This window comes from Vipera ursinii (genome assembly GCF_947247035.1).
Source record: "Vipera ursinii genome assembly, chromosome: 7".
NCBI lineage: Eukaryota > Metazoa > Chordata > Lepidosauria > Squamata > Viperidae > Vipera > Vipera ursinii.
In genome coordinates this window covers 37,155,177-37,299,355 of record NC_139521.1, presented here as the reverse complement: position 1 = coordinate 37,299,355, position 144,179 = coordinate 37,155,177, and positions in this window count along the sequence as shown.

The following is a 144,179-nucleotide window of genomic DNA, read 5'->3' as shown; positions in this document are numbered from 1 at the left end:
TAGGATGGACTTGAGATCTAAAATATCCACAGGGCATAAATCTGCTTTCCCTTACTATTCCCACTTATCTAGAAATAAGACCCATTCAGCTCCATAGGGAGTATTTCTAAGCAGATACACTGAAGTTTGCATGAAGAATACTTTATATAAAATCATATATAGAAAGAGTGAATTTAGGAAGAAAATTTGAGATTTTGCCATATTCATCTTGCAGGAAAAACTGTAGAGATATGTAAATATAGTGCATGCAATCATCCCAGACCTCTGACAATATTAGATAAATTAAATGAGACTGATAAAATATTCTGAAACACTAATCAGTAGACATGGTTATAATTTTAATGAACATGTGGTGTTATAGTTGGGATAAAAACATCTGGAAAAGGTAAAAAAAATAGCCTGAGTTTTACATAAGCTATTTGATATCCTAGATTACAAAATACTTCAATATTTTTTATCCTGAAAGTTCACACTCCAAATTCTAGTTTTGGTCTCTTTTCATCTGTATTTTTTAAATTGAATGACAGCTTTGCATACGTTCACTTCCTTGAATCTCTAGAACTGGTCTGGCTTCAGGTTTTTTGTTACTAGCAGCTAATCCTCCAAATGAAATAAAATTGGTGCAAGCTATATTTTTATCTTTTCAGGTCATTATTCTAATTATTTTCTTGTTTCTTCATTTGTGTTACTTCTTTCCAGGAGCTACCATCTAATTCATATGTTTTCATGGTTTCCTGTCAAGAGAATTCTTCAGATTCTGTTTAAAAAAATATATGCATTTGCATATTAAAACAGATTCTTGTAATGAGAAAGGACATAGAAATTCTCATTTTTTTCTTCCAACCTCTCTTCTATCTCTGGAACTCTCTTCTAGTCAATTGTGTTCTTTTCCTTAGGCAAAAGAAAGCATCCTAATTATTACTGATGTGACTTACCTGCCCTGTCCTAACTTTGATGCATTCTTGTTAACCCAGGTGGCAGAGTTGTCTCTGGTTTCTTGTCCTTGTAAATAAGTAATTAAGAAAATACTGTTTTGATTTAGAGATTTGATTTAGAGATGTAAGTCTGGCTAAATTCAGTAAAATCTTAATATGCAATTGCAGAATTAATTCTTTATATGCATTTTGTTAATTAACTTTATTAATCTTTCTTACAGAAATATTGGTGCAGCCTATTGCCTATTTTATTTTTGAAATATGTAAGTTACTCTGTAAGACCTCAGGTTAACTTCATGCTTGATCAGAGATCTGAATCACTGAGTTTCGAAGGATATGTTTTCCATCCCAGTAATAAATGCAGGAAATTTATGGATATAATATCTACAACTTCTGCTTAAAAACCTCCAGAATGTAAGATGATTTCTGTTTTTCTTCTGCTTTTTCAAGATGCATGTAAACAATTTTTGCTTGATTGGGAATTAAATTATCATGCAGTGACAATGTCATTGTCATTGTATATTTTTACAATATTTCCCTGTCTATTTCAAACTTGCTACTCTCTAAGGCAGCAGAAAGTCTATAATGCTTCAGAAGACTGAGAAACAATACAATTTCCGGGAATGTAAATCCCTGCTTCAGAATAAAACATGGATCAATTTCAACCATTAAAATGAATTGTGGTTATCATTAGTAGTAATAGTAGTAGTAATATTGAAGACTCCACAAATCATTAAAAGAGATATACATTATCTACCTTTCTATGAAAAATTAATATTAAAAAGGAAAGAAAAGTAGAATCTTGCTAAGGTAAGAAAAGATAAGGAAACTCCAAGGATTTCATGATTTATGAATTGCAAATCAGATAGTGAATCTTGAAGATAAAGTTCCTCCCATATTTATTTTGCCTGTATATATCTGTTTCCCTTGATGGCCTCTGGCCATAGTAGAGATTTGATTTGATCCAATTATTTTAATACTAATAATTAATGTGAGAGATGCTGTGAAATTATTGGTTGGGTTAAGGTTAGATGGTTATTTGAATTTGCATTGTTAGATCTCCCTCCCGCCCTGTCACAGTATATAAGATGCAATAGAAGATAAGGGTGTAATTAAAAGTAGATATATATACATTTGTGGGTTTTTGAGCACAGAGAAAGGATTCCCAGAGCATTTGTGATAGTAATGTAAATGGAGTTGTTACCTACTTATTCCAAACCTAAAGTTATATTGCACTCATCAGCATCAGGAGGTGGATGTTGCCCGGATTCTATAATGCATGCTTAATAGTCCTCCTGATCCCTTTGGACCAATTAAATCTTCTGTTTACATTTCCAAGTTGCTCCCTAGTTTGACATTACTTACTACAATTGTGCCACTAGTCTTCTAAATTATTGTTCATTTGTTCTTTGAAAATTATAAATCTAGACATTTCACAGTGCTGTTTATTACTCAACCAAGTTCATTCCACATTTTTTTAATTTGAAAATGTGTGGAAAAAATTTAGCTACATTATATCATGAACTGCTGTGCATATCCAGCAGATGTTTGGACCTCGTACAAGATATTTTAGGATCATAAGTGTTGGAAAACTGAGGTGCAAAGCAAAACCGAGGTGCAAACCTAGGCTGGGAGAAAATTGTGTTGTTTGAACAATTTTTTACAAAAGCTGGACATTGACAAATTCAGTATGAACACTTGGGTCATTCTGTAGCTTTAAATTTTTACAATTGGAGCACATTAAAACAGGTACAGGTCCCAATGTACACTACTCTAAAAATACTCAGCCTCTGTGGTTTTCCTATCTCTTTAGCAACTTCTTCTGTTTATTCTAGTCTACCGCATTCTCTAGCTTGCAGTGCATAATCCTAACATAACTAATTCTGACGAGGAGATTTCTCCAGTAGTTATTGTTTAATCTTTGCCAAGATGCCCTGTCCACCCAATACCACACTGAAGACAGCAATACAAGAATTCTTTTTAGGAAGTGCAAATCTATGTTAGGCTCCTGGTATTCCCAAGGATCAGACATGGCAAAGCACAAGTCTGTGGCAGCCAGAAAAATAACTGTAAAGGTAATATTACAGAAGTGATTCTGCTGTTCTCTCCTCATTTCTTCTATCTCTGCCCTTAAAAAAAGTAATGGGAGAATGTTTGACAAATGTGTAATGGTAAATAATATTCTCTCAAAGGTCTTTCATTCATACATATTCTATCAACAACTGAAGTAGCTTTAGGAATTAACTTTTCCCTATGGATTTTTTTTAAAATGTAGGTTGAATCTCTCAGCAGCTCTGAATAAACAAAGCTGTCATCAAATCTTGAATCAAAACCACAAATTGAATGATGTCCTATTTGTATCTCAAATCTCCAATTCAAATTGAATCAGGGAAAATTCTCATAAGCCTGTTAATTACATCCTTCATTCTGTAGCTATTGACTATCTTGATAACCAAACAGCTAGGCTTTCTTTCATTTGGTGTAACAATTGGAAAAAAGGAATTAGTACTGTAAGCAGTGTTGTAATCCTGGGGACAGATTCTGCAACAACCTATATTATACAGTATATAATTTCTAATTGTAGGAAAGCACTGTTTGCAATAGAGATTCTCCATGTAAAAATGTAAAAGAAATAAATATCTTAATTCTTTCTGAAAATGGATTTACAAAACTCAGGAAAGCTAGCTTTTTTTGTATCTCCAGTTAAAATAGGCACACAATTCTGTTCCTTTTCCATTTTTGAGATGCTGTACTACTCTGAAAAAAATGTGTCTGAATACAACCATTTGACATATAATACTCAGAAATATATTCCAGTTAGAAACATTAATCCAGAAGGAAGCAAGCTTACTTTGGGAAAAATTATTTCAGAGAATGTTAATTTTAACCATGTTTTAAATATTCAAGTGAATTAAGAAAAAACTAAATAAAATATATACAGATTGTTTTTTTTGATGATATTTCTTGAAGTATCCATTTAAAAAACTGATCGGACAAGAATACTGCCCCATTTACAAAACAGAGTTTGATATGTACTGTATATCCCAAATCAAGCATTTTGCATGAACTGAACATTTTCAAACATCTTCTACAGAATACACAGAGTACTAAATCTAATATTCCTCAGTTGGAAAGTTGAACATGGCTCCCTGACATCCAACATTTTGAAAGTACTACAGCATTGAGTAGAAGAAATGCAGATTAATCTAAATATCTTGGGAAAGAACGAAGTTAAAAAGCCTGAATCTTATATTAAGAAATGTCTTCCTTCTTTATTACATTATCACATCACTTTTAAAAATCTATTAATCCATATTAATGTCTTGTGATTCTCTCTCTCTCTCTCTCTGTGTGTGTGTGTGTGTGTGTGTGTGTGTGTGTGTGCGTGTAGGATGATTTAAAAAGCATCGTGGCTGCTTTTTAGCATTCCTGTTTAAGATGTTTTCTATTAAAACTACTGTTGCTATCATTCATCTTCTACTCCAGGCTTGCTTTGGGCTTTTTTGTCTATACCTGTTGAACTGTTTCCATTGTAAAGAGGACAGTGATATATCAAAGACATTAATCTGCCATAGATCTGGCTAGTATAGCTTGCTTTTAATATATTAAATCTCCTGAATGTCCCCCTTAACCTGCCCTATTCCTCCAGTTTCACAGTTGTGTGGCTTTACTGAAAGGGCATTTTGCTTTCACTGGGGGGGGGGAATACTGTAAGATCTATAGGAAAGCTGTCAACTAAGAATAACAAATTAATGAGACAGACAAAGCCAGATTAACCCAATATGTTTGAATTTCATGAGTTTGATTTTAGGCCAATTACACTGCTGTCTCCCACAGTTTCTCTTACTCTATAAAAATGTCTGGCTGATTCTTAAGGTGATTTCTGGTACTTGCTATTAGGACCAACAATAGTATTGGAACACAATTCTGCATGTTAATCTTATTGTTTGTAGGACTTCCAGTTTGCTGCGCAACTGCCATGGACGCCTGGAAGACGAGTTCCATCTTCCTGTCCAGTTTTGCATTGCTGGGGGAGCTAGAAAGGTTCAAGTCACCCCGTAGAGGCGACCAGCAAGGAGGGGCCCTCCCTGGATCATGGGAGAGCAGTAGCTCTCCCGCTAGAGCTGGTGAATCCCTCCAAACCATTGGACAAAACTCAGCCATAGAAATATGTCACTAGGCTGCAAGACAGCCAAAGCCTGTCTTCTGGCAACTTCAAAGTGGCGTGGAAGAGACTGGGTGAGATCTACCACTCTTAAATCCTACTTACTTTCTGTACCTGCATAAGCTGCTAAAGTATTTTTCCCCTGTGGTGAGAGAAGGGAGATCTTAGCCCTCCCTCCAGAAACAGTGGTGACTGACTACCCAGGGGAGTTTAAAATGTTGAAAAAATAACTGGGATCCTAATCAGAATTCTATTTTCTAAAATTTGTGGATTAAAAGATTCTTATCTTCTATTCCCTATTTTTCTTCAATTTTTATTCTTTAGTTTTACTGAATATCTGGGTTTTAAAAAAAAATAGAGGAAAAAACTGAAAAGATTAAAATAACTTTGGGGAGACATCCTGTGGCTAAACCTGATATTGCAATCTGTTATTATTTAAAAGAGACTTGGCTGACAGCCCAGAAAATAGATAAGATATATTCAACCTTGAACATTAACTGTGAGAAATCCAGCTGTGTTCCTTACTTAGTGGACTTCCGGATTGTAAAGTTTTTTAGTTTAAATATACTATTTTGGAAGAAGATCAGGAATGGACTTTCCCTATGGAAGAAGAGCAGGAACAAACCCTTTGTATTCTGAAAGAGATTCTTCAAACCCTTTTTACAGCTGGTGATGAAATAGAAAAAAACAAGACAGCCTGGATATGCAAACTCAAACTATGATTATAACTAAAGAATCATCTGCACAGGACACTACAGAAAAAATGGAACAATTAAATACTATGACAGAAGATGCAACTACTCAACAAAGACAGACAATGGAAGATACAGGAAACAAACTGATAATAGGGAAAGAGAAAAAGACTTCCTATGTAAAGCAGAAGGAATCTGAGGATCAAAAAGAAAAAACAGATGGAGAGAAGATAAATAGTTCAGGACAACTACGTCAAGTTAGGAAAACAAGGAGATGGCCTGCCAGATCTGCTAGTCCTCTCAAAAAAATGGTGACTGTATGGTTTTTTCAACCCCAAATAATAGATATAACAATCCAAGCAGAGCTCAAAAGCAAGGACATGGAAGATGATTTGGCAAAGAAAGAAAGCTAGAATAAGACTGAAAGAGAATGGGGTTTTGATTTATATATGAGATTTACTTAAATAGAAAAGATGTGTAGTATGTACTTTGAATACAAGATACAGTTATGAGTTGAGATAAAGAAATCTTTGGTCAAGTAAAACTTAGAAGTATAAACACTAACAATTAAATTTGAATATTGATTTGTGCATAAAGGTCTTGTAAAGGTGATTATGATACATATGAGCTAAAATTCTATTGATGAAAGTAACAAATATGTATTTATGTCTTAAAATAGAATATACTTAAACAGATAAGATGTATATTTTGAATATAAGATGTTGTTATGAGTTGAGATAAAGAAAATTTCAGCCATGTAAATATCAGTTAAATTTGAATATTGATTTGTGCATAAAGATCATGTAAAGGTGATTAAGATATATATATAAGTTAAAACTTTATTGATGGAAGTAACATTTACCTTTATATAGCAGTAAGGAAAAAATTATTAATCTTGAATATGAGATACTAGATATAAAGAGGAAGAGAGAGGAAGCATTAAACAAGGTAATAAAAGAAATTTTGGTTATTAAATTTAAGATTTTAAGATACTTGAGAATTATTAAAAAATAAGAATATTATATAGTATTATTAATTTGTAGATGTAGATGGTGAGAACATATAGATAAGACCTGTACCCTGAACACCAGACTTTTGGGAATAATTGTGATAAAGGAATTGGGATCATTTAAAATTTGGAAATGATAAATATTAAACATTAATCTATTTATTTTTTTAATTTATTTTAATTCCATTTATATCCCGCCCTTCTCTGAAGACTCAGGGCGTCTTACAAGCTTAGCAGTAGCCTTCATTCTATGTATATGCCTGCTTATTAGGGCTTTCACACACCCCCTAAGCGGCATTATTACAAAGTCAGCTTAATTGCCCCCAACAATCTGGGTCCTCATTTTACCTACCTCGGAAGGATGGAAGGCTTAGTCAACCTTGAGCCTGGTGGAATGCGAACCTGCACTAATTGCAGGCAGCTGGTGTTACTTAAGGAGGCATTAGCCCACTGCTCCACCAAGGCTCCATCAAAGATTAATGGAAAATTAAAACTGGAAAAAAATTATTAGGTCATTGATTGTCTAAAAGATTGAATGTTAAAGCAATTGAGATATACATAAACTAAAAACTATTGATAAATGTTAGAAAGTTACTTTTTATCTGATTGATAGAATAAGAATTCTATTAATTTAAATATGAGACACTATATACCAAGGGAGAAAGAGAGGAAATGGTTTTTGTAATAGTTGGAGATTTGTACTAATGATATCTATATGTAATAGAATTATTGTACTCAGCTGCCATGTTGCTTTTCAAATATGTATATGTAATATTAGAAAATCAATAAAAAATTACAAAAACATAATTTTATTGTTTGTAATGAATAAGTTTGGCTGAGATATTTTTCCCATATTTGGATTTTTTTTTCATCTTTGGGATTTTTTTCCTTATATTTGGGATTTTTTTCATCTGTGTGGAAACATAACTTCCAATGTTTCCTTTTTTTATTAAAAAGTTTTACAGATACATTATAAACATAAAACCCACCCCTTCCAATGTTTTCCAGAGTATTGTGAGCACGTTTCCTTTATTTTCATGAGTTTTTCCTTCTTTCTACTTTCTGCTATGATTTGTCTGACTAGTTGTTTTAATTCTGTAACTCACAGTTATAATGGCATTATAGTAACACACTGACATAGCAGTGACAAATGTATTTATAAAATTGTCTGTGGACTGAGGTACTAACAACATATGTACAATTGTGAGTAAAATGATAATATAAGAATATTAAATTGATGCAGCCACAATTCTTAGATAATTAAATTATGTCAGAATCAGAAAACCATCAAAAAAGATTATAGAGCCACCTTGGTCTGTTGCATGGGTGTCAAACTTGCGACATCATGTGATGTGTCGTGATGTATCATGACTTTTTCCCCATTGCCGGCAATGGGGTGGACACAGTTTATGTGTGACACATCCAGCCTGTGGGCTAGCAGTTTGACACCCCTGGTCTAGTGGTTAAGGCACCAGGCTAGAAACTAGGAGACTATGAGTTCTAGTCCTACTTTAGGAATGAAAGCTGACTGAGTAACTTCAGGCTAGTCACTCTCTTTCAAATCAATCTACTTCACAGGGGTGATTGTTATGGGGAAAATAGGAAAAGGAAAGAATATTAGAAATCCTTGCTGCCTTTATTTATAAAAAATCTAAAATATTCTTTTTTAAAAAAATTGACCAAAGATGACGCCATGTAGAACTGGAGCAATTAAGAATGGGGCCCAAGTTGGGTTATCATCTTCCATTTGCTGTCCCTAATATTCTGAAGAGCTCTGTCTTCTGTATGAATTTCAGCAGATCAGCATGCTGGATAGAAATGTCATTAGTGCATACCAACAGCATTCTTCTCTTTCTTCTCCTTTTCCATTCTTTTTTTAAGATATGATTTGTTAATTGTTCATGTAATATCATAGAGAGGAGGAGGAGGAGGAGGAGGAGGAGGAGGAGGAGGAGGAGGAGGAGGAGGAGAGGGGATTATTGGGCACATCTGTTAACAAGATTCTTCTCAAAGCAGAGCATTTCTTGAAATCCTTAACAGCTGCTTTTTGGATATCTGCAGTGATGGAAGAGGTCACAAGGATGGGAAAAGATAGCCATGGAGCAGAGGACAAATGTGTAATCTACTGTACAGTTGCTATTGCTTCAATCGCATCTTTTTTATCAGCCTTTTTGTTTCAGAGTCATTTTTTTTAAGCAACCAAACCACTTATTATTTTTTGGGGGGTCAATGTGTCATCTTCATTCCCCTTCTCAGTTCACCAATACTTGGATGATCTTCAATGAACCAACTTCCCAGGCTTCTGCTTTTGCTTTGCTTCCTTTTCTTCCATCATTCATGGCATTGTTTAATCTCTTGTTTACAAAGGCAATAACTTAATTTCCCAATAGTTTACTTAATTCCCCCCCATGCTTATCACCATTTAATTAAATTAGCTTCTTTACCTTACATTTTTATGTGTTAATTTGTCATCAGAATATAATATAACATACAGCATATGGAATTTTATTGTGCAGATGAGTTCCCCTCATTTGATATTGGTAATAATGGTGTGTGTATTGGAGTTTAAAATGCTGCGTAATCAATTAAGTGGGAGAGTAGACTATCATTTCTCAGACTGAACCATTTTATGCAGATTTTTCATAGATGTTAGCTTGCTACTTGGGTTGGAGAGCTGCTACTTGATTATCTGCCAGCAACTATTTCCCCAGCCAGACACCATTTTCTCAATGACAGAAGAAGAAGAAACACTTTCATTTGTTTCCTTTCCAACTTAGGAAATTATGTTAAAAAAAAGGCTTGGGCTGCATAAGCCGGATAACTGTCCAACGCAAAAATGGAACTGCACAAAATTTAGTGTAGAGAAAGAAGCTAGTAAACAGAATGACCTTGAAAACAGATCAGATCCATCTAAGAGCTGCTCACAGCTTAGCAATGTTTCAAAATGTTGGTAACTACTCTATTGTTCTCCCTCCCCTTTCTCAATCATTTGAGCTGGACTACTGTGATGGAGTTGGAAAGAATCCAGGCATCTGCATGCTTTCCTGTAAAGAATAAGGAAGAGCAGGGGTGTCAAGTTGCTGGCCCATGGGGGGATGCATCAGAACAAAACCGCACCCACCCCATTGCCGGCTGGCAATGGCAAAAAAATTGTGATACATCACGACACATCATGTGATGATGCGAGTTTGACACCCCTGAGGAAGAGCAATGGCAATATGCAGGAACCATTACAGGTAGTCCTTGACTTACAACCATTCTTTTAGTGACAGTTCAAAGTTACAACAGCACTGAAAAAAGTGACTTAAGACCATTTTTCACACTTACAACTCTTGTAGTATTCCTGTGATGACGTGATCAAAATTCAGAGCCTTGGCAACTGTGGATGTATTTATGATGGTTGCTTGGGTCATGTTATCACCTTTTACAGCCTTCTAACAAGGAAAGTCAATGGGGAAACCAGATTCACTTAACAATCATGTTACTAACTTAACAGCTGCAGTGATTCACTTAACAACTATGGCAAGAAAGGTTGTAAAGTGGATCAAAACTTAACAACTGTAAAGTGGATCAAAACTTAACTGTCTTGCTGAGCAACAGAAATTTTGGGCTCAGTTATGGTCATAAATAAACTACTTGTACACAGACAATAGGGATACAGATGTTAATATTTGAAAGAGGTTCAAGTAGATCAGGGGTGTCAAACTGCTGACCTGCAGGCTGGATGCGTCATGCGGAAGCCGCACCCACCCCATTGCCAGCAATGGCAAAACCGTCCTGATACGTTGCGTGATGTCACGTGACGTCGCGAGTTTCACATGTCTGAAGTAGATGCCTCTAGAACTCCATTAAAGGTAAAGCAAAATTAGACTTGTAAGATTCTGTTACTATAGCTAATGCCAATGAATATACAAGTAGTTTGGGGTGGTTTTCCTTATCTGGTCTATCTAATGGGATTATCATTTCCCTACTTTTTTTGGATTCATGTTTAATCATTGATAAAAAAGCAACATGCACTAAAAATTCAGGATGGAGTCACAGTGATGTAACCACAAATGGACTAGAGGCAGATCAGGGCATTTTGTAAACTGAAATCTAGCCTTACAGCATATTGAACTGCCCTGTAATAGGCTAAGGATTACTGCTTAAAATTCACTTATTCATTCATTCATTCACTCACTCACTCTTTCTCTCATTGAGTTTAGAGTGCCCTATTAGATGATTCTAGGCAGCTTGCTTTTTATTTTCATTACCTTTTAACAGTTTCATGAAGTTCTGAGTGTCAACAATTTAATTCCTATAAAAGATAGAATATATAAATGTTAGATCACTAAGGCAGGAACCCAATAGTTAAAGTCATTGAATACTGTTAAATATGTACTTTGTGTCTTGTTATATTAAACTGTTATAAATTAATAAAATTTCCTTGTGTTTGCTACTATGAGAGAAATGACACAAAAATGATGTGTCATTCAGTTAAAATCTGATTCAAATCATATTTTTTGTTCCAAAAAATAAATCTGATTTTATTATTTGAGAAAATAATGCATTGAAACATTAGCTGGGCCCTGAATGATGAATATTTGGTTCTACTAGACTTAATGGTATTCAATATTCTCAACCACATTATCCTTATGGATTGCCTAGAGTTGGAAGTACAATTTTGTGATGGTTCCATTTCTAATTTGACTACTGCAATATGTCCAAGTGCAAATTTTCCACTTGGAATTTTCAAAGCCTTCTACCTCTGGAAATCCATTATTGTAGAGCTATGGCATACTTACAGGTTATTGTTAACAGTTTTCAATAAAATTCGAGGGTACAATTCAAATCTTGATTATTATACATAAAGCCCCATATGGTGCACTCCCAGATCAAATAAAAGATTGCCTTAGTTTACATGATTATGGCTCTCTTTAAGGACTTCAAAAAAGGATCCACTGAAGATCTATTCCTCATGAGAAGTAAAGGCAGACATTTTTTCTGTAGTATTGTGGATTATGCTTTCCCTACAGGTGCTCTTAGCACCCCTTCCTTTTGGAAAGTACTAAAAATCATTCATGTTCAGTGGGCTTTGGCCTGAATCAGGAGTCATAAGCAACTATCTAATTTTATAGGTTTTCTTTGGTTTAATATGCTAAGTTAAAATTGGCTTTATGTATGCACCCCCTTCTATGCTATCCAAAGTCATGGATGGAAGTAATCATGAGTACATATTATAAAAAAATAGATGTACAGATGACTGCAGACAAGATGGATTAGGCTTATGAATGAACTCATGGGAAATTGATATGCACAGGAAAGAGACTTCTTTGCCTTTCAGTTTCACTTAAATCTACCGCAAAAGGGGATTTGCAAAAGGTTTCATATTTGGTAATGAAATAATCCTCCCTCCCTTCCTCCTTTCCTTCCTTGCCTTTTAAAAACTATGATTCAATTAGGGCTAAATTGCTTGACTATCACTTCAAATACAGCATTCATTCAGTACCTGATTGGAAAACTACCATGCAATACATTCAAAGCAAATCTGATCGTGAAGATTAACTGCTTCAGCCTTCCATTTAAGTGAAAATAAGAGGAATGGCAGCTGACTTCAAGAATATGGAAGACAGCTGTATTACAAAAGGAGAGATATTCTTGGGTGCAACAAAACATTTTTTGAGGAAAACATTCTGCACATTTATAGATGTGTCACCTGCTTTCTAATCATGTTGGACCAAATGGTGATTTTCTAAGAGAGCTGCTTCACATGCAGAATTCACTGAAATGTTGATGCTAAAAAAGGAAAGTACAGTGTGAAAATCAAAATGCTAGACTTTTTATTTTGTATTAATGGCAACCATTTTGCAAGAACAACAATATGCATTCCAAATTGCCTGGGTGCCCTAGAGCAAAGAAGTCAACTACTCTGGTTCTAGAATATTTTGCTTTTAACCATACTAAAAGTGACCCTTCTTAGTGCCACAATTAAGAATGGATTTTTTCAGATAGCCTTCCTATAGTATGCAGTCAGAAATAAAACTGTCTGGATCATAATGCCTTCCTACAAATGGATATCCCTTTGAAGATTTGTACTAATTTAAATTAAATGTTCAAGATTTGAACAGAAATTATTTAAGTTTGCACATGAAGATTGAGCCATTCTGAATTTTAAGATTTGATTGGGGTTTTTTTAAAAAAAAATTATCCATAGCAAGCATCAAAAGGTCTACACTGCTTAATATTTTAGTGAATGGGATAGAAATTACAGAGATGAAAAATCTTTTAATGGGTATTAAATCTGAAATATTTTAGCTGAATATCTTCAAGCATTTCAATGCAACATTCATGCATGCAGGCATGTATTTTCTATTAGAAGAGAATGCCTGTAGCTCAGAGCTGAATGTCAAGTTCTTGGTGCTTTCCAACCTTGGTTGTTTACATCCAGACATTTCATTACCTAACTTGGTAACATCATCAGGGTGCTCTGATGATATTATCTAGTTGGGTAATGAGGTGTTTGCTTGATAATAAGTTCAGGGAGCAGCAAGAACTCCCCAGTATGTATTTAAAATATTTAGTCTACTCCTCCTTTCCAAGAAATAGTAGGTATGAGAAAGGGATGGCATGGTAGAGTTCAAACTATGCAGCAAAATGTTTATAGAAATGCTGTGCTGAAAAACATAGTGTCCCACTTTAACTTTATTTTTTTTAAAAAAATGAATATTCCAAAAAAGTGTTTACTTTTTGTTTTCTAGAATGCCAGTCTTGGCAAGAACATTAAAGATCACCAACTGACTTTTGGGATATAGTGGTTCTGTTCCTTGATCACTGAGGTTTGTTGGGCATCTGGAGAGTTAGCACAAACAGATGAGAAGCTTGCTCTTTCCTGGGAAAGCCCTATCACTCCTGGTTCTAGTAGAGCAGACATGTCAAGCACAAGGCCCGGGGGCCAGATCCGGCCCACAAAGTGATTTCATGTGGCCCGCAAAGCCATCCTGTAAACAGTGAGGGAACGGCCCCCACTGCCTTGGCCCTGGCCCAGAGACCCTCCTTCTGCCAGAGAACCTCAGATCTGTCCCACTCCTGCCCAGGCCCCCATAGGCACCCTTGATGCAAATGATGTAGAGCTGGCCATGCCCACCCAGTAGGCCATACGCACTTTGGCCACACCCACCCAGTAGGCCACGCCCACCCAACACCCTGAGGGCAATCGCAATGCTGATGTGGCCCTCAATGAAATTGAGTTTGACAGCCCTGTAGTAGAGTGTTATGCTGCCCAGCATACATTGGCAAAACCCGATCTCTTCTGGGTAGGACTCACTTATAAAATGGGTGATGGCTATCAATACTCTATTACTAAGCAATAACAGAAGAAGCAGGCTGGCACAGTAAGATCCAGTGCTACAATGAGAGGAGATTCCAAAGAAAAGGTTACTGAATAGGTGGTATTCATAGCCTTTTCAGCTCTATTCTTAAGAACTGTAAATGTGGGCCAGTGCCTGTAAATTTTAGACTGACAGTCATTAATTCTTCTGTACAAAGATTTTGCACAGCCTTGCAAAATTCAAAAGTAACATTTGACTTAAGAGTTTCTACTAAACTGGCCAGCCTTGAGTCTTTTATTCAGAGGGCTGACAGCTGAATTTAATTCCCAGTTATATTAACAAGCCAAGTATAACTGACAGAAAAAGAGTTAATTTGGCCAGTCATGTTAAAGAGGTGAAAGCTAAGAAGATGAATGAAGCCCAAAGCATTGTTAGCTTTGCCACAGTAGATGTGCAGAATTACACTTCTGGTGACAGACCATTCTTTGGGGAATGGAGAAAATCTTATTTCTGTCAAAAAAAATTCACATTATGCTTACCTAGGCAACTCTTGATTATGTTTCTCCATCCCAATTATTGCCTTTGCTAAAAGTGATGTTGATTCTGGACAATTATAAATTTGTTCAACATTTCTGATACCTTTTCCATGGCTACAATATCATTTTATAGAATTCCATAGCTACAATCTTCATTTTTAGCACTAGAACCCAAGAACAACCAATAAAACCAATTAGCAAAAGTAGAAAAGAGGACTGTTAATAATTAATCCTTGGAGTTCTTTGTCCAAAATGTAAGTATACTCACCAGCTTATAATTTGTTTAAAGGATTAGGCAATTATGCAGGCTTTCAATGGTTCTTCTTCTTTACTTCCTTTTTTACTGCTTTGGGTGTCAAGGAACATACAAAGTTTTGCTTTTGCTCTTCTGGAGGCCTCATCTATTATTATTTGTTGTAGTGTGTCTTTGATGTTGTCTCTCCATCTTCTTCTGGATTTGCCTCATCTTCTCTGACCTTCTCTTTTTGTATATGCCTCGTATGGTATGAAATCCCAAGACATTCTCTTTCAATCGTTCTAACTTTATAAATATCAACTGCTGATGAACAACAATTAGTTGTGGGATTCTTACAAGCAACTATAATAGTTGCTTGTTGGTACCAGATCATCTGCGCAGATGTGTAGAACCAGCTCCCTAGTTAATAATACTCTGAGGAATCTTAAAATGTCATAAGAAGTCTGCAATACTTACAAATTGTCTGTGAGGAAATACATTTGCCACCATTGAATTGAAATTCCAAAGATGGTTATTGACTTATAACTATGAGAAGTAGGTTGCTAGACCAGATAGCTTCATTTAAAGGAACTCTTTCTTTAATAATAGGAGTGTTGTATTTTTAATTGGGGGTAAAGGTTTAATTTTCCAACTTATATCAAAATCCTAAATTATTTACTGTCAGGTTGTTTTTGTTTGCATGCTTTGTTAAAATATGGTTTTTTTCTTGCAGGAACTAGCAAATGTACCATGCTAATGAGGAGTAATAAATGTTTTTGAATTTATGGGCATACAATTTTGCTCACTATGCTGCGGTATTCAACTAATTTATAACTTTATTTTGAATAATAAAATATTTTCTGAGACTTTTAAAAATGATCATTGGAAGTTTGATTTTCAGAATTGTGTTGGTATAAAAGTCTTCCTCAACATGAAGCCTTGTATTCTTTTTGATAATTATGAGACCTCTGAAGAACTTCAGTCTAAAAAGACTAATGCAAAGCTCATTGTATTCTTCAGGATGTAAATCCTTCTTAGGTAAAATGGCTCTTGAGTATTATGTTATGTATTTAGGATGCAGGTGGAATATAATATCTAGCTTCTTTTCTATTTTCAAACATAAAATATTAGTTCTTCAAGTGTGAACAATTGGGCAAATTGCATAATTAAATACAGTCTTGTGTTGACATGCAAATGCTCAGAATTACTTCCAGCAGGAATTGAATATTGTGTTATTACTTCCATTAATAAAACATGGCATTAATGCATTGAATTCCAATGGTCCCATATCATCAGGCATGCTCCCTTTTGGTTCATGTTTTCACTTTATTTTCACAAAACCACTTTGAGGCAGGTTAGTCAGGGAGATTATTATTACTCTCTTTTATGTAACTGAGCTTTATGGCTGAGTGAAGATTGGGATATTGGTCTTGTTGATCCAAGTGCAGAATTGGAGCTCTCTTTTTAAACATAATATGGCATATGCAGGCAGCAAATGAGTTGATTATACCATACATTATTTTCAATAATAAGGAGAGAGAAGAGGAAAGGGTTTTAAGCCAACCTCAAGGCAATACAGTATAATATACGTACCAATATAAAATGTGATCCTAAAAAGAAATGCAGTGTTCCCCACCAAATATATTATGATTTGCATAACGTTTTGTTCTTTTCTGGGCTGCAATGTAAGGTGACATTGAAACATGCAATAAGAGTGATGACCTGTGTATCATCATTAAGCTTCTCATACTTAAAAAAAAGGTCAGTGAGCAATTGAATCAGTCAGACACCAGCATAAGGAGTGAGAACAGAACACAGACAATATTTTTTTTTAAAAAACTAAAAGATATAAAAATGATAGTTTAGTAAAAAGCACTAAAATACATTAACAAAACATTTTATACAAGGAAGTCTAAAAATCTCTAGAGAAAAATAAAAACATTAAATTAATGCAGGAGAACAGAAAAATTAATATATGGCTAACTAAAACTATCAAAATACAAAACACTCTTAACTAATAAATTAAATAGTCATGATGATGACACAAATCATCATCTGATAGATTTCAAGTGCTACTGTGCAGAATATTATACTGTAGACTGTAGCAGGATCAATGCTGAAAGCAGTAGCAAAGTATAGAACTGACCTCTGCAACAATGGTATGAGGCTAGTAAGAATTGCTTCATAATATAAGCACTAAAAGCACATGCTCTGTTGTTTCTGTGTGTCCACAGAGACAGTATTTTGTTGAGTTCACTGGTAATAAAGGTTGAGGGTCTGGCTAGGTCCAACTGGCACCCTGTGTCCACCTTTCACTGTTGAACAACAGCTTTGGTCTGAACATATCCCACGTTAAGTAGAAGGCCTGTCTTTTTTCATGTGAATTGAAAATCATCCTTATTATTTAATGGGGTGAGGCCAAGGGGAAAAAGGATATCTTGAGCCAATAGTTGAGTATGGTTACCCACACTCTAGTCTCCCCTTTCGTGACAACTGTCTCTAGTCTCTGGGTGGCATTACAGACAAATTTTGAGACCTGAAGGGCCAATATTAGAAAATTGGATTGAACAATCTCTAATGGTGCAACGTTAGAAAATCTGGACACATGTTGTACTACTGGCTTTATATTTCAAACTTCTTAATGGCAATCTTCCTTATACAGGGGCACTGGGCAGTGCTTTTGAATAGTTTGAGTGTACAGGTATATGATGGCAATCTTTTGTCTTGAATTTGTGGATGGTAGTTTAATTCCTCTGTGCATTTTCAGCAATGTACTGCTCATGGGTTTCCCACTACTAGCAGAGTGAAAGACCATTCCCTGGTATTTGTAATAGGAGTAGTTTCTCCTGACCAGTGAATTAGTTGTATTGCTATTTACAATTGATAGATTTTGTTCTGTTTGATCAGGTGAACAGCCATTGAAGCATGACATTAAACAAATTCCAGTGCCAACCAGATGTCTCTAGACCAGAGGTGTCCAACCCTTTCAACTTTAAGACCTGTGGATTTCAACTCCCAGAATTCCCCAGCTATCTATCCAAGAGAGAACACCTATCCGACCTTGACAGATATAAATCACCAGGACCTGACAGATTACATCCCAGATTTCTGAAGGAGCTGGCAGATGTTATCTCAGAACCATTGCACCATATCTTTTAAAAATCCTGGAGCACCAGGGAAGTACCTGAGGATTGGAAAACAGCTGATGTGGTTCCCATTTTTAAGAAAGGGAAAAAAACAGACCCTGGAAAATACAGACCTTGGAAACTACATCAATGCCTGGGAAGATCCTGGAAAAGATAATCAAAAAACAGATCTGCAAACAACTAGAAGCAAACAAAATTATAACTGGTAGCCAGCATGGGTTTGTTAAAAGCAGATCATGCCAAACCATCTTATCTCATTATTTGATAAAGTGACCAAATTAGTATAATATACTAATATACTTATATACTTACATAATATACTTATATTTCAGTAAGGCATTCAACAAAATAGACCACAGTCTACTGCTTGGTAAGCTAGAAAAAGGTGGAATAGACAACATCACCACCAGATGGATTTGTAGCTGACAAACCATACTCAATGAGTATGGGGTACCACAAGGTTCTGTCTTAGGCCCAGTACTCTTCAATATCTTCATCAATGACTTAGATGAGAGAATAGAGGGGAAACTCATCAAATTTGCAGATGACACTAAACTGGCAGGAATAGCCAACACCCCAGAAGACAAACTCAGGATTCAAAAAGATCTTGACAAAGTGGAACAATGGGCCCTATCCAACAAAATGAGTTTTAACGTGGAGAAAAGCAAAGTTTTACATTTAGCCAGGAAAAATCAAAGATATAAGTACAGATTAGGTGCCATGTGGCTCAAAAACAGTAACTGTGAGAGGGACCTTCAAGTCCTAGTGGACGATCACTTGACTATGAGCCAGCAATGTGCAGCAGCAGCCAAAAAGGCTAATACAATCCTGGATTGCATAAACAGAGGCATAGAATCAAGATCACACAAAGTATTAGTACCACTTTATAAAACCCTAGTGAGACCACACCTGGAATACTGCAACCAGTTTTGCTCACCATACTTCAAAAAAGATGTTGAGACCTTGAAAAAATTTCAGAGAAGAGCAGCTAAGATGATCCAAGGCCTGGAGACTAACATATGAAGAACGGCTGCAGGACTTGGGTTTGGCTAGTCTAAAGAAAAGAAGAAATAGGGGTGACATGATAGTAGTATTCCAGTACTTGAAAGACTGCCACAAAGAAGAGGGGGTCAAATTATTTGCCAAAACACCAGAGGGCAGGATAAGAAACAATGGTTGGAAACTGATCAAAGAGAGAAGCAACCTGGAGAAAGTTCCCAACAGTGAGAACAATTAACCAACAGCTTGCCTTCAGAAATTATAGGTACTCCATCACTGGAGATTTTTAAGAAGAGACTGGACTGTCACTTGTCTGAGATGGTATAGGTTCTCCTCCTTGAGCAGGGGGCTGGACTAGAAGACCTTCAAGGTCCCTTCCAGCTCTATTCTATTCTATTCTATTCTATTCTATTCTATTCTATTCTATTCTATTCTATTCTATTCTATTCTATTCTATTCTATTCTATTCTATTCTATTCTGAGAGTTGAAGTGCACAGGTCTTGAAGTTGCCAAGATTGGACACCCCTGTTCAAGGAAGAATGCACAAAGAGATTGTTCTTCCATATTTAGTAATTGAAGACTTTCTTCTCCTAATCTAGATGAGACATTAAGCCTTATCCAATCCCTCTTTATAGCACTTCAATTCATTACTATCCTGTGTAATGAATTTCCAGGTTAATTATAAGCTTCTTTAAAAAAAGCTGGGCCAGTATTGATAACAACTATGAAGTAGCCTGTGATGACAATGTGGCCTATGTTTTATTCATTTTGTTAGATATAATCAGATCATAAATAAGAAAAATATGTGTTGATATATTAAGTTACATTTACTACCATAGAACTAATTCTGTAAATCAGCATTGTAACAGGATAACTTTTCATTTTTCTTGGAGAAATTCAATTTATTCTCCTAAGCTAGATGTACAAATATTTTAGTCCATGTATTAGATTACATGTCTAACTTATTAAATCATTGCATACTTTGTTCAATTTCAGCGTGGAAGTTCTAAGATTAAAAAAAAGGTCAAGGACTACTAAACAGCCCCAGTATTTATTTATCACAAATAAGTCTCCTTTTGTCCCTTTCCTGATTTCTATAACATTAATTATTTTTCAGAAATCCTACTACATTAAGTAATGACTTTTGCAAAGAAATAAAATTTATGTTATGTGGTGCTATCTTAATACAATGTAACATACTTGCAGGGCACCACATTAATATATTTCACAGCATTCTGCAAACCATTTTTATTGTCCATAACCTGCAGGAAACTGCGTCATTTTGATCAATGGGAGTGAGAAAACCTTTTTCTACTCATCTTCATTTTTGAAAGTACTCATCTTTCAAGAGTTGGTTATTTTCAGAACCAAAATCACTTCCCAGACAATAAAGCAAATATCCCACTGCATTAAAGAAGATCAAAAGTTTTGATTCTGTAAAAGAATCTCTCTCTCTCTCTCTCTCTCTCTCATACACACACACACGCACACACACGCACACACACACACAGTCCTGGGCTTAGGAAAAATGTTCTGATTAATGGTCTGGTTAAACCATTAGCACTGTTGTAGAATAATATGTATCTTTTTATTTTCTCAGCAAGAAGTTATTTTTCTATACATTTATTTTAATATATGGTTTGTTAATATGATTAAGGGTTAATTAAGGTAAAATAAATAGGGAAAGACAAATCCTTATTAGTTAGACTTATCTTTTGTGCCTTCCTTAAGCATGGATTAAAAAAAATTCTAGAATGGTAATTTATTTTGAGAATAAAAGTGGGTATTGCTAGAATCCCTCACAGGTAAACCTATGATCTGAATATGACTCAGTATAACAAGCTAGACATTCCATCTTACATATCCTAAGGAAATAAAATTTATTCTATATACTGTAACAAGCCTGTGTAAAAAATATATCTGATTTTAACCAAGGAAGCTTGGGTCTGAAATTTTCAGAGCTAGGAAACACTGTTTGATGTTAAATATTCTCTAAATGTAATTTAATTTATCTTACAAGTTTAATGTACTGTATACATTTAACTGACCTTATACGTTTACTGTTTCAATACTGTGTTTTAATATTGTGTTACTGTTAACAGTCTGACACAGATATAAGTTGCATATTTAGACATTTGAAGCTAAGGGGCGCAAAACATTCCATACACATGTATCAAAATTTGTCATCTTGTTAGCCTGATTATAAGGTGAAAAAGTATATATCCAAAGATGACTAGCAAATGTTTAGCAAATAAATTAATGATGTAATGGAAAACCACAGGTTTGGTAAAAATAACTATTTCTCATTAGCCCATTTTCCCTGATAAAAGACAGTAGTGAAGTCACAGATTATTCTTGCTAAATCAAAATCAGGTCTGGCATGATGAATCAATTTATTGCCTGGGAATTCAATCTTTGCTAAGTACTTCTTTACTAAATGACTTATCCACATTATGAACTGGACTAAATATCCATGAATCAGTATAATTATCCATTACCTTTTGCTGTTCAATACTTTGAGATAGCTTGAAAAGAAGGGAGGGAGGGAGGGAGGGAGGGAGGGAAGGAAGGAAGGAAGGAAGGAAGGAAGGAAGGAAGGAAGGAAGGAAGGAAGGAAGGAAAGAAATTTCCCATGTTGCATAAATGGTGTAAATAATTTCATTTTCAAAATAGTTTTTTGTGGAGCAGGTTCATTGAAGAAAAGCAGCATTCAAAATTCAATATGTGAAGGTTTTTTTAACAAATGTTATTTAAAACCCCAAAGCAAGTTCTTTGTGTCAAAACTCTGTAGCTATAAACTTTACTAGAAATGAACAACCAAGGACCAAGTCTCTCTGAGCTCTGATTAGATTTATTAAGAAAAAGATTAAATGACAGCATGAAAATTCTGAACAATAACTTTCCTTTCCAATGATATAATATTCGAAGCAATAAATGTCCAGCTTTCTCCTATTCTTTTGTTGGAGTCTGTCACTTCTAGGAATGAGAGTCACTGGGGCAATATTTACACAGCAATTTCCAGCTTCTTTATCATATGAGAATTTACTCTCACATTTTGCAGACTCAAGAAACATTTGGGCATAATAATAATGTTTTTCAAAATCTAAGATTGCATGATGGGAAGCAGTAGGCACTACAGCCAAGTGAACTGGTAGCAATATGATTTTGGAAAATCATTCAAATTAAAATACAATCAAACTCCAAATCAAATATACTACCACATCCAAGTAAGGGGTACATTCATGTTGTATCCCCCACTTTCTTTCCTTTGAATGCTACCTTTTCCTTTCCAACCTTTTATGTGCTGTGTGTGACACATATGGGAATGTTTGCCTCAGAGGTTGATGACGAACAGGTAAACAGTTAATGTAGGAAAGTAATTTAAAGGTTCATTCTTGTAACTGTGAAGCTGATCATAATCTGAGCAGAAAAGAATTAAATACAGTGTACTTCAGTGTTCCTTCATCCTGTCTTTTATCACGTATTATGTTGAGAGATACATTACCTTGATTTAATATTGAGATAAAACTTCCAGACTGAACCATTGTCTATTGATCCCGCAGTTTCAGCTGCTCCTGTTGCTTGGGCTACAGAGGATATAAATGATGGAAAGTGAAGACCATACATTCAGGAAGTTGACATAAAAGACCCTTTCTTGTGCATTTTGCTATGCTGCAGAGAGCCAATTAATAGTCATTCAAAATTCTTGGAGCATTTTATTCTTAGATGATTGGCTTTCCTGACCTTACAGGTACGAAAAACACAGCTTAGGTTAAAACCATCCAGTAAGAAAGATCATTTGGATTATAAATGAGTGCATTAGGAAATATCCTGAAAGAAGGTTGAGCTATGTAAACTCAAAATAGGAAACTTTGCCCAGTAGCTGAACTCTTCATAGTATTTAGTTTTGCTTTTGGGAGAATTTAGTTTTCAGTTTCAGACCAATTTTTTTTTTCACTAAGACTTCAAATTAGAATAGCTTTTGCTCTTCTTGTCAGCCAAGGAAAACAAATGCACAAAGCGTGTAAGGAAAGTTGAAGAGAAGAACCAGTCTGTCTTAGCTTTACCTACAATTAAAGTAAATATTTCTCAGTAGATATTTAAAACTGGCTTCTCTGCCAGTAACCATAGCTTACACTAGTAACAACTAACATTTACATTAACATTGTTTGTTATACAAACCTTAATACAAGATTTTATTTGCATTATGTCTTTCTCTCGAACAGAAACTGAGGGATAAATATACAAATAACTAGGATATGCCTAAGGTCGGCATATGTATATCCCAAATGATCAGATGGTTTTTAACTCATTTTTTGCAGCTTGGCTGAATATAACTGCTCTGATTTCTAACTCCTCATCTAAAAGCTCTATAAACTAAAAAAAAATCTGTATTGCAAAAGAAGAAAATATTTAAAAAGCATTTTTGCTTACTTCTTGCTCTAACATCTTGGTGGATGGGGAAAACTACATTCAGAGATCAAGTTGACCTTTCTCAAATGAAAGTGATACTTGAAACTAGTATTCCTTATGGCTGTTATATGGAAAGGAGGAATCTTTTAGGGAAATAATGAAATATATTCACTGCCATAATTATGCCACATTATTATTCAAGATTCTTTTTTTTTAAATTTATGTTTGTAGCAATGATCTCACTTATAAACAATCAACTGTGTCTTTTTCATAATTCTCGTTCACATTTGTTTCTGGATCCTAATTTGTTAGGGGGGGGTTATTCCACCTTTCAATTTCTCCCTCCATCCTTTCCTTTCCCAACAAATTCTATATAATTATTTTCTCTCAAGGCAAGTTTCTTTTCCGATTGCATCAGTTATTTAATTCTGTTCTCCACTATTCATTCCTCCTGCAAATAATCTTTATATGTTTCATGATGTACTTTTCTTAACTGTGTAAGGAAAACAAATATGTTGCTTTCTTCCAGTGTTGGAAGCAGCATTCCCACCCACCCACCCAGTGTTAGCACTACTGAGGGACATGTGTGTCTCTGTGCACATCTGTTAGATACTGTCAGGTTGACTTCAGCATTTCATGTCAGCAATTGGGCCAAGGACAGGTGTGTGTATGTGTGTGTGTGGGGGGGAATGTTAGTCAAATTGTGCTGGTGAAGGGTAGGGCATTGAAAGGCCCATCGAAGCACCTCTGTGAACCAGAGTGGTACCCACTTCTAACTTGCAAAACTGTTCCAGTATTTCATGTTATTCATTAAAAGTGGCTCCAGTCAAAGTGAAGCAGCTGATTAAGACAAATTGGACCCATCTTTCCACTTCATGGAGACAGAATAACACATCTTTCAAAGTGAGAGACTCTATCAAGTGGATTGACCAGAGTATGTGCAGCCCTACCAAGCCAGCAACAATGTGCTTTGAAATTTGACAGGTTTCCTAGTTTTTTATATCCATAACGGTCTAGGTTTTAATGCAGATTTTGTCCTATTCTGTTCAAGGTGTGTGTGTGTGCACGTGTGTGTGTAGATGCACATTGTTAGCAAATTTCTTTTTTCCACAATAGAAGATTATGCAAGACAGATCTTTGTCTTTCCCAGATAAAGCTGCTGAACCTCCAGATCAACGCAAGGCAGAATGGGTTAACATCTAAAGCTGGTTGGTTCGTGATTCATCATCATCATCACCACTGCCCTACCATAAGCCTTCAGATGGGATTTATGCTGCTCCTTATTGGATTCTCACTAAGTGTTCTTCCACCTGTACTCCAGCCATCTTCCTTCCCAATTTAGTAGTTCATCCACATGGCATGGCATAAATTTTGACATACTGTAGGCTAGAGAAATCTAGGAATAATTATATGGACCAGCTAACAACTAAAGCATGAAAATAGTTGTTTAAACTAGCTGATAAACACTTTAGGTAAACTATCCTAATAACTCCCTACCCAGCAAAGAGAAGCTGCAGCTGCAAGTCCACCAGAATGAGAAACAGACCTTACATTTCTATTTTTCCTTCCCCTATTATCGTCTGCCCACTCCAAATCTAATTCCCATGACCACTAGGATTGCTGGCCTATCTTCCATAGATGTAGAACCTAAGACCATCCTCATAGTTTTGCAGGCCAATTAGATTTAAAAGTATATCCCATGAACCCAGATGGAGAAGAAACTCTCCAACTAGCATTAAAACAGAGAAAATTTCAAAATTCCTTACTGAATCACCTTTCAGGCAGACTGAATATTGCTCTTGAAGTGACAACCTAGTTCTCAATTTGGCTGATTCTTTTCAATGTTTGAACTCTCTCTGTGTGTATATATAATGCAAATAATAATACAAATTTTGAAAGAAAAAATAAAGTACAGAATAGGCGAATAAAGCATAAAGAAAGAAATAAACCAGAAAGAAAAGAAAGAAAAAAGTTATAAAGTGATTTCTGGACTCCTTAGCAGCAAGTTATAAGTACATTTATATATTGCTCCCTCTCTCCAATGTTACAACATAAATTTTTCTATCCTGTCTAATCATCGAACTCATAAATCACAAGTTCGTTTTTTTTCCAGCAAAATATTTATAAGGAGTTTCTAATCAATAATAAATGTAGTTATTTCTCTTTATTTAACCAAACAATCTCCGCTAATCCAGTCATTTTCCCCAGCCATTCCTATGTTGTGGGTATTTATGTCAGTCCCAACCTTATAGACATGACAGTGAGAGCCAATCAAGTCCAATCCTTTATTTGTTTCAGCTAATTAACTGAATTTCATCAGACCAAAGCTTCTAACTCATGGATTGATGGCCCCTTTACATGCATCCCTGTTCTAACCTACTAGATTATATCTTGGAAGATTCTAGGATGTGCCTGCCCTAAGCCTCTTCCCTCCCCTCCAGCTCTGGACTGCACAGTCTCTTAATCTGGGACACTTTCTGAGAAGGCTCTCAGTTCTCAAAAAGTCTCCCCACTGCTCCTCCAAGTGTACAATCATCTTGCAGTAGTTATATATAAAATCAGATTTCCAATTTTTCTAATTGTCTACCCAATAATTAGGTTCAGTCCCAATAATAAACATTCTGGTTCAATATTCTATCTCTTACCTGAGGTTGGATGGGGCTTGTTCCATCCTCCCAGCTGTCCCTGATTCTCATGTAAAAGCCTCTCCAATTACTCCCCACATACTCCTCCTCGCTCCTTTTACTCCACACATACTCCTCCTGGCCATGAAGAGTGTCTCCCAAGTGGGAGCAATAGTGAAGGGTAGTATCATTCAAGCCTGCAAAACATACGCCCAGTTCATTTTAAGAAATAACTAATGGATGGAGACTAAATGCTTCAGGGAGGAGACCCCACCAGTTCTGGGCTGGAAAGCAATAGAGTTTATACTTTAAATCCATATAGGCTTAATCCAAATAATACAAGTACTGGGAGTGAATGTAAAATTCCAGAGAAACTCTCTCACCAATTTCTCTGGGGCTTCCTGGTGCAGCTCCTACATCCTTTTGCTTTCTGTTTTTAACCAGTTAGCAATGCATAAGAGGACATATCCTCTTATACCTAAAGCCACTGATGAAGAACATTGCCAAAAGGTTTCTGAAAATCCAAGTTTTAATAATCTATCTACCTGCTGACAATCCAGAAAAAAACTTTAAAAGATTTAGCAAGTTAGGATTTATGGATCCATGCTGCTTCTCTTTCAATGAGTCTTGTTCTACTGGTGCCTAATCATTTATTTCTATCAGTTTGTCTGGAATGGACATTAAACTGATTGGCCTATAATTTGCCACCTCTCACCTATTACCCAATGGCATTTGCCTCATAATTTGCCTCATAAAACAAGCCTAGGAAGTACATGAAAATTCTATAATTAAGGTTTATACCTAATTACATTACATACCTAAGTATTTCTTTCATATAAGCAGATCTGATTATTTAAGCAGGTTAGACTGGTATGTCATATAATCAGGATGTGTTCCTTGTTAGGATTAAAATTACATAGAAGATGAAAACTTTCTAAAATTCCTTGAACCTTTCCTATTTATGTTGATCACTGCCTTTCACAAAACTACTGCCACACAAGTTTACTAAATATTTATGTTAATGTCTCCAGAATATTGAAAAAAATAAATAAAAGGAATTTGTGGCTTCTTTTATTTCTTAATCCATGTAGCCAACGTTTCAGCTAAGGCAATACAGGATTAGTTTGTCCCCGACAACTGAACTCAAAGTTTCTTTAAAAAGGAGATTATCTGGCTTTAGGTAAAGCTGTCAGTAACCCAACTAGGGTCCAACAGCAAATCCTTCCAGTTTCAAAATCTGTCACAAATGTCCATTTGATTGGATATAAAATATTATTTTATAAAATCACAGGGGAACAGAAAGCAATACATCTATGGTTGACTGAATAGGGTGTCATGCTTGTTTAAAAAAGGTGAAATTAAATGAAGGGGCAACCATATGGCAAATATGGCCCTGAAATATATAGTAGATTACAAGCCCTCAGAATAACCTACTTCCTAACTTGTGTTTCCTGCTAGATATTACTGATATGATGGCGTGGAAAGTCCTCTTGACTTTTTGCACACAGCCTTTAATCAGATATAACCACTATCAGTGTTGTAATGGAAATGTGTTACGATTTCTGGAGTATTTTATCAAAAACACAGTTATAATTTTGAGAGCTTAGAATTAATAATGCAAAGAAAGTCCTTTTGAGGAGATCAGTTTTACTGACACTGGCTTAGAAAATGATTTTTTCCCATGTTATGCTTTTGAATAACATTTACTGGGATGTGTTTTATGTGTTTTATCATTAGACTTCTATTACTTTAATTAAACATTGCTTCCCTCTCTCTACCTTTTCTGCATTCCTATATGTTTCTCTGTATCTACTCTATAGGGTTCGGAGAGTATATCAGAAGAGATATGGTTATATATGGTGAAGTTGACATGCCAGATGAGATAAATTTTCTTTCAATAGCCGTGGTATTCCATACAGCAAAAAAGATCTCCATATTTTATTCCAGGCGGTTGCTGTTGTTTCATAGTGGAATATTGATAAAAAAGGAAACAGTCAATTTATTTGCTGTTTTCACACACAATACTTTTTTGCAGTTAACCATAACTGACTCAGTGAATCCAATTCTCTCAGTTCACATGTCACATTGAATCACAGTAAATAAATTAGATTTGCCGGATTTGTATAACACACTCAGTTAAAATGTGCTTGGCTGGTTTATGATTCAGGGGGACATGCAGATAAAACCACTTCATAGTCAAGAAAATAGCTAAACTAAACTTCAGGTACCCTACCTGAAAATGAACTAAAATACATTTCTCCTAGAGGAGAAACAAAGAGTTAAATTAATTAGAATTTCCTTGTCTAGTTCACCATTTAATTTCCATCAATGGCTAGCCAGAAGTTCTTGGATGTATAAAATGCAAGCTTAGAATGATTATCATAATCTTCTGGTTTGGGTTTAATGTCTCTTACTTCCAGCCATGTTGATTCTAATTTAGCTATCTGAACCAAGTGATAACAATAAAAATTTCCTCCATGGGGCCATGTAAACCTCCTTTCATTGGTGATCATCATATTCTGTGACAATGTTATGCACTGCACGACTTATTCTCTTAGTACTTAAGTGCCTTTTCAACAAAAAGAAAAAAACAATGGTCTTTTAAGTACCTGCTTATTCCATCTGAACTACTAAGTTCTATCGCTCTAGTTAACCAGAATTTATTTTAATTTAAAATGTAAATCTTTCCATTGCCATGGCTCCATTTTTATTTAAACCATGTCATCTACAAAAGTCAAAGGAGACAATAAATTGCTTGGTATATTTTGATTTCTATTGATCCTTCCTATGAATGTAAACTTAATTTAAAACACCCAACAGAGAGATGATAGATAAGTGGAAAAAAATAACCTGTTCATATGCATTTGAACATTTCTATGTGCATGCAATTATATGTAGGAATTGCTTGGGAAGTGTGATAGTCATTATGGAAGTAGTAATAAAATGGATACTAATACAAAAGTAAAATGTCAAAGAAAAAATGAATGCAATCTTTCTTCCAATATCATTTACTTGAAAACTTACAAGCACAAATGAGATTGAGAAGGTGATTTATAGCACAGGGATACAAAGGAGGATTTGAAAAAGTGGTGGAACTAAGATCTTCATTCCTTTTCCAACAGCAGTAATAAAAATCCAAGTTAAATCAATATATTAAATAATATTAAATCAATATAGATCTAGTTCATAGAGTTTGGGGTTATCATGTTTGTATAGTCAAATCAGATTTTCAATGAAAATAAATCTACCAGGTGAGATCCTTACAAAAAGAATTGCATGATGGAACTCTCTCTCTCTCTCTCTCTCTCTCTCTCTCTCTCTCTCTCTCTCTCTCTCTCTCTCTCTCTCTCTCTCTCTCTCTCTCTCTCTCTCTCTCTCTCTCTCTCTCTCTCTCTCTCTCTTACTAAAAAGGTCAACCATGCTGTTTGTCATTGCAGTTAAGAGAAATGATAATATCTTGTACACATTATCCTCTGGTGAAATGTTAATTGATTTAAATAGTTGTCTATACCAATATATTTTTCTGGACTTTCCTCTAGGATAACTGAATTTATAGGATTCAAAGACAAGAATCATATTACTGTATTTGCATATCTAGTGAATGTCTGTAAGGAACCTAAAGGAGAAGCACATCATTCTTGTAATATTTTGTTTTTCCACATTGATGGAGAAAGGGAAAAAACAAGCAATATTCTGTTTAGTAATATCATTTATGAATCCATTTTATGAAATGAACATTGCTAAACAGACACAATTTAGAGCATCAGCTTTTTATTTCAGAATTAATGGCCCAATGGCTGGAATGAAATGCTACATTATGGCAACTTCTGCTGCAAAAGATGATGAAATAAAATGAGGCATGAGAACCTCAACTACTTGTAATAGTTTTGAGCATGTCCTTGAGAGACAAGAGAAAGAGTAACAGTCTAATCATATAAGAGCCAGCTGAGCCTCCAAAAGGAATAGAGGCATTGCAAGCTTCACAGAAGAGATCCTTTCTAATTTCTTGGGTTGTAAAGGTGAGGGGAAAGAGGTGTATTTTCAGACTTGCAACTGTATCCTAACCTTATAATTGGTGATTCATGTCTGGACTACTCTCAAAAGGTTGATACTACCCAGGTCAGAGGGTAAATGTGGGAGAATCCACAGTTAGCTTAGCAAACTGGTCCTTGGTATTGTGAGAGTTTTACACTATACATACTGGCATGTACAGTATTTCTATCCTTCATTTCTTTTCCTATCTTCATTCCATAATCTCTGATCTGAAATAGCCAGATCACACTGTTTAAATCGATTCAAGTAATAAATTAGAAGAATCATGATAAGATGATTTATTTATAAATCTGTATAGGATTTGAATTTTTATTATTCTGCATAAACCACACAAACCTCCCATGCACACACATGGACATAGCCATGCTGTCTGGAAAGCAATCCTAATTAGCAGGGGCGTTTACAGGAATTTTAGCACTTTCAATGGGCCAATTTGGGAATAAATAGTCAAATATTTTGTCACACTATAGAAATAACTATATTTCTGATATATTTTTCATTTCTCTTCAATTCTCTTTTTAAAATAATGATCAATAAAATAATGCAAACATGGATCGATATATATGCCATCTGTGAAAGCTGACATATTGCTTTTGATTTCACAGCTTGAAACAAAGATAGCTCAAACACATTAAGAGTAATGAAAGGGATGGGGGTGGGGAGATAGAAGAGATGCCGGTCTCATTAATAGTTCAAGCAGAATGCATCAACTCCTTAAATAAGGTGAATGAACCTGGATATGAATGATTTTGGAACTGTCCTATTCTAAATACAGAGTTTGAATATTTCTAGGGTTTTTTTTTAAAAAATGAATTTGTCATAGGTGCTTAATTGCTAGGTAATTGGAAGTATTTTTAGGGTTGTGGAAATGGAGTGACTTCTCTGTAAATGTTTTGGCTGTCATGGTTCTGACAGATGAAACCCTTCAAAAGAACTTCGAGGTATTGTTTTCCTCAAAGAATCTTTTATTTGGGAAACAAAGTATCGGCACTACATAGTTGAACCCAAAAACTAAATTCCCCTCCCCTGGATACAAAGTAACAAAGTACAATTCTCACCTCCAATAAACAGTAATAAAGCACATTCCCCAATTAGCTTGAACTGCGGGCTTTCTCCCCAGCTCTCCAGCCCACCAAAACATTATCAGCTCTGGACCCAGTTTGTCCTTGGATTCCCACGGCAGAGTTATTATTATTATGTCTAACTGAACTCTCATTCCAATCTCCCCTCCCAGCACTAACTGATTCTAAAAGCATAGAGAAAATGGCTGCATTTTCATCTGTTGTCAAAGCAAGAACATCTGATGTTAGCAGTGCTGACATTGGCTTCCAAATGTAATTGTTCATCTTCCGAAACCCTATACTTGTTATGTTGAATTTCAGCATGTTTCATTAATATACTGTTTTAAATGCATTTTGTATGTTACTTCAGTAGTTCTGCTTATGTAACTATGTCACACAGTTTGTTCTGTGCAATTTTCCCCATGATTTGTAGCTTTCTCAAGTGCTACATATTGCTATGTGCAACATTGCCAAATAAATGCTGTTTTTGTGTCTAGGTCAACTTTGATTTCCTAGATCATGGGTGTCAAACTTGCCATGTCAGGTGCATCTTTTTTTCAATTGCTGGAGCTGGGGTGGGCGCTGCCTCCATATGATGCAACCGGCCCACATACTGGCAGTTTGACACCCCTGTCCTAGATGATATTACCATGTGTCAGGTGTAAAAGACCAGGTCCATAGGTGAAAGTCTAGTTAACTAATTTCTAATCATGCCTATGCCTAGGAATCTTCTCAATTAACAGTTAACACCTGCTTGGGTTAGATAAGGGTCGATGGAATTCAAGGGGGGTGGGGTTGGACTTAGTTTGCTTGTGGCTCCTAGGCTGATCCCTCTTTAATTCAGCCCCCAAATTCTGCCACTCCTTCTCCTACACCATGTTCTTACAATACTCAGAACAATAGATTTTATCCATATCTTTGACTGAAAAATCTTTTCTACTGATTCTACTCAATCAATGAGGCACATAATTCTAATTGATTCTTATTTTCTAATGCAGCCCTCTACATAGCATCTCATTCTGGGTCAGACAATTCCCAATAAATGACTCTTATTTGGGGAAGGCACACCCATCTTAGGTGTGTTTACAGGAAAGAAAACCACATTTAATGATAACTTCTGTCCTGTTGGTTGTAATATAGAATTGACAGGAAGTAAATTATTATTACATGTTGGAAGTCCTATCCAAGTCCCAAAGCCCCACCATAGCAGTATACGAAAGAAATAAAGTCATTAATAAGACCAAATATAATATTAAACATGAGTATAAGTGAATAGCTTTATGGCATTTGAATCATTAATGTATATAATTAGAATCTTGGCAAAAGTAATACCAGAGTTCAGCTACCCAGCAGCTGATTAAACTTTTTATTTATTCCAGATCATTAATTAATTTGAAAAATTGACAGCTGTATCTGATTTCTGAGTGTGAAATTAAGCTATTCAAAAAAGGATCAGTCTTTTTTATAAGGAATTTTTAACCTTCTTGAAAGGAGAAGAGGTGTTCCATGTCTGGGTTTTTTTTTTATGTAAACCATTCATCCACATTGGATTCCTCTCCCTGTCTTTGAAATGAAAACATCATACCCAATCCTTAATCATGCTAATCCTGACAGCTGTTCTTAGTTATGTCATTCAGATAATTCTGGATAAGTACAAAGGTACAACATTAAAAAAAACTTCTTTTATCTGACACACAGTTCATGGGGAAATAAGACAACAGGCAGAGAAGTAAAGAATGTGAGCTTTGAAGAAGAATGCAAGACACTTTTCAAAGTTACCAACTCCTATTTTTTTTCTAGAATAATTCTGTCAAAGGCTGTCATTTTCTGTACCTTCTGCCACAAGCTTTCAGATCTTCCAGTGCCACTTAGTAAAGAAAAAAGAAAGTGCTAACAAAACAGTTTCAAAGACAGACCTTCCGGTTCTTTCATTCTTGCCTGATACCTGGACTTCATATATTAGTCATTATAATTTTTCAAGAGTAAAAAATAAATCATTTTGTTCATGATCAAAGAAATCTTAAATACAAATTGAAGTATTTGTTCCAAAGCCTGTATGTCAAATTTGAGGCAGGCTTGTTTGTATATGTATACTCACCTAGCATGCCTTCTGTAAAAGATCAAATCTTTTAGTTGATCTCATTTGAGTTCAGACCTTGGTGATTTAATGTACAGATACACATAGCTTTCTTAGTAATGATATGAAGTAGCTTGTTAGTACCTTTTTCTTGCAGGTTCTTTCGACTCCTTAGTTTAGGGCAGGGGTTGCCAACCAGGGGTGCTCTCTTCCCCTGGGGGTGCAAGATGATATTCCAGGGGGTGCAAAAACTTGGGTTTTCAAAATTATAGTGTATATGCATAATTCGCTGCCATTATTTCAAATTTTTGTAAGGGGTATGAGAATATATCAGAAGCATTCTAGGTGTGTGGAGTATAGAAAAGGTTGGGAACCGCTGGTTTAGGCAATAGTTCTGATATTTCCTGATTAGCACCATAACCACTGATGGTGGTGTAGTTAGAATGCAGTACTGCAGGTTACTTCTGCTGACTGCTGGTTGACAGCAGTTTGGCAGTTCCAATCTCACAGGGCTCAAGGTTAACTCAGCCTTCCATCCTTCCAAGGTCGGTAAACTGAGGAACCAGATTGTTGTGGGCAATATGCTGATTCTGTAAATTGCTTAGAGAGGGCTGTAGAACACTATGAAGCAGTATATAAGTCTAAGTGCTATTGCTATAATTACAAAACAATCTTGATCCTTCTTCTCTGGTCATATCATCAACATCAGCTACGTGCTGCATTTCCCCTTCTCTATATAACTGTGAAACAGCCCCATTAACTTGTGAAACACTGAACAAATAGAACATGAAAGACAACATAATATATATTTCATGCATATGTATAGGGTGCTTTGGGAGAAGGGATCCCTTTGAGTCTATATTGACTTCTGTACTGGCAACTAGTCCCTGCAGGTTTTTTTTTTAGCATGATTTGCCCTTATCTCATCCCCAGAGTTAAGAAGGAGTGACTGGTCCAAGGTCATCCAGCTGGCTTCATATCTAAGGTGGAAATAGAACTCATTTATCTCTTGGTCTATAGCTTAGTGCCTACACCAAACTGGGTATCTCCTTTCACAATACATATAATGTCTACATACATGTAATGAATTCACCTTAGATGATGCAGAGACATGTTTTTTTCTATATCTACATGCGAAACAGATGCAAAATATTAATATCAACTAAGAAGTACATTTCTTTGAGAATAGTATCACTTTATATGAAGAGGATTTAAGGCTGTTTCATGCACAAAGAACTTGATTTCCTCTAGGAAAAAATGAATAATCTAAACAAATTATTTTTTCTAGGTGGATAAATATTCATCCCCCCTACTAGAATGTTTCTCACCAAATGCTGCAAATAAGTCTGCAATAGCAGTGCACTGTTATACCCTTGCATTCATCTTGAGTTTTGTTTCTAAGTTTTTGCATGAGTATCTATGGGGATTTACTATTTAGTGGAGTTGATAGCAACTCTCACACACACAAACATACACACAAACACATACATACATACAAAAATTAATGGAATCCTTTACTGTAATTATGATAATGAAAAAGGAAAAATGCGGACAGTGTGTGGAAAATTATGTTAAAATAGAAATGTTTGCTCTGTTGCTTGAAATCTTGTTTCTTTTTTAAATAATTAAACTAAATAAAATTAACTGTGTGTGTCTATGTGTGTCTATGTGTGTCTCTCTCTCTGACTTATTGCTGCAAATTCAATAGCAGTTCTAGTTTACTTTGGTAAATGTTTTAATGTTTAATGTTTTAACTAACTCCATGACTGAAAAATTCATAGTTCTTTATATCCTTTATATCCTTGTGGAATCTAAGTACTGGAGTTACAGCTAAAACACAGATCAATTTGTCAAAGTCAAATTAAGAATTTTATAAATATCAGTCCAAAATATGACAATATGATTCAGGTCCAAATAATAAAATTCAATATCTAAATTCCAAATTGGATCTGCAACTGAAGGTGATTATTACACAGCCTTACTAATAATTATTTGAAGCATTAAACATCACAAAACAAGTTTTTTTCTTATATTAACCTCATTTTGAAATGATAGGACACTAATTTCCAATTGTTTAAAGAACACGCCTGTGGTTTGCGAGGACACGTTATTCTATCATCTACTTCAACTCTCCATAAAAATGGGCTAAGGGCTAAAGAGCTGTAATTTGTTCCTCCCAAACTATTATGGAATAATAATAGTATAATAGTTGATTCAATCAACAGACAAAAAGATCTAGTAGTACTTCCACCCCAATAGGGCTGTGCAAAGTTACTAGTCAAAGGCTGTTTGACTGAATCCCTAATTCAGATCAACTTTCAGATCATACTCATTATTTCAATTGAATTAAATATTCAGAACTAAATCAACAATTCAAAATGCATTGAGGATGATTCACATAGTCCTACCATCCAATGCCACTTACAAACTAAATAAAGTGGGAAACATCTGCAACTGGAAGAAAAAAGCTACTTGACTGGAATATGAGGAAGGAGATGATTATAATGATGATTTCTTGTGCGATTAAACATAAGCATTAAGCAGAACTAAATAAAATATCAATTGAGCTATAATGTACAAAAATTCAAAGTAGATTTATTAAAACCTAGGCAGATCCCACTCTAGAGGAATAGTGCAATAACATTTTTCTATAAAAAACATAAATCAGACGCTGTAAAATCTAATAACATTAAAAGGCCAGTTTGGTGCAGTGGTTACAAGTTTATTTTATTTGTTACTAATCATGAAGCCAGATGGGTGACTTTGGGCTAGTTACTCTCCCGCAGACTTAAGAAGAATGCAATTGGAAACCATTTGTGAAAAATGCTACCAAGCAAATTGCATGGATCTTTCCATGTAGCCAAGATTGGCTCAATGGGCCATAACCACCACAACAAGACAATCAACTAAATCAAGTAACATTAAGCAACACAAAAATCCAGAGTGGCCCATCAACAAGGCCATTCTATATGCCACAAATTCCTGAACAGAGGAGCAGGTGGGAAACAGATTGTTGATTAATGTATTTGCCTCAGTTTTAACAGGAGGTTATTATAATCATACATTATCATTCCAAGCTGGAAAAGAACCTGTGCATTGTCCAACGCTTTTATGTTGCTCTTTCCAATGCCACAATCATTCAGCAATTAACATTTTATTTTCCACAACATTCACACAAAAATGGCCTTTTAGATCAAGCTAGCATTCTAGGGACATGGTAGCTCAGTGGGTTAGGACACTGAGCTTGTCGATCAGAACGTTGGCAGTTTGGCAGGTCGAATCCCGAGTGCCGCGTAGCAGAGTGAGCACCTGTTACTCGTCCCAGCTTCTGCCAACCTAGCAGTTCGAAAGCATGTAAAATTGCAAGTAGAAAAATAGGGACCACTACAGTGGGAAGGTAACAGCATTCCGTGCGCCTTTGGCATCTAGTCATGCTAGCCACATGACCATGGAGACGTCCTCGGACAAGCGCTGGCTCTTCGGCTTTGAAACGGAGATGAGCACTGGCCCCTAGAGTCGGAAACAACTAGCACGCATGTGCGGGGGAAGCTTTACCTTTACCTTTTAGCATTCTTGAAAACTGCCATTGCTGATTTACAATGTTTGACTACTGTAGTATTTTCCATGACCTGATCAGTATGATGACACTTAAACCATCGACCTGTAAGGCATTTATTTAACTGAGGGCCTGGATATGTCTCTTACTGTCTTTTAATTCAAAGTATTTTTCTCCCATCCCATTTCCCCCCCCAGCCCAATCAATATAATAACATGCAACCAAAGTAATTGCCAGGAAAGTATCAGTCCTTTGGGGAATTTATAGTTATTTAACAGAGGCTGAGCATTAGGCATACAAATGCTTTGGTTTACTACCCCTAGAGTCATGGTACAAATTGAATTTTGCGGGGACGTTCCACATGCAGCATTTGATTGATAATACTAAAGAGCTAATCAAAAGCCATGGCATAAGAGCTTTCAGAAATAACCTCAGCTATCATGGCCAAGCATTCTGTAAATCTGCAAAAATGAATGTTTTAAAAAGTGAGATTTGCTGACAAATGATGCTAATTGTTCATATCAAATATTGAAGAAGAGTGGCAAATTTGAAAAAGATTAGGTTATTCTATCCTCTTTCTGACTTTTGCTTTGTTTTGACCTTAAAAAGAAAAATAGCTAATTGAGGAAGAAATTGCTAAGCACATAGTGCAGGATTATAAACTTGCCTCTGGCAGGTACAAGGACAGCAGTTCTTTGCTATTCAAAGATTGGCAGAGGAATCAGAAGCTCATTTCAAATCTCATCTGGCTGTACATACAGGCTATCCACAATGCTTCAGTTTTTCTGGAAAGCTGGATAAGAATGAGCTTTTATTAAAGTAATGAATCAAATTGCAGACCGTATCTGCATCCTAGAAAAATCTGTAAATATTTTTCATGATTGTCCACATTGAACCTCTAGTAACATCTCCATCTCCATATTTGCATGCAATACTATTTTCTTACTTTCGTTCAAAATAATATTTTATTATGCAGTATTATGTCTTATCATTCAAATATATTATTACATTGTCTTCATTATGAAGGGCATGGGAAAATAATAGGGTGTTCCCTTGGACATATCCAAGATGCAACTTAGAATTTAGAATATGGCACATTTTTCTATTTAAATCACATAATAAGCAATCTATATTGCTATATGTCAAAGAGAAGACTTCCATGCTTTAGAAACATTGAACAAATTCAGACATTTCCTAAATTCATTTACAGTCTAGGCAGCTCTACACAAACATAAATGCTTACAAGAAACACTCTTGAGCCAGTTTTCTAAGAAATAATAAAATGGAATGTTCTACAGTCATCAAATAATAAATTCACACCAATCATGAAACAAATTTACAGTAATACCAGAAGGAAAAGCAAACATTCATACAAATGGTAGATTCTAAAGGGCTTGATTATATATTTTATAACATGGTACAACTGCTTCTTCCTATCATTGTAACTTTGCCAAAGTATGTGCCATGTGAGATCACTTTTTCTTAAGTGTTCCCTGCCTCTGAATAAGTTGTGCTGCTAGAAATAAACAAACTACCATTTGCCCCCAATAATACCTCTATTTTCATCCCAGAAAAACGTAAGAGATTTACTTGAACTGCCACATATTATTTCCAATAGCAAAAATAAGAGATGATGTAGCTTTTATCTCTGAGATTCATTTATCTCTCGGAATCATTGAGTGGTTAATTTTATACATTTGAAAATTAAAATTGTTTAAACATAGAATAATTATATCAAATATCAAAGCACAAAAGTTGCTAAAAGAGCTATTAATAATTATTAAATTATTAATTAATTAACAGTTCTAAGATGGCGGCGCCTGGAATGGCTGCGGCTGCATTGGCTCTTGAAGGTGAATAGTTTTGGGAGGGATAGTAAGGGCTATAGGCCACATGATCAGGAAGATTTTAATGTGTTTGAGCAACATGGTGGAACTAAGGTAACATACGACATACGACCGACAATCTTTGCTGGCCTGGCGAGTTTCTAGTTGTTTTGGAACTGTTGGTGAGACCGTTAAAAGTCGTTGGCGCTGTTTGAATTTGTTCTACCAGCAGCAAGATCTGACTGCTGGCCCAGTGATGGATTCTACTGCAAATCAGGGCTGTTTCCAGAGGAGGCAGAGGAGGAGAGAACCTGGAGCTTATGGGGCAAAGGAACTGGATGAGGCTGTCGGCAGGCCCAGAGGAAGAGAGAGAGGCTTTTGGAGGAGTTGGTGGCGGCGGCAGCAGCGTGCTCCAGGGGCAAAAAGAAGCAAGGCCTCTTTAAGGAAAGGGTGGAAGAGTCAGGATCAGAAAAAGGAAAGAAGGCGAGGTTGTCAGAATACAAGGTAACTTGAGGGCTAATCCACATGGAGCTCCATTTCCATCTGTCCTGTTTGCCATCGTTCACTCCCTAGAGACTAAAATGGACAATGTGAAATTTGAGCGGGCCACGAACAAGGAGTATATATTGGAGGTGGTGACCCTTTGAGAGCTGTATGCAATGAAATTTCATTTTGATGTATGCCAATTGGTGTACATTCAAAGTGACAATAAAGTTATCAGCATTTAATAGAGTTTACAGGGATTATTCTTTTATCACTCTATATATCTAATTCTGAATTCAGCTGAATTGCTATGAAGGCTAAATGTTCAGCTGACAGATATTTTCACCAAATGACCAAGAGGAATTTCCTTTAAGTCTACTAACTTACTAAAGTATATACTGTATTATGCCAATTTGAGTACCTATGAACAGTAAAGTATTTATTATATACAAAGTGGATATGGAATTAAAAAGTTTTGGCTAATCAGAATAGATATAGTATGAAAAGTATGTTTTGGGCAGAGTTGAAAGAATTATTTATAGGGATTGGGGCAGATCAGTTGAGAAACATACTAATTTTGGTGATATTTCTCTGGTTGGAGGACAGAGTTTTGTTTTCTTTAAATTCCTGTTTGTTGGGTTCATTCTTGTGGACAGCAATATCTTGGCCTGATCAAACTGGCTACCTCAGGCTGGACTCAGTTTAAAGAGATGAAAGGAACCCTAAATAAATGCCAGGTGTGTCACATGTGAAAGTCATGTTTGAAGGGATAAGACAAATTAAAAACTTGGAGATGTGGATATGTATTACAGGAATTGGGTATGTCTGGTCTACTGAAAAGAAGGATTAGGGGCGGCAGGAAAGCACTGTTCCAATATTTAAGGGGTTCCGACAAAGACCAAGTGGTCAAACTGTTTTCCAAAGTGCCAAAAGGCAAGATGAGAAACAATGGTTGGAAATCAACCAAGGAGAGAAGCAACCTAGAAATAAGGAGAAATTTCTTTAAAATGAGAGCAATCAACCAATAGAATAGCTTGTCTTCAGAACTTGTGGGTGCTCCATCACTGGAGGCTTTCAAAAAGAGACTGGACAATCATATGTCTAAAATGGTATAGGATCTCCTGCTTGAGCAGGAGGTTGGACTAGAAGATCTTCAAAGTATCTTCCAACTCCATTATTCTATGTTCTATCTCCAGGTTTTTCCAAACCGATTGCTGTAAAAAGAAAGATGAACATCTGAATAAATCTTATTGTAGTGTATGCTGCTAGCATACACAGGAAATACCAGCGCAGCAGGGGGCTGGTCAGCTCCAGGCGATAACCGCTGAGGCGGGAAAAGCCGGACGGAGCAAGTTTGACAGCCCCCGGCATGGTCAGCTCTGGCGGGAAGCCAGGGTTTAAACCTATTGGCCATATGCACTGGCGGGAAGCCCAGGTTCAATTCTATTGGCCATCATTCACCTGGGCAGGTATAAGAAACACCAGGCAAACCCCTTTGTCCCAGATTCATTCCTGATCCGAATAAAAGAAATACTACCCAGCTCAAGTGTCCGTCTCTCTGTGCGACCACGCGACTTTGCACTGGCGACGAAGGTGGGATCCTGCATCGGACAACGCTAGCCGCAGACGGAATCCAATCGGCAGCCCCAGATCCAGACGCAGGACAACCGAGACGACAAGATGACACAACTGGGTCAGTATCCTCTTTTCAATAGCGGCCGCCCCGAGGAGTGGGAAGCCTTCATGGGACAGATAGAATGCTACCAGAGGGCGAACGGGGTGAAGGAGGACCGGCAGAGAGTGGCGGTACTGCTCTGCAGCTGCGGCACAGAAACCTACCAGCTGGCGGTCGGTCTCTGCGCACCTGATGACATCCACTCAGTCGGCTACAACGAATTGCTGGCGAAGCTGTCTGAACATTTCAAGCCCGAGACGTCCGAGATCGCCTGGCGGTATCGTTTTGATAAACGGGATCAGCGACCAGGTGAGTCTGCCAAACAGTATATGGCAGCTCTGAGGCTGGCAGCTCGCCTCTGCAATTTCGAAAATCTAGAAATTAGGCTGCGGGATCGGCTCGTTTGTGGGGTGAGGGACAGGAAGCTACGCCAGAAACTTTTTGCTAAGCAGAAACTGACCCTGAGGGATGTCCAAGACGAACTCCTAGCCTGGGATGCAGCCGAGGAGCCCGAGACGAGGGAAGGCGGTTCCATCCACCAGGTGAGAAGAGGCACCGACGCAGACGGGGCTGAGCTGGAGGTGGATGCCATCAACCGACCTCAGCGATCCTTCAACCCCGACCGAGACAACAGAAAAGAACCGAGACCAACCACGGCAGGTGAGAGAGACCAGGAGTGCAGATGCGGAGTGAGCGGACCCCGGTCTACCCAGCCTCATGGTCACAGCACGAATCGCCCTCGGTCTACCCAGCATTGCGGCTGCAGCTCCCAGTCTACCCAGAACAGCGGTTACGGACAGCCCCGGTCTACCCAGTGCTCCGGCTGTGGCGCGAGTGGCCCCCGGTCTACCCGCTGTGCAAGCTGCAGAGGACAGCATCCGCGGTCTACCTGCCGTTTCAAGTCGGCGAAGTGTCAGTCGTGCGGAAAAACGGAGCACATTGTGGCGGTCTGCAGAGGCAAGCAGCGGGACAGCCTACACAAGGTGGAAGCCGAGTTCCAGTATGCCACAGGTACTGGGAAGCGGTCGTTGGGTCTGACTGTGAGTCACACGTTGGGACGGCCGGGCGTTTTTAAAACAGGGGATCCTGCGGCGCTAGCCCAAAAAATAAAACTGAGGGTGAAGCTGCAAGGGGTCCCCTGCTTGATGGAGCTGGACTCAGGGTCAGCCATATCCATCATCTCTGCCAGAACGTTTTTAGACATTTGCAAGCGGAGTGGCCAACGGGTTCCCTTGAGAACATCCAGACTGACCCTCTCTGACTTTCAAAATGCACCGATCAAAATCCGGGGGGAGGCATTGTTGTGGGTGCAGTACAAGGGATTCAAGGGTAAATTAAGTGTGTTGGTCATTGAGGGCCAGCGGACTAGCCTTGTGGGGCTAGGGTGGTTTAACGCCTTGGGCATCAAAATCACAGGGATTAATCAAACACGGAGCCATTTGTCCCTAGAAGCAGTCTGCGAGGAATTCGCGGACATGTTCGATGGGCAGTTGGGAAAGTACACGGGTCCCCCAATCTTATTTAGACTAGATCCCCAGGTACAACCCATAAGGATGAAGGCGAGGCGTGTTCCATTCGCGTTAAAGCAAAAGATAGAGCGGGAATTGGATAAGCTGGTAGACCAGGGGGTGTTAACGCCAGTGGATGGAGCAGATTGGGAAACTCCCATCGTAACGCCAATTAAAGCAAATGGGGAAATTCGTATCTGCGCTGATTATAAGGGGACGATAAACAGAGCTTTAAGTGCCCATTCCTATCCGGTCCCTGCAGTCAGCAGCATCTTAGCGTCCCTACAAGGCGGGTCGGTGTTTGCTAAATTGGACCTCGCCCAAGCTTATCAGCAATTGCCGGTAGACCCAGGGGCTGCTAGAGCACAAACGATCATCACTCACAAGGGAGCGTTCCGGGTAGACCGGTTGCAGTTTGGGGTTAGCGTAGCGCCGGGGATATTTCAGGAGGTGATGGAAAGGACGCTTAAGGGAATACCAGGGGTTTGCCCTTATTTTGATGACGTCCTGATCGCAGCCAGCTCTCCGGACATGCTGGCGACCCGTTTAAGGACGGTCCTTGAGAGGTTCAGGGGGGCAGGTCTCAAACTCAAGAGGGAGAAGTGCAGGATTGGGGTCCCAGAAACAGAATTCCTGGGGTTCAGGATAGATGCTCAAGGCATCCACCCATCTGCATCAAAGGTGAGGGCAATCAAAGAAGCCCCTGCTCCCAAAAACAAGCCTGAATTGCAGGCGTTCTTGGGGCTCCTCAATTTCTACCACACATTCCTGCCTCACAAAGCCTCAATTGCAGAACCCCTACATAGGCTACTTGACAAGCAAGCGCCTTGGGAATGGTCTGACAAACATGCAAAAGCATTCCAAACACTAAAAAACATGTTAGCAAGCGATGCCACTGTCACCCATTTCAGGGAGGATCAGCCAATCTGTCTTGCGTGCGATGCATCCCCTTATGGGATTGGAGCAGTGCTCAGCCATCTCAAGGAGGATGGAACTCAGGCTCCCATCGCCTACTACTCCAGAACCCTGTCAGCTGCAGAGCGGAACTACGCCCAGATAGACAAGGAGGCACTGGCAGTGGTTGCTGGAGTAAAGAAATTTCATGATTACCTGTATGGCAGAGATTTCATAATCTTCACAGACCATAAACCTTTATTAGGACTATTCACAACGGAGAAACAAACACCACAGATTTTGTCACCTAGAATGCTAAGATGGTCAATATTTCTCTCTGCATATTCTTGTAAATTGATACACAGACCAGGGAAGGAGATGGGGCATGCTGATGGTCTCAGCAGACTGCCCCTAATGGACAGGGAGCCGGACCCAGCACCGGCTGCCCAAATCCTGGCAATCCAAGAACTGCCAGAATGCCCCCTCAACGCGAAGGACATAGCCACAGAGACACCAAAAGACAGGGTTCTGAGCAGAGTTCATTCATGGGTGAGTAGTGGGTGGCAAGACAAATCACCTGGGCAAGAGTTCACTGCTTACTTCTCAAGAAGGTTTGAACTGTCCACACACAAAGGGTGCCTTTTGTGGGGAAACAGAGTCATAATTCCCACAAGGCTCAGGGAAAGAGTTCTCCAATCACTACATGAAGGACACCCAGGGATAGTAAGAATGAAGGCTCTAGCAAGGAGTTACCTGTGGTGGCCAGGGTTGGACAAGGAGATAGAAGCACAGGTAGTGGGGTGTTACACATGCCAGAGGACACGGCCAGAACAACCACACGCACCAGTCCATAAGTGGGAGGAAACACACTCACCCTGGTCCAGGGTGCACATAGACTACGCTGGGCCATTCCAAGGTCACACATTTCTGGTAGTTGTGGATAGTCATTCAAAATGGCTTGAGGTGGTACCTGTAAGCAGCATGACATCAGCAGGGACCATCCAAGCATTGAGGGGGATATTTGCTACACATGGGTTGCCTGATGTAATCGTGTCAGATAATGGAACGCAATTTACTTCCTCAGATTTCCAGGTGTTCCTGAGGACCTTGGGGATTAGACACGTCACCTCAGCCCCCTTCCACCCTGCCAGTAATGGATTGGCAGAACAATTCGTGAGAACAACAAAAGATGCACTCAGGGAGATTGGAAGCAAAGACTAGCCACATTCCTCCTTCACCAACACGCAACACCTTGCACTGCCACAGGCAAAAGCCCAGTGGAACTCAGATGGGGGAGACACCTCATTACAACTTTAGACAGGCTCCATCCAGACAGAGTAGCCGCAGACACCGGGAACCCCAACATCAAGACACATTTTACCTCAGGCGACCTCATTTGGGCCAGGAACTACAGTACGGGTTATCCATGGGTGCCAGGGGAAATTATAGAGCAAACAGGGCCCCTTTCCTACAGAGTAAGGGTGGAGGGGGGACTCCTGTGGAAAAGGCATCTGGATCAACTGAGGAAAAGGACTCCTGAAAGGGGGGCAGAGGACACACTGGGGGGTGAGGAGGAAGATCCAACACAAAAGCCAATACAAACACATTCACCAAGGAGGATGGTTGGGGGGGAGCAATGGCAACCCCTGTACAGGCAGGAGTCTGATAGAGAAACCAGGCAGTCACCAGGAATCAGCAAATCACACACACAGACACACAGCAACCTTCCTCAACAGGAGCTTCAGGAAGGAATGAATAGCCACGCCACCATACCTCCGGAAGAACATGAACCAAGAAGGTCAAGTAGGCCACACAAAGCGCCAAGCTACCTCGATGACTATGTACGTTCATAAGGGGGCAACAGATCAACAAGTGTATCCATTGTAACCGTGTTTTGTAAATATGTGTATATAGTTGGAGATGGTATGACAGAGGAAAAGTCCTCACTATGGGGGAAGGGGTGTAGTGTATGCTGCTAGCATACACAGGAAATGCCAGCACAGCAGGGGGCTGGTCAGCTCCAGGCGATAACCGCTGAGGCGGGAAAAGCTGGACGGAGCAAGTTTGACAGCCCCCGGCATGGTCAGCTCTGGCGGGAAGCCAGGGTTTAAACCTATTGGCCACATGCACTGGCGGGAAGCCCAGGTTCAATTCTATTGGCCATCATTCACCTGGGCAGGTATAAGAAACACCAGGCAAACCCCTTTGTCCCAGATTCATTCCTGATCCGAATAAAAGAAATACTACCCAGCTCAAGTGTCCGTCTCTCTGTGCGACCACGCGACTTTGCACTTATATCAATGATGACAAAGATAACCAAATACCTTCCTTAATGTTTAAAATGTAAACACTAAAAAGTTCTGGAAAACAAGTTTCTGTTACAGTATGCAGAATTCATCCATTTTTCAAATATTCCATTTACTCCGTCTCTTGGAAAATGGTCTGACAGAAATAACCCTCAATGGGGTATGATCAAATATTATAATGAACTCTATAACGTTTAAGCCTCATTTTGTACAATACTACTCTATATTTCCAATATTTTAGTATCCTCACACTTGGATAAAGCAAATAATTTTTTTCTCCTGCATGAAACACTAAAAGGAATCAACGCACCTACTCTGGAATTTAAATCAGAACCATTTTGAGTCATTTGCATATTTTTATCTCATACAGCTTTGTCTATTTTCTCTTATTAATGAATTCAAAAGTTAATTAATTAGCTGATAGATGAATGTGATGTGCATGGAATAATAAAAAACCCCACAGGGGGGAAAAGAAGTTCACAGCAGATCTGAAACCATATCCTGAAAGTACAAAAACTGAATTTTACGGAAGGTCGCCCCTGCCTCCCCCCACTGAAGGGATTCCTTCAGTGCCATATATGACAAGACAGATCCTTTACTTTTTTACCTTCAGGACCCTTTTTCATATTAAACAGCATCAACACTTCTTTATTGTTAGGCATTGAGCTGAAATCACATAGTTATTCCTAACTCCGCCTTCATAAACATAAACTCTTATAGTTTTATTGGGTCAGGGAGGGGTAGAATCACCCTTTTCACTATGTCCCATGTGAATTTTCTCTCCCCCTCCCAGTTTATTTTGGTCTACTAAGTTGAGAGCTGATAAAAAGGAATACTTGGGGTGAACCTAAAATATTGGAATACTGGAAGATCTCTTAGAATTATATCTTCTCTTATTAGAGCTTCTGCATGGCATGAAAACTATTGACTAATCCAATTATTCCAAACACTGAACTATTATTTGAATCTTCCTTTGTTGTTTCACTTTAGGTTGTCCTTAGGAAAAAGAGTTTTCATTTGGGCTTCTCAAGGAGTATTCATTCTGTGCTTTGGTGGTGGTGATAGAATGGCCTCACCACTGCATCCACTGCATCTTCAGGATGACATGGTATATAAGAAAGAATAATAAATTGACTTCCAGGTGGCAAGGCCAAACAGCTGTTTTGGAGGCTCGGAAGCCCGCTCCTCGGGAGAAGAGGAGGGGGTGAGCGCCCAGGCAGGGGTAGAGCTCTCCCAGACCGCCAGAGTTGAAACTCTGGTGGTTGAAGGATTGAGCCCCCCTGAAGCCTGAGTTTGCTCCAGACCTCGGGATGCCTCTGCTCCAGGGCTTTGGAGCAGAGCAGGGAGCAGCAACCATCCCTGCCAGCGAGAGTGAACTTTGGATTACTTGGATGCAGGCAGAGCTGTACAGGAGAATTATGTCAGAACAAGTATATGATCTTTAACTCAGTGAATTTTGTGGAGATTTTTAAAAAGTCAAAGTGTGCAACAGAATTGAGTGGGTGAAAATGGCTGCCAAATCATCTAAAGTTCCTAGAAGTGCGGGGGCTTCCCCAGTGCAGCAATCTTCGTTACAGGCTTTAATGCCCCCTCCCCCTGCACCTGCACCTGCACCAGCTTTGACAGTAAAAGATTTGCAGGATGTTTTATTGCTGTGTATTATAAAAATTTACAGTAAGAAATGGTGAAGCCTTTAAGGGAATTGTTTCAGACAATTCAAATGGGAGGAGGGGTACCTCCATCTTGGAAGACTGCTTTTATTTCTTTGATCCCGAAGGAAGACCAGGATGTCACCCAAGCCAAAAATTATAGGCCAATATCACTTTTGAATACGGACTACAAGATATTTGCAAAAATTTTAGCTAACAGATTAATGAGGGTAATACAACAAGTAATTCATGGTGATCAAATTGGATTTATAAGTGGTAGACAAATGAAGAACAATGTGAGACATATTGTAGATTTATTGGAATTTTTGGAAAGAAACAATCAGATCCCTGCAGCGCTGATCTTTTTGGATGCTGAAAAAGCCTTTGATCAATTGGATTGGCAATTTTTGAAGAAAGTATTAGAGAAAATGGAATTTGGGGATAAATTTTTACAACCAATCAGTGGTGTAGCGTGGGGGGTGCAGGGGGGGCCGCCGCACCGGGCGCAACATCTGGGGGGGCGCGCTCGCACTGAGCTGCTCAGGGAGCCCCAAGGGCTGCACAGAGTCGGCTTGGCTCCGCTCTCGAGCTGCTCTTCCTTGCAAAGCGAAACGAGTCCGGCAGGTGAGATGGGCGGCCACATAAACTGAATAAAATAAATAGAAGCGCCCAACTCTCCGCCCAGGCTCAGGCCAACCGCAAGCGCCCCGCAGGCGCCCCGGCACGCTTGGCCAAGCGAAGACGGACCCGCTGGCCGGCCGGCCTAGCTTTGTGCACATGCGTGGCTTTATTTAGCGGGGCTCACGTGCGAGCTTGAATGCAGCGGCTCTTGCAGGTCGGAGCCCCGCCCAGCCGCCCTCGAGAGGGACCCGGAAGCATCCCGCATGCGCACGACTCTTCTTGGAAAGTTTACGTTGCTGCAGGGCGCGTCTTTTCGGCGGTGCCGTGACATCACTGCCCGCCCACCCCTCTATTTCCGCTTCCGGTTGCCTTGCCCCGGGTGCTGACAACCCACGCTACGCAACTGCAACCAATTAGGGCAATATATCAAAAGCAAACAGCCCGTATAATAGTTAACAATAGCCTGACTGAATTATGTAATATTGAAAAAGGTACAAGGCAGGGGTGCCCGTTGTCACCTCCATTATTTGTTTTAACATTGGAAATATTACTGATTAAAATACGTGATTCGGATAAAATTAGGGGAATCCAAATAAGAGATCAGGATTATAGATTGAGGGCATTTGCAGATGATCTGGTTGTTACAGTAACTCAGCCCGATTATTCAGTTGTAGAACTGATGGAGATAATAACGCAATATGGGAAAGTTTCTGGATTTAAGATCAATATACAAAAAACTAAAATATTGTCTAAAAATATGACAGTATCACAAAAAGCTGTTTTAAAAGAGCTAACGGGATTTGAAATAGTTAAAAGGATTAAATACTTGGGGATATATTTGTCAGCCTCAAATGTGACGTTATATAAAAATAATTATGAAAAGTTATGGGGAAAAGTACAAAAAGAATTAGATAGTTGGAAAAAATTACAATTATCTTTATTGGGGAGAATTGCAGCAGTGAAAATGAATGTTTTGCCAAAATTTTTATTTTTATTTCAAATGATACCTATACTTAAAAAGGATTTAAATTTGGAGGAACGGCAAAAAGGAGTTAATACATTTGTATGGGCAGGGAAAAAGCCACGAGTTAAATTTATGATAATGCAAGATACGCGTGAAAGAGGTGGTCTTAAAATGCCTAATTTCAAATTATATTAGGAGGCTGCTGCTTTGTCAGCGATAAGCGACTGGTTTAATTTAACACAAGCGAGATTATTAAATCTTGAGGGTTATGATTTGTTATTTGGATGGCATGCATATTTATTGTATGACAAGAAGGTAGATAATGTGTTTAAGATACATATTTTAAGATATGCTCTGTTGAGCGTCTGGAAAAAGTATAGACATAAGTTAAATTATAAGATACCTATTTGGGCAATACCTAAACACACAATAGAAAATATAAATGTTGGATTTAAACATGATGTGAGCCTTAAACTAACTTCCCTTGGATAAATGTAACATCTGAACAAGAATAAGAAGTTTCCTGGGGGCTGAACATGGTGGAGCAGTGGGCTAATGCCTCCTTAAGTAACACCAGCTGCCTGCAATTAGTGCAGGTTCGAGTCCCACCAGGCTCAAGGTTGACTCAGCCTTCCATCCTTCCGAGGTAGGTAAAATGAGGACCCAGATTGTTGGGGGCAATTAAGCTGACTTTGTAATAATGCCGCTTGGGGTGTGTGTGAAAGCCCTAATAAGCAGGCATATACATAGAATGAAGGCTACTGCTAAGCTTGTAAGCCGCCCTGAGTCTTCGGAGAAGGGCGGGATATAAATGGAATTAAAATAAAAAAAAAAAATATAAGGAAATTTTAAGTTTTGAGAAGAATGTATGGCAATTAAAGCTATATAACATTTTAAAAGAAGAAAAGATTGTACTAACCTGGTTTCAGTATGGGCAATTACAGGCTAGATGGAAAGAGGACCAGAAAACTGGTTTTTCAATGATTGATGAAAATTTGGTAAAGCAAATTAGAGATCAAGGTCAAGCACATATAAACAGGATATATATTGCATTGATAGAAATTGATTCAGAGACGGAACTTGTTAAAGACTGTATGATAAAGTGGGCTCAGAATTTTCAAGAAGATATTACAATGGATACTTGGGAAAAGATCTGGGTTAGAAATGTAAAATTTACACAGGCCCAAAATTTAAGAGAGAATTTTTATAAAATGTTTTATAGGTGGCACTTAGATCCTAAAAAATTAGCAAGTATGTATCCAAACTGCCAGCCCAAATGTTGGAGGTGTGGTTGTGAGGATGCAACGTATTTTCATATATGGTGGACTTGTAAAAAGGTTTATTTTATTTATTTATTTTATTACATTTATATACTGCTCTTTCCCGAAGGACTCAGGGCGGTTAAAGCTTTTTGGATTAAAATTTGGTGGAACATGCAAAAAATATTCAAGAAAAGGATAAAGTTTTCTCTGCAACTGTTTTTATTGGGTATTACCACAGATACCACCGTTGTAGACACTAAGTTGATGTTGAATTTAATTATAGCAGCGAGACTTTTAATAGCGCAATATTGGAAGAAGGAAGAACTGCCAACTATAGAAGAATGGACTTTAAAAGTTTCTAACTTGGCGGAAATGGCAAAGATCTCAGCATATTTGAAAGACCAATCGCAACAGAGATACATTGTGGAGTGGAGGAGATGGATTGATTATATTCAGAATAAATATGGGACTAAAAAGTTTCACTTAGCATTTGAATAAGTAGTGGATATATATGATGTATAACTAGCTTGTAGTTATTTTACTGAGAGTTAAAGTGCGATAGAATTTAATATTTTATTGTTGTTTGCATATTTTAGATTATGTTTGTTTGTATTTTTATACCCTGTATTTAGCTCTGGGAAGTCGGGGAGGGGGGAGGGGAGGGTTGGGGAGGGTAGGGGAGAGGGGAGGGGGAGGGCGGGGGGTTTGTATTCAAAAATGTATTATAAAACTTTTCAATTAAAAAAAAGAAAGAATAATAAATTTGCATATAATTCATAAACAAAACTGCAAGCTGTCATATTTTAGACATGTTAGCATACATGTTGCACACATTGCCCTAAAATAGTGTGTCCCCTTTATTTACTATAAAGATATCTTGCTTTTTATTTCTCCCCACAGCCCTGGGGTGGGATAAAGAAGCAACTCAATGGTGTTGTGATTGTGTTAACCTATTGCTACACCTTCTTCTGTTCCTATTTCAAGTCAGAAAGTAATAAAAGAACAGTAGAGTATCTAGGGAACCTCCATCTTCAGAATATGCTACAGATCTCCAGGTTTGTCTTGGTAATGTATTAAAGTACAGCTCTGCCATGTATTGGCCTTTGACCACAGTAAAGATATGTGATTTGATTGTTCAGCCCCCAGGAAACTTCTTATTCTTGTTCAGATGTTACATTTATCCAAGGGAAGTTAGTTTAAGGCTAACACCAAGCCCCTCTTCATAGCTTCCAGGCTGAGTTGCCTGGGTTAGGATAATCAACAAAATTATATTTTGTCCAGCAGAATTCAGGATGGGCAAATTGGTCTGATACTAACTTGTAAGACTTTTACACATACATGTATTAAACAAAAAATATGTTTATAAATATCTGTTGCATTTCTATTGTGGTACAAACATGATTTAATAAGAAAAGTTCCAGAAAGTTACTATGATCAATAGTTCTGAGAGTTGATGAAGCATCAGAGCAACTGGGATTGTTGCACCTCACCCATCCAAGCTCTGCCACAAGTTGTCCACAAAGTGCAATTAATGTTGTCTCCATACTACATCTCAAGACGAAACCAAACTGAAAAAGGACTTAGATAATCAGTTTTCTCCAGAATGCTCTGTAATTGGAACCTAACTATCTTCTGAACAATTTTCCCCAAAAGGAAAAGGCTGTAGATTGGGCAAAACTTCTCTTACAGAGTTGGGTCCATGGAAGGTCCCTTGAGGAAAAACACACTTCCTTTAAGATTTGTATAGTCATCTGCTCTCTCATAGAGATCACCACTATCAATAGACCCAACTTCATGTCACTTTCTGGATGACCATTACCAAGTAGGTGAGACAGAAATCTAATATACAAATAGCTAGGCCAATAGCACAGAGCATTCAGTCCACTTCCTTAGGATCACAGGCTCAAACACTTTCCAGATAACCTCATAAGGCTATTCCTCTGACACCTAAATTGAATTTCATTCAACTCACCTCTGAGCAACTTACACATCAAATGCCTAGAAAATTCTTGACATTGGCCCAATAGATAGTTATGGGACTTGTTCCTTCCCAGCAACAGGTTATCAAAATATATAAAAGCAGAGGTATGCCTATGTTTTGCCCCCTTATCACCATGAGTTTAAATTGTCTAAATTTAAAGTATTAAATTTTAATAAACTGAAATGCTATTTCAGGGCAGATTCTAGGCATACTGTAAATATTAGCTTTATTTAAAAAATTTCTTTCTTTACCTTTGTAATAAACCAAAATTCTAGTGGAAAAATAGAAAATAATGACCATAAATCTCTTCCTAAATCCTTTTAATTGGTTACAGTCAATACAAGTTAGTCATATTCAAAGTCTGAAATTCTGTAGCTTTGAGCTTGAATACAAAGAACTATTCCACTGACCCAACAAGATTCCACAATTTTCTAGTCCAACCCCCTGCTCAAGCAGTAGACCCTATATCATTTCAAATAGGTGGCTGTCCAGTCTTTTCTTAAAAACCTCCAGTGATGAAGCACCTACAACTTCTGAAGCCAAGCTGTTCCACTGGTTAATTGTCCTCACTCCTAGAAAGTTTCTCCTTAATTCAAGGTTGCTTCTCTCCTTGATTAGTTTCCAAAAGAGAGAGAGCCCATGAACTTTCACTCTGATAAATTGTGAGTGACCAAGTTTCCAAGACAGCCATTTATAATGGGAAAGTATATCACATAGAGCAGCCATTTTACCAATACATACAATATGCTCTCAAAATTTGAACTGTATCTACTTACCCCAAATATGTGGATTTCTTTCTTCAATTGAAAGTTGCAAATAGGTTAAGGGTCAATGTATGCAATTTTAAACTTTACTATTTGATTTTCAGTTAGATTCATGAAGCACAGAAAGTGTGCGGTATGAATTGGTTTAGCTATATTAATTGATTTAGCTATATATATTTAGAATATCAAACCTATATTCAATTTGACTAATTTCCATTTGTTTTAATTGTGTAAAGAAGTACCATTTGAAATTAATGTCTCTATGTACGCATATCAAACTGTTGGATTTTTTACTTCCAAATCTAGTCACAAGAAATTACCCTACTCTATGAAAGTTAAATTGCCATGCTTTTAAAAAGATACTATATAAAACAATATTGAAGTTCTGGCCTAGTCAACAGAAATATATCTACACTTTCCCAGTGGAAATAAAACAAAAGTTGATTTGTTTCTTTTCAAAGCTACGTTAACAGAAGTTGCAGTTTCTTAGTGAATAATTCAGCCTTAGAGTTGAAGAAATAATTAGGTCATTGAACAGAGGTGTGAAATAGCTAGCAAATCTAAGAGATAAATGTGCTGAGTATAGATTTGCTTGGAAAAAAACCCTGTCCATACCAAAGTCCATAAAAATAAAATAAACTAATTTAACTCAAATAATATGACATAAACTCACTATCTCTTGTCCCAAAGGTGCTTTTTCAAGAGGCCACTGGACTTTCTTGTTTTTCTTTGAAGATATTTTGCTTCTCATCCAAGAAGCTTCTTCAGCTCTGACTGGATAGTGGGGAATGGAAGGATTTATGTTCCTTGCAGACAACTGGTCATTTGCATTCCTTTAGAGAGTTGTTGAGACCATCTGGAGGTTTGTCTGTGTCTTCAGGGTCATATCAGTAGTGCAAATGGTTGTGGAGCCTTCTTGGAAATGCTGAAAGGACCGTGTTTGGAGCTGTGCTTTCTGCAGGATGTCCCTTCACTGTTAAACATAGGTGCAGGCTGTTGGGGATGAATCTGTGTTGTCTGCATCTCAAACTGAAATGCAAATGGTTCCTGTAGTCTGCAATTTTTCTGGAAATCCGTTCATACACCATTTGAAGGGTGTTCATCCTTAAATAGTTAAATATCAATGGAGATCCTCAGTCATGCAGGTCATAGTTGTCCCAAAGGTGCTTTTTCATGAGGCCACTGGACTTTCTTGTTTTTCTTTGAATATGTTTCACTTCTCATTGAAGAAGCTTCTTCAGCTCTGACTATGTACTTTGGGAAAAACACCCTTTGAATGGTGTAGGAATATGAACAGATTTCAAGAAAAATGTAAGGTACTAATAACAATGTATTGACAATAAAATAATGTTATTTTTCATATTAAGTGGAGGATGTCCAAACTGCTAATCAGTGTCTATTTGAAATGTGTTGCCTTGTGCTATGTTTATAATCTGTTATTTATTTTTGTCTATCTTTCCATGTCTAAGATAAGTTAACTGGATAGAAGTACATAATGTTCGGGAAAGACAAAAGGAAGGAAATGCCAGACTGCAGTATTTATGTCACTCATTAGCCAACTAGATGCATTTGGAAAACTGATGCATGTTACTTCATATACAGTAAAGCCTGCAGCCTATGATTCAAGAGGCAGTAACAACTAGAAGTCATTGGTAGCCATTATGAACCTTCCCAGTTTAAAGCCACTTAACCCCATCCAGATTGAATGCCATTACAATAGTTGCTGAGAGCAAATTCCATTGTGTAATTGTGGAATATGCAAATAAATAAATCCTTCATCTGGCCCTGAATCTCCCTTCATTTAGTTCCAATAGAGAACCTTTGGAAAGCACATAAAGAGCATCGTGACAGATACAGTAAAGCAAAAATCATGCTTTAAAGACAGAATTTAGACAATAATGAACCTGGAAAACTAAAGGTATTGAAAACGTATTGTTTTCAATAAGCAGGACAAGTTCCATTTGGACAATGCATTACTGTATACTACCAACAGATGCTATGTGTTTAAAAATAGAATCATGTTTTAAAAATAAATATATTACAGTAAAAATGCATTACTTTTTTCCACCACTTCATTAGCAGAACCAGCTTTCTACTAATGATAATTTCCTTGTACATGCATGAGTGAAATGGTAGCTTTCAGATGAATTACCTTAATTTGCTTCGTCTAAATAAAACATATTGGCACAAACGCTGTAAGTTACATAGAAAATGTCTTATATTCAGGTTTCAAAATGCATAATTTCTAAAGTTCCAGACAGACTTAGACATTTATCCTACAGTGAATTAAGACATCACTTTATTTAAATTAATATAAAATATTCTATCCAAATTTCCAGTGAAAGCCTTTTCTAGCAATATCCATTTTTGTTGCATTTGTTCTTGCTTTACAGTAGGATAATGGGAAGTCCTTGCAGATGTTATACTCTGTCTTTAAAATATATTTTGATTGAATGCTTTCATATTATTGTAAATGAATTCCAAAAATGCTGCAATAGTTATGAAGCAAACACATTATATTTAAATATATAGAGCTAGAAAAGAACCTATTAAAGACTTGAGTATGCCTCAGAATGAAACATTAGTTGGAATCCATACAAATACACTTCCATTTCAGTGTGTCTTTTAGCAACATATTTTTCTCCATTTTTTTTGTTCCACTGAAGATACAGCCCAGTATACATGTAAACACTTATGTTGAAGTAATTTTTTAAATCAGAGTTGAACAGATTAGTTTTACAGCCGTGACTAGAAAAGATTGATCCATTCAATCATTTCAAACACTGAAGCATTATCTGGGTGGAACCCTTTCCCTGTTGAGTGGGTTTGGGGCCAATTTTCCTGTTGACAATTTTAAAAATTGTTCAATTTGAAGCCAACAACTTACAAGCTATAATTATGCTAAGACAAATAAGGACAACTTATTCCTGGGCTTTTCTAGCGAGCAGATAGCTTCTCATCCCAAAATTGTCCGGGTTGCATATTTATCCTTCTTACCTAATCATTTTCTGGGATTGTTTAGTACATTGACCAAATGAGTTGGTTTGGCACAATATTCATATACTCACACATACGCATATACATACACATAACCCTCCTACCAGCTTTAACCATAACAGCCAGCATGTTGTGCAAATGCATGTGATAGATTTTTAGTTCACCTGATTAACTTTGTTGTGTGAATATTTTTATTTTTTTATTAAGAAAACTTCTATGACTGCCAATTCACAGTGACTCGAGTCAGCTTACAGAAATATATCTATTGATTCTGAATTCATGAATAATACCCAGATTTTTTTTAACAGCTGACACTATTTGAGGTCTCCCAGTTTCCAGTCTTCTAGTGTAAAGGAGAACATATGACAAAATATGTTTTGTGAAACTACTATTTGTACTTGTGTGATGACTATTCATGCAAGTATCTAAGAAACAGAGTTTATGTCATCAGAACACAATACAATTTGTCAATAAGAAAAACATCTGGATGATATAAACATCTATGTTTTCAGTATAGTCAGGACATTTGGTGTACTTACTGGAAATTCTAGAATTGGTAGTACTAGCACATCTGGACAACTAAACTTCCTGAAGAAGACTTTTATTTTTATTCCCAGTGTATTGGGACGTTTGCCTCAATAGCTGGGTCTCTGTTGTAGGATTAGAGCAAAACAGTCAAAATTTGTAAAATCTTCATATTTCTTAATTTATTTCTCACTATGTAGTTTTAAAAGGGCTGAAACATCCTTCAAATGTTTTCTTCTGGATAAACCATGATCCCATGACATTATGTTTCTTAGGTTTCTTAATTAATTATTGTGATTGATTCAACAACTTATGCAGTGAAATTTGTTCCTTGAAGTTAAACCTAAGAAGATAAAATGCAGAAGTGTATTTAGCCCATTTTCTTAATTAAGTTGTTGCCTATTGGAATATTGTTTTTAATTACACACAGGGAAAACTGCATTAACCTTTTAATAAAAAGTTCAAATAAATATTTTTTTCAGGTGGAATTTGCCCCTATTGGGTCCTTTTATCTTAAGGCTTGTACATGGCAATATTTAACCAAGACGTAATGTCTAATGGTGCAAAGGTGATTAGTAGCAATTGCTGATTACTGAATTTGAATTAAGCATGAATTCATGTGTGGATTTTTAATGAAGTCTAATGAAGAAAATACAGTGAGGCATTTCTTAGTTCCCAGCTGGAAAGTCTTGCATCTGGTATAACTAGCATATTAAGCTTTATTTTTATTTATTCTGTTTATTTTACAAGATTTATAAACTGCACCAATCAAGCTGGTTCTTATTTTTTTTAGTTTTATTTTTACAGAGATTGAGCATATTTGGGATTTTTGATTCAAAACATTATTATTTTATTATACTTTTATTTATATATGAACTTTTCTGATTCTAAATTACATAGTTTCTGTTTTATTCCATATGATGGAATGTGCCCCAGCTTATTAATAATGTGTTTGAATAGTTTAAGCTGTGAACTGTAGGTAATAACAGTGGCATCTATTGTACCCGTGGTCGTCCAAGTAAACTGATCTATCGCTGTTGCTTTATCTACTGATCTCATTGGGTGGCTAATCTCCTGAAACCCTGGTTTAATTGCATCAGTTGAGCATATCTGTGAAATGGGTCAGAACAAATGCCACTGTAATATAGAACCTATTCATAGATAGATTTGGTAGCATGCTCTCGATGCTCTAGAAGCAAGCAGATGTGCCTGACAATCAGTAGGTTTCCCTGATAACATGGTGTTTATGTGCATAGATTTACACTGACATTAAGGAAGTAAACTTGTTCTGTAGATTGGTGTAGCTAAAATTGATGGCAAGGTAGAAGTGGCAGAAACAAATATGAAATTTCTTTCCTGGATCCATATGGCAAAAGTGTAATCAATGAATCTCAAATCTTTAGTGGATAAGACTTAGAAAAACATTGTTCTAGATCAGAGGTGTCAAACTGCTGGCCTACAGGCTGGTTACATCATGCGGAGGCCACGCCTACTCCAACTCCCGCAAAAAAGGTCATGATACATCAGGACAGGTCACGTGACGTGGCGAGTTTGACACCCATGTTCTAGGAAAATTATAAAGATCTTGACATATTGAGGACTCCTGTGTACTCCCATGACTGAGCCACTGATTTGCAGGTACGTATTATTTCCAAAAATGAAATAGTTACAGTTGAGTACAAACTCACAAGTCTGGTGTCCAAGCATGCAGTTTTGGCATCAACACTGATGCTCTTGATGGCTTGTAATACATGTTTGTAAGAAACATTATGTAGTGCTTCAACATCCATGGTGGTATTGTTAAGGAGCTTTTTCATGGAGCTCAGTTTTCTCAGAAAATCTATGGTATTTTTATATACTTAGAATGATGATAGCATAAGATCTAAGCACAGAGTTCATGAATCTTTATATTATAAAGCTTTATATTATAATTGATATTTCCACAGTTTGTGAGAAAATGGAACAACCGAGATTGCCTGGATTTTGTATTTCAGCAAACAGATAGAAAATAAGGTGTTTCCATGGCAATAGTTCTGTATGTCTTTGGAAAATTCTTTGATCAAATGCTATACTTCTCTCTGATATGTTGCTAACTAAAATATAGCATGGAAAAGTTGCTTCATTAGTGCAATCCACCTTATTCATGACGGCAATTTCCCCTGCTTTGTCAATGTTCCTCTTAAAGAAGTGGATTTTATTTCAAACATGTTAGATTGATGCCAGCATCAAGCTCCCTTCGTCCAGTGCACTCCCACAGGGAGGGTCTTCTCAGGGTGCCGCCGGTTAAAGATTGCCGGTGGGTAACACCCAGGGGTAGGGCCTTCTCAGTGGGCACGCCTGCCCTTTGGAACCAGCTGCCCGCGGAGCTTAGGACTGCCCCCGACCTCCATTCATTCCGCCGGGACCTGAAGACCTGGCTCTTTGAGCTCTCTGGCCCAGGCTGAGAATTTTTTAAATTTTTAATTTTAAGTGGGTTTTTATTTTTCTCAGGGTTTCATTTAATCTTTTTTAATTTGTTTTAACTTTTGTATTGATTTTCTTTTAAATACCCTGTAAACCGCCCTGAGTCCTTCGGGAAAGGGTGGTATATAAATCTAAATAAATAAATAAACTTGATTTGTTATGATATTATTGTTATTCATGAGGCCTTGGATGGCCTCTTGTTCTGCTGTGCTGGGATTGTTGCATGAAGGGATTTTTTTTTTATTAATGAGCTTGTTGACCAAGCCCCAGATCCAAGGGAGAGCTCCAGGCATTCCTGGGTCTTCTGAATTTTTACCATGCGTTCCTTCCTAACAAGGCTGCAGTGGCAGAGCCATTACACCAGCTCTTAGACAAAAACAGCCCGTGGAAGTGGACTAAGGTTCAGGAAAATAGTTTTAGGGCAGTAAAATCACTACTGTCCTCAAATTCAGTGCTTACACACTTTAATAAAAACTTGCCTGTATGCATGAGCAGGGGATTGGGCTAGATGACCTCCAAGGTCCCTTCCAACTTTATTATTATTATTATCATTATCATCATCATCATCATTATTATTATAAAACTTTTATTCATAAAACATGAAACTCAGTCAACTGAACACTCAAATTGATTGGCACTAATGGTTGATACGGGCTGCTGCCATCATCCTAGGTATCAACCAGGTATCTCCTTAAAATGTAAGATGTTCCAAGTAGCGCAGTTTTTTGTAGCTTTGCTGGAGTTATTGCAGGAAGTTGCAATTTCTTGATGTGTTCTGTAAAGTTTTTGGACATAGTTCCCAGTGCCCTGATGACAATGGGTATCACTGTTATGCGTTTCATCCATAATCGTGCAGTTTTGATGACGAGGTTGCGGTATTTTGTCATTTTTTCCAGTTCTTTTTCTTCGACTCTGGCATCTCCTGGTACAGCAATATCAATCAGCTGTACGCTTTGGTTCTCTACAACTGTGATATCTGGCGTGTTGTGTTCCAAATGGCGATCTGTCTGTATTCAGAATTCCCACAAGATCTTCACCCTCTCATTCTCGACAACTTTTTCCACCCTATGTTCCCATGACACAGGCAAGTTGTATTTCGGACACAGGCAAGTTGTATTTTTTACACAATTCCCAGTGGATTAGTTTAGCAACTCGGTCATGTCTAGCTTTGTAATCAGTTTGCGCAATTTTGCTGCACTCACATATTAAATGTAAAACAGTTTCAGCTTTTTTGTTGCAAAGTCGGCAATTTGGATTGTCAGTAGATTTTTTATCTTCACTTTCATGGCATTAGTTTGTAGTGCTTGTTCTTGAGCAGCCAGTATTAAGTCTTCTGTTTCTTTCTTGATGGTTCCCATCTTAAGCCATGCCCATATCAAGTTGTTACCACATTTTCCTTCAATGTTTTTCAAATGTTGTCCATGCAAAGGTTTGGTTTTCCATCTATTTAATCTATCATCCAGCCATTTTTCCTTATATTCTGCCTTTGTTTCTGTTATTTTGATAATGCTCTCTGTTTTCAGAGCCTGCAGCAATTTTTCTGTACTTTAATTCACATAGTCATTCAAACTTCGTTTTTCTTCTTCTACAGTTTGGTGGATTTGCAGTAGCCGTCTGCCCCTTATTCTTCTTGGCAGGTACAATCTGTCGATGTCACTTCATGGATGCAGAGCATGGTGCATGTTCAAACGTTTACGCGTTTTCCTGTCTAGGTGTTCCAATTCAGCCAATGTCCAGTTGATAATTCCAGCTGGATAGCGTAGCACTGGGACTGCCCATGTATTAATGGCTTTAATTATATTTCCACCATTTAGCTTTCATTCGTGGCTGGGCCTGGACAGCTATCGGCTGCGGTCCCTATGGTTATGGGATTACCGGTCTTCTGATTGGTAGTGCCTTAGCCACTGTGAACCAACCCAGGCACCTCCCATCACCAATGATGAGAAGAAATAAAAAAAATCCATACCAGATCGGTCATCGCCCAGGTCAGCAAGGACCACGTCAGATCCTATGGCTCCTGGACATCTGTCAAAAAATGGGCCACAGGGCTCAGTTGTTACTGCTGGGGAACCAGAGCGTACAACTGTAAAGCGACTGGAACAAAAGCACAAAACCTGGACAACCAAAGAAAATCGAGAAATCATCCAATGCTACTACCAGGCAGAAGCAACAGCCAGGGGATTTCAAAAAAGAATGATGCAACTGTGGAAGGAAAAGCACCCAGAAAGTGATGTAACCGAATTATTATTATTATTATTATTATTATTATTATTATTATTATTATTATTAGCCAGATGTTCAGACTGGATTTGGTATTTTTGTCTACCTATCGAGTCCTTACCAAGGACCTGGGATAGGCAGATAGGCATGTTTGATGGTATTATAGATATTGTTGCAGGATGGAAGCAGTTCCTAGCAAGGCCGCCTTTTGCAATTGACTAATGGTGAATTTATCAATGCCAATGGTGTTCAAGTGGTGCTCAGTTGTTTTGGGATTGCACCCAAGGCGCCTCTTACTATTGGTACTACCCTTGCTTGCCTTTGCCACAGTCTTTCTATTTCTATTTGTAGGTCTTTGTATTTTGTTATCTTCTCCAGTTCTTTCTCTGTTATGTTGCAGGTGCTTGTCTGTTTGAATTCTGAAGTCCCAGAGCAGTTAAACTTTATCATTTTCTATGACTTTCTCTATTTTATGATTCCACCAGTTCTTGCTTACAGGCACATGATATTTCTTGCAGATCTTCCAATGCTCCATTGTTGCTACTTTGTCATACTGCTGCTTATAGTCAGCCTGTGTGATATCCTTGCAGCAGCTTACCAGGTGGTCCACTGTTTCTTCAGCTTCTTTGCAAAGGCAACATTTACTGTCTGTTGCTCTCTTCTCAATTTTGAGTTTGTATGCATTTGTCCTTAAGGCTTGGTCTTGTGCAGCCAGAATTAGTCCCTCGGTCTCTTTCTTCAACTTTCCTGCTCTTAGCCATTGCCAGGTCTTGTAATTATCTGCTTTTCCAGCTATTTTTTTAATGTACTGGCCATGTAGTGCTTTGTCTTCCCATGCCTCTATTCTGTTCTTCATTTGGTCTTTCTTGTAGGCGAGTTTGGTCTCTCCAGTAGTCCGTAAGCCTTCCTGACATACTAACTTCAGTGCATCTTCATCATTGTCCTTCAGATATTCTCCCAAAGCCATTTTTGCTTCTTCAACCATCTAATGTACTTGCAGCATTCCATGTCCACCTATTTGCCTTGGTAGATAGGGTCTGACAATGTCACTGCGTGGATGAAGAGCATGATTCATTGTCATTATTTTTTCTGGTCTTCCTATCCATTGCTTTTAGTTCTGCTTGAGTCCAGTCCACTATTCCAGCTGTGTATCTAATGACTAGAATTGCCCAGGTGTTGATTGCCTTCATGGAATTTTCTCCATTGAGTTTGGACTTTAAGATCTTCTTCACTCTCTTGATGTATTCACCTCTAATCTTTTTCTTGACTTCAGTGTGCTTGATGTTGTCAGTGTGCTTGATGTTGTCAGCTTGAAGGATTGTAGTAAGCTTGTAGTAATCTTCCTCATCCAGACTCTTAATATTATTTTCATGGGGCATCTTGATTCCTTCAGTTTTCACTATTTTTCCTTGTTTGAGAGTAAGTGTGGCACATTTGACCAAACCAAACTCCATTGCAATATTTTGGCTATATATACAAACTGTTTAGCAGCGATTCTATTTCAGATGATGTTTTTTCATACAGCTTCAGATCATCCATGTAAAGGAGGTGGGATAGTCTGGCAGATGTTTTTGATGTTTGATAGCCATGTCTTGAGTTATTCAGTATTGTTGACAGAAGAAACAGTGCAATAACAAATAGTAGTGGTGATAATGAATCTCCTTGAAATATTCCTCTCTTGATATTAACCTCTCCCAGTCTTTCACCATTGACCTGCAACTGTGTCTTACATTGTGCCATCGATCTTTGCACAAATTTTCTGATGTTTCTACTGACTCCTGTTATTTCTAGGCACTTGATTATCCAGTCATGTGGCAGAGAGTCAAATGCCTTTTTGTAGACAATCCATGCCACATTCAGGTTGGTCTTCCTTTTCTTGCAGTTTTCCAAGATAATTTTGTCTATTAGGAGTTGGTCTTTTGTTCATCTGCTATTGGGGCGGTTTCCTTTCTGCTCGGGTGGAAAGAGATTGTTTTCAACTAGCTGCTATTGAACTGCATACACCAGTTAGCAATTTGAAAGTTGTTGGTAAGCAGGTAATTGGCCTGTAGTTGCCTGGTGTTGCCCCTTTTTTCATTATTAGGTAGGTTTTCCCAGTTGTTAGCCACGTTTCAATTTCTCCTCCTTGTAGTATATTGTTGAACTGCTTGGCAATGAGTGGGTATATAACAGTTAGATGTTTCAACCAAAACCCATGAAGTTCATCCTCACCTGGTGCTGACCAATTTTTGATCTTCCTTGCTCTTTTTTTCTACCATTTTTGTTGTTATTACTAGTTCTTTCATTTCAACTTCTGTTTTATTTTCATCCACCTCTTTTAACCAAGCCACATCCTTGTTGTGATTCTTTGGGTTATTCAATATCTGCTTCCAGAACTGCACTGTTTCTTCATTGCCAGGTACTGATGATTCATTGCAGTTTCTCCATTGATGGATTGCTAGAAACATTTCTGATTGGATTAAAATTGGAGGTTCTGTCTATAATTTGCAATTTGAGCTTTGTATCTACTGATTTTCCTGGCTATAGCTGTTATTTGCTGCTTTATTATTTCCAGTGCTTCCTTGATCTTCCTTGTTTCTAAGTGGTATTTCTTGATTAGGTATTCTTTGCTCTTCTTGTTCTTCAGCTTCTTTTCTTTCATCTGTTCTAGCTTGCTTGCTTGCAATCTTAACTCGCTGATATTATTTTCTAGTCTAACCTTCCATTTTTGTGGTGCACTGTTTGTTTGTTTTTCTTCTTTGATGATTTTGCATCCCAGGTATTCAGTTATAACTGGAGCTGTGCTTTACATTAGTTGGTTTGTTTCTTGCAGTGAATTGGTGCTTATACTTGATATTGCAGTATTTGCATCTTTTAATGCTTGTGCTAGCTGTTTCTTTGGAACAAGCTTCAATGCAGGCAGCCTTATTCTGTTATTTTTGTGCTGTTCTAGATGCTCAGTTGTTCTTTGTTTCAATTCTTTTATTCCTTTAGTTAGAGGGCTTTGTTCTTCCTGAGGAAGAAGTGCCTGGTTTCCAAATGAGAACAGTTGTATATCTCTGCTGGATTCCTTCACTGCCAACTCCCCATGGCTTGCCTCTACATTCTGAATTACTTCTGGCAAGGCTTTGATTTCTTTGCCCTGGGTAAACCTTTGCAGTTTGTCCAATTCTGTTTCTGTGAATACTTTATTTCATATTATAAATTGGCATTGATCTGCTAGTCTCTGTTCTGTTATTTCTGATTCTGGATGTTCCTCTTCTTGTTGGACTTGATCTGTAATAACAGATCATTATTCCTTTGTTTTCAATCACTGTGTATTTATGACAGCTAAACACCTTTTCTTCCAGTAGTTCTCCAGCTGCAGGCCCTGGTTGCTCAACCAACAGTCCTGAGTCCTGTAACCCATTTTTCACCAGATATCCAGGAACTCCAACATCTAGCATGGACCTTGTTAACCCAGGCAACATCCGAGCTGATATGGCATTCTGAAATTTATATCTCACCATATTTTTATGGGAAAGATACATTTTGTCTGACTCATCTAATGAGACCTGTCCAGCATGGTTGAACCTCTGGCATAGCTCTCATCTTCCTCAGAATACACAAGCCCCACAACCACATCAAGGTGGGGGTTGTTGTTGTTGCTGTTGTTGTTGTTGCTGTTGCTGTTGCTGTTATTGTTATTGTTGTTGTTGTTATTATTATTATTATTATTATTATTATTATTATTATTATTAATCATTATTATATGGTTTAGATGTTTCTTGCAGAAAATGTAGAGAATATTGGTTATAGTATGTTCAGATTGCAGATTGTAGAGCAGGGGTGTCCAGCCTTGACAACTTTGAGTGTAGACTTTAACTCCCAAAATTCTCCCAGCAGCAATAAAGAGGATCAAGAATCTGGAAGCTATGATGAACAATTGAGAGAGCTTTGAGGGGGGGACATGATAGCTGTCTTCCAGTATTTGAGGGGCTGTCACAAAGAAGAGGGGATTATTCTCTAAGGCCTCACAGGTAGGTCATGAACTAATGAGTAGAAGATTTTTAAAGATACAATCTACAAGTAAGGAGAAATTTTCTGAAAGTGAGAGTAATTAATCAGTGAAATTGCTTGCCTCCTGGGGTTGTGGGTGTTCCATCACTACTTTCAAAAATAGACTGGAAAAGCATTTGACTGAATATAAGTCAAGTATAAGGCTCCTGCCTTGAAAAGGAGGCTGGACTAGAACAGGGCTTTTCAACCAGTGGTACGGGTACTACCTGTGATACATTGGCACCTGGCAGGTGGTATGCAACCATCCTAGAAAATTGGTAGCAGGGGAGGGGAATGAGCTAAACCGGTGGCAGCACCACACAAGCCTGAGCGAGAGATGGCTGGAACTGCAGGGCTGTCAGGGCTCAGCGGAAGCGCCAGAATCAGCACCGCTTTCCAGCTGGAGCTCAGCGCTGATCCTGGCACTTTTGTTGAGCCTACAAGAAGCACCGATCAGCTGGAATGTTGCAGCATCTCCAGGGTCTTGTGATTTACATTCGATGCTTGGCAACTGATTCATATTTATGACGGTCACAGTGTCTTAGGGTCATGTGAAGTGACCAAAACCTGCTGCAACCACCCAGCAGATGGGAGAGGGAATAAAAACCAAACACCCCCCACCCCACCCCCGCTGCCAATCCTCAACAGAAATGCTCACAACAATGAAAACCTCGGACAGGAGGATGAGCGCCACCAGGTGGGCAGGCAGGTGTCTTGCTCGGCTGTGGCTTGGGGGGGGCACTTTTTTCAATGCCATTGTAACTTCAGTCACTAAGCAAACTGTTGTAAGTCCAGGGCTACCTGTACTTCATCACTGTTTTCCTTTTTTTTTGGTCATCAAGTTTTTGACACCTTGCTAGGCGACTGGTGGTACTTGGGTATTGCCATACCCTAAAAGTTGTACAATGGGTGAAAAGGTTGAAAAGCCCTGGACTAGAAGATCTCTGAGGTTCTTCCAGCCCTATAATTTTATGAGTCTAATCTGTCTCACATGAAAACCTCATATACATAATCAATCTCTCTTCCCCACCCTTCTCCATATTTCACTACAATTTCAATCCATTATCACTATAGCTCTCCATATATCATGAGCTAGAGCTCATAAAAGTTTGTACTTTTTAATAATATTTGTTAATTAGAAAAGTTCCTACTAGACACTGCCCTGATTAAGAATGTGCTAAATAATTTGAGTCATTTGTACATAACTTCAGTGAAGCATCTACTAGATGCCTATAATATTACTGATTCAGAACAAATGTGTAGCATTCCTTAATTTTTAAGATTATACAGGAAAAGTTGTAAAGAGATTGAAGACTCTACAATGACTTTTGCTTACTATAGCTATTTGTCTTTTCCCTAAAGGTATATTTTTATTGAAAACAACTTGTGGGAACAGTTTTTCAAAGCAGTAATATTTATATAAACATCTCAAAATTATAATAACTTTATAGATTCTGAGTGATATTCAGACCAAGATTAATGCTGATGCTTAAAATGAACAACCTGATTTTTTAAAAAAAAGTATGCAGAAGCCTGTAACATAATTTACAGATTCTCCTTGGCGAAATCATAAGCAAATGCTTGAAACAAAATGTTCCAACAAATTCAGATAGGGAACAGACATGACTGATGCAATGTCTCCTTTTCTCTAAATAAGGGATACGAAGCAAATGTTTTTTGTTTTGTTTTACAGATATGAAGTCTAGGAGAGGGCAGGCCATTTTTTTTTTAGTTTTTAAAGATATCAGTCCCTTGCTGAAAGAACATTCTGTTTGAATATACTTAGTCTTTTGTACAACCTTCACTTAACCTAATATAAATGCCCTGCTTAGCATGTTTTTCTTTTTTTTTATTTTAAATTAAAAATCTAAGCCAAGATACTTTTCCTCTTTGTCATAATTATTACTCAACAATATGGATGTTTTTAATCATAAAGTCAATTCTCTTTGAACAGTTGTTTAAACTTTTATTCCATCTTCTTCCAGTGAGAAGGGAAAAAAATTAGCTCAATAATATGAAGAATGAGTAATTGGAGCAGAGACATCAAGTCAGCCTGATGGATGAAGGCTGATTTGGAACAATGCTTCCTATTTCTAAACCCAATGCAGCACACTCCAAGACAGAGATCCAGAGATATCATGTGGCAATTTTTCTTTTTCTTCTTAATAGATTTTTTGTTTTGAGTGGAAAGAACATTGCTTTGCTTGTAAAGTAAAAAGCACTGATGGGTACAAGTAGAAGACAGCAATATCAATTTCCCCTCAAATCACATGAAGCATCTATCCCAGCAGTTTTTCATGCCAAAATTTATACCGGGGTACACTTTTATTGATCCATTGGTGAGTTGAATATTTTGTAATATTTAAATTTTTATGTTTCATCACACAATCAAATAGATGTTTAGACTAGATCTGGAATTTTGTCCACCTTCCCAAAGATCTGGCATAAGCAAACGTTATGATTTGATGTGTTGCAGCTTGTCAAGTGTTGCAAGTAAAGCTGTCTTTTGTAATTGACCGTGGTAGTTTGTCAATGTTGATGGTGTTGAAGTAGTGTTCCAGATGTTTTTCACCCAAGGCACCTATTATTATTAGGTTGGTTTCATTTTTTTTGTTATTATTTCTTAAATGTACATGCTGTGTGACTCCTAGCATGTTTTACTCTTATAAATATCTGACTGTATTTTGTAGATTTTCATGAATAATTTTTAATTTTGGTGGTTTGGAGGAAATATTATTTGGAAAAGTAGCTTTAATATATCTAAATAACAAATATCCTAATAGTTTAAATTACTAAGCAGGCCTGCATTGGGTTGCACTAAATCCTACTTTTTAAAACTTTTCATTGTTCTTTTTGCCACATTATGTTTGATAATTTAACCAGATACATTACCCATTTTAACTAAAAGCCCAGATGATTATTAACATTAAAATCCATTTCCAGTTTATGTTTCCTTTTCTACTTAAACATCACAGCTCATGCACTGTAGTTCTTTAGATGAACCCTCCATTTCATGTTCTCCACAGTAAAAATATATTGCAAAGTGTTCAGCAAAAATATAAACAACTCAATGAATCAAATCAATGGAGGAGAAATCCTTTACAGAAACTACTTTTTCAGTGTGGGATTCTGGACCCCATGGTGATCCTCTATTTGAGTTTATGTGTCTGGGTGAGAATTTATCATGGGATAATGGTCTCCTACTGCTAGTATAAATATAGTACCCAATGAGTAACACTATGTGGCCAAGATATTCTTGGAAAACTAGCTACCTTTGGAAATAGCTCTGAAAAAAGAGGAGTAATAATATTGTGGAACTTTGTACAAATAAGGTGGTTATAGAAAATGACATGGACTAAACAGACTGCTATTTTGATAATGCTTGAAATCTTTAGAGATCAGTCATACTGATTGCCAGCACTTAGTTAATGGCCACATCCTTTAAAAACACAGCCTTTCCCACTCTGACTTTTCAATTACATATGAGGGCAATTTGAAAATAAACCTCCGTTGGGATGTTTTTGATCACACACACCCCCATAGCCCAGATATGGCACCAAGCGACTACTACTAAGGAATTTCAAACCTTGTAAGACGTTATGACAAGGGCCTCAATTTGAATGGCAATTATGTCGAAAAGTAATGTAATGTTGTAGTTTACTAATGTGTATAATAAAATTTCTGTATCTGTGAGTGTCTGTCATTGATAACCAAACAGAGGTTTATTTCCTAAGTGCCCTCGTATATCAAAGAGGACTGCAAATGTACCATGTGATTGGCAATCAGTTGACTTTTTCAAAAGTGTCAGCAGTGCTAGACTCCAACTGGAAGAATAAGTTATGGTGAATTTTAGCGCGTTAAACATGAGTCTTGGTTACTTCTTTAATCCCTAGTTTCTATACTATTTTGATTCAATTCAGCCAAGTGGCAATATCTAGGGGGCTTTGCCTAATCATCTGGTTCTTGGAAGGAACCTTATAAGATGCCATAAAGAAATGATAGGGTTTTAGGCTAGACAAAAAAGTAAAACAAATAAAGAAAAAGGATGGCACCCTTGCAAACTATCTCTGTACTGTCACCAAGAAAAGCTAAATGGCCATCTCTGTCAAGCCACCAGGAGTAACCATTAACTTATTTTTCTTGTTGTAATTGTTGTATCTGAATAATCATTTCTGGCTTTCCTAAAAAGTCAGAACTGAAAATTGACATACCTTTCCTTCTGATTCTAACTTGGTAGCAAAACGAAGGACCTGAACTTAAACGGTCCATCTGTTAGAGCAAAAAGACAAGTGAAGAGGCATTACAGGTAATTCTCAACTTACAACAGTTCATTTAGTGACTTTTTTAAAATTACAACAGCTGTGAAAAAAGAGAGTATGACTTTTTCACATGACCATTGCAGCATCCCCATGGTCATATAAACAAAATTCAGGTGTTTGGCAACTGTCTCATATTTATGACGTGTGCACTGTCCTGGGGTCATGTGATCACCTTTTATGACTTTCTGACAAGCAAAGTCAATGGGGAAACCAGATTCACTTTACAGCCATATTACTAACTTAACAACTGCAGTGATTCACTTAACAACGTGGAAAGAAAGGTCATAAAATAGGCCAAAAGAGCATGGTGAATAACCACTTCTAAAAAGGTGGAATGGAAAGAAGCTGGATGCTACTGATTTTCCATAGCTGAGAATTAGCAGAGGATGTACCATCTAAGAAAGTGAATTGTTGCCATACTTAGTAAATCATTGCCATCCCATTGAATATATATGTGCTCCAGAAAGTTCCTATACCTTTTGTTTTTACACAGGTATGCTAGGCTGAAAGTCTTTGTTCAATGGAACCCTCAAAATGAGATTGTGCGTGTGCCAGGTGGCAACTACTTGTATTTCTGTGGGAAAATAAATTATATAGCCATCTCAGCTCTAATTCTTCCTTCTGAGTCCCATTTGGAAATGAGGCACATGAGTCTGAACATCTGGCTACTTTTTTTTCATGGGCAGGAACATGAGCAGAAGGAAGGCAAACACAGAGAAGAAACTGGTTGATGCTATTTCTGCCTTATTAACTGCCGAAGATAAAAGAATGGCCAGTGGGGTGGAGAAGTTAGGCATTATTAATCAAATTTTCCTCCTGTCTAATTTTCCAGGTTTGGATGGAATCATCTGAAATTCAGGCTCATCTTTCTCTCAGACAAAGACAATTTTTATTTGCATAACTTTTTATTTCATATATTTGTGCACTGGTTAGTTTGGCTGCTCCTTTCTCATTGTAACCTTCTTTTCCTTGGAGGAATGAAAAGGACTTTTTAAAAAAGTAAATCTAAGAAGGAGCCACAAGTACTTTTGAGAAAAGTACTGAAAATATTGATCAGAGTTAGTCTGGAGGATGGCCTTTTCCATCTTTACTCTTGATTTCCCACTATTATAAGCTGTGGGAATTAGCATTAATATAACTTAAAAATAAGGAACCATACATACTGTTTTCTTTCATTGTACATATGGTTCCTTTTATGGTCAATCTCCTTGAAAGATGATTCTTTCCTCCCCTCTCCACTCACCTTCTTGATAGTCCTCCCTGAATCTGCCTGAAAGATTAAACTACTAATCCAGTCTCTGGAAATTAAAAGGATTTACACAAAGGCCACAATACATAACTCAGTTGAGATATTTCACAGAGAAGGAGCTTTTTCTTACTGATGCCCACTACGTAAGTTATTTGTTGTTCTCTTAGTGAGCTATTTTGAGTATCCTAGATGGAGTCTTACGTGTGTGTGTGTATTTATGTGTGCATGTTAGGGGAGAGTTTAACATTTTAGATATCCTGCTTTATGTATTTTCTCTTTGGCCACTCTTTTATTTTATTCTCTTCCAATCACTGAGCTGAAGAAGTGTGTCATCGAGATATCTATTAACTAGCAAGTATTTTAATTGTATCGCTTCTCAATCATCCAGCAGTGCACTTTAAATTAAAATCTGTCCTTGGGTTAAACACATCTTATTCCAAAGAACTAATTTCTTCACGCATTTGGCATTATCAAAATGATAATAGTATGTTTTAATTATTCTGAGAGGTATTGGTTTGTCTCTGAACAGATTGCCATTACTATCTTGACAATGTTTATTCTTTGTGAGTGACCTACTGGCTATGCAGATGTCTCTTGTCACCCACACAGTCAACAAACATTTGATGAGGGAATTTGATTTCACTATTGGATTGATACCTGACTCAGGTGTGCCCACTAATGTATGTTTGAAAGGAGGAGGGATAAATTAATTCCATTCTAATTAGCAGAAGATCCTGGAGATAGATAAGTCTGGCAGAGACATCTGATTTTTTTAAGTCTGGCAGATTCACAAAGCATTCTATGTCTTTAAGTAAGGAAGACTTTAATTCTTCTGTGATTTGATTATTGAATGGAATTTAGCTTCAGTCTGGAGCATCCTCCATTCTCCCAATTTCTTCTACTACCATGCATATGAAAACAGATGAAAAAAGGAACAGATTGAAATGGCCTGATACTGTACTATTCAAGAATTGGGATTTTGATTATCCTATCAAGGAGGAGGTGACTCAGAATGCATAGCCACAATTTCAAATAAATTTTGCAAGCAAAGAGCTAGCCAATAGTTTTAAAAAATTGTTGTGGCCTCTAGTGCCAAAGAGTAGCCTGACTATAAAAACATAATTTGCTGAAATGAGTGTCTCTGAAGATAAATTACCCTTCATTATTAATAAGACAAGGACGCCGTGGCTCAGTGGGTTAGGATGCTGAGCTTGTCGATCAGAAGATCGGCAGTTTGGCGGGTCGAATCCTGAGTTCCGCGTAGCAGAGTGAGCACCTGTTACTCGTCCCAGCTTCTGCCAACCTAGCAGTTCGAAAGTACGTAAAAATGCAAGTAGAAAAATAGGGACCACTACGGTGGGAAGGTAACAGCGTTCCGTGTGCCTTTGGCATCTAGTCATGCCGGCCACACGACCACGTAGACGTCCTCGGACAAGCGCTGGCTCTTCGGCTTTGAAACGGAGATGAGTACCAGCCCCTAGAGTCGGAAATGACTAGCACACATGTGCGGGGGAACCTTTACCTTTACCTTATTAATAAGACAAAAGACAAAACCTTTACCTTTGCAAATATAGATGACAAAGACTATGAAAAAGCTTGCTCTTCTCAATTATGTCAATAAGGTTAAGAATTCTAAAAATATTTTGTTTTCCTATCTGGGAGAACCTGAATAGACAGATTAAGAATCAACACCTGCAAGGAACACAAGTACTGAGATTTTGGGAGTAATTCAGAAATACAAGCCACACAAGAGCAGAGATAAGCAGAGCATAAAGTGTATGCCAGTTTCAAACTCCTGTTGAGTCCCCCAACCCCCAGAAAAATCATGACATTTAATTCTGGGTAATTTTCAAACTAAAATTAAAAGAAAAAAAGTGTAAGTCTTCAGATAAACACCAGTATATCAAAGAAGGTTAGAAAGAAAAGGTAACAGAATCAAGCAAAACAAGAGGAAAATACTGGCTGTCCATTAGTTTTAGTTCATTTCCATTCCACAAACACTTCTCCCATCTGCCATAAAAGGAAGGGAAATACATTCTTTATAGAGAGAATGTTATGTTAGTCAATGAGGGGACAGTCTTGGAGAACAGAATATTTGAAAGAGGAGTCAAATCCAAAAATTTACAAAACTCTGCGAATAGATTCTTGTCAAAGTCATTTCATATTTTATCACACCAGTTGCTTCAGGGCAATTCTACACTTCATTATGTTTCAGGGCAGAGACTCATCATTAGCTTGATTATTCAAGAATGAGTTGTTGATTGCCCTAATGGGCTAATATTCTAGTAATGAAGATTCAGTAATAGCATTCTTTTAGTAGGTTAGAATTATTTTTTATGTTGAACCTTATGATTTATGGAGCTCTAAACTCAGGGGGAAAGAGCAGAGTGTGTCTTTGAACATATTTCATAGATGTTTCCTTGACTTTGCTGAGGCAATGGAGTTCCTTGGAGAATTATGTCTTGGAAGTTGCATTGGTCTATATCTGTTTTCTCTAGTGATTAGTAGTTGGTGTGAAATATCTGGGTTAGCCATGCTTGGAATAAATAATTCAAACTACATGTTCTACATTTATGGTCATCTAAGCCACTTCCAGTATAGACAATATTCAGTCAGATAGAGCAGTGACTTAACTCTGGAAAAAGTAAGTGTATTCTAGCTCCTCTTCTTTCTAACCTATTCATCAACCCCTCATAGACAAATTGGACAATTCATCACCCCAGCCACCAACACTGAAAAACAGAGATATTGCTATCCTTCTATATGTAGATGATGCTGGGCTACTCTCTCTCAGGCACAGATTGGCCTGAAGCGGGTACCTTATACAGTTCCTCTGTACTATCAAGAGGAAATGCTAGAAATTAATTATTCAAAAACCAAGGTTATCATATTTGCCTAGCAGCCTAAGACACGTATCTAGCATCTAATAGAACAAATCAAGATTTTCATATATGTAGTCATTGTTTTCCTCACAACACACAACTGCAAATCCCATGCCAACCATATCATACTAAATGTAATGTAGTGGGTCCGACGCAAGGAAGAGATGCCAGCCGGAGTACGAGTTCAGCTCTTTATTGTATGTGTGTGGGGGGGTTCGTACTGAAGAACAAGGGCTACCTGGCCTTCTTATATACCTGGCCAGGTAGGCGGCTAGCCACTGGGGTTGGCCCTAGGTTTCCCACCAAAACTGGGTTTCCCGCCAAAACCAGGCCAATGCCCCCTGGTGGCTGCTGCTATGCAGAGGCTGTATCTGGATACATAACACCCCTCCCCCCTTAGAGAAGAACCACCTGGTAACTCTAACACAAACATAACTATTTACAACACCAATGATGTATACTCGTGCGTGGATGTCACTTGCACACATAGTCTGCTAGGTATGCAGGTGTCCTGTGGGGCCTGGTGGATCGTCTGGGTGTGGCTACTCCCTGGGCCATCCTGTCTGGCTCGCGCTGTTCTCGCACTAGGTTAGGTCCGGCTGCTAGGTTCCTGCCGTCAATGATGCCCTGCTGCTGCAGGGCTGGTTGTAGGAGGCCATCTTCCTCTGGTTCAGGGTCCGTGTGTTTTCCAGTTGGTATGGCCTCTTCTGGGGTGTGATTGTCAGGTTGGGCGTGTGAGATGTACTCAGGGACCCTTCCTCTGAGCTGGTCTATATGACGCCTGATGTGTCTATCCACCTCCACCCATATGATGTAGGATAGAGGCCCCGTTTTGTCAACCACGGTCCCTGGAATCCATGTGTGTCCTGCCCCATAGTTCCTTGCCCAAACCAGGTTCCCCACGTTGAGTACCCTATATGATGTGGGCCTCTCTGTGTCTGCTGCCACATGGTCAGGGTGCAAACAGTCAAGCTTGCTGATGAGGCGCCGTCCCCATCGTAGTTCTGCTGGGCTCTTTCCGGTGGCAACGCACGGTGTGGTGTGTTGGGCGAGCAGAAATTTTGCCAGTCTGTGATTCCAGTCCCCGCTGATCATGCGCCGGAGTGCGTCCTTGGTCGTCCTTAACATCCGTTCAGCTTGCCTGTTAGTCGATGGGTGGAAGGGCGTGGAGGTGGCATGTCTAATCCAATTCGCCTTCAAGAACGCCTGGAAATCATTAGCGGTAAACTGAGGCCCGTTATCTGATACAATGACGTCGGGGAGGCCGTGTGTGGCAAAGAGAGCTCTGAGCACCTGGATTGTCCTAGCCGAGGTCATGTTGGGAAAAGGGACTACCTCCAGCCACTTGGAGTGGCTGTCCACTACCACTAAGAACAGTTGGCCCTGGAACGGCCCCGCATAGTCAATGTGGATACGGGACCAGGGTGTATGTGTGGCCTCCCACCTGTGTACTGGTGCATGGGGCATTTCTGGCCTGGATCTCTGGCACGTGTAACAGGCCTTGACCCGTTCCTCAATGTCCTTGTCCAGCCCTGGCCACCAGAGGTACCTTCTGGCCAGTGCCTTCATCCTAACCACCCCCAGATGTCCCTCATGTAAGGATTCCAATACCCTGCCCTGGACTGCAGTGGGAATGATGACCCTGCTTCCCCAGAGGAGGCAACCCCTGTGCGTGGAGAGCTCATGACGCCTAGTGAAATAGGCCTGGAACTCAGGCCCCAGAGACTTGTCCTGCCACCCTGTGCAAACCCATGAGTGTACCCTGCTCATGATGTTGTCAGTGGCTGTGTTGCTGGCAATGTCCTTGGCATGAACTGGGCATTCTGATAATTCCTGCAGAGCTAGGATCTGCGTTGCTGGTGCCGGGTCTGGTTCAGTGGTGTCAAGGGCTAGCCTACTTAAGCCATCTTCGTGGCCCATCTCCTTCCCTGGCTTGTGCACCAACTTGCAATTGTAAGCTGCAAGGAAGATGGACCACCGGAGCATTCTGGGAGACAGAATTTGGGGTGTCTGCTTGTCCGTCGTGAACAGACCCAGGAGTGGTTTGTGGTCCATGTAGACAGTGAACTCCCTGCCATACAGATAATCGTGGAACTTTTTAATTCCTGCCACGATTGCCAGGGCTTCCCTATCAATTTGGGCGTAGTTCCTTTCTGCTCCAGACAGCATCCTGGAATAGTAGGCAATGGGAATTTGAGCCCCATTAAGCTCAAGGTGACTTAGAACCGTGCCCACACCATAAGGGGATGCATCGCACGCAATGCATATGGGCTTTGTTTCGATGAAGTGTGTTACTGTGGACTTGTCAGACAGGAGTGCCTTTAATGCTCTAAAGCTTTGATCATGGACGGAAGTCCAGACCCATGCTGCCTTTTTGTCCAGTAACCTGTGAAGTGGCTCTGCAATGGCTTCCTTGTGTGGGAGGAATGTATGATAGAAATTGAGCAGGCCCAGGAATGCCTGTAGCTCTGCCTTGTTCTTGGGTGTGGGTGCCAGTTTGATTGCCCTAACCTTGGACTCTGTGGGGTGGATTCCCTTGGCATCTACCCTGAATCCCAAAAATTCTGTGGAGGGAACACCTATGCTGCACTTCTCCCTCTTTAGTTTGAGGCCAGCTGTGCGCAGCCTGGATGGTACCTCCCTCAGCCTACCTGCCAGCTCTTCTGCTGATGCTCCTTTAATCAGGACGTCATCAAAATAAGGGCAGACTCCTGGGATGCCCCTGAGTGTTTTCTCCATAATTTCCTGGAAAATGCCAGGAGCTACGCTGATCCCAAACTGCAGCCTATTCACCCAGAACGCTCCCCTGTGAGTTACTATAGTCTGAGTGTCAGCTGTTGCCCTGGTAACCATGAGTTGCTGGTATGCCTGCGCAAGATCGAGCCTTGCAAAAATGGCATCGCCTTGGAGGGAAGCGAGAACGTGGCTGACCGTGGGGACCGGTAAGTGTGCAGGTTTAGGGCGCGGTTCACCGAGCACTTGTAGTCGGCGCAGTTCCTTATCTCCCCATTGGATTTGAGCGGGGTGACGATTGGGGTTTCCCACTCCCCCCATCTATGGGCTCTAAGATTCCCTGGGCCACCAGCTTATCCAGTTCGCACTCGATTTTGTGCCTGAGCGCGAAGGGGACTCGCTGAAGCCTGACCCTAATGGGGGGAATGTTCGGGTTTAGCTTGAATGAGATGGGGGCCCCCGTGTACCTGCCCAGCGTCCCATCGAAGACGTTTGTGAACTCTTTGCAGACGGCCTCGACGGAGTCTCCCTGGATCCGGTGGATCCCGGAGACTGTGATTCCCAGGGCCTCAAACCAGTCTAGGCCGACTAGGCTGGCTCTCCAGCCCTCTACCACTACAACCTCCAGGTGCTCTTCGCGACCCTTAAACCCCACCGAAATGGTAGCCTCCCCCCCTTACCTTGACCGGCGAATTCTGGAAGTCGGTCAGGGTTAAATTTGTGGGCCATAATTTACTCTGCTGCTTGCTCCAGCTATTGATATAGTTAAGGGTCTCGTCCGAAATGACGGAGACCGCTGATCTGGAGTCAAGCTCCATGCTGCAAGGAATGCCCTGCAAGCGGATTGTTAGTCTAATTTTTGATTTGAGCAGCCGGCGGCTACCCGTGTGGTGGATGGCCAGCCGGCTCTCAACGTAGCCAATTCATAATTTGGTTGGGGTGCCAGTACCTTCGAACGGCGATTACTCCGGGTGCAGTTTGTGGATTTCTTCTCGGGGGTGGCGGCTACGACAGACCGTGGCTATGTGGCTTGTTTTTTTGCAGGCCCGACACGTGGCCGACCGGAACTTGCAGAGGCTATGCACGTGGTTCCCGCCGCAGCCTGCACACCTCTGTGCATTGGGGTTGTTGCTTGCCGGCTTGGGCTTGTCTGGGCATCCGCCTCGGTGGTCGGGGGTTGACTTCTGTTGGAGGAGGTCGATGCTCTGCTCGCCCTCCTCGTCCTCGGCTGTGGCAACCTGCTGGTGGATGCTGGTTGCCTGGCTGCCGGTTCTGGTCTCCTGGACTGCTTGGACGGCCCCGCAGGCCGCTTCATGGGCCAGGATGGCGTCTTCGGCTTCCTGGAATGAAACCTCCTCTTTTTCGAACAGTCGCTCTTGCAGCCACCTGTCTCATAGGCCACAAACCAGCCTGTCCCGTAGCCGCTCCTCCAAGTTTGAAAACTTGCAGGCGACAGCGGCTTCTCGTAGGGCGGCGATGAATTCGGCTCCGGACTCATCGGGACCCTGGTCCCTCCTTTCAAACTGCGACCTCGCGGCCAATTTGGACCACCGGGGCTGGAAGTTGGCATTGAGCTTGGCAACAAGGTCCCGGTAAGAGACGGTATCGATGGCTTCTGGGGAGAACAGGTTCACGGCGATCTCTAGGAGTGCGGGTCCCCTGATGCAGAGCAGGGCTGACACCTTCACGCCATCCTCCGAGATCTGGTTGAACCGCATGTACAGCTCGGCGTGCGCCAGGTACCAGGCCCATTTCTCAGGGTGGCTGGTGTCGAATTCATGGGGTTGTCTGGCCCGTGCCATCGCGTGGTTGGTTGTGGGTCTTGAGTCGCAGTTGCGGTGACCAGTGTTGTCCGGGTGGCTGGCGGTTGCATCGGGGGTGGAAAGGAAGGAAAATGCCTCTTCCCTTCAGCTCGCGGTGCATTCCCCCTAGTGACTTCAGCTCTTCTGTCAGCAGAATCCAACCTTCGTCGCCACTGTAATGTAGTGGGTCCGATGCAAGGAAGAGATGCCAGCCAGAGTACAAGTTCAGCTTTTTATTGTGGGGGGGTTTCCTACTGAAGAACAAGGGCTACCTGGCCTTCTTATAAACCTGGCCAGGTAGGCGGCTAGCCACTGGGGTTGGCCCTAGGGTTCCCGCCGAAACTGGGTTTCTCGCCAAAACTGTCCAGGCCAACGCCCCCTGGTGGCTGCTGCTATGCAGAGGCTGTATCTGGATACATAACACTAAACATGCAGAAAACAGCTTTAGCTCTGCAATATTCTGCATCCAGTACATATCCATAGCACTCAAAGTCTTCTTTGGCCGAATTCATCTCCTATTTGAAGTCTAGTTCGACCCTTACAGGTAATTTCTTCATGTTCTGAGATCCATTTTCCAAGTACCTCACTCATTCCAGACATGGTGCCTTGTTGTGAAACTAGTCTACTCAAAATAGAAATTTTTGTCTGGATTGACACCCTTTCATACTGGCTCAAGCTTTTTGTTTTTCTTTTTTTCTTTTTGATTTACAGTCAGCTTGGCTCCTTTAATTATAACTGACAGATTCCAGGCTTCCTGGTGTTAGGCCCTACATGAAAAATTAAAATCCTATGGCTTCTCAGGGAAAGCCATCACCCTGATGGACTATAAACATGCATTAGCCAATTTTAAACAACATACCATTGACTTAAACTGTAATCAGATGTGTCTCTTTTACCCAGAAATGTCATTCCACACATTTATTTCAGCCAGCCAGATATCTCAATAGCATAACAACCTCTAAATTTAGAAGGATTGTTGTCCTTGTCTACATTCAATGCTCTTCTAACTACAAACATTGAATGGGGAGATACCAAAATATCCCTTCTGAGCAGAGATTGTGCCCATGCAGTAGTGGAGAAATTGAAACACTGGAATACATTATATTGTACTGCACTTTCTATGCTGATGATTCCAAAGATTTCTATTTCCAGTCATTACTAAGCACCTTGGTCAAACTAATTCCTTCCATTTCAAATTGTTACTATCAGATCAACTTGATTCTTCTTTAATGATTGCAGCCAGATGCTGTTTCAGAGTTTGTGTAATACAATCTAATGTCTCTATAAACAGTTCTTAAGAATTCTTCATTTGGAAAAAATTCAGACGCAAATGTCCATTTAGTCACTACTTATAATGTATTATGTACTTATTGTCAATTGATTCTTTCTTTTCTTATTTTTATTAATAGCAGCCAGAGTCATTTTAACAATATAGATAGCCATTAGAATTGTACGCTAACTTTAATTTTTAAACCATAATCACTCTTTAAGAATTATTCTTCCTTATACACTACATTGCTACATTTTCTCTTTAGGCTAAATATTAATATTAATTACAATTTTGCCATGGATTTTAGCTTTATAATGATTCCATGCTTTAGGTCAGTAATTTTACTATTCTGTTATTCTAAATAATCAATTAATTCATTTATTCATATTGCAAAATGCCACACTATATTAACATTTGTTTCCAAAATTCTTAAGCTTAGAATTACAATTTTAGATATACTGCTGTATGATTTTACAGCTTGTTTTATTCTAGTCAATTTCTGTGCCGTATAGGCTGCATTGATATTTGGCTAGTTGAATGTGACTCTTTTTTCAAAGATCTCTTTTGCTGGTCAATGACTGAGATAAAATGACTAAGTTCATGTAAGCCATAATACATTGGCAGGAGTCCTTTGATTTATGGCCATAATGGAGACTTTAATATAATTATGTAAACTAGACTTATAGTGCTTTGCTTTTTCCATTAATACCCTGGTCTTTTTGAAGACACCTTGGACGGAGTCAAAAGTGATGAAGACCAAACATCCAGAGACTTTCTTCCTTTACTTCCATCTTGTCCATCAAGAATCAAGAAATGTCTCTGATATACATGGTTTCCTGAAACTGGACAATCGTAATAGTTATCCTTGGTCATATGACTCTCTTCTTTTGGAGAATTAATCTTGAAAATGTCAAAAGTCATCCTACCAAGGCCTAGATGATTTTCACTTTTATCTGGAGGAGACAAACTATATATAATACAGCCACTCTAATCTGGAATCTCTTGTAATTAATAAAAGGTCTACCGACTTTTATGTACCCTTAACTTCACAATTGCCTAAGATCTTACTACTACCGTGTTTCCCTGAAAATAACCCCACCCAGAAAGTAAGCCCCAGCTTGATTTTTGGGGGTGGGTCTAATATAAGCCCCCCCTGAATGAAAGCCCTAGTTTGGGGCGAGGATGGGGTGGGGGTGAAGCTTCCACACACACCATGCACCCACTTACCTTGCCGGTAGGAACGCCATGACCAGGCCTCCCACGCTGTTGCTGTTGCTTGCAGCAGGACGCCGGGTCTGCCCAAAGCACCACATGGCATCCTGCCACGAGCAATGGCAATGGCATGAAGTGCCATGTGACATCCTGCCATGAGCAACAGCAATGGTGTGGGAGGCCTGGCTGTGGTGGTCCTACTGTTAAGGTAAGTGGGCAGGTGGGCCGCATGCCCTTCCTGTACCAGGCCAGCCCCTGCAGATCCAGAGCAGCCATGCTGGGTGGTGGCAGGAAGGGCACCAAAGTGGGGGCAGCCAGGCCAATGCTCCTCTGGCAAGTGTGCGAGGCCTTTGCCCTGGGGATTCAGGGAGGCTGCCTTTGTGGGTGGGCGGACAGGACACACGTGCCCTTCCTGTGCCAGGCCATCTCCTGCAGCCCTGGGGCGGCCATGCTGGGGAGCAGTGGGAAGGGCATCTAGGTGGAGGTAGGCAGGCTGACCAAAGCGGCAGGTGGAGTTCCAGTGACTCAGGGAGGGAGGGTGGTGAAGCAGGTGGGCATCCTGCCATCAGCACCCATGCCAACTGCCCCTTCCCTGTGGAGCTGGAGAGCTTGCCACACCACTGCCCAGATGCCCTCGCTTCCCCAGGAATTGTATGTCTTTCCTTCCCCATCCCATTTCTCCTTCGTGATCATCTGCTGCCACATTCAGGAAAACAAAAGAAGTATGCCGCTTGGGCGGGGGGCGAAAGCCCTAATAAGCAGGCATATACATAGAATGAAGGCTATTGCTAAGCACATTGATTTGTGCTTCTTAGATTGTAAGCCACCCTGAGTCTTCGGAGAAGGGCGGGATATAAATGGGATTTTTAAAAAAAGTATAAATATTAAAAGTTAAATTTGAATATTGATTTGTTTATAAAGGTTGAATGTAAAAGTAATTAAGATATATATAAGGTAAAATCTATTGATAAATGTAATAAACAAGTTTTTACTTAGCTGATATAATAAGAACTGTACTAGCTTAAATATGAGATAGTAGACATTAAGAGAAAAAGAGAGGAAATATTTGAAGTTGAAACAAGGGAAATTTTGGTTACTAAATTTAAGACATTTGGAAATTAGTGGAAAATAAGAATGTTATACTGTATTATTAATTAGATGATGTAAGATGGTGAGAAATAGAATATATTCAAATAGATAAGATGTGTATCCTGAATATTAGACTGTGTGATGAATTTTGATAAAGGGAACATTGTTTACTTAAAACTTTGAAATTATAAATATGAAATGTTAAATTTAAATATTAATGGGAAACTAAAAATTGGGAAAAACTAATTAGGACATTGATTGTCTATAAAGACTGAATGTTAAAATAACGAGGATATAAAAATTATTGATTCATGTAAAAATGCTATTTTTATTTAATTGATATAATAAGAATTGTAGTAGTTTAAATATCAGACAGTAAATACTAAGGGGAAAACAGAGGAAATATTTAATGTGGTAGTTTGGGACTTGTACTAGAGATACTTGTATGTCATTGAATTATCGAGTAACTCAGCCACCACACTGCTTTTTAAATACAAATGTAAAATTAGAAAATCAATAAAACATTTTTTTTAAAAAAAGGAAAACAAAAGAAATTTGTGGGGGGGGAAAGGTCAATCAATCAGTTCCAACTTCGCAAGTTCTTTTTTTTTTTTTTTTTGGCTAGAAGTTGGAATAAATTGATTGATCTTTTTTCTCCACAAACTTCTTTTGTTTCCCTGCATGTGGCAGTGGAGGATTGTGAAGGAGAAACGGGACGGGGATGGAAGTCAGGTAAGGAAAGAAATGCAATTCCTGGGGAAGTGAGAGCATCTGGGCAGTGGTGTGGCAAGCTCTCCAGCTCCACAGGGAAGGGGCAGCTGGCATGGATGCTGATGGCAGGACACATGCCCGCTTCACCACCCTCTCTCCCCAAGTCTCCGGAGCTCCATCTGCCGCTTTGGTCAGCCTGGCTGACCCCACCTCAGTGGCCTTCCCCCTGTCACCCAGCACAGCCACCCTGGGGTTGCAAGGGCTGGCCTGGCACAGGAAGGGCACCCATCCCGCCTGCACCGGTACTGTACCTGGTCTGCCACCATGCTCTTGCTGCCGTATTGCTTCTCCACTCCATGTCCCACCCCCATGCGCTCACAGCCTACTGGTACCAGCAAAAAGTGAGCCCTCTCCAAACGTAAATCCTAGTGCTTACTTCAGAGCCGAAAAGAAAATAAGACTGGTTCTTACTTTCGGGGAGACACAGTATTAACCAGTTTGGTATGACATTTTTGATGTTCAGAAAAGTTCCTTAAGTAATTCCTTAAAGTTTGTTTCTTCTGTTTAGAGATATCTAATTGCCATTGTCCATATATTTTTCTGCAGGCAACCGCAACCAGCAATATGTTAAATTACAATAAAAATAAATAAAGCATGCATATTATATATTTTAAAAAATCATAACTTAAAAGAAAACCCAGCTACAAGAACAACAATAATAAACTTTTTGTGCAGTTTCATCTATTCTAAAACTATATTCTTTTAAAATGTATGGAAAGGCAGTAATGCAGGGGCTTTATCTGATTTTTTCAGTGGGAAGTTATTTCAAAGTGAAAGCACTGCCACTGAAAAACACTACCTGTGGACCTCAAACCCACCACATCACAAAAGGGAGGAACTATAACAACTTTATCCCTTAACAAAAGAAAACTTCATTTAATATACTGTTCCAAAATGGGATTCTGTACTGTGTGTGATCTTTTTATACTATCTAACTTTATTCTCTAACAGTAGATTTACAGCCTTACACTTCTCTCACTAATCTTTTAATCACAGTAAATAATCTTTGACTCCCCTATAATCCAATGATTTTGCCAGCAGCTATAATTCTGAAGATCCTCATATTGAAATAAAACTACACAGTTCTTTATGACTTGAATTTCATACTCAACCCAGAAACTCAATGAAAGGAGAGGACCGGCTGTCAGAAGAGAAGGATATTAGGCAGAGTAACCTAAGCTTCTTTTAGTTTTCAAATAAGTTAGGGCTATCAGATAAAGGGTGTATAAATTCAGATTACTGCCATATGTCAGCAATAATCTAGGATTTTTGTGTCTCTTTGCTGCAATCTAGTGGTGATGGGGATCTGCATAATATAAATCTACTTTTTAAAATGCATTTCTCTCACTTCTTTGAACTTCATTTGCCTAGATCAGGGGTGTCAAATTGCTGGCCCATGGGCTGGATGCGTCATCTGGAAGCCACATCCAGCAATAGCAAAATAGTCCCAATATGTCTCGTGACGTCATGTGATGTTGCGAGTTTGACATGTCTGGCCTAGATGACACAGGAAAATACCAGCCACCTTGTTGCTGTTTTGGGACTCAGAGTAAATAGCTCAAGGTCACTCAGTTGGTTTGAATGACTGGGGAAACTAGAATCCGGGTGTCTACTCCCCTAGTCCAGCAGCTGCTACTTCACATTGGCTTTTCTGATAGGCCTAAAATAAGTTAATTTTCTAGGGTCATCATATAAGCATGTATTATCTTAAATATGTTGAAATGACTCTTGGCTTATTGAAAACTTACAACCCCAATATGATATTTCATCTGTAGCCAATGCTACCAATATTGGTAGTAAAATATATTCTTAAAATAAGTTTTGAAACTCTCCAGCTATGCAAATAAATATTTTCTGAAAATAGCATTTTGTTGAAACATTCAGACAGTAGTGCTTGAATGCAATTTTATAAGTTGCAATAAGACTCCAATTTTACTAAGTTCACAGTTTTACATTTTAAACAGTTCAAAATAAAAGCCAAAAACATGATGCTAAGTAACTGTGGCAGTTAGGACGTTATCTTCAGTATGAATATTTTAAAAAATATTCCAGAATCCCATTGATGATGTGGGAAACAATTTTAGATTAGAAAGTGTGAGATAAAGAATGTTTAGCAAGAAAATAGAAATAGGAGCTGAAAAATCCTACAAAAACATTTTAAAAAGAAATGTCTGTTGTTTCTAAAAAAAAAGTATCTGTCTTCCATTTTTGACATTTAATGAATTTTTGTGAGGTTATCAGATTTTAGGATCTGAAAAATGGATTAATACCTGTCACATTTTTTCATACGTATTTCGTTTCACCTTGAAATGCATTAAGTTATACAAATCTTATAAGTCATTCTTATAGATGCCTACCAAAAGTTAGGTGTATTGAACTGTAAGTAAATACATTACTTAAAGTAAGCTGATACAATCAGCTTAATCAGCTGATCCTGAGGGAGAAGTTATTGGCTGGAGTTGGATGGTGCACTGATGGAGAAGGCACCACCTCTCATTCTTTAGTTTGTTTTAATTTTTGTAATTTTAATCATTTTTATAATTGTTAAATGTTTGTATGTTGCAAGCTGCACAGAGTCATCTTTAACTGCAAAAGATGGGTGGCAAAAGAAATTTGATAAATAAAATAAATAATAAATAAGTAAAAATTTTGAGCCCATGGCCCCAGTTAGCCAAATGAATTGAACTATAACATTCTAACTATTTATCTTTTATCTCAATCACATTACAATGCATTGTTCTTAGTCCCATGTTTGAACTCTGGAGAAACAGATAATGATTTGTGCTTTATGAAGATCTACAAAACAGAATACTTTTTTTTCTGACTAGCCACTTCACCCTAGCTAAATATAAATTAAAGGTTTGTTTTTTTTGCCTAATTTGTCATAAAGACTTGACTGAATCCTAGGCACATCCTTACTTGTTCCCAGCTTCATATTCATGTACAGGTAACTTTCATAAGAAGATGACTATTAAGCCTTTCCCCATCTAAAGGAAATCAATAATTCCTCTGGGTAATTTTTTAAAAAATGGACAGAATTGATTGATTGATGCTTTTGTACTTACCTACTGGTCAGTAGGAAGGAATGCTGTGATAATCTGTAGGTTTTTTTTGAGCCTGTCAAGAGTTCAAATAAAATACTGATCTATTGAAAGTTGCTTTAAGGGATAGGGGAGTGAAAAATAGTACTGATGCAAAATGGTGATGTAGAGTAAATGTAAAAATAAAGTGTGTTGTGTTAGTCAAGAGTAATTATTCATTATGGGAGGAGGAAAAAAATCAGTAGTTTATGTGAGCTTCATAGTTTTATTATTTATTTATATATATATATATATATATATATATATATATATATATATATATATATATATATATATATAGCTATGTTGCTTAACCATCACAAGGTCAATATAGTTCTAGCAGCTGCATTTGCATATTGTATTGTGCATATTGCCTGTATATCAGACTGCAGATTTTATTTTATTTTTGTATGTGTGTGTATTCTTTCAGTCACTGTTGACTCCTGGCAACTGCCTGGATCAGTCCTACAGTTTTCTTAGCAAGATTTCAGAAGTGGTTTGCCATTGCCTTATTCTTAGGGCTGAGAGAAGGTAACTGGCCTAAAATCACCCAACTGGCTTCATACCTAAAGCAGAACTAGAACTCTCATCTCCTGGTTTATGGGGCCTTAATACTACACCAAACTGATTTCACATTCCAGGTTTAGAGTCCACTCCCCATATGTGAGACAGATACAGACTGTTCCAGGCTTTCATTCTGCTGGATATAGAAAAAATGGTCGCATTTTATTTTTTAAAAAATGTAGAAGTCTGCAGAAAGAGGCTGAATAAGAAGCAGAGATTTCTATATCAACAACTCTTTCTGCCTTAGCAATTGGAGTAATTGAGACAGAAACATTTGCTTCAGGAAGTTTGAATTTCTGTAGAAATATAAAAATATACTGACATGTTTTGAATTTCCATTTATAGTGCTGCACTAACTCTCATGGTTTGTCTCAGTATAAAAGTTTATGTTTGATCTCAGTTTTCATACATATATCAGACAATATTTATGAAAACAGAATTTTGATTTTAGAAATTTCTTGTGATCTGTAGAAATATTTATTTGAGACTTCTCAAATATTGTTTTGAGATTCTATCAGAGACCACTTTCTTTGTAGCACATCACTGCCATCTTAGGGTCTGTTCAGAATATACATATTTTCTTCTAGATTTTTAAAAACAAATTAGTGCTAATTATATGATTGTGATCTAGGCAGTTCTGGAATCAATTTATTTCACATTGAATGCATGTATTTATTTAAAGTTTGAATTTATTATAGTTTTATAGGTTTATTGTAGTTTTTAAAATAAGATTTGATTGTTTAATTTTTCCTGAGATTGATTTATCTCCCCAAAATGAGGGGACAGGATTGAATGTAGTATATGGCTGTTTCAACTTTTGTATATTTTAATCACCAAGATGTGATAATTCTGTCTCTTTTATGTTACAGAGCAAAATAGACCAGATACGTACAATATGTGATGTCATCAAGAACTATCCAGCAGTTTTATCCAAAGCAGGAGATGAAATCAGGGGTAAAAACCCAGAAGGCTTCAGAGAGAAAAACTGTGAACCTCCTGCCAAAGTCTGTTTCATATGGTGACAACTATGGAATACATAGACACTGGAGATAGTCTTCTTTCTGCCTGTTTGACTGGCTCAAGTTTTTGAAAGAACTTTCCTACTTTGCTCCTGGAACCTAAGCAGATTCTTGATCTGAGGCAGGTGAACAAGAAACTTTTCTCTTATTTCTTTTATTTATTTATTTTATAAATTATTTTAGCAAAAAGGTAAATATAGCCTCTGATTCAACAAAATACCTATGTTCACTTATATATAAAAAATATATATAAAGATAAATCAACAAAACAGAACTTCAGGGACAACTTAACAGCATTTGAATTTCTTATGTCCAAGATCAGGGCAATCGGCTCCACTGGACCCAACAAATCAAACACCACAAATCATTTTTTTATTTTTTTTATTTTTTTTAATCCCATTTATATCCCGCCCTTTTCCGAAGACTCAGGGCGGCTTACAATTTAAGCACAAACCAATGTGCTTAGCAATAGCAAATCATCATACAACAACCAGAGCTAAAGAAATTGAAAACACAGCTCCAGTAATGGAATTGGAATTCCAGATTAAAGAAAACCTTGAAAAATGGAGTTAGAATGTAAAAGACAGGCAAAATAGAAAAGAAAATAGGCATGCACATCAATAAGAGGTATGGAGGCTAAAGATCAGAGTACATTTATTCAACAAACATGTGTCCACATAGGAATACCAAAAATTATCAGGACAACTTTGAAAATATTGTAAACTTTAAGTTAGTAAGCATATAAAGTAGAACAGTGTAAGTAAGTGCAGTTTCTGTGATCAAACCTAATTGATTTCATGTTATCAGTTGCATATACTGTAAAATGTCTACAGGCAGTGTTTTTTTTGTCATAGAATGCACTGGAACGGTGTTCCAGCACCTTTTTTTGAAGGGAAGAACCGGCTCCTTCTAAGCTGCCAGTGTAACTAAAGCTCTGGCTCAGTGAAAGGAAGCTGCCCGTGGAAATCGGGGCCATTAAAGGTCAACTTGGAAACACTTCCACAGCCCTGAAAGGAGACCCTCTTCTCTGCCTTGATGCAAGGGTTCCCCCTGCCTCCTGTCCTGACCCCTGCTTTGGCCGCCAGGGACCAGGACTTGCTCCTGGAGCGAATCTCTTCGAGCGACCAGGCGCACTCCCAAAGCAGCAGTGCCACCACTGCGTTGGTCACTCTGGCTCTGGAGGAAGCCTCTGTGTCATCAGAGGCAGAGGAGGACAAGATGGCAGAAGACATCCCGGCTCCAAACAAGTGCCCTCTTAAAAGCCACGGTAATGGCATCCGTCAGCTGATGCTGCTCAGGTGATCTGTGCATCAGAAGCTCCCTAAAGCGGTTCCCCCCACTCTGTAAAGGGCTTTTGACTGGAGCCAGATGCTGTGTGCATGAGTTCCAGGACCTTCCCCCCCCAAAAAAAAGCACTGTCTACAGGTGATATAACATCGTGGTAAAGGCACAGTTAAAACTGATACTGGAAAATGTCACTACAAACTGTAGAATTTTACATTTGAAAATATCTGATTCTTAATAGTCTTTCACCCACAATATGAAAAAAAGCTTATATTACCTGGTGAAAAATGTTCAAGGTAATAATAACAACATAGTCATTAAGTTGGCTCAGTTGAAAACAATCAACAACCAACAATCTAGTAAATTCTATGATCCAACATTTCTAATAGGATCCAATACTATAGAAGCAGGACAGCTGGCAGATTCCAGATTTGAGGAACAATGGAACTGCACCAATATGACCATCCAAATGCATTTCTTAAGGGAGAAAAAAAACTCAGTTGGTCAGGGTTAACCTAGAGGCTTTCTGCTAGACAAGCGGTCCGGGAATGGATGGGGAGGAACAGGCTTCAACTCAACCCGGACAAGACCGGCATGTCAGGATATTCAGATTATTCCATCTCTTAATATCGGGGGCGAGTTATTACCCCCCGTAGATAAGGCTCGCAATCTGGGTGTCCTCTTAGATTCACAGCTCTCCTTAGAAGATCATATAGGAGCTGTGACTAGAGGGGCCTTCACCCAGGTTCATCTGGTGCGCCAGCTGCGACCCTATCTGGACCTGGATGCCTTGCGTACAGTCACCCATGCACTTGTGACCTCTCGTCTTGACTACTGCAACACTCTTTACATGGGGCTGCCCTTGAGAACCACTCAGAAGCTTCAGCTGGTGCAGAGTGCAGCTGCACGAGTGCTTTTGGGGGGTCTCCCGATACTCCCATATTACACCTCTGCTCCGTGAGCTGCACTGGCTTCCAGTTGCCTTCCGGGTGAAATTCAAGGTGCTAGTGCTGACATACAAAGCCCTACATGGCATGGGTCCGGATTACCTACGGGAGCACCTACTGCCAGCGTCAACATCCCTCCGTCCTGTGCGCTCCCACAGAGAGGGCCTCCTCAGGGTGCCACCATTCAGAGAATGTCGGCTGGTGACCCCCAGGGGGAGAGCATTCTCGGTGGGTGCGCCAATCCTTTGGAACTGCTTACCAGCTGAAATCCGGATGGCCCCCGACCTTCGCTCCTTCTGGCGTGATCTAAAAACTTATCTATTCCAACAAGCCAGCCTGGCCTGATGGATTTGGGTTTTAAAATTTTCTCACTTTATTGCTTTATTGTATTCTTACTTTATTGCTCTGTACACCGCCCTGAGTCCTCCGGGAGAAGGGCGGTATATAAAACAAACAAACAAACAAACAAACAAATAAATAAATAAATAAATAAATGTTTCAAACATAGAAAACATTTCAAAAAGTCTATTGTAGGCTCATATAAACAGATCAAATCCAAAGTTCAGGCCCAAAGGATTTACCTAAATTCAGTGTGGATACTAGTCTACTGATGCAACAATTGAATGTACTAAAGGATAAATGTCAATACTGACCTGAAATGTTACTTATAAATACTTCATTTGCCAAAACCCAACATTGGATCAAGGTCCCATGAGTGTGAATGTTATTTGCCAATGACTAAACAGAAAACAACCTAGTTAAATTAATGAAATTATTAAAAGGCAAACAGATTAGCAATGTTATTTGAAATGATTTAGTAGTGCACATATCGGTTTGACACTCCACAGGAATAAAGCATTGAGAGTCAAACATGGACCTCCTAATCTTCACAGCAAGGGATTAACGTACATGTCTTTTCGTGATTTCCAAGACAGGTCTGTCTTGGAAATCATGGGCACACCTGCAGGAATGATACTTATATCAGAAGAACCAGATTCAGGCCCAAATGATAAGACGGTGAACACTTCAGAAAGCAAAAGATCACCCCAAAACTATTCAGAATCTCTACAACAATTGCACAGAATTATTGAAAAAAACAGCATTTACCAAGATCCTGAAGAGAAGCATAGAATCCCAAGCAGAACACAGAGGAGATACACCAGAACTTATGTCTCAGAAGACACAAAGCCTACCTGTCAGATAAGGTTAGACCTCCAAAAGTGCTGCAAGATAGTTTTTGTGTAGCTTAATATATTTTATGAGTGCAGTCCATTCAAGTCAAAACTAATCAGTAGTTTAATTTGGAACCTGGCTAAGTATGTTTTTGGGACTGAGGGTGTGTATGGTTAAGTCTAACATTTTTGTAAAACAATGAAAAATATAGGCTATGTTAGGCCTATATAACAGTATTCTGCTATACAAAGTGACAAAGGTCTGGCCAATAGCTTGGCAGTTAGCCTGGCCTTAAAGCATTAATGACTAATGAAAATAAATAGCAGAATCAACTGACAGTAAAGGTCAATTAGGTGGTGAAGAAAGCAGAACAGCATAAGTGAAGCACTGAAAATGGAGCAGAGCTAAAATCACAAAGCAGAACTTGTGAAGATCTGCTGGGAGGAAAGACTCTGGAGCATCCAATCTGGCTGCCTTGTCAGCTGAAGACAATTAATCTCAAGAAACAGCTATGTCTTCAGCAGGAGTGAATAGAATAATTCTTTTGTGCTGCATCCTGGTTAGTAAATACAGTACTTGACAAGAAATAACATCACAGATGCAACTGAAGCCAGATAACCCAACAAAAACCTTAGGAGACCTCTATATCTTGGGAAACAAAGTTTTCTAAGAAGGAAACAAGTGAGATTGTTATAGTTTTACCAACAGGTTCCTGATACGAAGGCAAACAAGCATAGAGAATGTAAAAATTGGAATTACAATGATAGCTGAGGTAGGGGTAGAGAAATAGAAGTTGGTAATCAGGTTTTATTAGGGAAATAGATTAAGTTAAAAGTTGCTTTCTTAAGGCAAGAATACATGACACATTTTAAATATTTAAATATATGAAAATAAATATCTGACTTAACATTGAAGTTAAATTCATCTATTTAATAAATATTTAGCATAACATTCATTAAAGTGAATCTTGTCTGTTAAATTACCAATGTATATGAAGCTTGTAATAAGAAAAATATTTATTATGATATAGTCCAAGAATTGTGGATTTTTGGAGTATGGCAGTTGATTAAATATGTCACTAGAATTAAATGTGAATATGTCACTAGAATGAAAAATCAGCACCTTATTTTGTATTGAGATGTGTTGTTTGCCACATTTAAATTAGAACTTTTATGACAAAGTTACAGAAGAAGACTTTTGAATAAAACAAGTCTTAAGGATACTTTTTTGCTGTGTACATGTTAGCAGTACACTTCTAATCATTGTACAGTACTGTACATTGTACAATATTGCAACTTCAGGATGAGTATGTCTTAATTTTATCACTCTGCCAATATATGTAAAAAAGCAATAGTTATTGCACAATTACCTTATTGCCAATAATTAGCAAACTTTTAGATTGGGTGTATTCAGAAAATATCTTGGCTCCTGAACAAGCAGGTTTAGATCAGCATATTTTACCATGGATCAATGTGCAATTTTGCAACATTTAGGTGAAAAATACTCCAACCCTTTATGCTACTTTTATTTATTTAAAGTGTGTCTTCAGCTCAGCTCCTCAAGAGAGGCTAGGAGAAAATTAGCAATATCCATTGATCATCATTTTCTCAGGCTGATAATTCTTTTGCATCAAAATTCTAATTAAAGATTGGAGACAATTGTAATAACAATTCAACCACCACCATCCCTAAGCTCAGGGGAGTCAAATAGGGCTCTGTTCTTGCCCCCTTATTATTCAACTTCTATGAAAGCTTAAATTTAGTATTTAAATAGTTAAATATTAAATTTAATATTTAAGCCTTTTCTAAGCCAGCATTTCATCCTCCAATACTCATCCAACATCTGTTGTAATTTTTTTTTGTATCCATATGATGCAGTCATTTTATTCACAAGCCAAGTGGTCTTCAAAGATACCTAACTACTTTAATGTCCTACTCTTCTAGGAAATTTCTTGAAATCAATTATTTAAAAAACAAGGTTATAGTTTTCTCTAGAAAGTGTTTTAAGTCCTCCATTAAAGGTAAATTATCAAAAGATCAATTGATCGAAAACTTGGATATCCACTTCTAACCAGTGGTGGGATTTAGCTGGTTCGCACCACTTCAGCAGAACTGGTAGCTAATTTTTTGTTGCCCAGACCCAAAATGGACTTCTGGAAGCAGCATCCACACAGAGAACTGGTTGTTCACATATTTGAATCCCACCACTGCTTCTAATCCTTCATCTGTTGGAATAACCAAATTAATTCAGCTTTCTATTAGAATCTTAAAATATACTGTACCAGTCATCAAGGCAATAATTACATTCCTGCAGCAACTATATAAAGCAAAAGTTCTGAGGTAGCTATTAGCAGTATACTACTGAGGTAGTATACAATTTTGGGTTATGTCTCCTTGTAACTTACTATCTAAGTTACCAAAAGTTATAGTTTGTGTTCCTTGCTTGACTTCAAAAACATTTGTTCATTAGTACTTTTCTATACGTCTTTCAGTGGTTGTCTAAGACTATCATTTCAGATTTTGGCTTGAAACAAATCCTTTGAAGTGAGTATCTACTTCACCTCATCCTACTGAATAGGTTTTCCTCATCACTGTTGGGGGCAAATTGATTCTGAACTGGCACTTCTGGTCTCTCCCACCTGGCAATATCACTCAGTCTGGATAAAGCTTTAATCAGTATTAAACTGAAGATTTAAATCTACAAAATGAGGGCCAAAGTCATCCATCTCTATTAAAGTACTATTGCAGGTTCTCTACCTACCTCTGAAACATCCTACATATTTCACATGAGATATATTTTTCCTTAGCTCACCTTTGACAAACCACTTACTATGGAGGCTCTAGGCAATTGAAACTCCTGCCATTGTATGTGTGGGTCCTGAGAAGTTGTAACACCCATGCTCTCTGGCATTCATAAACCCAATTATGAGAACTGTTAGATTAAAAAACTACATTTTTTTCTTTTGCAAGATCCAAGTTGGACAATCACAGTAAAGGTTCTTTGTTCTGAAGATGTATAGATTTCTATATATTATTCAAGTCTCACTTAATAAAGCAGTTTATTAGTTCATTTAGGGCCATTTATATTACTCCAAATTTCCTTGTAGGTTTGTTATGTTCATGAATGAGACCATATCCTCCATGTATACCAGTTTGAGTTTCCAGAGAAAAGGCAATATACTGATAAACAAATTAATAGCACTGGTAGTCATAAACTATACTCCAAGGTCAGGCATTAAGAACCAGGCAAGCTGATGTCCTTTGTAACAGCCACAATGTTCTGCCATTTGTCTTGCTATCTGGAGCTGATGAGAGATGAAATCCAAAACATCTTGAGGACACCAAGATACCCTATTCTTGCAACAGATCACCTCTATCAGATTTATCCATTTTGTGTTTATTTTCTCATTTCCAGCTGGTCTAAGATAAAATTTCGCTTGCTGCTAAAAATGCCTAGAAACATTAGAATAAAAGGTAGGTTTGCTATAAATAATGTAAATGCTTAGCTCTCATAAGTCTTCAGTAGCAAAGGCAGCAGTTGGGAATTGCAAAAGTTCCCAAAATAGCTGGGAGAGCATATCTGGAGTTGTTGTGCAGGAAGCTGTATGCTTTTTGAGGATCTCCTCATGAAGTAATTGTGTCCTTATATAAATTATTCTGATGCTTTGAATTTCTTTGATAATATTTTACCTTTGGAAATCAGCATAAGAACCAATGATGATCTCATGCTGAGGAACTAAAATAGGTGCTGCCATGCTATCATGTGAGCACAAGCTTTGTTCTTGAGAATCTAAAAAAATTACTCGGGCTGCTAAAAAAAAGTGGAAATCTTTAAAGATGATATTCCAAGGATCAGGTTATATGTATCCACACAGAATTAAATGAATGAAAACAGAATTTTTGCAGTTTCTGTCTTAGCTGGCTTTGGTACTGAGATTTTCTCACATCCTTACTCTATACTTTGAAGAACCTTGCATTTCTTTGCAAAACAAGGTTATGCACCACTGAAATACTGACAGGTTTTTCAAGTGATTTGGAATGAATGTAAAACTCTTTTTTCCATTCTATTTGTGTTTTTGAAAATGCAAATCCAAGTTTTAACATCTTTCCTGAAACTACAGGAAGTATTGATTGACAGCAAACCGCAATCCTTACAAGCACTCAGAGAGCACCCAGGACCCTTCATGTTATTTTATTTTAAGTGGCAGACATCTCTCAGTGGGATAATTGTTCCTTCGGTTTTCATAAAGCCAAATCTGAGTGCATACAAATGAATAATGTCAGCTCTCAAGATACATTGGATAATAATCATTGGTGAGAATTCCAGGCGCTGAAATTTGTATAAATCAAAGTTACCCTCACCAGAGAAGGGTAAAACTAGTAAAGCCGCATCAATAAAAAAAACATCTCAGTGAAAAATTCCCTGGAAAATTCCACTTTCCAGGAATTTGTTGTTTTTAATTATTTTGTCTGCTGAATGTTGAAGACCAATATTCCTCTTCTGTACACCCATTTTTTAAAACTAAGGCTATTCAAATGGTTTTTTTTAATACCTATCAATCTTCCTCAGAAAGATTGGATTTTTAGGTCAATTCATTTGGACAACCCCAAATTGGAAAAAACTCATCTAGGTTTTAGTATAGAGTTCCATGCATAGATATTGGAACTATTAATTAATTTGATTTGTTTGAACTCCCTCTTTCAAGAAATTTAATATTTCTTCAAATTCATTGGAGATTTAGGACAAACAGTAACTTCAGCATCTGCACTAAATTTTGCTTCAGGCAGAATTGAAGAATATATGAACTCCCACTCTACTGTGTTCTATAATTTTACAACAACTTCCTTTTACAATTCCTAAGTGTTTTGCTCCACTTGCCACTGATTTTATGAGTAATTAACTGGCAGTTCTAAAGTTTCTTCCCTCATTTCTTCTCTTTTTCTTTTTCTCCCATTGCCATTCTTTAAAACCAGTGGTGGGATTCAGCCAGTTCGCACCAGTTCGACAGAACCGGTAGCTAATTTTTTGTTGCCCAGGCCCAGAATGGACTTCTGGAAGTGGCATCCACACAGAGAACCAGTTGTTCACACATTTGAATCCCACCCCTCTTTAAAACATACTTACTTGAAAAGCTGCTGACATGCTTGTTCTGAGAAGGTTCCTCCCTTAATAGCATTCTTGGGGAATCAAACAAATCCTGATTTTTGTGTGTGTGTGCAGTATGATAGTGTTCAAGCTGCAGGTACAGTCTTCCTTACTCACATGTTTGCTGATATATATAGTCTTCTAACAGAAGGGTCACATTAGAACAGAGAGAATGCTTGAAGCCAATGACTTATAAAGCAAATATGCCAAAGTAAAAGACAAGGTGCCAGTGATCATGAGTCAAAATTACCTTTTATATATTCTGAAGAAAAATGCTTGTAATTGTTGATGTCAACATGAAAACTAAATTCATTTGTATGGATGTGTCAAAAAGAATTTGGAGATAAAGTATGTGTGGAGGAAAATAAATGTTTCCTGGGTGGAATGCAAACCCTCATTCAGTGATGGAGCAAATTACTTCTACCAAATAACTTACACATCTCCAACTTGTTATATTTTGTTGTTCATCAACAAAGATTTCTCCTTTTCTCTCTCCAGATTTGGAGAGCTGAACAGAAGTCCAGCAATAAATCTGAAAATCAGCCTGGGCACTAGTTAAGATTTCATTATGGTTAACTAACCAATTGGGCATTGGTCTGTCAAACAAAATAGAGCCTGTGTCAAGTCTGTTGGTGTTGTTAAATGATGTAGAAGCGATTGATTTAAACAACTTATTGGCCTTGAAAAATGTCAGCTTGACAGTAATTGTATGTGCAAGTTACAAATACAGCATTGTCCTATATACTCACTAGTCAGGCACTCAATTACCTCTTTTTTTCCTGAACACTCAATTCACTACAAAACTAGCATAATCATTACAAATATCCTCAGACACTGGTACCATTAGGGTTAATACTTCATATGATTCCTCATAGATCTGTTGATTAAGTTTCCATGGGAATTTGGACTTTTGGAAGATTGGTTTTCTATATGGTAATTTCAGGAAGACTATTATATTCCCACTGTTGGAGAAATCCTAAAATGCTGCAGAATCCAATTTGATCAGTCAATGGGATCAAAGGTTTATTTTTCCAAGTTTTGGGTCTTGTGCTGGAGCCCATCATCAGGGAACTTCTCTTTCTCCAGAATATGTGCACTGGGCTGTTGTATTGTATTTATATAGTTATTGGTTGTGCGTAGTTTTTAGTTGTTAATTAGGGTGTTAATTGCAAGCTATTACATTGTTAATATTTTGTTTCCTTGTGCTCAGGTGTCCTCTGCTCCTAAATACATGTTAGGTTGGTGGTAAATCAGAACTTATATTGATTGATAAGAGACCCGTTTCCCAAGCATCAAACATTTCTCTGGCTATTTTTGTCTCTGTTCAGCCAATAATAGTAGTAGCTGTGAAATTGAATGCACATCCCTGTTCATTGCAATGTGAGACTACCAATGAGTTAGAGACTCCTTATTTCACTGCTCACTCATGTTCTCACAATCTGGTGGTTACCTTCCTTCCCATCTATCCCATCTATTTACAGAGGTAATCCATGCAGGAAATCCAGTAAATTACTTTTGAAGTTTCTCCCACCTCCAAATGATCATGATAATGTATGGTTTGTCCTCGTATGGTAACCTGTGCATAGTTGGTGATGCTAATTTGCAGATCTTGGAAGGTGTGTTCTACTGCTTTTGAAATGTGGTAACGTGTGTCATAGTCTTGTACCTTCTTTCTTGTTTTCTATCTCGAGCATATTCTGCACTGTGATAAATGTGTGTGGATACCCATTTTGCCTAAAATATTCACATTGGTGCCTGCTCTCATGTTTATTTTCATTCACGAAATGCCCACAATGAATGTCTATGGAGATTCTCAGTCATCCAGGTCATAGTTATCCCAAAGATGCTTTGAACAGCCCTCTCTCAACAGAGGGGGAGGGATCCAACATGATCTATCTCCAGTCTACAACATAGTCCTTTCAACAGTTCCAAGAAGGCTCTACACCCATTTGCACTACTCAGGTGACCTTGAAGACACAGATAAGCTCCAGGTAGTACTAACAACTCACTAAAAGAATGCAAGTGAACAGCTGTCTGCAAGCAATATAAATCTTTTCATTCCCCATCATCCACTTAGAGCTGAAGAAGCTTCTTGGATAAGAAGCAAAACGTCTTCAAAGAAAAACAGGAAAGTCCAGTTGCCTCGTGGAAAAGCATCTTTGGAACCCACAATGAAGGAATGGATTGTAAAGATAGCAGAATTTTCAGAAATGGCAACATGGCCATATTTGATCAGGGATAAAACAAGAAGTATTTTATAACAGATAGGAAAACTTTTATGGACTTTTTGCTGAAAATGAGAAAAATGAAATGGTGTTTTCTTTATTTGCTAATTTAAAAGGTAGAATATGAGAAAGAGAACTATGTGATGTAATATTAGAGGAGGAGGATGAATGATAATTTGGTTTGGAACTGCTGCAAAGAATATTGGAAGTTACTTATCAGGCATTCATTTTTATCAATGTTCAACAAAAAAAATATTAAGAATTTTCAAACTTTTTTAAAAAAGAATTGTAGTTCTCTTCTTAATCGAACAAGTCAATTTAGCCATTTCTGCAAACTTTCAATCTATTATATATTTGTCTTCCTGAATTAGGAACTCTACTTTTCTGTTTATTTCTTATCTTTGTTTTTTTTTGAGCAACTTTGACCACTGCATTTTGAAGGACTACAATCTTTAATTCATTTATTCATTAAATTTATATGTTGCTTGACTCTCAACAGTCTTTTGCTTTCTTGGTCCCAGGTCTTCTCTATATATCATCTCTGGTTCTAGGTTTTTGCCTAATTTCCTTCTTTCATTCTAATGTAATGCTATCCAATGAGATTAACAAGATGCCTGCCAAACCCTCCTTCCCATCTTTCTGAGAAATAACTAAAATCCTTTAAGGATAACATAGGTCTTTGTCATAGGGTAGGATTAATTCTAGTCTGCTTGTGGTAACCTAAACTATTTATCTAATTCTTAACTTTCTGAAACCTTTTTCTTCTTATACCATGACCTAAACTGGGAGGTTTAATATTACTTGTGTCCAGTCATTTTCAGAGGCTCTAGCGATTCCCTCAACATTTTTTCTAGACATTCATCACCATGTGATTCAAGAAGAAAAGGATATTCATTTCTGGGTTTGAGTAATGTTGCCAACGTATCCTGGATATGGCCACCTGAATGACAACACATCTCCCACTTTATATTTGCACAAAATCATCTTAATCCTCCAATCAGGAAATCATCTATCACAGACCTACATAACTCATAGAGGGAAAAGGACCACAAATTAAAAATAATTACAGAACATAAGGAATAACTGGCATGCTGGTCAATTGCTTGGCAGCTACTGACACAGCTGCGGCAATGGAACTGGCAGTGGTGGTGAGGCATGGAAGTGTTGGAGGCACTCAGCTGCATCTCTTTTAGGATGGAAACTGGTAGGAAATCAGTTCTGGCAGTGACATTAGGTGTCAGTGGATTTACTGAGTTTTCATGAAATGTTGGTGGGTGGCACAAGACTGCTTGGAGTGCTACATGTGGCCTGTGGGCCATATATTGTGCAGGCCTGATCTATCATCATCATATGCCTCTTCTTTGTCTTTGGATTATTTTATCCCTTATCTGTGAATTTCTTCCATTCAAAGAGACCAAGTATTCCACAGTGTTCTACTCCCTCATTGTGCTCTTCATTTCCCCCCTAAATTTAAGAAGTTTACATTGGTCTCAAGTGAGTTTGGATCTCCAGTTCACAACAAGCTTTCAACTACTTGCAGAAGGCATGTCTATAAGCAGTTTAAAGGAAATGGTTTGATTGGTCCTAAAGCAGATCAGCATTTGAGAGGTTTGCCTTCAGATATTGCCAGAGTTCCACCATTGCATTTTAATTTCTTATCTCTTCTTTTAGTCACACTTCTGTCCCAACTCTTCAGTGTGGGGAATAAGCACTAAGTAGACAAAATGGAGAGTTTGTATGTCCAGGTTGATTGGAAAAACTAATATTACCCTAAACAAACCTAGATCTATTTGGGGCACTGTTCGTATGCATATTAGTTCCACAATCCGTGACCTACTTAAAAGTGTAATGTAAACAGAGTCCATATAAAGCAACATATCACATTACCATAGGCCTTATCTCCTAGGGATACTTTGCAGTCCTAAATTTTTAATTTTCTTTTCAGCTTCCTTATTCTGATTCTTGGTAAATTATTTGGCAATTGTGGAAGATGTTCTTCATAGTATATTTGCATAGTTTTTATCAACTTCTGTTTTATTCACATTGAAAGGGACATTTTCTTCTTTTTACATGTGAATGATGCAAGAGTCTGTTCTCTAAAGATCAACAGACAAAGTAAATTCCTTTTATCTGTTGTTTCTAGCATTGCTGTCATAAGGATAGTTATTGGTCAGTGAGTTATTGTTACTGTCATTGTTTCCCTGAGGCAATGTGTACCTTCTGGGGTGAAAAGGGATTTTTAATCCAGGCAGTTCAGTATTATATAGAGTGAAACATCAAATTTCAGAAAAGAATAATATGGAAAAAAAGTATATGTGCATTCTGAACTCATCTTCTCTCTTTCTACATTTTCATCCAGTGACTGAGATGTCAGAACTGAGTTGTGAATTGTTCTAACAAAACCATCCATTATGTTTAGGCAGGAATATATGTACCATTAATCACAGGAAGAAAGTTAAGTAAAGATGTAAGCTTATTTAAAACAAGGCTTGAAATGCACATAACCTTGATATATTAGGCAAATGTCTATGAAAAGTCTGCGAACCTAAGAAGATTAATGGAAAAATACCAGGCAGAGTTATAATACTCCAATCAATTATTCTGTGATATCATTTAAGATAAATAAGATCTAAATTGTGTCAAGATTTAAGATACCCATTTTCCCTAATAGCTGAAATAAAATGGCCTCACTGATTTAGAAGGATTTGGGGGAGTTAAGAACAACGTTGGGAAGCTACTGATGGCCCCTAGGTGACTGGTTTTACACCCAAGCCTTCTGGTGAGAGAAAGAAAGATAGAAGAAAGATGCTTCTTTCACTAATGTTGGCATGGTAGCTGTTATGTACTGGGCTTTTGGTGTGAGATAGTCTCATGAGGTCGATGGATCGTTAAGGTGCTTCCAAGTGAAGAGCATCACGCAGAGATGCAATCATATGATCTTTATTCAACGATAGATTAGATAGAAAGAATTACTTGGCATGGTGGCATCCATGCCTGCATGTGAGAGAGAACAAAAGAACAGAGAGCAAGCTAGCATAGCATAACTGGAACAGAACAAGAAGCAGAAGCTGAAGCAGAACAGAGAGCAGCCCCTTGAGCAGAGGTATTTATGGGGGGGTCTCAGCCTAACTATAAAATTCTCTCGCCAATGGGGCTGCAGGGGCCTGGGACCCCTGAGTCATCAGTGGAAGCAAAGAAACCTCTTTGCTTCCATCTGATGACCTTTTTGGGTAACTGCCATGGCTGGCACAAAACGTCTACCTATTCCCCTTCTTGCCAGCCAATGACAGGGACCAGTGAATGTGTGTGAGGGGCGAGCAGGTGTCATAGACATGTATAAAAACATTCAGAAGACCAAACACAAACGCTTACACAGAAGGTTGTGCCGGTCAATGGGAACAGGTTTGGTGAACAGATCAGCTATCTGGTCAGTTGTGTTACAATGCTCAACATGTATAAAACCCTCTTTGGCAAGCTGCCTGACATTTTTATAGCGTATGTCTATGTGGCAGGACCTAGAGCCCACAGCATATGCCCCCGAGATTGCAATTGCGGCTGTGTTATCCTCTTGAATTTGGATGGGCAGAGGAGGAGATGCCCAGATGCTCGTTATCAGATCATTGAACCAAATCAAATCATTGGCCGTGTCTGACAGGCTGGCATATTCAGCCTCGGCCGTGGAGCAAGATACAAATTTTTGCTGCCTAACATGCCAATAGACAGGGCAGCCATTTAGCAATATGAGGAAACCAGAGGTGCTCTGTCTACTTTTGGTGTCGCCAGCCCAGTCTGCGTCTGAGTAAGCGGAGAGCTGGGCCGTCTTCCCCTTCTCTGGTTCCAGCACAAGGAGGGCATCAGCCGTGCCCCTGAGGTACCTAAGTACCCTTTTAACAGCAGTCCAGTGGAATTCCTTTGGGTGTTCCACGTGCCTGGACAGTAGATTCACAGCTAAAGCTATGTCAGGCCTGCTCCAATTGCTGATATATAGCAAGGAGCCAATCACAGATCTGTAAAGCTTATTATCTGTGAACTCAGGACCGTCCTTGTGAGTGTGATTGTAATAGTCACTTTGCATCAGGCTATGCGTTGGGTTAGATTCTGCCATTTTGCATTTGGCCAATAACTCCTCTATCTTTTCTTTTTGAGATAGAGCGAACCCCCCCTTAGTGGCCAAGATGTGCACACCCAAGTACTTGTCAACCCGCCCCAAAGACTTCAGGGTAAACTTTTCTTCCAGGGCCTTGGCAAATTCATCACACCCTTCCTTGTCAGTCCCTATGTCGGGCCGGGCACGCCCGACATTCGGACGGGCCACGGGGAGCCTCACCAGACCGCCAGGCTCCTGCAGAGCACCCCGTCAGGCCCGAAGCCTCCCGCCGGCGCCCGTCGTTTCCCGGAGGGCCGGCTCAGCATGCGGCCCTTCCCAGCATCCCCGTAACCGCCCGGAGCAACGTACCAGGCCGCAGGGCCGTTCGCCGGAATCCTCACCTCCTCGCCATGCTGCCGGGCTCCGGAAGCGGCTGGCCACGCCCACACCACTCCGACGGGCCGGAGAATGGGGGGTCAAAGCCGGGGACGAATGGAAGACCGCGTTTAATTGTCCCCTTGGCAGTTTCCAGTTCCGAGTGATGCCATTTGGCCTACAGGGAGCTCCCGCTGTGTTCATGCAATTGATCAATCAGGTCCTGCATGAGTTCCTGTATCGGGGTGTTTTGGTATACTTGGACGACATCCTGATTTACTCGGACACATTGGAGGAGCATGTGCTTCTTGTGCGGCAAGTGTTGTCAAGACTGCTGGAAGCACAGCTCTATGTTAAACTGTCCAAGTGTGAGTTCCACAAGGCCCAGCTGGACTACCTTGGGTATCGTATATCGGCGGCGGGGGTGGAGATGGACCCTGGAAAGGTACGAGCCATTCAACAGTGGCAGGCTCCGCGGACTCGGCGACAGTTGCAATGTTTTCTTGGCTTTGCCAACTTTTACAGACAATTCATCCCACGTTTCGCGGCCATCGCCCTGCCGTTAACTGATCTTCTGCGCACACGACAGTTGAAGACACGCCCGCGTCCGGGGCTGAAATTGGAGTGGTCCACCGCGTGTCAGCGGGCGTTCGAGGAACTGAAGTCTCTCTTTGCTAAAGAGCCCGTTTTGAGACATCCCGACCCCGAACTGGCTTATGTCGTGCAGGCGGATGCGAGCGATGTTGCTCTTGGGGCCATCCTCCTTCAGCGGAACAGTGCTGGGGTCTTGCAGCCGTGTGCTTATGCCTCTAAGAAACTGACTCCCACTGAACGGGCCTGGGCGGTGTGGGAGAAGGAGGCTTTTGCGGTCCGTTGGGCTTTGGAAACCTGGCGACATCTTCTGGAAGGGGCCTCCCGTCCGTTCGAACTGTGGACAGACCATAAAAACCTGGAAGCCCTTCAAACCCCTCGTCGTCTGTCGCCTAAACATGTCCGATGGGCCTTATACTTTCGTCGCTTCCGTTTTGTGCTGAAGTATGTGCCGGGGGGTCGGAACTTTCTGGCGGATGCCTTGTCACGCATGCCTCAGTTTGACAGCAAGAGGGAGGAGGTGGTGCAGGCACTCATCCCGACACTGGCAAACGAGGGGATTGGTTCAGAGAGTGCAAGACAGGTGTCGGAGGAGAATTTGAACCAGGCCATCAAAAGGACCTTGCAGGAGGATGCCTGGTTGCTGAGTAATCCGGGACTATTAACTATGCGGGACGGTTTAGCGTGGCATGGAACACGATTGTATGTGCCTGAAACCGTGCGGCCACGCGTTCTACATGGGTGTCACGATGCCAAACAGGCGGGACATTTCGGGTTTGTGAAAACTTTACATCTGGCACGTCGTCAATTCTGGTGGCCCCGCATGAAGAGTGACATCGAGCAGTACGTACGGCGTTGCCATATTTGTGCCACTACAAAACCCCAAGTTGGGAAGCCTTTGGGGTTGTTGCAACAGGTAGCTGACCCAAATCGGCCTTGGCAGGACATCGCCATGGACTTCGTTGTGGACCTCCCAGAGAGTAAGGGTCACACCGTTATCTGGACAGTAGTTGACCTGTTTTCTAAACAGGCACATTTTGTCCCGTGTAAGGGGTTGCCATCAGCCCGTCGCCTAGCTTGGTTGTTCCTCACGCAAGTATACCGACTACATGGAGTGCCGCGGCGTGTGATTTCGGATAGAGGGGTGCAGTTCACGGCCCGGTTTTGGAGAGAGTTCCTGCGTCATATCGGTTCGTCCCAGGGATTGAGTACCGCTTATCACCCCAGCACCAACGGGGCCGCAGAATGAGCCAACGCTGCTGTTGAACGCTATTTACGGAGCTATATTTCTTTTCGGCAGACAGACTGGGTAGACCTGTTAGCGCTTGCTGAAGTTGCATACAATAATGCAGTTCACAGTAGTACTGGCTTCTCTCCATTTCGGGTGGTCACTGGTCACGAGTTCGTTCCCTTCAGTGAGTGCCCCCAGGACGAGGGATCTCCGTGCTCACCGCTTGACTGGATGCATCAGATCACGGCTGCCTGGGGGGCGGCGAAAGAAGCGTTGGATCGGTCTGCCGTAGCGACCAAAGCACAGGCGGACAAAAAACGAAAACCCTTTGCTACACCGCGGGTGGGGGACCTGGTTTACTTGTCCACCAAGTATTTACGGTTACAGGTCCCGTGCCGTAAGCTAGGACCCAAATACCTCAGGCCGTTCCGGGTGGTGCAGGTGGTAAACCCGGTGACGGTGCGGCTGCAGTTGCCTAAGTTTTTGGGTAAGGTCCACCCGGTGTTCCATAGTAGCCTGCTGAAACCTGCTCCAGCGGCTACCGCGGCAGCAGGGGAGGGGGTTCCCGGACCGGTTCACGCTGACCAGTATGAGGTGCAGGGGGTCTTGGACTCCAGGGTGCGGAGGGGTGCTCTACAGTATCTCCTTCAGTGGAAGGGGTACCCGGTGGAGGAGGCGACGTGGGTGTCACAGGAAGATGTCCATGCTCCACATTTGATCCGGGCGTTCCACCGAGCCCACCCTGGCAGGCCGGGGGGGGGGGACATGGGGGTGTGTGCATAGTGAATGATGCTAAACCCTTGTTTTCTACATCTGCAGGAGGACCCTTGGTAGGGGGGGCGGCATGTCGGGCCGGGCACGCCCGACATTCGGACGGGCCGTGGGGAACCTCACCAGACCGCCAGGCTCCTGCAGAGCACCCCGTCAGGCCCGAAGCCTCCCGCCGGCGCCCGTCGTTTCCCGGAGGGCCGGCTCAGCATGCGGCCCTTCCCAGCATCCCCGTAACTGTCCGGAGCAACGTACCAGGCCGCAGGGCCGTTCGCCGGAATCCTCACCTCCTCGCCATGCTGCCGGGCTCCGGAAGCGGCTGGCCACGCCCACACCACTCCGACGGGCCGGGGAATGGGTCAATTGAAAGAACAGCGCAGCGGCGGGCCGCCTGTCAGCTGGGGAGGCTGCGGACCAGCCAGCCGGCTCCCAGAAGCTGCTTACAGGCCGGGAAGGGGCCGTGCGATGGACTGGGCGATGGACTGGGCGATGGCTGCCCAGCGCCCGGCCTGCAGGACAAGAATGGGTGCCTGGGTGGGCCAGGGGGTGACGGAGATGACCGGTGGGCCGTGGAGGGGTTTAGAGCACAGATTGCGGCGGTCTGGGGCGATGAGGGGAAAGAGGAGCCTAGGCAGAGTTCTGGGGGAAAGGAGGGAGGTTTATGCTGGGGGGTAACTTACCGGCTGCATTGGTGGTGGGATGGGAGCCAAAAGGAGGGAATCTTGGGAGGTGGATTTTAAGTAGGGTGGGGGCGTGGTGGTGTGATTAAGGGTGTGGTGGTGGGAGTCGGCCTTGCCGGATATTTAACAGCGTTGACTGTGCTGTGAAGTCAACGCTGACTTCATTTGTCTTTGAGCAACTGTTTATGCGGAAAATAAACACGGCTAGAAGAACCAGCTCCCGTTCCGGTTTCAATCTTTTGGTGACTCGTCGGACGGGGTCTGATACCCTACATATAGCAGGTCGTCCACATAACACCCGTTCTGTGGTACCCTTGGAGTTGCGTGTGAAGACACATTCATCTGCATGGGATGCAGTGAAACCAACTCGTTCTAAACTTTTTCTGAGGCAGTCATACCATAATTTCCCCAACTGCTTGAGGCCATATAACCCTTTGTGGAGCAAATTGCTAAGATACGCTGGATCATGGAGAAAGCTAGAGAGTTCCAGAAAAACATCTACTTCTGCTTCATTGACTATGCTAAAGCCTTTGATTGTGTGGATCATAACAAACTGTGGCAAGTCCTTAAAGAGATGGGCGTACCAGACCATCTTATTTGTCTCTTGAGAAACCTATATGCAGACCAAGAAGCAACAGTGAGAACTGGACACGGAACCACTGATTGGTTCAAAATTGGGAAAGGAGTCCGGCAAGGCTGTATACTGTCGCCTTGCCTATTTAAGTTATATGCAGAGCACATCATGAGAAAGGCAGGGCTAGATGAATCAAAAGTTGGAATTAAGATTGCTGGAAGAAACATCAACAACCTAAGATATGCAGATGATACCACTCTAATGGCAGAAAGTGAAGAGGAACTAAAGAGCCTCTTGTTGCGAGTGAAGAAGGAGAGTGCAAAAATTGGTTTGAAACTAAACATTAAGAAAACCAAGATCATGGCATCTGGCCCTCTCAATTCCTGGCAAACAGATGGGGAAGAAATGGAGGTAGTGACAGATTTTATTTTCCTGGGCTCCAAGATCACTGCAGGTGGGGACTGTAACCAAGAAATTAAAAGATGCTTGCTCCTCGGGAGGAAAGCAATGGCAAATATAGACAGCATACTAAAAAGCAGAGACATCACCCTGTCAACAAAAGTGCGTATAGTCAAGGCTATGGTCTTCCCAGTTGTAATGTATGGCAGTTTAAAATTGGACCATAAGAAAGGCTGAGCGCCAAAGAATTGAGGCGTTTGAACTGTGGTGCTGGAGAAGACTCCTGCGAGTCCCTTGGACTGCAAGGCGATCAAACTGGTCAGTCCTAGAGGAGATCAACCCTGACTGCTCTTTAGAAGGCCAGATCCTGAAGCTAAAACTCAAATACTTTGGCCACCTAATGAGAAGGAAGGACTCACTGGAGAAGAGCCTAATGCTGGGAAAGATTGAGGGCAATAGAAGAAGGGAACGACAAAGAATGAGGTGGCTGGATGGAGTCACTGAAGCAGTAGGCGTGAGCTTAAATGGACTCCAGAAGATGGTAGAGGACAGGAAGGCCTGGAGGAATGTTGTCCATAGGGTCACGATGGGTTGGACACAACTTCGCAACTAACAACAACAACAAAGACCCTGAAAACCCATTAGAAAATTTGGGTTTGTAAATATCAATTCCAAGGGAAAAACCTGTAATTGTTTGTAAAGTCTGTAAAATTAAGAATAAAGGCCAGGTCCAGATCACAAAATCTGGTTAATTGTTCCAGCACCCTTTGGTCTTAATAGCAAGTTTCAAAATCTGGTGAGTTTTTACTAAATTCATTTTAAGGTCATTCATTTTAAGATAAACAGTAGCTTCCAGTCAGCTTCATTTCAAAACTTTGCTTTATTCTGTCTTTTTTCTGTTTGTGATAAATGAGGATACTAAACAGCAAACTGAGGCTATGCATATGATTTTCACCAGGAGAATGATTTCTAGATAAAGAAGCTATGCTGTGCCAAGAGTTGGACTATCTCATGAACAAAGGTAACAAAGGGAGAAATGGTGATTCTTCCAAGATGTTTGCTTAAAGGTTTTTGCTTTACTCATGAAAATTATACAGCTTGGTGCTATCTCTTGTTTAATTAGCAAAGCTTGTTAGAAATGAGTTACTTAGTGCTGTTAAGAAGGCAATATTGTGGCAGAATGAACTAAGAACATGCTTGTGCTCCCTTTCTGATCCTCTCACATGATCCATTTAATTTAGGATATTGATTCACACATATCACTTAAATGTTCAGCGTTATGTGTAGTTTTGTATACACTCCATATCAATTGCTGTCTTTCTCAACTCTTGTTTAGTCAGTGCTTGCTGCCTGGAAGCTTAATTTGGAGTTCACTCCTATGAAAATTATTGACTAATTTCTGGTGACTCAGTAGTGTGGCAAACTGAATTCAGATTTCAATCAGAGTAATTTGGATTAATTCTCCAGTTTAAATCTCAATTTACCAGATTTGGATAATCATTGTATTTCAGCCTACATGGTGAAGCAAAGTGCACCAGATTCTGTTTATGCTCCCCTAATATTCTCCTTTAGAGAATATTTATATACAAATTGTAATATGTACGTACTGCAGATTTACAAATGACAGTGGCCATCAAATTATTTGCTACATAAAATGAAAACTTTGTTTTGCCATATTTTTATCTTTATTTTGCCATGTTTTTATCTTTATTTACTCAGTTCTGCCATCTGCTCTAATGAATAGCTAATGATATTAATAATGAACATGATTATTATTCTAATCTGTTATTATTTACTGGAATTTGGAATTTTGTTAAATTATATAAGGTGACAGGTGGGTATCATTAATCAATGACAGTCAATGTTAGGATGTCATATGGTTCAGCATGATAACTAAGCCTCATTTTGAAACTTTTATAAATTGCATGAAATTTGATCCCTTGAGATAACATTTTATGCCACTGAAATTGCATATTTTCAGAGAAGAGAAATTAACTAATCCTACTAATAATTACAAGAATGTATGTTGTGCCAAAAGTCAATAAAATATATCCATAACACCTTTATGCAGATAGTGCAGTTTATTCAACCATGTTTTTGGTTCTGGTTGTGCTGTTTTTTAATGACTTTAAGTTTTGTAACTGTGATTAAGTATCTAATAATTTATTGACTAAGTCATGGAGTTCCCTGGTAGGCTGGACTGCTAGATTATTCAAGTAATAGAGTTTGTTTATATGGAGAATCAATTGAGTAAATTACTATTAATGTTCAACATGCAGTTCCTGAACCAATTCAAAGGAACACTGTTATATAATATATATAGCTACATGCTTAACTGGTTTGTATTTAATTGTTAATCTGTTTGATGAATGAATAGTTTATTTCAAATCACGGGGTTTTTTTTCTGTAGAAAATGTGTAAAATTAAAGAAAATTAGAGTTACCTGACAGTGATATGGATGACATATAAATTTAATAAATGAATAAAATTACGGTACATAAAATCTTTATGTATATTGCAGTGGCTAGGCCTTTTTCTGACTTCTTGATCTAGCACAGTGCACAGGTGCACTTACTCCTAAATATGTGTAAATTTCATATGGTAATTAAACTGGGTAGAAACAATAAATCCACACAAAGATCTTTGTAGGACAAGCCATGTAAAAGAAAGACTTGATCCTTTTCCACAAGAACATAAACAACGATCAAATAGTTATTATATGAGATAATGAAAGAGCCAGCTTATTATTTTTCTAGTTTTGACCCAGATATATTCTTTAATAATTCTTTTAAAATGTTCAGGACAGAGGTATCTACTGAGAGGAAGCATCACAAAATTAAAAATATCAGTTAAGACTGTAAAATCCGTGTCTTTTTCTTTTTTATATATACATTGTAAGACACATTAAAAAGCAGTGAGCCTTCATCTTTCTTATTATGGTCACCATCTTGATTTTTTTTTAACTCCTTGCCTATACCCTTTGCTCCAATGCATAGATATGTAACTTTCCATAGAAGACTGCTCAATGTTCTGTATAGGTTATCCATAATTCTCAACTGAATTTCATTTCATGAAATGGTGAATATGAAGTTTCACAGGGAAATACTTTCACAGAAAGAAACTTCTTAAACATAGTCGTATTATAATGAAGAGAAAATATTCCTTGATCAAATAATAAAATTAGCATTCAAGATATTAGGATTTGTTTGATATTTATTAGGGTAAAATAAGGAATATGAAATAGAAACATGATAGGAGAGTCTTTATTTCATGCCTTATTTGAAGGTCATAAAAAACTATATGAGGCTCAAAGAAGCGTTTGGAAAACATGTTGACCTATTTCATTAAACTGGGAAATCACAACAGCTTGATTCAACCATTTGAATCAGTGTGATGCATTCAATCAATTAATCAAGTCAATGTGTTGAATTGGATCTGGTGGGATTCACATTTAACTACTTACCTTCATAATCAGGATTGCAGAAATGGAAGGTGCCCTGATAAAAAATTTTACATTTTCACATACAAGATTCCTTCAGATCTGAACATCGGTGCACCTTATTATCTGCTCTCAAAATACATGTTCTCCTCCAAATGTAAACATCTATGTAGTCTTATTTTATGTGGCAGCAATATTAGCTGTGTGTCAACCAGGTTTCTGAGGGATTACAATTAAGGCCAACCTTCTTTTCTAAATTCACATGAATTCATTTTTCCAACTTTAGAGGTATCATATGTAATCCCAAAATGTCTGGTTGATATATAATCTCTTTTATTATATAAGACAATTAGCAATTATTTTGTAGGCAAGACTAAAACGTGCCTTTCAATGAACCATAGGAACAATATTTTTCATATAGACAGCACAATTATTTATAGAAATGTGCTTCATCTCTTTTTAAAAGCTATGAACTTCCCCCCAGCTTTTATTTACTGAGGACATGCAAAGCAAAAAAAAAGAGAAGAAAAAACATTCTGTTTTCCTCACTTTATAGTACTTAATGTTCCCAGTGCAACTGGAGGTAGAAAAAAAGATTTTGATAAACAGTTCTCTTGTATGAATCTTTTTACTCAATTGTACAATACTTTTAATCCCTAAGAAAGCAGATTAAATATTACATAAAATATGCTACAAATCAGATTTTGTTTTAAAAAAGTATCCATTATTAATAATGGCTGATATTTCTATTTCTGAATGATTTCCAAAACAACCTTCATGTGTCTTTGAGCTATTTGTCTCTTTCAGAAAAAGAGGATGACTCTTCAGTGAAAGGGAAAAAAACATCACAGCTACATCACTGGTTTCATTTTTCATTCAAACCTCCTTAAATGCACATCATTCAGATTCATGAAGGACAGGTTACAGCTCTATATTTGAAAAGAATTCTAGAAAGGAACATATTAGAGACACTAATCTTGGCGATGCACTAAACAGAGAAAGAGAATAAGATGTGGAGATTGGCCTGATGGAATCTATGAGAAATCAAAAGAACCTTTTATCAGTTGAGTGCAGGAAGTAATATCCAACTTTTGAATCTTTATTTTGTTTTGCTTCTTGGCCATTTGTCAGAATGGGAAGGAAGAGAGGGTTGTGTTTTTCCTCGTCCATCTTTTGCTTAAAAATAAAAACTGTGGAGGCTTTTTTAGATGAACTCATATCCTGTTAAGCCAATATAACCCTGGGAAAAATTGGGACACCTATACATCCAACATTACTAGTGGCTTCCAAACCTTTTCATGGTTCCAGAAGTATTGGTGATCTTATTAAAATCCATGAATTATTAATTCTATTTATGTCATTTTGCATGTTTCATAAAACAAGACAGTATGAGAACCCTATGTTCTGTGTGCATGGGATTTCTTATTCTTTTCGGGCTCTGCCATTTTCCTGGGGGAGAGGGGGGAGCTTGAGGTGCTGATGTACAGTTGCTTTGCTCTGTCTCTTGCTCTATCCTCTTTGATGTGTCTCTAACAGGATGAGAATGGAATGTACCTCCGGCCATCTGCCTTATCTCCGAGTGTGGCATACACCTAACAGCCTTGGAAGCGGTGCCTTATCACTCTGTTCCCATGGTGCTTTCACACCTGTGGATTGGCCTGTTTGAACCATCCAGATGGACAGTTAGGGTGGGGTTACTATGGACACTTTTAATTACTTGATTCATGCAGGAAACCCTCAGATCCTGCCTTCTATTCCTGCTGTCAACACCTCCCAATAGAAATTCCTGTTGAAATGATGCCGTTTCAAGAGTTCTGCTTTCTTGGGAGAACTGATTGAGGCAGGTCCTTACAGATAGTTTTCTATGTTGGGATGCAGTCATCTTTTTCCATACATGAATTTACATTGTCTTCTTTGGTATTTCTTAACATATGTAAGAGTTTGAGATATGTGACAATTCTTTACTGCTCCATTGTTGTAAAAGACAGGTCAGGTTAAAACATTAGAATCCATTGCTGAATTTGGTGAAATTCAGTGGACATGGTGAAAGGTGGACATTGTGAACTAGATTTGAAGCTCACTATATCCCAGCTGCAGAATTATGAAAGCTACTATACTGCATAAAAGCATGACAGTATATATGTATGTATTTTTATGTATTTGTTGGGCTTATATGCTGTTCTGCTTATATGCATACATACCTAACAATCATAAAATAATACTATGAGTCAGATATTCCTGATGACTGATATGATTGATTTTTTTAACACCAATGACACCTGGCTGTCATCAAAGTGATATGAAGTCTGTCCTCATTACTATTACTCTGATACAAGGATGGTTGAAGGACTTTGGAATATGCTCTAAGTCACTAGTAGGAAAATCACCTCCACAAAGCATCAGAATTACATATTCCCTTTAATACAGAGGTATACAAGTTTCGGACGCAGTGGCTCAGTGGGTTAGGACGCTGAGCTTGTCGATCAGAAGGTCAGCAGTTTGGTGGGTCGAATCCCAAGTGCCGTGTAACAGAGTGAGCACCTGTTACTCATCCCAGCTTCTGCCAACCTAGCAGTTCGAAAGCACATAAAAAATGCAAGTAGAAAAATAGGGACCACTACAGTGGGAAGGTAACAGCGTTCCGTGCATCTTTGGTATCTAGTCATGCCGGCCACATGACCACAGAGACATCCTCGGACAAGCACTGGCTCTTTGGCTTTGAAACGGAGATGAGCACCGCCCCCTAGAGTCGGAAACAACTAGCGCGCATGTGCGGGGGAACCTTTACCTATACAAGTTTCATTTATCCAGAGGATTACACTTGACCTTTGAAGAGCACGTCAGGGGCCACATTCAAAATAGTGGGTAAATTAAGGGCAAAAATTAGGTTTAAATTAAGGATATTCATTTAATGGAATTATTTCTCATATATATAATATTTCATCAAATAAAAAATGACAATTCAGTTACCATTTTGGAGGAGCTCAGAAGGAAGCACCCTAGAGTTTAAAAGAAAGAATTTTTACCAAACTTGAAGTAGAGTCATATGCTCCTATTTTAGTGTCTAACATTTCCAACACAGAACATAAAGCTGTTTACTTAAAATAATAAGTGACAAAAATTGTCATTTTAGTTTTGTCACTTGAAGGTTTCATCATTATTGTAATGTATAATGCCCATTTTCAGTAGTGAGCCACATTGTGTTAATTTCCAGTTAGAATTACCACTATGGAGGTGAGCTTTGGTGGAGGCTACAATTGAATGCAATACTATCAAGTAAGTTTAAGCAGTTCCCCTTTTAGTTAGGAAAAAAAAGACAATTGACATATTTCTTTAATGATATATTTGAACACAAGAATCCATTCCATTGGATTTATGTGATTAAGAAAATAGTTAACTTTAGATATCAATGAATTAGCAGAGGCGGGGAAGCTAGCTTAGAACAATTCTTATGTGTGGAAAAAGCAAGCTATGTTCTCATTAAAAAGATTAGTAGATTTGCAAATATTCACTAAGTTAGGCTTGGACAAGTAATCTATCAAAATACCATGAATCCAGGAATATCATTTGGATTGTAAAATGTTTCCATAAAAAATGTTAGTATGTAAAATTGCTACTTTATATAAATCTCATCAAAATCTTTCAGTAAAATTTTTACCTTTGACAAGACCAAGTCTCTTCCGAAAAAACATTTTCAATTCCCATCAGACTTGTTTTCATTCCCATCCTGTCTTCTAAATGAATGTCCATTGTGTTGAGAAATAAACTTGAGAAGTTGTATAATAATAATAAAAAAAGAAAAAAAATAGTTTCTAACACAGAACAGCTTGATGCCTTTGGAATCTTCAAGAGAAAGCTATAAAAATCATGGAGTTTTCCAACTGTCTCCAGTTGATATTATTCTCTAATCATAGAAGTTCCAGTTAGACATCATGAAATCTGTCATATGTAAATTTCCAAGATGCAGATTAGAAATGGAAGAAGACTCATTTCCCAAACTCTGTCCTGTGATTTCAGTCAATCAGTTCATTTTATAGTTTCTAATCTAATCTTACTGAGGGCTCTAGATGTGCATCTCTAAATTATCTGCTTTTACTAGATAGATATAAGATATACATTTAATTTTTATACACCGTGAAGGAGTATTACCAGTAGCCCTCGAATTATTTAGTGACTATTCAAAGTTACAACAGCACTGAAAAAAATGGCTTATAACTGTTTTTCACACCTATGACCATTGCAGCATCTTGTGATTTATATTAAAATGCTTGGCAACTGGAATGTATTTATGACAGTTGCAGTGTCCCGGGGTCATGTGATCATCTTTTGCAACCTTCTGACAAGCAAAGTCAATGAGGAAGCCAAATTCACTTAACAACTGTGTTACTAACTTAACAGCTACAGTGATTCATTTAGCAACTGTGGCAAGAAAGGTCATGAAATAAAAGGGCAAAACTCGCTTAGCAATTCTCTCACTTAGCAACATAAATTAGCAACTGTAGTCATACGTCAAGGACCATCTGTATTATGATACATTATGGTTTTCTACAAGAACTTTGAAATAAATTGGAGTATCTCATACTGACAATTTAAAGGAATAGGGTTGTATAGAATGTTTCTGTACATATATTTCCTATGGCGTCTGGTGGAGACTAACTCAGCACAGAATGGACGATAGAAATTAAAATGTAAAATTAATGATGTAAGTTGACTGCCAAATTGAATAGTCTTTGGTACATCCAGATGCACACAATTTCTCCACACTGTGTATATCACACAACCTATTCTGAGCCTGCTGCATTATATGTTACAAGAATGCTACTCTATTGAAACATTTAAGTAATACTGAAGCATTGGCTCAAATGATTCTGTATATAATGGAAGGTGGACACTATTCTGTGCTACTCTGTAAATGTAGCATGTCTTAGACTAGCCAAAAAACCCACAAGTTTTTTTACATAACAATTTGATTGTATGTTTTCCCTACACATGATTTTTTTTAACAAACTAAGTAAAGTTAAAAGATGATCTTGTTAAATATTACAAAATTATCAGAAATGCTTATTGGTTGACTCCAGATCTTCTGGAATTGCATTGCAATCCTCCCTTCTTTCTTCCTTCCTTCCTTCCTTCCTTCCTTCCTTCCTTCCTTCCTTCCTTCCTTCCTTCCTTCCTTCCTTCCTTCCCCCTTGTTTTCAAACATAACTTTTAGCTTTTCTGGAATCCTGCAAAGGATCTGCTAAGAGCAGTTTACCCATTTCATGGTTTACTAAGATTTATTGTATGCAGTTCATCCATCATAATCCTTCTTCTTAAGAAGATGTCATGCAGCATTGCTTATCTCTTACTCTATTCTGCTCACAAGCAATAGAATTCTGTAGAATGTTTAAAGTTAAAAAAATGGAGAAGCTAATAGAAGTTCTTAAGAATGAGAATACTGTGAATAGTTGCCAGATAAAATTCCCATTAGTGCAGAACTTATTCTAAAATGGGGGATATACTCAAAGTTTCTTAAATATTCAATAGCTACTTAGTTGTCAAGTTGTTGATTTTTTTCCCCTTACTGTTAAGAAATCTATTTAAAACTGAATGCACATGTGTTTTTAGAATAGAATAGAATAGAATAGAATAGAATAGAATAGAATAGAATAGAATAGAATAGAATAGAATAGAATAGAATAGAATAGAATAGAATAGTATCTTTATTGTCATTGTTTAATTCACAACAAAATTAAGTGCTGTCCACAGTGCACACTACACACAAGTAAACACCACAAATAAGAACATACATTATATACACACATCCTTCACATTCTATTTACCATTGCACTGCCCCTAATATTGCACTTCAATATTGCACTATACAGTGGTAATTAATATGGTTGCAGCTCTGGGATAAAAACTATTTTTCAACCTATTTGTCTTTGTTTTTATTGTCCTGTACTGTCTGCCTGATAGTAATAGTTCAAAAAAAATGTCCAGGATGAAATGAGTCTTTAAGAATATTTTGAGCTTTCCTAAGACAATGGGAACTGTACAGTTCATCCAGGGTGAAACGGCACGAGGCTGGGAGTCAGGTAAGCAAAGAAAGGCAATTCCTGGGGGGAGCGAGGAGGCCTTCAGACAGGATGGAACAGTAAAAATCTTGGTAAAGACCCCAGCCAACTGGTCTGCACAGTCTTTAAGCACCCAGCCAGAAATGCTATCAGGTCCAGCAGCCTTCCTTGATTTCATAGCTCTCAAGGTACTCCTTACCTCATGATCCTCCATGGTGAGGGGATGGCTGTGGAGGACTAGTGGCTGTAGGACAGCTGTCTCTGATGACTTCACTTCAGTGAAGCATCCCTGTCAATAGGAGTGCTGTTATTGGGTCTACAGTTGGTGATTTGTTGGATCCTCTGCCACACCTGCCTCACATCATTGTTAGGAAAATAATGTTCAACAACAGTACTCTGCAATGAGTGTATGAGTTAACAGAGGAAGTGGCCTCAACAAATACATCCTTGTAAATCTCAGTATGGATATGAATTATTTTTAAGATCATTAGCTGTCCTTCATCTTTTATGTTTGCTGCAAGCATTGCACTACAAAAAGCTGCATTCTCTTTTGAATGCACTATTTTTTTTAAAAAAAAGGTAGGCTGTTGACCTGGTTAATTTCATTGATGCAAATAGCTTTCTAATTCTATTAATAATAACATTATTAAATTGTTCCCAGGCTAAGTTACACTCCCACAACCTCAGCATTTAGAAAAGGATACAAGATACATCACTGTCACAATTTTCCTTATTAATCTTTGCATTGGTTTTCTTTGATCTTTTAGTAACTTGTATTTTAAATATTGTTAACCACACTGAATACTTGACTGAGCAGAAGCAGTGAAGGGGAGGGGAGGTAAGGAAAGGGATTGTCAGGCGTGAAAAATAAGGATTACGCATTAAGTTCCAGTTAAGATGTAGTGCTCAGGCCTATACACAAGAATATAGTCAAGTAATGGTCAACACTAAATTGATGCCATAAGAGTTAACAGAATTCAAGGGCAGCTGGACTAGGATCACTCTTCCTCTTCTCCTACAGGATTGTCTCAAATGATGTGCAAAAAAAGAGCCTTGGTGGAGCAGTGGGCTAATGCTTCCTTAAGTAACACCAGCTACCTGCAATTAGTGCAGGTTTGCATCCCACCAGGCTCAAGGTTGACTCAGACTTCCATCCTTCTGAGGTAGGTAAAATGAGGACCCAGATTGTTGGGGGCAATAAGCTGACTTTGTAATAAAGCCACTTGGGGGGGGGGGCGAAAGCCCTAATAAGCAGGCATATACATAAAATGTGCTAAGCACATTGATTTGTGCTTTAGATTGTAAGCCGCCCTGAGTCTTCGGAGAAGGGCGGGACATAGATGGGATTTTAAAAAAATGCTTTCCACAGAAAATGAATAATTTGAAATTGCTTTCTTGCAGAAAGTTTGTTACAGAAAAGAAATAAAAATAGACATCTTTGCTAATCTGATGTGGTAGACTCCATTCTAACTAAATATTAAATATAACAAAATATTGACATTTGGTAGACCCTTCATAAGTGTATCATTTCCACTACATTCATTGTAAGTCGTTAATGAATGGTTTAAAACCATTGCAGGTCCTTCTGTTTTTAGCACTCCCCCCCTTTTTTTTTCTTTGACAACCACATCCATATATTCTCATGCCATCAATAGGGAGATATCATTTATAGGGAACATTTTCTTTGAAAGATGGCGTACAGTATTTCAAATTACATGCTCACATAAATTTTAAGGGCCAAATGAAAGAAGAGTACTCACACATAATTACATTATTACTTATAATTGCTCACAGGGGCAATTTCTTCTGATAAGTTCTAGGTGGGATAATTTAAAAATAATCTAAGAACAAATTGAAATGTGATATTGTAATAGTTGGTTTTCAGACTCATAACATTATGAAAGCAGCCAGCTGCAAGCTTCTCCATTATCAATGAAGAGACTTGTCTTCTTAACAGATCATAGAAAGGCTGTTAGAAAAAAAATATGTACAGTGGATATATTGGTAATAATAACTGAGAATTGTTCCATTGCTGGAAATCATGTCATTTATCCCATTCATCTCAATAAATCATGGTACAGAGTTCTCTGTGACAACTATACCAAGAAAATATCACTTTTAGTTTTAGTTAACTTCCAAAAATCCTGACAAACGTATTGAGAAAGGGATGGATATGATAGCAAATAAAAGTCAATGGAAAATTTGATACTCTCTCTGAAGTAGGAGAATATATGTGCTGGCTGTTCATATAAGAGAGCTATGCCATTATAGAACGACTGAAAAGGAAAACCTGGGAGACCCAAAAGGAACAGTGCAGCAACAGCAAACTGTCTGCCCATTTTTTTCTTTCCTTTCCCCCAAAAAGATCTTGCTACCCATCCAAATTATTGTCATTAGGAGTGATACTTAGTCACAACGCTCGCTCAGAACTCCATAGTTTTGTACTTGCCTTCATTTACATTATCTGAAAACTAAATGGAGGGAACCAACTTAACTCAATATGCCCATCTTACCTCATGAGTTGAAAACTACTGTAGATTGTTCTATCCATTTCTGTGTTTCGGTATCCAAGTAAGTTCAGAGCAGAGAGCTAAACCTTTTATAAAATTGCTCTGGGAACTATAGCATGCCTGATAAAACCTTTGGGGTGGTTTGTCCATAGAAGCACCTTCTTCACAAAGCTGATTGTTTCTACAGTACAGGATCAGACTCATCCTGAAGTCAGAGCACTGAAATCCTAGGCTTGCATTATGTTGTCAAGTTTGATCAGGTAATAACACGGTGTCTAAAGACTTAGATGGCTGCAATTGCATTGTATTAACACCAGCAGAGTAGAAACCCATCCTCACTTTCTCTTATCACTGCAGTGGAATGTTGAGGAACTCTTTTGCTTATGCATAATTTAAAAATAATTTCTCTGCATGTTACTTTGCTAGAATCCTCTGATGTACGTACTGCATTGATCCCCAGGTGCCAAGGAGACTCATTGGGAAGTTAGATCATTTTATTGTGTTTTTAAACTCTTTTCAAGTAATTAACAGGCTACTGAAATACATAAATAAAATAAAACTAGCAAGCCAGAGCTAGACTGTTCCCAAATCTGTGCATTACTTGTGCAAGGATAGTGCTTGCACATTTATTATCTACATACAGTATTTGTTATTAAAATGTGCTTGTTAAAAATCACCTCCTGGGGTTTGGTTAAAGTGACATTCCTTTTGTTATTTATGGGTTTACTCTTCCTTTGTTTTTGTTAGCTGAATTGCATCTTATGCTTCCCCTTACTCTGATTTTGTTTTCCTTTCTTTTCCTTTATGTTTGCCTGGACAGTCACAATATCCACCATCTGGCAGTTATCATTTTATTTTCTCTGGAATGTTTCTGAATGTCAGGCATTCCATTATTCTGCTGAGCTTTAGACAAAAAAGGGATCTCCATTGTTTGTCTTGCTTAAACCAGCTCCCCCACATCCCAGTTATACCATGCATCCTAAAATTTCAATATCTGAAGCCTTCTAAGATGTGTCTTGCTGCAAACAGAGAAAGTAAGCATCCAATTTCATAAAATGTGCAACAAACATGAACATCCAGTTGTCAATGACAACACTAAAATCAATTTCTCTAGTTATAACTTGAATGCACAACAGTACTGGCCATACTTTCCTATATGCAATTCAAATATAAAATAGTTCTTTTTGTTTCTTTAACTGTTTGTGACATTTCTTTCCTATTGATCATCAGCATTCACTGGGAGGAGGAAGGTAATAAAAAACATCAACATGAACCTTATAGCAAGGCAATTGAAGACTTGCCCCTGATGTTGCTGCATATATACAAGGGCTGGGCTTCAGTTACATTGCCGTGATGGCCGTCTTGATTTTTTTTTACCGCATATCATATTCTCATGCATCTGAATGTGTAAGCTTTAATTATTCAGTCAATCACTACAAAAATGAAGTACATTTATACAGAGTCCCTCTGTGGAGGAGCTTGGGGGTTTCAAAATTTCAAAAATAAATAAATAAAACATATGTGTAAAAATATATTTTTCAAATTAGCTTTACATTAGTAACCAGTGAAAGAAACTGCAATATTCTCTTCAATGTCTTCAATGTATTCTCTTCAATGTCAAGAGACATTTATTTTTTATTTTCTTTCTTTCTTTCTTTCTTTCTTTCTTTCTTTCTTTCTTTCTTTCTTTCTTTCTTTTTCTTTCTTTCTTTCTTTCTTACTTTCTTCTCTCTCTCTCTCTTTACATCAAGAAATGGGGTAAATCAAGGAGGATTCAGAGTGATGGAGTAATGTGTAGCAGAAAAGCAACAGTAATAACTACTTTGCAACAAGCAAGCAAGCTTGAAAAATTAAGACTGGAAGTTTGAAAGTTCAGCTGCTGCTGCTATGTAACCTATGAAGGCTATAGTGCAGGTTTCTAAAGAATTGATTTGTCACTTGCATCTTCCAAGGTATAATTTTAGTTTTGTCAGACTTCACAGTAGGCATAGCAATAAAATTCCAAACACTTAACCTTATAGTCAGGAATTTACCCTCACAGACATAACATAAAAGGTTGTTTTATTACAGCCATGTACGTGCTGAACACAGAAATCAAGTCCCACACAAATAGCTGCTCCAGTGTTAATTCTGTGAGTATTTTTATTTCCACTATTTCTAGTCAATTGAAAGTTGACAGTTATCTCTCTCCAAGTCTTGAAATAGGGAAGCATCTGCTGAATATTTACATAATGGCTCTGTCTAGCTTAGGAACAGCTATTTCCTGTTTCACCGGCCTCAGATCTTACAACTTCCTGGTCTATAACTCACAGCTCTGGCAAATACTGATGTCTCTATCCAGCTCACTCTTAATTCCCAACCCAAACAATGGTGTCTCTGTCTGCTAAGACTACCAATCCCTCTAAATTTAAAGAAGTGTAGAACACCATCAATTAGACTCCAAGCAAGAATAAAAGCAGTGAAAGTGGAATGGTTTGAAAAAAAGACTAATTTTTCTTGTAGGATATACTGACAGCTGCCATTGCAAGGAGAGAAACAGACCCTTCACTCTCATTCTAGAACGCTAGAGTTGATCTGTTGCCACTCATTGAATGTGAACTAAAAATCTTTCATTCATTCTTGTGCCAGACAGACTTTAGACTTATTACCTGAAGTAGATTTCCTTCTATCACACTTTATTTTCCAATATCATTATAATCAGTGCCCAAAGTTATATTGATAACTGACAGAAAATTTAGCCAGCATCACTTTCTACTAATAATCACAGATCATAGCCTATCTAGAAATTCCACAGCACAAAGTTTATTAATACGAACAGCAGCACTTTTGGATAGCTTCTAGTTCATTCCAAGGAATCTTTTGTATCTTTAGATATTTTTTTTCTTTCCCCCAATGATATTTACTTTCAACTAAGATTTTTAGCATTTCAGTCTCTATTTCATGATTCGGACTTGTCAGACGTTTGTTCTCTTGCTTTTTAATATTTGCTTCTTGTGATAGCACACTACCATGTGTTAAATGCTGCTTCTGGAGACAGTAACTAAGTGTTCTTTGAATTCAAGATACACTCCACAGTATTAGACCCCTGGGGATATTTTTGGGTTAAAATAAGCAAGTTATTGTAAAAAAAACCAATGGGCTTCACAGAATGTTGAAATGAAATGGAAGCACACCAGAATTGTATCAGTCCGGGTTTGCATTGTTTTTAAAAGAGGTTTCCATTTGGAAAGTTCTACTGTCAAAGCTGCAGCCTTTGATCATGGAAGTTTATTTGAGGTAGCAGTGAATAAAAGGTTTTATACCATGGGAGATGTCCTTTCCCCAACTTGTTCACTTGCTCTGTGTCCCTGTGCTTGAGCTATGAAATGCACCTGCTTAAGAAATCTTTTAGAACATTTTTTTTCTTTAGAAAAGAAGATATGAGTGACTCTGCAAGTTATTGTTTTACTTTCAACCATTCCATGGCCGTAGCATATATACTGTACAATTGCTGCATATGGACAACTGCAGAAAATTCCAGACAAGTTTTTTAATTTTTATGAAGATCATTAATAGCCACTAAAGTCTGAACTTGTCTAATGTAGGATATTCAAGTAATTATTTTACATGAAAAAAATCCTGTTGTTCAGATAAGCATACAGTATTTAAAATCAGAATGTTAATACTGTGCAATTATTAATTTAATATTTCTTAAGTAAATACTATATTGTGTAGCTCTGCTCTCCCAAGATGGCTGCTTAGCAGTAGGAAGATTTTTCTCTCCTGCTGATGATCTGTGACTTTGCAGCCAGAGCTGGTTCTTTGGCAGCACTGGTCCCTGGATTTGAATTGGAGCTTTTAGGAATAACCCAAGATGACTTTCAGACAACAGTAGATCCAACCAGGAAGACTAATCTGGAAGATTATAATGGAAAGTCATGTCACCTATCTTTCCTCCTGGGAGTTTGTTTTCTTAAGTGCACCTGGGTTTTAACTATGCTTTTCACAGTTTATGTTTTATTTTGCTTTTTCTCTCTAAAAATTATTGATCTCTTGTTGAATGTTGATTTATTTTAACCCCCTGCTGGTCTTTATCTGGGTTTTTTTTTAAAAAAAAGAAATCTCTTTCCTTTGATCTACTTTGCTGCTTTGAATAACTCATGCTTCTTCACAAAAAGTCATGGCATGTTCTTGGGTAATGAAAGTGTTTTGATTTCACCTGATTTACGTCTATTTTGGACTTTAGCTACAGGGATTTTGCATTTCATTAATTTGAAAAATGTTTGGAGTTTGTTTTTCCATTTTTTTATTTTTTTAAAAAAATTTGGATCGAAATATCCAAAAAATATCCTCCTTGCTGCTCTGTCCAGTTTATTGTTCAAAGGAATATCAGTTGTTCCCTGTCCTTGGAGAGTTTTCTTATCTCCTGTTGCCAAGTTACAAGAGAAAAGAATATATCAGCTTACAGACAAGATGTTGTGGCTCAAATTTGAGAAAAGACTGCTTTCTAATATACAAACCCAATTTGAAAACCTTTTTAAAATAGCTTGAGAAAACAATAATGTTTACATAGAATGCCCAGATGCAAAGTAACTGTGGTTAAATCAGATTTACAAAAGGAACTTGCTTTGAAATTGGCAGATTCAGTAGAGAACACTGAAAGAAATATGGAACTTACAGAATTAGTACTGACTGAATGGATAAGTGATATATCGGTTTCCCTTAAGAAGACTGATGGAAATTGATGAATATATTTATTATATTCAATTGGAAAATAATTTCATCTGGACTCTTTTGTGAAGATAGACAGATTTTGGAGAATGGATTTATTATATTTAATCAGACAACAATTTTTAATACATGTTATTAAGAAGAAAACAAGGATAGTTGATCCAAGATAAATCAGAGTTAACTGTTGGGATGATCTGAGATAATAAGAAGCTGTGGTAAACTTTCTATGACTTGAATACAATAGTAGTTTGAAATTTTAATCTTGTCTTTTTTGTTGTTGTTCTACCTGTTAATTATTTTGTTATTAATATAGTAGATAGATGACAGGTTAATAATTTGCAAATAGAGTTAGAATTTGGTCTGTTTCACAAAGCGGGGAAATTAATATTTTAATATATTTATCATTATTCAACTAGGGGGGATAATATGTGTATATGTGTTTGTGACCTTTTTTCAAGTGCACCTTTTTAATGTCTTTTCTTTTGTTTTTTGTTCGTTTGTTTCTGGGGAGTTTGTATGTTTTTGAATAAAATAAAAATTCTGGAGTACAACTGTATGTGGTATGTGTGTGTGTCCACATAAAAAATATACTCTCCATCTCAAAATTAATAAGAAAATATGGGATTAAAGATACAATTTAAAAATTAATTGTGTGTGTGTGAGCACGTGCACATGTGTGTATTACAACTTTGTCCATATGAATGTTGAAGATTCAGATGAATCTCGTAAGTATATATGAACACATATCTATTTCTCTCCTTTGGCATCTATAGAAGGAATTCTTGACAATCATAAATAGATAATAACATTTAGAAATTTACTTGAATGGTTAATCCATCTTAGAATTTTGTTATATTAATATTATTTTTGAATATAAGTAAAGCAGTGGTAGTACAGCATTCAGTTTCCTCAGTGGCTAGCAAAATGCTTACAAAAGAAATGAAATTATGCTGCATTTATAAATGGTTCAGAAAAGTCATCTATCCTATACATTCTGATCAAGAACAAATCAAGCCTGATTTTTTTTTGCCAATATCATGAATAAACTTCAACATTAGCCAACACCATCAAAGATTCTAAAGTGATTTTAGGCAAAAAAAATCGTCCTGTGTTTTGTTCTGTTTTTAATCATTTCTGTTCCATTTCATGAAAATGAGTCTTTCCAAACAAGAATAAATTTTAAGAGATGCTCATGGATGGTATTTTTGCAGTTAGAAAATGGCAAAGGAATAAATCTGAATGTTCTTTTTTATTCTACACTAATCACTTTCATAGTTTGTGGCTTCCATTGGTTCAGGATTAAAAGGCTTAATTAGGCTTGCACAGCTATCACCTGACTGGGTGAATTGAAGAAAACATATCTAGTGCCAACTATGGTGCAACATCTACAGAAGATAGAAACATGGGGTTAGATAGGTTTTTGGTTGGTTTCCTAGGAAATCAGTGTACCTAAGAATTGATTGCAGTGGTCCACTCCTGCCACTGGATTGGAAAGCCAGAACAGGAATCCTATTGGTGTACTATTTGTTATACTGCCCAACATCTTCCTTCATTAAGCAAGGTAGAGGCATCTATGATGTGACTTGGACAGTCATGCTTGAGACTGTCAATTCATGGCTCCCAGAGCAATAACTGTATTTATCAGGACATCATAGAAGCAATACAATTTGTAGATTCATGCTCAATATGGTTTTTGTAATGGGAGAGTTTCAAAGGAAACTGCTAGTCACTACAAGATCATGCACAGGACAGATCATTTCCACTATCTTTGTTTTATGTACAGTTTTTAAAGTTTGTTAGTTTTCTGATTATAAAATTGTTTAAGTTTTTTTATTGTTTCATTGTAAAAAACTGAATTCAGTTGCACACCCTGTTTTTGTTTGTTTGGGTGTTTATTTGTTTGATAGAATTTGTAATCTACACTAATCTTGGAAGATTAGTGTCAGAATCCACTTATATCATATTCATAAATGTATGTTTAAAACGTTGTTCCTGGATTCTGCCATCTCCCGAGGAGGAGGGAACGAATGTGTATTGAGCCTGTATTAGGCATTTCAAAGGAAAAGAGAAGCCTTTTGAACTGGGGGAACAAAAGGGGGGTTAGGGTAGGTTGCATCTGGCTTGTGTCAAGGAAGAGAGCAATAAACATAAAAGATCCTAAGATCCTTTTTCCCAAGAGGGATGATACGAGGTAAATGATGGGGGACTGACCAAATGGGGTTAAGGGGGGTTGAACCGGGAACTCTTTATAAGGGTTTAGTTTGTAGAACAATATTAAGTCCTGTCTTGTATTCCTACAACCAAGCATGTCATAGTAAAGATTCTTTTTGGACTAAGATTTGGCTCCAAGAGTTTTGTCTTCCTAAGACGTGGTTTGGGGTGGGTCCTGACATTTAGATCAATTTGTTTATACTGAAGAAAATAGAGCTTTTGATCCCTTAGATGGATATTATATTATTAACTAGTTGTTTGAAGATGGTGGAGAATAGATAATTGCTAAGAATAGAAGTATTATCATAACTAGAAATATAAGATTGGTAAGACTGGAGAAGAAGAACAACAAGAGGAGGAAACAGAGGAAAGTGGTGTGGGAGGAGATCAAGTTACAACTTCTTTGGATGATCCTAGAGAGCAAAGAGTGACGCGTGCTGCTTTAAAACGAGCAAAGAAAATAATAGAGCAAGATCAGCAAAAGTCTTCAGTTTCTTCGCAACGTACATACAGTCAAGCTGTGGGAGGGGCACGGCCTAAAGAAGTTAGTCCTATCAAGGCTGTGGTCCAAGGGCTTCTGGATGATATGCATGGCAACTAATTTTTTAACTTGGAATGTTAATGGACTAAATTCACCGCAGAAGAGGAAGAAAGTTTTTCAATATTTAAAGCAATTTAAGATAGATGTTATATGCTTGCAAGAAACGCATATTAGAGTTTTGGATCAAAAGTATTTATTGAACTCGAGACTGGGTACGCATTTTGTTGCCTCTGCAGAGAATAAGAAAAATGGAGTAGTTGTTTATGTTAAAAGTGCCTTAACAGCAGACTTAATTGAAGCAGATAAGCATGGAAGATATGTTATGATTGAGCTACTGTTAGAAGGTAAAAAGATGCTTCTAGTTGGACTATATGCACCTAACCAACAACAAGCTGATTTTTTTAGCTTACTTCATACAAAGCTTACCCAGTTGGATTATAAATCTTTTATTATTATGGGAGATTGGAATGGTGTTCTGGATGTACACTTGGATAAAGCTGGAGCTTTTAAGCGTATTCCAAGCCACGCCAGACTGCCTAAAACTTTTTTTGAATTGAAGGATGATCTCGAATTGCGAGATATCTGGCGGGAGAGGCACCTGCAGGAGAAGGATTATACTTTTTACTCTGACAGACACCAATCTTTCTCAAGGATTGATTTTATTTTGTTGACTAATGATTTCTTTTTGAGAACTAAAAAAGTGAAGATATGTGCAAGAACTATTTCAGACCACAGTCCAGTTTGGTTGGAGATTGATAAGGAGAAAAGAGACAGGCGCTCGTGGCGCGTAAATGAGAACTTGTTTAGAGATCAGAGAAATGTGGAAGAATGTAAACAGCGGATGAAGGATTTTTTTGAGATTAATATGAATAAGGGGACCTCTATGGATATGGTTTGGGATGCTAGTAAGGCCTATATGAGAGGTGTGTTGATATATATGAATAATAGACGTAGACGTGTAGTGGAAACCAGAAGGAAAGAACTGGAGAATGAAATAAAGGAAAAAGAAAGGGCTTTGATTTTGAATCCAGGGGACGTGAAGATTAAAGAGGCTATTAGGCTGTTAAGAGGACAATTTGATAAATTAATGGCAGACCAAGTGGCAACCAATCTGCGGTTTGCTAGGCATAATACTTTTTGCAACGCTAATAAACCAGGCAGATGGTTAGCCTATAGACTGAGGAAGAAACAAAGGGCCTCTAATATAGACAAGATTGAATATAAAGGAAGGGTCGTGTTTCAACAGAATCTTATTAAGGATGCTTTTGTGGATTTTTACTCGAAATTATATACCAAAGAGGAAATTGAGGTAAAAGACATTGACAAATATTTGGAGAATGCTAATATTCCGGTCCTTACGCAAGCACAAAGAGAGGGGATTAACCAACTGATCACAGAAGAAGAAATCCTTACAGCAATTAAGGATTTGAAGGTTGATAAGGCGCCCGGTACAGATGGCTTGTCTGCGGCTTTTTATAAAAATTTACAATTTGAGATGATAAAACCGTTAAAGGAACTGTTCCAGACAATCCAGAGGGGGGGAAAGGTGCCACCGTCTTGGAGAACAGCTTTTATTTCATTGATTCCGAAGGAAGATCAGGATGCTACTCAAGTTAAAAATTACAGACCGATTTCGCTTTTAAATACAGATTATAAGATATTTGCTAAGGTTTTGGCTAATAGACTGATGAGGGTTCTGCAACAGGTGATTCATGGGGATCAAACGGGGTTTATTAGTGGTAGGCAAATGAAAAATAATGTTAGACATATAGTTGATGTGTTAGAGTATTTGGAAAGGCACAACCAGATCTCTGCAGCGCTAATCTTTTTAGATGCTGAAAAGGCTTTTGATCAATTGAATTGGCAATTTCTGTTGAGAATGTTAGATAAAATGGATTTTGGGGAAAATTTCTTACAGCCGATTAGGGCATTATATCAAAAGCAAACTGCCCGAATCATAGTTAACAATAGTCTGACGGCAGTATGTAATATTGAGAAGGGTACAAGGCAAGGATGTCCGTTATCGCCCTTGTTATTTGTATTAACTTTAGAGATATTATTGAACAAGATTCGGAAGTCGGAAAAAATTAAGGGGATACAAGTTGGAGATCAGGACTATAGATTGAGAGCATTTGCAGATGATCTGGTTGTTACAGTGACCCAGCCAGAGAACTCTGTTGTGGACCTGATAGAGATAATAACACAATATGGGAAGGTTTCTGGATTTAAAGTAAACATACAGAAAACTAAAATTTTGGCTAGAAACATGACAGTTTCACAGAAGGCCTTCTTGGAAGGATTAACTGGATTTGAGATTGTTAAAAGGGTTAAATATTTGGGGGTAATTTTGTCGCCCTCGAATACAAAGCTATATAAAAATAATTATGAAAAATTGTGGGGGAAAATTCAAAAAGAATTGGAGAGTTGGCAAAAATTGCAATTGACTTTGTTGGGACGGATTGCAGCAGTGAAAATGAATGTCCTGCCCAAATTTTTATTTTTATTCCAAATGATACCGATTCTTAAGAAAGACTCTAATTTGGAGGAATGGCAGCGTGGTATCAATAAATTTGTGTGGGCAGGGAAAAAGCCACGAGTTAAACTTAAGATTATGCAGGATATTCGTGAGAGAGGTGGCCTTAAATTGCCTAATGTTAAATTATATTATGAAGCTGCTGCATTAGTAGGAATAAGTGATTGGATCAATTTGACGCAATCGAGGTTATTAAATCTTGAGGGCCATGATTTGTTGTTTGGCTGGCATGCATATTTGTTGTATGATAAGAAGGCAGGTACTGTGTTTAGGACGCATATTTTAAGACAGGCATTGCTGAGAGTTTGGAAGAAGTATAGACATAAGCTAAGTTGTAAGATACCATTGTGGGCAATTCCAAAACACGCAATAGAAAATATACATGCTGGTTTCAAACACGATGAGACTACCTACAAGGAAATTTTAAGTTTGGAAAGGAATGTTTGGTGCTTGAAATCATATAGCTTCTTGCGAGAAGAGAAGGTTGTTCAAACATGGTTTCAATATACTCAGTTACGGGCCAGGTGGAAAGAAGACCAGAAAATTGGATTTGCAACGATTGATGAAAATCTGATAAAGCAAATTAGAAATCAGGGACCTGCACACATTAAACGGATATATCTTGCATTGATAGAGATTGATTCAGAAACAGAGCTTGTTAAGGACTGTATGATAAAATGGGCCCAAAATATCCAGGAAGTTATTACAATGGACATGTGGGAGAAGATTTGGGTGAGGAATGTGAAATTTACTCAAGCTCAAAATTTAAGAGAGAATTTTTATAAGATGTTTTATAGATGGCATTTAGATCCTAAAAAGCTTGCAAGTATGTACCCGAATTATCAGCCTAAGTGTTGGAGGTGCGGGGTTGAAGATGCAACATATTTTCACATATGGTGGACATGTAAAAAGGTTAAGGCCTTTTGGATTAAAATCTGGTGGAATATACAGAAGATCTTTAAAAGGAGGATAAAGTTTTGTCCGCAATTTTTTTTGTTGGGAATAATTGTTGATGCTACAGTGGTGGACTCCAAGTTGATGCTGAATTTAGTCACGGCAGCAAGACTTTTGATAGGACAATATTGGAAGAAAGAGGAGCTGCCGACTATAGAAGAATGGACTTTAAAGGTTTCCGACCTGGCAGAGATGGCGAAGATATCGGCTTATTTGAAAGATCACTCGCAAGAACGTTATATTATGGAATGGAGAAAGTGGATTGAGTTTATCCAGAATAAGTATAGGGTTAAGAACTTTTATCTAGCATTCGAATAAGTCTTCTTTCGTGTTTTTTCTTTTCTTTTCCTATTTTTTTTTATATATATTTAATAATGTTAAGTTTTGTTTGTTCTTATATAAGTTAGAGAGTGATGGATTTTAGAATGGATGGTTGTTAGTATATGGTTGCTTATGATTGCTTTTATATATATATACCTTGTATTTAGCTCTGGGAAGTCCGGGGGGGAGGGGGGTGGGGGGGAGGGAGGGGAGGGAAGAGGGAGGGGGGAAGGGGGGAGGTAAGGGGGGAGGGAAGAGGTAGGGGGGAGGTAGGGAGGGGAGGGTGGAGGGGGATGGGGGTTTTTAATGGAAAATTGTATTGTAAAACTTTTCAATAAAAAAAAAAAAAAGATTGGTAATTAGAATATTAGATTTTGTTATGAGAAGGGAAACAGGAAAATGTTAAGAAATTTGAATAAGGGAAGCTTTTGGTTACCCAAATACAACTTACTTTGAAATTATAATCGATACAGACATTTTGAATACTGAGGTTAAATTAAAACTAAAAAAAATTGAAAACAAGATACTGATTGAACATATGGATATTAAGTGCAAATGCAATTAATATATGTTTTGGTTAGAAAAGTTATCTAAAACTGACATTATTGATATTATGAGAAAAATATAACAAAGATGTTGATATTCAATTGTATATTTATTAATAACAATAAGAATTGTATTTGCCTAGTGTGGGAAAACAGGTACTACCAGAAGAAGAGAGGAAACATTTGATGGAGTAATATTGGATCTAGATTGAAGAAGTTAATATATACCACTGAATTACTAATGCACCCAGACAACACGTTGTCTATTAAGCATTTGACTGCAAAACTAGAAAATTAATAAAATATTTATATAAAAAAAAGCTAAAACAGTGAATAAATACATAAAGCCACCTTTATCATTCATTATAAAAAAATATAAACTTTCCATATCACAAGTTTACCCATTACCTGGGATCCCAAGATTTTTTTATGTTACATAAATTATGTTACTTCATGCTGTAGAAAGTATCTGAGATTGGTAATCTTTGCCTTCCTTGACAATAAATAACTATTCTTGACTTCAGCACTCAGACAGCTAGAAGATCTTGAGCTATGATTTTGAGGTCCCTTCAAAATATCCTATTTCCATTTTTCCACACCCCTTTCCCTTCAGTTCCCCACTGCCTCCAAAATTTAAATTAAAAGAAGGTCCCTTATCCAACATGAAATATGGAAAACAGTAACCTTTTCCATTAAAGTGATACCTATTTATATACTTGCTTTTGCATGCATTCAAACTGCTAGATTAGCAGGAGCGAGGGTGAGTAATAATGCAAACTCACCCCATCAAGTGGTGCTTGGATCTCACACTGGAATGTTGGCTTTTCAGCAGACAAACACAGCCTCTTTAAGCATTGAGCCATCATGCCACCCCAGACCCATATATGCCTTTGTATAATTAATCCAGGGTTTCAACACAAGAAACTGCAAATACTTTTTTTTGTTACAGAGAGAATTTGAAGCATTTGTTTCTGGGTCATTATACAGTATAATGGAATAAAGAACTTTGAGATTATAAAGAAGTTGATTACCTTTTGGGTGTAAATATTTGCACAGATGTATCTTTCTTTGCATCAGGGCAGGGCATAAAGAAGTCTTTCACATAACCCTAAAGAGCTAAATGTAAGAAAAGAGGAAAGTCAGGGCAAGCATCTGACACTAACTCAAAGCAAAGACCTATCATTTATGGCAATCTGAAAAGTTTAACTTCACTTTGCTCAAAAGTATCTTAAATAATATGAAATCTGGCAACTTGATTTGGCTTGTTAGCTTCTGTTCTGAAAGAAAAGCTTTCAGTAAAAATGAAAGAAAATAGATTTAAAAATGATGATGATGGATCAGCCAGCCAGTCCAAAAATGGGCTGAAAGGAGCTGTGAGTAATTTTTGCCCTAATGTTGGATGAGGGAACAAAGCAAATTAAGCACATTTTAGCAGTCCTGTCAATACAATTCATTGTGATAGATTTAGCTATAATTGTGGAAGGGAAAAAAATCTGGTTTTAATGAGGATCATACTGAGTTATTTTAAAGGGAAGAATTTTTTTATTCAGCACATATAATGTCAAATAACTATTGAAGTTAAAATTAATGTAATTAAATATGTAACTTTTTAAAGAAAAAGCTGATTTAGAGAACATTCAGAAAAGAGCCTATTTTAATTAGTTTCTCAAAGCTTTCCAGTTGTTAAAAACAGAGAAGAAATTATAAGTAAAAGCATTGAGCTTTGTTCTAACCATTCTTAAATATGAACAAATGAAACCATTTGTTATGAATCTTATTTTAGAAAATCAGCAATGTTGTGTTGGCTGAAGACTGATTTCTTTATATGAGGAATGGTAAATGCCAAGATTATGAATGTATTATTTTTATATAAATTGTAATACTCAATAATGCATTCAAGTACTATTCCAAGTCAGTCCCCAAACCAAGAAAAATATAGAATTCAATATAATCATTCAGATCTATAAAGAATGAAAGACTGTCAATATAGAATGTTGAATAGCAAATTAACATGTTAATTTCCTGAGCATAGCTTCATATGCAGAAAAATCATGGGATCTCTAAACTATCTAGTGACTTTATTTCAATTTGAATGGAATGCATAATGGGATTTTACATTCCTTCACTTTCACAGATCTCTGTATATAGAATTCTAACATAGAAGGGCTAAGCAGTCTAGTTCAGGGATCCCCAACCCTTGAGCCATGGACCTCTATCAGTCATGGCCTATTGGGAACCAGGCTGTGCATATGCAGGAACTAGGTTGCATGCACAAAACTGTCATCCCATCACCACCAGCAACATTGCTGCTGATGCTGCTGATCCATGGAGCCAGAAAAGTTGGGAATTGCTGGTCTCGTTTATTCTTCTCTGTGTTCTCCTAGAGGTGATCCACTTTAATGTCCCTTCAGTGTTAGAAATTAGAAATGCTGTGTGTAATATCTTCCAATGATGCCACCATGTTTCTGAGGTGCAAATATTTGTAAATTTCAACAAATATTTTGAAATGATTCTTTGAAACAGGAATCATATTTCTAAAAAAAACCCTCTTTCTTTTAAAAGGGTCAAAAGGTAAGATGGAAATTAAGAGAGATAGAAGTAGCTTGTATGTTTGAGTAAATTTAACAATGTGGCTTTCAGCCAATTACAGTATGTACTTATTTGTTCATCTCGCATCATTTTTTAAAAAATAAAGTCCATTCACATATTTTTCACATATCTGTTTAGGGACCCATTTTGTAAGCCTTTTGTTTGCTATTTTCATAAATACACACTTTTTATGTGCACATATCCTTAATATCTGCATTTTTGCATGCCCCTTTTAAAAAACCAGAATTCAGAGATGCATAAATACAAAACAATGACTTTCTTTTGGATTGCATGTTGCTTCTGGATGAGTAAATTAGGTAGGCTTCAATTAAAAGAATATTCAAATGTCTTTTCTTTCATTACTACAAATTTATCCCAACATGACAATTTTCTATGGTCTTTTCACTTCTGTTTAACATCTCCATGAAAACACTTGATAAGGTCATTGGCCATTCTAGGGTCTGTTATCATCGGTATACTGATAATATCCAATTATACCATTCAACTCCAAGCCAGCCAAGTTAGGCTGTTGAAGTTCTGTTTCAGGATTTGGAGGCTATGAAGGTATGAATGGGGAGAAACCAATTCCAGCTCAGTCCTTCCAGGGCTGAATGGCTGTAACTGTTGGGAGTGTTCATATCTGGGGATTTCACATTTTCACTCCTGGATGGAGTTGCATTTCCCTAGTCAGGAAGTGAACTTGGGAGTTCACTTGAACTTCCAGCTGCTGATCAAACAGCAGGTGTTAGCAATGGCCAAAAGAACCTTTACATAGCTACATGTTGTGCATTAATTGTATTGCCTCCTGGGTCCATTAGCCCCTCAAGAATTCACTCATCTTCTAGGAACCTGATAGCTAGAATATTGCAATGATGTCTACATGAGGCTGCCCTTGAAGACTACTGAGATATTTCAACTGCAGTGCAGGTACAAGCAGTGATTGGCATGTGACAGCTCTGCATTGGGAGCTTCACTGATTGCCATTATGCTTCCAGATTCAACTCAGTTGTTGAATTTATAGCTATTATCTATAAATCCCTACATGGCATAGAGACTGGTTATTTGAGGAACTGCCTGTCTCCCATGGCCCATTTGGAATATCTGGCAAAGTGGGCATGCTCTAGTCCTGTCAATTAAACTGTCATTTTTTTAGGATCAGATTTTTAGAGAAGCATACCTTCTCTCAGATATCTGCCTTTTGGAATGGGGTTCTTCCTGAGATTTTATTTGCTTTTATGCTGTCCATGTCTCCTGAACACAGCCTAATTTAAAACTTTAAAAACTAGTTCAAATGTTATGCCATGTTTGGGCCACATTACATAGCCATTACAAAACAGTTTTGCAGATCACATTGGAACTGTTCCTACCTCATAGTATTAACCTCAATAGATACTATATGTGTACATGTATGCATGTGTGTGTGTGCATGAGTAGGCGAATAAACCCTAAAATAAGCTTTATTAATCCCTAGAAATTTCCACACACTGTACAATATATCCACTAGCGATAATGATTTCACCTTGAATTACTGTTTGAATTGAGGAAATATGTCTTCCATGAACTAAGAAGCCATGGAAGTGAAAATAAAAATATACACATAAATATTGCGTTATCAAAAAAATAATTTCTTTTGACCCCAGTCATTGAAAGAATGGGTGGGGGGATTGTACTGCTTTTAGGGGAGAAAATCAACCCAGCACCCTTATTCTCTATGAAATCTTTTTTTAAAATGTATAAGAACATATACAGTTCAGCAAATCACAAACATTGTAATTATTTAGGCAGTGGCAGGTTGTGAGACATGGCATAATGTTTGCTTTTTAGTCATGCAGTTTATTTCCAACACAGATTGGAAAGACCTTGGAATGATTGTCTCCCAAGGATTGTAATGCACACAAGAGTAGAAATAGAAAAAGGTTTAAGATTCTACCTCTCCTCAGAGTAAAATTACAGAGAGAGAAATCTTTCTTTGAAAAAATAAAAACAGAGAGAAGAGATTTCTGTGCATTAGTTTTTATTTCTCCCTCATTTTCTCACAATCCCAGATCAACTGAAGGCTAAGATGTGGCATCTAGATTTTAAAGCGGAATGGGACAACTTGCCACCACCAACTCACTGTGGCAAACTCATCATGGTCAATTCACCATGGCTAACTCAAGACAACTTGCCACAGCCAACTCACCACAGGACAACTTGCTGTGGGACAATTTATCAATTCAATTTAATTATTTAAAATATGTAAAAAATATTTTAATTTTTCTCATTCATATTTCATTCTGTCCCTCCTTTTCCATCGTTTTTTAATGATTCTATTCCACCATTTCTTTGATATTAGTGTAACTCTTGTTGCCACAGCAAATAGTCCTGTGATGAATTGGCCATGGTGAGTCATCCCATGGTGAGTTGGCCACAGCAAGTTGGCCATGGCAAATTGGCTGTAGTGAGTTGTCTGTGGTGAATTGTCATAGACCCATTTTTAAGTTCTAGGTAGTTTTTCTATATGGATGCTTCAACTTGTATCAATGCACACATATTAAATGTGTTGTATGAAATCATTTTACTACAGATTGGATTGCCCAAGATTAATTTTGTAATTTTGTATAATTCTAACCCTCCTCTTCAACTCCAAGGAAAATATCTATGAGATTGACTGAAATCCAATCCTTCCTTCGGGAGAAGGGTGGTATACAAATTAAATTAATAATAATAATAATAATAATAATAATAATAATAATAATAATAATAATAATAATAATAATAATAATAATAATATATTCTTGTCCAAAATGTCAAGTTTGGTATAGGATGACATTTAACATCAGCTTTGCATACACAACAATCATTGCTCAAAATATAGAGTTTGTTTTCAACTATCCCGTGCAAATAATAAGTGATATGGAAAAAATAAATTTGAATGCTGCACACAATCATTTGGTGCATAGCATCACCTACAGAAGTATCTCACATGAGTAAGGTAAGATTGTGTAATTTTTCATGGTCTTTTGAACAACTTGTAACATTCTGAAACTTGGAAGATTTTTGCAGATTTTTTTATCATTATTTCAGTTGTTTATGAGCTGACAACACAAAAGCATTAATGTGATGACTATTCTCCATCCCAATGGCTGTATTTGATATTTATACTTTTAATTTTCCTTTATAAAATAGTTTGTTTTTTATTTCTTAAGTATTATAACAAATGATTTTTGAGTGCCATTGAGATGATAATTAATTAGTGATTTCCCACTGACCTTTTCTAATTGCTTGACTAAAGTTGTCCTTTTTTTTTACTAATTTGATTAGCAGTGTTATTCTATGGATTCTCATATACTGTCACTGACAGTTTAGAAGTACAAATAAGTTAAATACAATAATAATGTCATGGCATTTCTTCACTTAAGGTAACACTTAGCAATAGGTGTGTTCTCAGAATATTAAAAAGATGCTCAGTTTCAAGGGTGGCAAGTCCAGGTAAAGTTAGCTGAGAATTAAAGAGCAGTTTTGGAACCTTTCTGAAGATTCACTCATATTTTAACAGCTATTCTGGATAAAAACTGAAGCCCAAATGAAACAATAATGGGATTGGACTAGGAGTTATAGGGAAAAAGGAATTGGTATGATTTGAAAACTTGAAAATATCTTAAGAAAACTATGAAACATCTCAAGAAATCATGTCCAAACTAATGGACATCAGATAATTTCAGATTACCTAACACTGAATCTTGTTACTATCTGTAGCAACTGAAAATTATAGTTGAATAAACAGCTATACAATATTTTGTTTACTCATAAGTCAGTTTGCACCATTGCTTTAGGGTGTGGATCTCTTCCTCCATATTGTTGAGCAATAGTTGCATTCTAAAGGCAAGGGAGGTGGCGTGGCGGTTGATATTAGAGAGACCCTCCATCCACGGAAGGCCACTGCCCCTCAGATAGACGGATGTGAGTCCCTCCTCTTAAGGTGGGGTCCTGGTGGTCAGTTGGGCCTGTTGCTTGCGTACCTCTCTCCAAGCTGCATAGCAACGGCTCTGCCCAGACTACTTGACGCCCTCTCGGGATTGGTGGTTGAATTTCCCAGACTTATGGTTCTGGGAGATTTTAATCTGCCTTCCCTGGGCGGTGCATCGGAGGTGGCCTGAGAGTTCGTGGCTTCCATGATGGCCATGGACCTGACCCAAATTATTCAGGACCCAACTCACGAGGGGGGAAACACACCTGAACTTATTTTTATCTCTGGGCAGTGGCTTAATGGTCTGGGGGGGGTGTTACTCCAACATCTCAACCTCTTTCATGGACAGACCATTATCTCCTGTGGCTGGGCCTCCATCACATCACCCCCCGCTGCTGGGAGGCAGAACCAACCAGATGGTTCCACCCCAGGCGCCTGATGGACCCAGATAGGTTCCAGACAGCACTTGGATTGATTCCTACCTCCCTCTCCTACAGCCCGGTCGAGTCCTTAGTTAATGCCTGGCAACAGGCTGCTTCGGAAGCTCTCGACCGTGTTGTGCCTTTGCGGCCGCTGACCTGGCACAGGTCCCAGCTTGCTCCTTGGTTTTCCAAGGACCTGCGGGAGATGAAATGCCGGAGAAGGGGCCTAGAGAGCATTTGGAGAACCAGTCGGTCCAAGTCTGACCGAACACAGTTAAGATCCTTTTCTAGATCTTATCTTGTGGCAATGGAGGTGGAAAAGCATGCTTACTTCACCACCCTCATTGCGTCCGCAGATAACCGCCCGGCCGCCTTGTTTAGGGTGACCCGCTCCCTTTTAACTCAAGGGACAGGAGAGGACCCCTTACGAGGACGGGCCGAGGAATTTAGTAAATATCTGGTGGACAAAATTGCTCAGATTCGGGCTGGTCTGGATTCTGACTGGGCAGTATCTGACGAGAGGAAAACGATGGGTTTGGCTGAGAACATTTGGGAAGAGTTTGATCCTGTGACTCCGGATGAAGTGGACAGGATCATGGGGAAATTAAGTGCTGCCACATGTCTGTTGGACCCGTGTCCCTCCTGGCTGGTCTATGTGTCTCGGGAGGTTACACAAGGCTGGCTCCTAGCAGTTATTAATGCCTCACTGAGTGAAGGGTACTTCCCTGCCACCTTGAAAGAGGCGGTGGTAAGGCCCCTCCTCAAGAAACCTGCATTGGATCCAGCTATTTTAAACAACTTTCGTCCTGTCTCCAACCTTCACTTTCTTGCGAAGGTTGTTGAGACCGTGGTGGCATGGCAGCTCCCTTTGGTCCTGGAGGAAACTGAATATCTGGATCTGTACCAATCTGTACATCTATATGAGGCCCGGGTATAGCACCTAGATGGCATTGGTCGCGCTGGTGAATGATCTCTGGTGGGCCCGAGATAGGGGTTATTCCTCTGTCCTGGTCCTATTAGATCTCTCAGCAGCTTTTGATACCATCGACCACGGTATCTTGCTGCGAAATCTTGAGGGGTTAGGAGTGGGAGGCACCATTTTACGGTGGTTCTCCTCCTACCTCTCGGGCCATTCACAGACGGTGTTGGCAGGGGGGGCAGAGGTCAACTCCTAGGCCCCTTAGTTGTGGGGTGCCGCAGGGGTCGGTACTCTCACCTCTCCTGTTCAACATCTATATGAGGCCGCTGGGTGAGATCATCCATGGCTTTGGGGTAAGGTATCATCAATATGCTGACGATACCCAGCTTTTCATCTCCACTCCGAACCAACCCAGTGATGCCCTCGATGTGATGTCCCGTTGCCTGGAAGCGGTACAGATTTGGATGGGGAAGAACAGGCTCCGGCTCAACCCGGCCAAGACTGAGTGGCTTTATGTACCGGCATCTCATTTAGTCCAAGAGGTTCCATCTTTGGTTATGGGAAGAGAGGTGTTACCTCCCATTGATAGAGCACGCAATCTAGGCGACCTCCTGGATTCACAACTCAGTTTTGAAGGTCATATTGGAGTCATGGCTAGGGGGGCATTTGCCCAGGTTCGCCTGGTATGCCAGTTACGCCCCTTTCTGGACCGAGATGCCCTACGTACAGTCACCCACGCACTCGTTACCTCCCGTATAGATTATTGCAATGCTCTCTACATGGGGCTGCCCTTGAAGACCACCCGGAGGCTTCAACTGGTGCAGAGTGCGGCCGCACAGGTAGTGATGGGAGCATCCCGATACTCCCATATTACACCCCTCCTGCGTGAGCTGCATTGGTTACCAGTTGTCTTCCAGGTGAGATTTAAGGTGCTGGTACTTACCTTTAAAGCCCTACATGGCTTAGGCCCGGGATACTTGCAGGACCATCTGCTGCCAGGAACGACTTCCCATTGCCCAGTGCGCTCACACAGAGAAGGCCTCCTCAGGGTACTGTCGGCTAGACAATGTCGGCTGGCGACCCCCAGGGGGAGGGCCTTCTCTGTGGGAGCACCAGCCCTATGGAACCAGCTCCCCCCTGAGCTTTGGATGGCCCCAGATCTCCAGTCCTTTCACCGCAGCCTCAAAACACTCCTTTTCCACCAGGCTGACCTGGACTGACAGGGATTTTAATTATGTTTTTAATTTTTAACTTTAATTTTTAACTTATTTTAATTTTAATTTTAATTAATTCTACAGGGCCATTAATTTATTTTTTTCTTTTAACTTCTGTATTATTGTATGTTATTGTTGTTAGCCGCCCTGAGTCCTTCGGGAGATAGGGCGGCATATAAATCCCAATAATAAATAAATAAGCATCAAGCAAAGAATAATGTCATGGCCTTAGTGACTATTTAATTGCAAGCTAACACTGCTAACAAAGAGCCAATGAATGATGTTTGTGATAGATTGTGCAGCACTGAGTGCTATTAATTGAACTGAGTTCTGAGTCTTCTGTGGAAAAAATTATGATTTATGGTGATGAACAGATTGGTATACCCTGACCTATCACAAAAAAACAACATTTGTTTGTTTGCTCAATTTCTATGGCTGCCCATTTCAATGACTCTGGGTAACTTATAGTTCATAAAATATATTACAAATAAAAATTGAAGAAAAACATTTTAAAGCAGTAAAAACAGTAAAAACATTGTTAAAAATCCATTCAATACAGAAAATACAGCCCACTAGCAATATAGCCAGGAAACGAGGCCCTTGGCACATTCCAGGCTTGGAAAACATGGCCAGATTTTTAAGGCCTTATGAAAAGTTAACAGGGGATTCATTCTGATCTCCAAAGGGAAGGTGTTCCATAGAACAGGGGCTGCTGCAGAAAAAGCTCATCTTTTGGTTACTACCAGCCAACATTCTTTGGCTGACAGGATCTGCAGCATGCCCATTCTGCTTGACCTGGTTGGTCAAATAATTTATGCATTTCTCATTGCTCATTTTTCCAGTTTCCGTAACTTAATTACATCCTTTTTTGAAAAAGATAATTTTAAATATTTAAATATTTCTTACTTTGTGTGCTAACTTTACCAAGTAACTGAAGATGCAGAAAGAATAGTAACACACCTATTAATCTTAGCAGCATTGTAGTTTTTGTAACAGTGATTAAACAGGTGCTAAGTAAGAATTTTACCTTTTTAAAGATAAGTATTATGACAGTATTAAGAATTAGATTTCTATAGAATGACTGATCAAAGTGACTGATCAAACTCATTTGGCTCCATTAATTAGAGTTGCTTTCATTTGCACTAGAACCTTTTTTTAAAAAATGAGATCAGTTGATGACATCAGTTGGAACTCAACAATTTAAATATGTAACTATGGCTCCAAAGTTCAAAAACACAGTTTGCAATATAATGAAATCAAGAAATTGTCAAGACTTTTTCAATTTTATATTCAATATTCAAATGTTACCAACCTAAATTCTAAGGTAAAATTCAATTTCTAATTGTTTAAAATGTAATTAATACAGTGTTTACAATTTGGATGGAAGTCATCTGTTAGACATGGTCAAAGAACATTATTTGATATCAGCTTTCAAAGTGCAATCCCTGTATTATAATCATAACTGGAAAAAAATCAAATACTGTTGTAAAATTGTTCACGTTTGATGAATATTCAAATATAAATTTACAAATATTGGGATCAAATTTCCTGCTCATCTGTCTTGTTCATTTATGGCTCTTTTCCAACTTCAAGTTCTTAGTTGGCTATGAGAAAGCTTTATATGTTTTTAGTTCCAGGTGACTGTGTTGGATTACAACCTGTATCACATACAGTACTGCAAAGATGGGTCACTGAGTAGTGCTGAATATAGCAAGTAGCATATAGGACTCTGCAAGGTGGCCTTGCTTCATTTTGACAAGGACTATTTATTCTGGCAAAATGATTCAGACAAAGTGCTTCAGAACTAATGCAAACATCCAAACTGCTGCCTTCAGGCTACAAAATCAGACAAAGGCAAAGAGTTTACATATTTGCTATTGTAAAAATTGGTTCCCAGACTTATAAAGACTCAGGAGACTATTATGTAAACAGCGAGCTGCAAGTTATTCATTAATACTGATAAGACCCACCACCTTTGGGATTTCAAGAAAGCAATTAGAAAGAAAAATTTCAAAAGCCTATTCCATAATGTACATTCAGATATATTGGCCCTAGATAGGAATTAATTTAGTGGCTGGAATTCTTATAACCAACACCTTTCCAATAAATCTAGGTAAAGAGGCACTATGAGAAAAGAATCACTTCTGTTTTTAGGGAGATGCCAGAGATCAATGAATATCTCTTTGCTTCCATATAGTGGACATCCAGATTTTTACTACTAAGTTTCTGCTTCTCTTTAAAGCAGATGTGTCTTTTTGTGGAGGGTGCTTCCATCTGAGCCACAACAAATATGCAGCTGCTCTAATAAGTAGTAGAAAGTTGCAGCATTTGTATGAGGAACTTTTCCCCAATCACTTTCAAAATGGCACACCCTTATGTTTTCCCTATCTAGGTGCAACACTGACATAATTTGTCTCACCAAAGCACTTCATGTTTTTAAGACTCCTTCCAATACTCACTGGGAGCACTGAAAGCTCTTCTGACTTCTGTAAGAGTGAACATGGTGCTTCATTTCACACTTCAAAAGTGGAGGCCATGTTATTTTATACAGCAGCTTCAGAAGATTGCTTTGCTAACAGCATTGTCAGGCTGAAGCAACCTTCTGAAACCCTATTAAGATGCAACCATTTCAATGGCATTTTGCTTCCTGTAGAATGAGCTAGACCAAGCTTATTTTACATTTAGGCCCTCAAACTTCAGAGTTAATATGCTGCTTAGTACCGATTGCTGGGATTCTGTAATGGGAAAAGATTGTTGCCTTTATGGCCTCCTTTTGGCTTTAGATAGGCATCCAGTCAATCACTATGGGAACTGAATGCTGAATTATATAACTCTTGTCTGATTCAGTAAGTACTTGTGTTTTTCATCTCACACTTCTCTACAGGAGAAATTGGATTTTTTCTACTTTTTAAAAATGTTTGGTTCTGACAAACTTTGACCATGTATGTGGCATGTAAATCTTTCTTCTTCAGTTCATCAACAATTCTACTGAAATGTGTGAATAAGCAATTATATTTTATTATACTGATTAAACATTTAGTAAAAATTGATACCTTAAAAGATAACTTTTAAAAAATGTAGCAAGCTAAAGTCTGCCTATGTGTGACATTTAATCGAAATCATAGCATAACAAGTTGCTTGGTATCTTAACTATTTGAAAACATGCAATTTAATACCCTCAGGAATTATTCCTCAATTCAATTCTCAAGGGTTGCAGCACCGCTATGTTTGAGAAAAAGAATTGAACTTTTGCTAACATTTAGAACAGCATTGGCTATATTTTTATCTAAATGTTCTATAAATTTCCATACTGATCCAAAACTATTGTGTCAGCCCTGTTTACATATAATATATGTTGTGTTCTTCTATTACCCTTATTGACACAAATGTTTTGCCAAATCATCCTCATAAGTAAATAGGCTAAAGTAGCCATAAAAGTATTTCCCCCCCCCATGGAGAACAAACACAGCCAAATACATACGTGCAAACAGTCCAGGTTATATAATTGAAAGAAGCAATCAGCATGCTTCTGAGTACAACATTGATTCGTGGGTCATAATAAATAGGAAGATTCAACATCCATCATGTCACTTTCATGAATAGTAATGTTGTGCTTCTCTGAAATCTATGCAAATGGTAATTGGAAAAAATTAAGCCTCTGGCTATATACTGTCCATCCTAAAGAAAAATCATTTATTCTGCTCATGAGTCCCATTCTTCAGTTGCTTTTATTTGTAATCAGAATCAGGAATCTGTTTCATAGTATAAGATACACAGTATGTTATAAACCAGCTTTCAAAGAAGCATGCAATACCAGATGAAAAATATTAATCACTCAACATTTTGCTTGGAAATTTAAGACAATACCTGCACTAACTAAAGTGTTATTACTTTTATTTTTGCAAACAAAACATTGTCTGTTATCAGACTATTGGGATGCAACAGAATCTTGTAAATGATCAGGAAAAGTGTGTGAGGAGTCCTTTGGTGCTCTCTGAGCTTGGTTTTCCCCATGCTAGCACCGAAGATGTTACTTAGTTTGGGTAATGAAATGTCTGCAAAAAAACAACCAAGCTCAGAGAGCACTAAGTACCCTGAACTACAAATATTCTTCTTAATTGCAAAAGTGTATGTTGGATGGCAGTTTTATTACAATTAGACAGTGATGGAGTGACTGGTTCTTTAAGTATAAATGTATTTGGCAGATTGCAACTTCTTTGTTTTGCAGTGAAGAAATTGTAAAGTATACAATTATCTTTCTATTACCAGGCACTAATTTCACCTAGCTATACACTCTGCAAAACTCTCGGACCTTATTTGGCTCTGATGAACTACAAATAGATTGTTGTTGACCAACATTTTTAATGAACCTAGGTCATTCATAATAAGTTAATGTCATCCAATGAATATTCATATAGAAGTACTCTATTATGTGGTCAGGACCGTAATTAAATTTATCCAGTCGTGTTAGCAAAAGGTCACTGGCTCTCTTGTCCTTTCAATAGATACATATGTAAATAGTGACATGTGATAAAACCATATTTTAGTTCTTCAATCAAATATTCTAATCCTTTGATCTTTACAAAATGCTAAATAAAATGTAGCAGATAAGGGAATGCAACAACATTGCATGAATCTTTTGTCTAAAATAATTTTACTTCCATCTGCCTCTCCTCTCTTTTTTCCAAATTGCCTCTTTGCAGTTTACTCATTAACTCTTTATTATGATTTGTGTCTATCACACACGTTTTAACACAAAATTCCCTGATGCTAGTTTTGAGTGGTATTTGATCAATCCATTCTTGTCTATATATCACACAAAATAGCAAGCTA